At 33.4% G+C, this 101,410-nt stretch overlaps 1 protein-coding gene across 7 annotated transcripts; it reads left to right on the forward strand.

Annotated features, from left to right (window-relative positions):
• Window positions 1–34,682: 34,682 nt before the first annotated feature.
• LOC143249554 (neurolysin, mitochondrial-like) lies at window positions 34,683–100,997 on the forward strand. Of its 7 annotated transcripts, none has more exons than XM_076499599.1 (17): window positions 34,683–34,827; window positions 77,674–78,157; window positions 78,805–78,944; window positions 79,668–79,780; window positions 82,247–82,416; window positions 82,755–82,867; window positions 83,354–83,408; window positions 87,107–87,271; window positions 88,798–88,959; window positions 89,417–89,482; window positions 89,701–89,805; window positions 90,178–90,285; window positions 91,114–91,187; window positions 92,355–92,586; window positions 96,291–96,422; window positions 96,766–96,882; window positions 100,825–100,997. In XM_076499599.1, the coding sequence occupies exons 1-17, from the start codon at window positions 34,796–34,798 to the stop codon at window positions 100,906–100,908; spliced, it is 2,352 nt and encodes a 783-aa protein (XP_076355714.1). In that variant the 5' UTR covers window positions 34,683–34,795; the 3' UTR covers window positions 100,909–100,997. The 7 variants fall into 7 exon arrangements, with proteins under 7 accessions (XP_076355714.1, XP_076355713.1, XP_076355712.1 ...); XM_076499600.1 differs by lacking the exon at window positions 34,683–34,827 and adding an exon at window positions 76,191–76,303; XM_076499602.1 differs by lacking the exon at window positions 34,683–34,827 and adding an exon at window positions 76,252–76,384.
• Window positions 100,998–101,410: the final 413 nt, after the last annotated feature.

The raw sequence follows: 101,410 nt of genomic DNA on the forward strand, positions 1-101,410 counted from the left end.
TAATATCTTTTACTAGTTTTCTTTTTTTTCTAGTCCTAATAGTATTTTCTTTAATAGGCGCTAACCTTGCTTTTAGTTCCTTTTCCGCTACGGACATTAAAGATTTTAATTTTACATCCTCATTATCTATTTGGCCACAGTCACTAGACTTACTTTTTGTCCCTGAAACAGACGGGCTTGCTCCCTCAGTCTCAGACGCTACATCGCTTTCCCTGGTCTCCGACTCCCCGGCCGGCATGTCGCCTCGTTGTTTAGCGAAGTTGTACTTCCTGTCTTGGGCTAATTCAAATGGTAATAAGGTCTTCTGTCTTTGTGTCTACTGGCGTAAAACTCAAGTGAATAGTAAAACACTACCAAAATATGAAGCGAAATATGGGTTGTATACGTAGAAATCAAGACCCTTTCAGAGGTATATCCTTCCTTTACCCTCTCCAAGCTCAGAATCTCTACGCGGACTGTTTGAATTGCGCGGCTCCAGTTGGTTCCAGGGGAATCCGTTTGGTGTCGCTAGGTTTGCACAGATCAGCTGACTACGACGCCATTTCCCGATTGCAGATATCTTCATTTGTGTATTAGCTACGCGGTTTTAAGTGAAGTGCGATTTTTTCGTTTGGCCGATTTCAGAATGAATGACCTGAAGGAGCAATGACTTGCTGTGAAATTTTGTGTTAAACTTGGAAAATCTGCGACTGAAACTTTTGCCATGCTTAACACGGCTTACGGTGATGTTTGCTATGAAGCGTACGGCATGTTTCAAGTGGCATGAACGTTTTTAAGGATGGTCAACAGTCCATTGAAGATGATGAACGTCCTGGATGTTCTTCCACGTCAACTGACGACCCACACGTCGACAAAATCAACACCCTGGTGCGGGCAAATCGACGCCTGACTGTCATGGAGCTTGCTGAAGAGTGTGGGATATCAGTTGGATCTTGTTACAAGATTTTGACCGAAAAATTGAAGATGCACTGCGTTGCTGCGAAATTCAGCCCTCAGAACTCGTGAGTTTTTGGCCAAACACTCGATCACTGTTCTTCCCCACCCCCCTACTCACCTGATCTTGCTCCTTGCGATTTTTTCTTGTTCCCCAAACTCAAAAGACCCTTGAAAGGAAGAAAATTTGAGATCGATTCCCGAGATTAAGGCAAATGCGACGAACGAGCTTGAAGACATTACAAAAAAAGCGTACCAGGATTGTTTCAACAAGTGGAAACACCGTTGGGATAAGTGTGTGCATTGGGGAAGAGAGTACTTTAAAGGGGTCCCAGACCAGTAACTTCTAAATAAAGTACATTTTGTTTTATGACGTCAGTCCGCGTATTTTTTGAACAGACCTCGTACCCTGAGCATCGCCAATATTCTAGGTTAAAGTTTTTGCCAGGTATCTAGCACTTCTACTTCTTCCTCCATCTTCTTAGACATCAAGACTGGCAGAGTGATCACCTCTTTCCTTTCGAGCTGATTGTCTCTCAGTGTAATCGTCCCTTTACACTGGTGGAACTCAAACTGGCAGCACATCAGTTGGACCTGATGATGTACACTATGAAATGCTGTACCATTTATCTCCTGCTTCTCTTGCTATTCCTCTGATTGTTTTTAACCAGATATGGCAGGAGAATGTTTTTCCTGATTCCTCGTGCCAGGCGATTGTTCTACCTTTCTCTAAGCTTGGGAAGTATCCCAAGATTCCTTCAAACTACTGTCCAATTGCTTTAACGAGCTGTCTTTGCAAGACCTTAGAGAGGACTGTTAATGCTCGTCTCGTTTGGTTCTTCGAATCAAACAACCTCCTCTCGCCCACCCAGTGTTGGTTCCAACGACATTGCTGCACCATGGACCATCTGATTCGACTTAACGTCAATCAGAGAAGCCTTTCTCAAATGACATCTTGTATCGATATTCTCTGACATTGAGAAGGCTTTATGATATGACGTTGAGGTATGGCAGCTTGCGAGACCTCCAGATTTATATGGGTTACATGGTCATTTGCCCATTTTTATTAATTTTTTAATGGACAGGAGATTCGAAGTTCGTGTGGGTTCGACACTTTCCCATTCTTTTCTACAGGAACTTGGAGTTCCTGAAGGCTGTGTTTTGAGTGTCACACTTTTTGGTATAAAGATTAATGCCATCACTGAACAACTCCCTCTTACTGTTGCAAACAGGCTCTATTTCGACGACTTTCACATCTCATGTTAATCGTCGAACATGAGGTATGTTGAGCAACAGATATAGACTGCCCTCAATCGTTTATTGAAGTGGACTACAGCAATCGGCTTTAACTGCTCTCTCTCTAAAACCGTTTGCATGCACTGTTGCCGCCAATGGGGTATTCACCCTGATTCTGAACTCCGTATCGGTGAAGTTGTGCTGCCTCTGGTCCCCGAGACAAAGTGCTTGGGGCTTATCTTTGACCATAAGCTGACCTTTATACCACACATCAAGCAGCTATGGGTCAAATGTACAAGAGCACTGAACATCTTTCGTGTCCTCTCTTCCACCCCTTGGGGAGCAGATTGATGTTCTATGCTGAAGATATATTGTGCTCTTATTAGATCAAAATTTGGTTATGGATCACTGGTTTATGACTCTGTCAGGACCTCAGTCTTAAAGATATTGGACCCCATTCATCATCAAGAACTTTGGTTCTGCACTGGGGCTTTTTTGCACTTCCCCATTTTAGAGCTTATATGTAGTCTCATGAACTTTCTTTTCACCTCTCTTTACTATATGCTTTGAAACTTCATTCCTTACCAAAGCAGCCCTCCTGGGATTGTGTTTTCCTTCCTTGGTAGGCCATTCTTTTTCAGAATAGATGATCTGCTATTGCTCCTTTTGGCCTTTCTGTTCAGGCATAGTTGGATGAATTTGGTCTGTCCTTGGATTACATTGCTGCATTCACTGGTCAGCCCATCCCACTATGGCTTCTCACATTCCCCAAATGTGACCTATCTTTAAGTCACCTAAGAAAAAAAAGACCCCTAAATGGAAATACTGTCTGCTATTTGCTGAACATCTTTCGAACCATCCTTGCATTCCTATTTATACAGATGGTTCGAAATCAGGTGACTGTTTGGGCTCTGTCGTGGTTTGTTGTGGTTGTGTGCAGAATCCCTTCTACAACTGTGTTTATTGCTGAACTATACGCCATTTCTCTTGCCCTGGATCACATAGAAGCAAAGCAGCACTTAAACTGCACTATTTATACTGATTTGCTTAGTTCTTTACTAGCCCTGGAATCGTTTCACGTTAGTTTACACCCCTTTTCTAGCTGATATTCAAAACCAAATGGCCCATTTATCTTTAACATCTACTTCTATCCAGTATTTCTAGATACCGGGCTATGTTGGTATTCGTGGGAACGAGCTCTCCGACACTGCAGCAAAATCTATCTGCTCTGGCACTATCACTGCTGTGCCTGTCCCATACATGGACTGTGGTCCTGTATTCAAGGCTCGGCTACATATTAGTTAGTAGTCGACATGGAATGAGCAATGTGAAAACAATCTTTTCCAAATAAAACTCTATATTGTAGTTCGTCCGTCTTGCTTCTGTAAGGATTGGAAAGAGGAAGTTGTTCTAACTGGACTGCATTGGTCAAAATTTATTAACTCATTGTTTTCTTTTATATGGGACTGATTCACTAATGTGTTGTCTATGTAACACTCAGGTCACGATAAGCCACATTTTGCTGTCTTGCCATCTTTATGATCCTCAACGATGGCACCATTTTTTAAACATGTTCTATCCCAAGTTTTATCCATAACACTAGACAGTGTTGTTGATGATGGTGACACTGTCCACCTTGGAAATGTTTTTAGTTTTTTAAAGGCCATCTTTTTAATGCTATTTAAGTATTTTTTAATTTACACATTAGACCTTTTTTCATGTGATTACCTTTTAAGAATCAACGTCTATCTAGTTCGATTTGAAATTAGAAAATGGCCGTAACGTTAAATAACTCGAAAACAGGACTTGAACGGCCAACTTCAGATGACTAACGTTGCTGTTGGAACTACCCGTTAGTCATCCTGGTGAGCTATTAAAATTTTGCTTTCTGAAAATGGCTATAACGTCAACTAATTCGGAACCAGGACTAGAAAGGCCAACTTCAGTTGACTGACAGTGGTTTTTGAACTTACCTGTTAGTCTTCCTGACGAGTTATGATAATTACAGTTATGCTACGGAAAGTCCTTTACAACTTGTATTACTGTAGTTTTCCTCTTACTGCTGTAGACTAGATGTAAACATTGGTTTTAATGCTGTTTATGTTGTTATTTTAAACTTTTTGTTTTACCTTAATTTCCTTTTATGAATTTTACTAAGTTTACTTTAAATTTAAACATTTTACCGTATGTTTGGCACAGATAGCCTAGCTTCTTTGTGCCATAAAATACCAAACCAACCAACCCGTTTCCAAGTGGCCAGAGGAGGAAGCACCTAATGATAGAGAGGAAAGCTGTAGTGGTAATCTCAAAACCCAACAATTACCTCCTCATTGTGATGGCGGAGGCTGACTGTCTGACCAGCCAGCAGTCAAGACACTCGCTGATTTGCAAAATCACTGATTGGAAAGTAGTAGTGATCCTTTTCAAACTGTTGAGTGAGATTCACCTTGTGGAATCTTCCACTTGGTTGCTATAGTTAGAAGAGTTGTTTGGTTGAGATAGCAATAGCTGAAAGAGCTTTATGATATATACTTGTTGAGCTATTAGTTGGTGTTACTCAAAACAAAACAAACTATAATTTGCAACAAACACTTGATCGTGACATCTTGGATGGTCAAATGGTCAATAACTGAAAAGAGGTAGCATCCCTTGCTTTTTGAGGTACGAGGTGGTGTTTTACACTACGATGTATACACTGCATTGTGTGATATTTCATTCAGTTATCAAAGTTAGGGTGGTTGTTCGTTGAGGAATTTAAAATGTAAAGGATATTACATGTCTTACTTTTCAATTAATCTGAGAAAGTGAGGATGCCATTTTTGTGATGACCACTTGACATCTGAAAGTCAAGATAGTCATTGGTTTCTCAACAAATAATTTTGGTACTTGCTTTTTGAGCAATTGAATTATATTAAATTGTAAAATGATAATGCAACAGGTTGTAAAAATTATGTTCCCGTATTAAAGTCCATATTTCTCTCGAGAAGATTACTGTATAAATAACTGTGTATGACCCTTTAGTATACAGTGAGGGAGTTCTTTGTTCCTTACACAGGTAGAAAGTGGATTAGTGACTGAATTTTTGTAGAACATTAACGTTGAATATGTATTTTGAAGGTGTGTTTATGTAGAAGCTAGTGACAGAATGAATATTAATTCTAGCAATGGGAATTTTGGCCGAATAGTGTGGTTTTGCAAAATTCCATGAATTATTTCAAAAAGCCTTTAAAGCAATGTTCAGTTTCATCGCTCACTGGTATTAACACATTACCAGACCAAAACTACTGACGAGTAGTTCATGAAAATAACGTTTGTTGACTTCTATGTTATGTGGCTGTTGAAAACTTGCGTATACATTAGTATACGTTTGGGATTATATATATATGTATGGGGTTTTGCATAATATGAAACTTTATTAAGTCATTCATGAGTGTCGTTAAATACAAAATAAATTGGTTGGGAACTCAACTTAAAAGCACTTTTTGAATAAAAATACAGGGAATGTTATTAGGATGGTAAGACTAAATTATGAAGTTAACTGTGGGTACTGCCCAGTGAGGAAGTATATGAAGAAACAGTGTACTATTTGGTTCTATTAATAAAAGTACAAATAATAACAGAATTTTGACGTTGAAACATTCAGGAGGTAATGGAACTTGAGAGAGAGATGAGAGTAGCAAATAGACTTGTACCCATTTAAAACTAAAACAATTTGATCCATGTTTCATGAGTGATGGCTCATAGGATTTCAGTTGGATTTTATTTGAAATGTGAGTGAAGGGAAATCATTTAGTAAAAGAAAAGTTTATAAAACTGTCACTAAACATGATAAATGTAAATTTGGTGTACCCAGTGTTTCAGCAAATTGTGAGAATTTTATTCTCACAACACACTTTTCACACTTTTCCGAACAGTACACATTTTTCCGAATATTTTAAGATACTTAATATTATAACACAAGGAGGCATACATCAATATTTCCAGAGTTCGACAGATTCCATCTTCGTTACCTAAAGCAAAATTAAAATTATATCATTCATAAGTAACTAACTAAAAACATTGCTATAATAAGTAATTCAATCTGAAGTACAACAGCACAAAAATTAAACTGGTAACGATTAAAATACTATACATATGTGAAAATGTGTAATTTAAACAAAGTCTGTGTGTTCAGTGTCAGTGAAAGATGTTTGATGTGGAGGTTGTTTTTTTTTAAACAAGTAGTTCCAGAGCAGTGTTGACTTTGCAGAGGATATTGAAGTTTGATAGGTTAAGTTTATATCATACTTTATCATTATTATATCATATTTTATGTTGTTGTATAGAGGAAGCATAAAGGTTACTCGATTTTTTTGTGTTTTTTTTATGGAAATTCACATGTTCATTGGCTCTAGCTACAAGATGGCCTGTTCAGATCGTTCTGCCAGTTCAGGAGACTTTGCAATTTCAATGTGTACATTATACAAGCCAATAACAAAGAGAAATTTGGAGAAGGTCTTTTACAAGGAAAGATACTGTATGCGGGATTGTAACAGAATTTACTAATGTGCATTTATTTCAATGTCTAGGTATACTTTAGTTTAATATATCTTTAGAAACGTCTGAAAGTTATGTGTCTGAAATGTGTTTTGCAAAAGTTTCGCCTATTCTTTAAATCTGTAGATGTTTCTCCAATGTAAACTCAAAGTATTGTTGCCCACTGAACTTTTGAGAAAATCGCCTAAAATTAATAAATCGACGCAACAAGTGAGAGTTTTCAGAATATTATTGGATTGTTACAGTTATTATACTCTAAATGTCGGAGGCTATAACTGTGATAAACGCTTATCAGTTGGGAAACTATACATATTTGATTAGAAAAAAAATTATAGATTTTAAATGTTACCAATCGTTTAACTTCATTAAATTAATTTCGGACGTTCGTATTTATAAGAGGAAATTAGATGTCTTTGTCGAGAAAAAACGCACTTAGAAGAAGCTCTCTAGCTTCTTGTCAAAAGAAGTGTACCTGTGTATCAACAGTGTTTGTGTTTGCGTTTTTCTTATAGCAAAGCCACATCGGGGTACCTACTGAGTCCATCGAGGGGAATCGAACCCTTGATCTTTGCGTTGTAAATTCGTAGACTTACCGCTATACCAGAGTAAGATTACATAGAATTAATTCGCTCATCGTGAACCATCGATAAATGATTCAGTTACAGCCCAAATAGAAGACATAGTATTGTTTGTAATTTTATAAACTTTTGTGTACAAGTCATTATTTGGGGTAAGCGTTGTTATAAATTGTGTTATTGTTTGTATATTAAAGTATATTTGTGTTGAGAAGGAAAAATGAGTAAATCAATCTTGTTGGTAAATATCATAAATTTGATGCATATTGACATTTAATTAATTTTTAAATTACAATACAATTTCCCTTTAAGTGAAATCGTAATACTTAACATCATAAATCGAAGACTCATCCAAGATAAATTATAACAGGTAACAACAATAGCTTGGGGACTTGTGTTCCAGATCTGAATCAGAAGCAAAATTCGTTCTAAATTAAAATTCAAATCTTAATTCAATTTATATTTATCGGTGTCGAGAGGATTTGATCATGAAAACTTTTTTGAGTTACCCTCCCTCGAACAACTAGAAAAATATAACAAAAGTGAAATGCCCGAAACCGCCAGTTTTAGAATTAGAGGTTAAAAAATCGACGAGAAAAATGAACTAAACAAGACTATTATTGAAATACCAGTCGAAGACGATTTGTTGCCTAAGGAAGCGTTAGAGAAATGCTCTAGTGTCTCTTCTGGCCAAATGGAGTTGAATAATAAACATATGTTGGAAATCCAGCTAAAACTCAAACAAATCAAACTTAAACAAGTCTGTATAGAAGCCGAGAAAGGGGAAGAACAAACTCTTATCAAAGCTAAAAAAGAAAGTCAACGTATCGATGCTTTACAAGCTCGTATCAAAGCTGCGAAAGAAATTAGGCTGAAATAAATATAAATTAAACTCCAATCCAATCGACCAAAGAAAAATGACAACTTTGAACTCAATCGATTTATTAAAGTAATACCATTTAATGAAAATTAATTTAATAAATATTTCCCACAGTTTGAGAAAACTGCCCAAATCATGGAATGACCCACCAACAAATGGTCATTATTATTACAAAGTGTTTTAACTGATAAAACACATAAGCTTATGCTGCTCTCTCTCTAGAAGATTGTAAGGATTACGATAAGGTTAGAGCAGATATTCTCAGAGCATATGAATTAGTACCAGTAGCTGGTCATCAAAAGTTTCGAGGATATCGCAAACAATATAGCTAAATTTATATGGAAGTTAGTTACGAAAAAGATATTTATTTTAATCGATGGTGTAATATTATCGACAAACTGAGACAATTACGACAAATTGAAGAATTTAAATGCTGTACAAACGACAACCTCAAAACTTACTTGGATTAAAAGAAAGTTGAAACACTACAGAAAGCAGCTGCTCTTTCCACTGATTACACTTTAACACATGAAAATACTTTTCATAAAAATAAATTCCTGTCATCTCGGCAAAAACCTGTATTTGTTCAGTTCACTAAAGTTGAAGATTCTTCTAACAAACCTAGCTCCGCTAGTTCGAAATATTCTGACAATTACGATAAGATTTCATCAAAACCATCAAGGTTTTCTGCCATTTTTGTGTATATATATATATATATAAACAACAACAACAACAACACACACCTGATTATGCTATGTACGATTGTTGGCGTTTGAAAAAGGAAAAGAGGCAACACCCAGTGCGTTCGTGTCCACATATGAGCGTAATTTCACCAGATCATCCGATGTTGTTGATTTGGTTACTTATAAACTGATTTTAGTTAGAGTTGAATTCAGACTTTTGTGTCTGTTAGTTCTGTGTTATGGCCTGGCATGGCCAAGCGCGTAAGGCGTGCGACTCGTAATCCGAGTGTCGCGGGTTCGGGCCCGCGTCGCGCTAGACATGCTCGCCCTCCCAGCCGTGGGGGCGTATAATGTGACGGTCAATCCCACTTTTCGTTGGTAAAAGAGTAGCCCAAGAGTTGGCGGTGGGTGGTGATGACTAGCTGCCTTCCCTCTAGTCTTACACTGCTAAATTAGGGACGGCTAGCACAGATAGCCCTCGAGTAGCTTTGTGCAAAATTCCAAAAAAACAAACAAAACAAACAAACAGTTCTGTGTTTTTGACAAATGATACTGCTAATCCCATACCCATACATATTCTACGTGATATTTAGGCGACTCAGTCACTGTCATTAAAAGGTATACTGCCCTTAGATTCAAATTTTGCCACTGGTGAATCTGTTATTGTGCTGGGTATTGATGGTGGCTTTGTTAATATTCCTCTTTATAACATTTATATAGCATTAGACCCAGTTTAGGATCCAGCTGTAATTGAAGTAAGACTTACTCTGCCCATTAAGGATGTATTATTATTGTTGGGAAATGATTTGGCTGGGGAAAAAGTGGTTGCTGAATCCAAAATGATTAGCGAGACGATCACTGTTTCATCTAAATGATGTTGCTCAGGAGAATCCTAATGTGTTTTCATCGCGTGCTGTGACTCGAGCTCAGATTAAGAAATTAAGCCTAAAACAAATGAGAGACACGTGTTCAGAAACGATATTATAGACTTGTCTCATACTTTTGGATCCAAAGAGAATTTTGTGATAACTGTCCTATTGACAATTCTTCAGTGAGTGACAGTGATGGCCATGAGGGATATGTTTCACCTGATTAAGTTCCGTTTGCTAGAAGTAAATTGATCGCCTGGCAATAAAAGGGTTCACAGATCTCTTCATTGTTTAAATACACACTTCCACAAGATGAAATGGAAAAAGTTCTGAATTATTATTTTTTCAAAAATGGTGTGCTTATGAGGAATTGGAGAACATCAGACTTGCCAGCTTCAGAGGATTGAGCTATAGTTTATCAAATCGTTTTCCTAAACTGTATCATTCTGAAATATTGAAAGGTACTCATGACTCCTCACAGGAGATAATTCAGGTGCCAACAAGACACATGATAAGGTTATGAGACATTTCTTTTGGCCAAAAATTAGTAAAGATGTTTCTCTGTTTTGTAAAACTTATCATATCTGTCAATTAGTAGGAAAACCTGACCAGAAAATTTCTGTTGCTCGTTGGAAACATATGCCAGCTTTCATAGAACATCTCAGTCATGTGATTATTGATTATGTTTGTTTGTTTGTTTTGAATTTCGCGCAAAGCTACAAGAGAACTATGCTCGCTAGCCATTCCTCATTTAGCAGTGTAAGACAAGAAAGAAGGCAACTAATCATTACCACCCACTACCAATTCTTGAGCTACTCTTTTACTAACGAATAGTGAAATTGAACGTAACTTGTAACGCCCCCAAGGCTGAAAGTTCGAGCGTATTTGATGTGATGGGGATCTGAACCCGCGACCCTAATATTACCTGTCGAGCGCCCTAACCACCTGGCCATGCCGGGCCTATTTAACATATTAAGTAAAAAAGGTAACATTTTAGTTTAAATACTTTTAGGTAACATTTTAGTTTAAATACTTTTACGTGATATTAATTTTATTATTATAAGGTCATTTATATTGACTGTGGTTTATACTGTCATGATTATTGAAGTTCTATAATTCTTAAAGAATGGAAGCCCAGCATAACCAGGTGGGTTAAGGCGCTCGACTCGTAATCTGAGGGTTGCGGGTTCGAATTCCCGTCGAAACAAACATGCTCGTCCTTTCAGCCGTAAGGGCGTTATAATGTGACGGTTAATCCCACTATTCGTAGGTAAAAGAGTAGCCCAACAGTTGGCGGTGGGTGGTGATGACTAGTTGCCTTCCCTCTCGTTCAGTGGTTCTTAACCCGGGTTCAATCGAACCCCAGGGATTCGGTGAGTCATTCTCAGGGGTTCGGCGGAGGTCAAGACACACACATTGTGTGTTTTCGTTCCATTCACCCCACTGGTATGATTCGTGACGCCATGCTTCACTTTGCCATTATTGGCTGCAACTGATCACGTCACATCACTTGGCCTTAATATCTGTGCTGCAGGGAACTTCATGCGCTTAGCAGTCGACTTGTGACAGTAGTAATCGTGCGTCATTTGTGATTTTTTCCTAATCTGTCAATCCCTTCATACTAACTATGCCAAGCAAAAACAGAAACAATATGGGTTCACGTGTATAACGGAACATGATAGGAGCCAGCATCCTTAATGCATGATTTGCAATACCAAGTTGAGCAATTCTAGTCTAGCACCGGCAAAACTAAAAGAACACTCCCTGAAGCTGCATGGAGATGAGAAATACAAGAACACAACGTTTGCTGAATTCAAGGTAAAGAGAGCCAGGTTCGATGAAAAGGCTACTTTGCCTGTTCTCGGCTTTGTACCCATCGACAAACCGATCCTCACAGCGTCGTACGAAGTTGCGTACTCGATTGCAAAGCAGGGCAAACCACACACCATTGGTGAAGCACTCGTAAAACCAGCTTCGTTGAGGATGGCGAATATCATGTTGGGAAAAGCTGTTGAAAATAAGTTATCCCAAATTCCTTTTTCAAATGATACCATCAGCAGCAGAATAGATGACATGAGCGATGACATCTTAGCTCAAGTAGTTGCAGATCTGATTTCAAGCCCAGCAAAATTCAGCCTTTAACTCGACGAGACCGCCGACGTTTCCGATCTAAGCCAGCTTGTTGTATTCGTGCGCTATGTGAGAAACGACGAGATAAAAGAGGATTTTTTTATTTTGTAAGCCTCTTACAACAACAACCAAGGCAGTCGATGTGAAGAAACTTGTGGATGACTTCTTCAGAGACAACAATCTTTCGTGGGATATGGTTTTTGCAGTTTCTTCAGACGGATCTCCTGTCATGCTGGAAACTCTGGTTTTGGTGCGCTGGTGAAAGCCAATGCACTACACATCATTGTAATGCACCGTGTTTTGCACAGGCATGCGTTGGCAACAGAAACCTTGCCTTCAAACTGGCAGAAGTATTAAAAATTGTAGTGGCATGTGTGAACTTTGTGCGAGATAATGCCCTAAAGCACTGCATCTTCACAGAGCTGTGTAATGAAATGGGCTCTGAATTCAAGGTACTTCTGTACCCTTCTAACGTTCGATGGTTATCTCGGGGAAAGGTGCTGAATCGTGTTTTTACCAAGCGTGTGGAATTAGCCCTGTTTTTGCGAGAGCACCAACACTGTCATGCAGATTGCTTCGAAAAATATGAGTTCATTCTCATTTTGGCGTACATGGCCAATATATAAAATGCTCTCAATCATCTCAATCAACAGATGCAGGGCGGTGGAGTCAACATCATCGAAGCGGAAGAAAACCTGAAAGCTTTTCAAAAAAAGCTACAGTTATGGAAACGATGAACAGAAAATGATAACTTCGCAAACTTTCCCTTGCTGGACGACTGTGTAAGTAAGATCGAAGATGTGTCTGAAATTGGAGACATTTCTGTACATGAGTAACTGAAGCAAGCAGTTGCTATGCACTTAGATGAGCTTGCAAAGTCTCTCGATGGATACTTCCCCACCAGAGTCCTATCAAGCATGGGTGAGACAGCTGTTCACGTTTAGTGTTGCGACAGCAGATGCCAATGATAAATAACTCGACGAAATCATTGAACTTCAGCAAAGCTAGGTTCAACAGCAACTTTCCAGAACAACAACGCTCTCAACGTTTTGGTGTCACTAACTCGTAGCGTACCCTCTTATTGCTAAGAAAGCCCTTGAGATACTCATACCGTTTCACAACGTATCTTTGCAAGCAATCCTTTTCGAGGATTGTAGACATAAAAACCAAAAAAAGGAACAAACATTGTTGCGAAAATGATATGAGAGTGGCACTTGCCAAGTTGAAGCCGCGCATTTCTGAACTTGTCTCTGAAAGGCAATAGCAAAAGTCACATTGCTTTGCAGTAAATATTCATTGAGTAATGTTTATGTTTTTGTGTGAAATTCATGTTTTGTTGGTTTTATTCTTTGAACACAGTGATATTGTGTGCAACTGATGCATGGTTCATTTTGTGCACTAATAAAATACCTACTTATTTTTTGAATTTGAAAAAAATCATATTTTATTTTTCCAACTACGTAGGGTTCAGTGAATGCAAATACGAAACTTCCGGGGTTCAGTACCTCCAACAAGCTTAAGAACCACTGCAATCTAGTCTTACACTGCTAAATTAGGAACGGCTAGCGCAGATAGCCGTCATATAGGTTTGCGCGAAATTAAAAAACAAACAAACAAACAGTCTTTAATAATATATTATATTTAATGTGTTTTTATCAATGTACATATATAATATCCTAGTTTAAAATTGTCTAACGCCAATTTTTCATTTCCCAAGGAGGGAGGTGTAACGGATTTACTAATGTATATATATTTTAATATCTACGTATATTTTAGTTTAATATATCTTTAGAAATGCCTGTAACTTATATTGTTAAATGGGTACTGCAAAAGTCCCGCCTACTTTTAAATTTGTGAAAGATTCAACGATGTATTATGTGTGTAAGTAAAATATTGTTGCCAACTGACGTTTCGAGAACATTGCCAAATTTCATAACTTGACGCGACAAGGGAAGGTTTTCACAATATTGATGGTTTCTTACAGTTAGTATACTATAAACATCGGAAGCTATAGCTATGATAAAGGTTTATCAATTGGGAAACTATACACATTTGACCACAAACGTGTATAGATTTAAAATATTTAAGCCGTTTAACTTTTAGTGATTTCTTTTACTTTAGTATTTTTACGAGTACATTGGATGTTTTCGTTGGAGCAAAATCCTTTGTGAAGAAGCATGTTAGCTTCCAATAAATAGAAGTGTACTTGTGTATCATCATAGAATTAATTCGCTCATCGTAAACCATCGATAAAAGATTCAACTCCAGACAAGACTTAGTACTATTTGTAAGTTTTTAAACTTTTGTATGTAAATAATTATCTCTAATAACTGTTATTATAAATTTTATTTTTGTTTGTATATTAAAATATATTTGTGTTAAGAAAGGAAACTAAATGTGTCACTCTTGTTGGTAAATATCATAAATTTCACACATATCGACATTCAATTAACTTCGTAATACGTAACATAATAAATAGAAAATTCGTTCGACTTTCTTAACTCATCTGCAATTAGCTTAGAGATAGAACAATGAATTACACATTTAAAGTTGAGCTTTGTTTACCAGTGTTTGGAAGTCAAGAGTATATAGGAAGTTTGAGTAAAGTTGAGAGTCTAGGTAGATTAGAGATAGAATTATAAAACGTTTATACGTGTCCTCTTGTGTTATAAATAAAATGTTGCTTGTCTTGAATATAAATGTCTTTTTTAGTATGAAAATTCATATTTCTAAGATTTTTTTTAGAACAACGACAGTTACAATGCATTTAATGCCAGAGGAAAGAAATATTCCCTTCATCAGTGGAATATCTATGCTCTGTGATAAAGTTGTAGTTGAAGAAAGTCACAAAGAAACTGAGATGTCGGAAGTCATATCTTTCCATGGTCAGAATAGCTAGGTCAGCATCCAAACAATGCTTACTTTAAGTTAGTCACTAGTGTGGATATCTGCTTTGCATGTTTATCCTACCAGACCTGAGCTTTATTCCTATAATAACCAGATGGTAGTGATTGGAATATAGTAGAGTTTCAGGTCTGACATTGAAAAGTTGGTAAACTATCCACGGTTGTGATATTACTTTCATCGTTTGCTTAGATCAGGGGTGTGCAACAGGCGGCCCGCGGGCCACAACCCGGCCCGCCAAGCCATTTAGTGTGGCCCTAGTTGTTGTAATCTAACCATGTGGCCTGATCTGTAATCCAACGCAAATGGAATATTTTTAAAAGCATCGATCCTACGGGATTCCCAGGCTTCGACTCGACAAACTTCTAAAATTATCTTTGCTAGAGAGGAGCAGGCCGAATTCGATTGGTCGGCTTCCTTAGGGCATGAATAGGTGACGTGCACTAGCACTATTGTCTACGACTCAACGTCATGTCCTGAACCTCGCCTTCGCCCGCTGGCGACAATTTTCCCTAACCTCTGCTGTCCGTCATTCATTATTGGTGAAAATTTTATTACCTTTTACAGTTACTACAAGAGATTGAAGGTAAATTGATTATTATTTAGCATATTGTTGTGACTTTACTGAATTTATTAAAATTTTTGCTTTCAGATGCATCTGATTCTATGTACAGTGTGACCTCGTTATTCGCGGGGTTACGTTCTTTACCCTCCGCGAATAGCGAAAACCGCGTATATTGGACGCAGTTTTAAAACGTATATGTATGCGATTATATACTATATGAAATGCTTCCAAAACACTAATGATACTTATACTCATTGATGCAGTAATAATGTAGCAATATTGCATATTGTTATGTATTTCACTAAATTGTACCGTGCGTTACCGGGCTGTGCTTTGCCGTTTGCGTTGTTGGGGAAGCTGAGGCAGTCAGCCAATAGCAGTCAATCTTGTTTGGTGAAGACGACAATTGATAAAACGGCTTGATTGAGTAAATACAACAGAAATCTCCTCGAAAAGCCCTTTCAGTCTCTGTGACCTACAAAACGCAGTTCGCGCATAACCCGCGAATATGCGGGGCCGCGAATGGCGAACCGCGAATAGGCGAGGTCACACTGTATTTTGCTATTCTCAATTAATTTAAGTACCGGAAGGCTATGATCGGGATGCCAATTTAGAAACATGTGTTTCTGTCCATAAGAGGTTCCATGTGTAAATAAATTCTATGTTTTTTTCTACTTTGCTATTTTCGTGAGAATAATTTTTGTTTTGATTTCAGGGCTAGTAAAATGTCAGCAGTTAAGAAACGAAAATTGATGATGAGGGAAGGTTATTCAACAGTGAATGGTGCACAAAATATCTTGTTGTCCCACATAATCAAGGTGTTGTCTGCCTCGTCTGTCAAACTACAATTGCAGTCATGAAAGAGTACAATATTAAGCGACATTACGCAACTAAGCACTCCTCCCAGTTTGATGAAATTGTTGGTCAGGCACGAAAGGACAAAATTCAACATTTAAAACATCCATTGAAAAGCAACAAGGTGTTTTACCACTTTCAAGAAAAATTCAGAACTGGTGACAAAACTGAGTTTTAAGCTTTGTGAATGTATGGCAGAAAAGGAAAAGCCTTTCAGTGATGGAGAATTTATTAAAATTGTTTAACAATATTCACAGAATATGCATGTCCAGAGAAAAAAAATTTGGTGGAGCAAACTAGCCTTTCCCGCTTTACTGTCTCACGCAGGACAAAAGATCTTTCAGAGGACATCAAAGAAACTTTGAAAGAGAGATTGAATTCGTGTGAAGCTTTCAGTCTGGCTTTGGATGAAAGCACTGATATCAATGACACATCCCAACTTGTCATTTTCATCAGAGCTGTTACTGCAGGCTTTGATGTTTTCGAAGCGTTTTTAGATATAGCAAGCCTTTCCTCCACAACCACAGGACAGGATATTTGTGAACAAGTGCTTAAGGTTGTAGAAAAGTTTGAACTGAATCCTTATAAATTATGTGGTGTTACAACAGATGGTGCTCCTTCCATGACAGGTAGGACAAATGGATTCACCAAGAAATTTCTAACTGCAATTGGAGCACAAGACGTAGTTGTAAGCCATTGCATTATTCACCAAGAGAGCTTGTGCACCAAAGTTCTGGATTTTGCAGAAGTCATGAAAATGTCGTCCAATGCGTAAATTATATTCGAACACGAGGATTAAATCATCGACAATTTAAAACTTTTTTAGATGAGCTGGACAGTGAGTATTCAGATGTTTTGTACTTCTCTGCTGTACGTTGGCTTAGTAGAGCTGCTACTTTGAAGAGATTCTGGAATCTGCGAGAGGAGATTAAGTTCTTCATGGAGAGCAAACGTCAGAATGTGGACTTCTTGAGCAATGAGAACTGGCTGAATGACTTAGCATTCCTCACAGACATTACACAGCATCTGTCTGATTTAAACTTAAAACTACAAGGGAAAAGTCAACTTGTGAATAAGTTGTTTGAGCATATTTGTGCTTTTGAGAAGAAATTGGAACTTTTCCAGGTTCAGTTGAGAAGAGCCATATTGACCCATTTTACATGTCTTGCAACCAGGAAACTGGAATTTCCTAATCTGGATTGCATCAAATATGGAACCAGTGTACAAAAGCTGCGTGATGCAAACAGATTTCCAGATTTCAGACAAACTGAAATTAGATTGAAATTGTTCGCTCAACCTTTTGATTTGGCAGTGGAAGACAGTCCTGATGATTGCCAAATGGAACTCATTGAACTGCAGGCTGACATGGACACTAAAAGGAAATTCTCTGAAAACAGTTTGCTAGACTTTTACAAACTCTGTGTACGTGAAAAGTTTCCCAATTTGTCCCGTCATGCACAAAGAATTGCCTCCCTTTTTGGTAGCAGCTACTGCTGTGAGCAATTTTTTCTCCAAAATGAAGCTCATCAAAACCAAATGTAGAAGTCAGCTGACTGATGAACATTTGACCAGTCAGTTAAAAGTGGCAACCACTTCTGTCAAAGCTGATATTGACAAGCTCTGCAAGGACTCTAAATTTCAAGTGTCGCACTAAAATGATCACTCATGCAAAAATATAAAATATTATTGCTTGCATTTTGACAATTTTTTTTTTTAATGTATTGTGCATGTACACGAATAAGCTTGTTTTTTAAGTGGCCCCGCTTGATTGATGAAGTTGGTTATATGGCCCACCGACGAAAAATGTTGCACACCCCCTGGCTTAGATACTTTAAAAGCGTTTATTGTTGTTTTTCTTCTTTTGCGCAAAGCTACACGAGTGCCATCTACGCTAGTCGTCCCTAATTTAGCAGTGTAAGACTAGAGGGAAGGCAGCTAGTCATCTCCTCCTACCGCAAACTCTTGAGCTACTCTCTTACCAATGAATAATTGGATTTACCGTCACTTTATAACGCCCCCACGGCTGAAAGAGCGAGCACGTTTGCTGCGACGGAGATTCGAACCCGCGACTCTCGGATTACGAGTCTAACACTTTTAACCACCTGGTCATGCCGGCATAGAGTGCGGTTTCTAGTAATAACGTACAATTTTTCCTTTTTTGTATTTTCTTTTTAACTGTGTCTCGTTTTGTCGTTGAAAGTTAAGCACGAAAACTATACAACAATCTATCTATGGTCTGCTCACCCTTTTGTTTTGTTTTGGAATTTCGCACAAAGCTACTCGAGGGCTGTCTGTGATTGCCGTCCCTAATTTAGCAGTGTAAGACTACAGGGAAAGCAGCTAGTCATCACCACCCACCGCCAACTCTTGGGCTACTCTTTTACCAACGAAAAGTGGGATTGACCGTCACATTATAACGCCCCCACGGCTGGGAGGGCGAGCATGTTTGGCGCGACTCGGGCGCGAACCCGTGACCCTCAGATTACGAAGCGCACGCCTTAACGCGCTCACCCCAAGAATCGATACCCGGCTTCTTGCTTAGTAAGTCATCAGACATACCACTGTGTCATTTAAGGCGAGCTTTAACTGTGTAAAAAATATTTTAGTTAAGGTATTATTTTTAGATGTCTCCTCCTGAAGGAGATAATTGTTGTTGTTAAAAGATTTCTTTCTGCATTTCCTGTAGTTTTCTTTGTTAAAGGGTTTTATTTCATGTGTTTATATATATATATATTCTCTGTTGAAGGATATTTTCATGTATTTTTTTCATTCTTGTTTTCTGTGGATACACTTTATTAGGCTGCCTTCTCCTGAAGGAGTAAGTGATTTTTTGTTTATGAAATTGTTTTTCCATTTTGTATATGTTAGTGTTAGTTGGTAAAGAGTTTTTTTACAGAGCTGTGGTGAGTAATTTTTATTTCTCGAGTGACGAAGATGTTTGATTAAGTTATTTTTGTAGTTTTAAAAACAAAAACAGTCGAGTTGGCACAGCAGAGGAAAGAAATGTGGCACAAAACTGTGTGATAAATTTGCTTTCCCTTAACTAATATATAAATGTTTGAATTTTTTTTCTTTTTTACAGTTCTGTTTGGATGCTAAGAGAAACTTCAGTAAGACACTTGATGTTCTTTTTCTCTAGTGCATATGGGTCATGAATTCATGAAATGGCAGTTAGTCGTGTTTGCTTTTTTGTTTTTGTGTTTTTACAGAAGAGATTGCTGGCTGTCTTTTCTGTCAGCTTATTGCATGCTAGCTAGAAGCTGGCATACGTCTTTACTTTCGGATCACAATAGACAAACGATACATGTGTAAGTAGGGTCATGTGTGAACCTAGCTTTGTTGATGCAATTGTTATATATATAGATAGATAGATTTGTCGTTATATATATATAGAGAGAGTCGTTTAGGAACTTCGTCTTGATAATAGTTTTTGATCTTTAATTTGTGCTTAACTTTACCGTATGGTCCTGTTGCTAAATCTTTTGTTGAAATAAAAGTAATTGCAACGTATTGTAAACTACTTGTGTAATTAATTTATAGATTTGTGCAACTGGATTTGCGAATGCTCCAAAGTTAATCAGCAGTACGTCCGCGGCTTATAAGAGATTTAGCAAAGAAAATTATCCAAAAACTGTTGCAAATTGTGATTTATACATACTCCAAGTAGACATATGAAAAATATCTGATTTGATCGTGTGCAGTATATGTGAAGTCTAAGTAAATATGCCAAATGCCGTAGTAAAGCACGATTTCATGTATCTTTTAATAAAATTCACTTATCATATCAGACCACGTCTAAGACTTGATAACCAAGGAAATAGAAGCAGTTCAGATCAAATATTGCATGCAAAACAAGATTACAAATCCAACTTTGTCAAACCATTCAGATTAATTACAGTGTTTTTATAGTATATTTTGTTTATTAGTACATTTTATGTCAATGAATAATATATATAAATCTTTTATAGAAGATTATGAAGTAGCAGATGTTGGCTGTGTTGAATCACTGGTGGAAGATGTCATGATAACAAGGAAGAATAGTTTTGGTCCTGCATGGTTGTTTGCAGGTCATGGTGGCTGAACGAAAATGGATTTTCACTATAGCTGATGTCTCTATTAGTATTGTACAATTATATTCAGTAATCCCCAGCATCTATAGAATGTCTTACGAATCACTGAGAAAAAAATTATTTTATCGTGCTCTGTTTATATGCTCAGGAACAAGTTTCTGTAAATCGTAAATGAATCGTTTGATTACAATCTTGGTAAATACATACCATGGACATTCTCCAAATCTATAACATCAGCCAGCTCATTCATCAAAGAATCTTTTAATTTCAAGTCTAATCTTAATCAACTTAATCATGAAGCCTTAATGGCCAGTTTTGATGTTATATCCCTCTTTACAGAAGTTCCAACCGCTGAAGCCTGTAAGATAGCCTTGGAACTCTATATCCGAGACTCTAACCCATCTATAGACATTCCCAGCAACCAATTAGCAACCCTCATAGAATTCACCACGATGAAGACAAACTTCATGTTCAACGACCACAACTAAATACAAACAAATGGCTTAAGTATGGGCAACCCAGTATCACCAGTTCTAGCCAATATTTTTATGACACAAGTTGAAACACAAGCAATTAACACAGCATTACATCCACCACTGTACTGGTACAGATATGTAGACTACACGGTTGTGGGATTCACATCTACAGAACACAAACTTAATTTTTTCAATCATATCAACTCTATACATTCCAACACTAACTTCACATGTGAACAGGAAGAAAGCAATCAAATATCATTTCTTAACCTCAAAATTAGAAGAACCGATACACAATTTAAAACAGAAATCCACCGAAAAATCACCCATACTGGACTATACATTCTTTGAGAATCAGCACATAAAACAAAACAAAAACTCAATATACTGAGAAATCAAATAAACACAGCCATAAACCTATGCTCACCAAGTAAAATTAACGATGAATTAGACAAAATAAAACAATACTTCATCAACATCAATAAGTTTCCTCCACAAACCGTAGAAAACATTATACGCATACACCTAGACAAAAAGCAAAATTAACCAATAAAAGTATATATATCTCACGAATCAAAATATCATGAAACCATATACTGCTGCATACAATATATTCCCGACATCAGCAGAAAAGTAACCAACATTTGGCAAAAACTAGTAACAAAATATGACATTCCAGTTAATACCAAATTTGTTCAAAAACCAGGCACAAAACTAAGGTCTATACTATGTAAAAACTACACTGACAAACACCACACCAACATTATTTATAAAATACAATGTAATAACTGCCACGACTTCTATATTAGAGAAAAAAGTAGAAAAATTGAAACCAGATTCAAAGAACATAAAAAAGTCACCTTCACACGTTTTCGAACACTGCAAGTCAAATAAACACAATATAACTATAGAAAACACTCAAATATTAAATACAGTAACAAACATAAACAAACGCAAAATTAAAGAAGCCTTACTTATACAACAACTCAGGGCCTGGCATGGCCAAGCGCGTAAGGGGTGCGACTCGTAATCCGAGGGTCGCGGGTTCGCGCCCGCGTCGCGCTAAACATGCTCGCCCTCCCAGCCGTGGGGGCGTATAATATGACGGTCAATCCCACTATTCGTTGGTAAAAGAGTAGCCCAAGAGTTGGCGGTGGGTGGTGATGACCAGCTGCCTTCCCTGTAGTCTTACACTGCTAAATTAGGGACGGCTAGCACAGATAGCCCTCGAGTAGCTTTGTGCGAAATTCCAAAACAAAAATTATACAACTCAAGCCCAAAATAAACCAATACAAAGGAACACCTTTACACCCATATTAAAAATAATATAATAAATAATAATAATGAAATAAATAATATAAAATTATATATTCAAACATCTAAGCACGCCCTCTATATTCCGACACTCAGTTACACAACCCTGACATAAACATGTGGTCAGCTTCCGGTCAGTTACCCATTCCTTTCTTTGTGAACCTGACGATGACCGAAGAAGGTCCAAACGTTGTTCGCTTCTCTTCGTAAAAAATTTTCTCAACCCGAAAGAGCAGTTTTAGAAGAAGCTATGTTTAACTGTTATTATAACTGCAAGTGATTTCATCTTTTTTATATATCATCTGCATTTGGAAGATATTAGTGTATGGCTTGAATATGTTAGCACATGGTATATAACGCTTTATATTTGTTACAAAATTGCTTCAATTTCACTCATCAGTATCAGTATTTATGAAGGTAAGCTAATACCAGCGCATCAGTCAAAACATACTTTATGTATTAAAATGTTTTATTGCATATAGGCATCCTCACAAAGGGTGTGATAATTTTAGATTATGTAGGTAATGAAAAATTGGTACCTGGATTGGAAATCTAGAAACCTGCAAATTCATTTATTGAATTCAGGCTAGATACAAACCTCGAAAGTAGTGATATATTGAGAATTGATTGACATAATGCAACTAAGGAACTCCGCTTCCATGTACATTATTGCACACTTTCTTGGTTTCATTTTTAAACCTGCAGTTTTTATTTGCTGGAATTTTATTAACAGGTACTCAGTGGAAGATTGAAACATACAACCCCAAACTAAAATGTCATCCACGTACATAAAACATCTCCCTCAATTTATCTTCAAAGTGTAAGTTGCATCAAGCTCGCTAGTGTGAGCATTACACTAATCATATGGCATAATAATTAATTTATATAGTCCTTCCTGAATTTTTAAAACCTGTTTTAGTTCTAAATCAACCGTCCATTTTAACTTACCAGTAGCTGAAATTCTGATTTAATGTACTTAATCAATATACGATTTCTAACGAATCAGGACACACACACACTAAGGGAAAGGCTTCAATACACGTTATCCTATTTACCTTCCTTTTGACTATAACGAGTCTGTGAGTTTACTTGCTTTTCCTCATAATGATCATTAAAAATGGTCAAGCAGTCTCTGATAGATTTATTATTTCATTCTTCAACGTTCACTCCTTTTTAATGCTGATAACATATCTGGTGCTCCAAAGAACTCTAAAGAACAGTTTTGGTGCTCGATATGCGTCATTTGGTTATTTTGTCCTCAAAACATCTCACTAAATCCGAAGAACAAGTAACTGCATTCTTGGCTCTGTACTGAGTCTAGTTCCAAAAACCTCAACCTCTGACCTCAGATACTTGGAAAGTTATATATTTACCTCTGTATACGAAAACACTGCAACATCACAACTTATGTGTATGATTTTTCTCACCTGTGTCTTCCTCATAATGTTTAAGACCGCTCCAGGAGAAAGCTGAATAGTCAAGTTACCAAAATTGTAGTTCATCATTGGCATAATTTTAACGCTTAGATAGTTGAGTACGTAAATAACTTCAACCTGTTTCATTCTTGTTCTATCTCAACAACAGAGATCAATAATACTGAATGTATAAAACCAATTGCACATTCATTGGTATTTATACCTTCATCTCAACATATACATGTGCCACTCCTTGTCAAGTACAATCATATCAGCACTGGAGTTTTTTTATTAGAATTACATTTTAATTGATAATCAAACGGAACTAGGTTACGGTATCTACAGTAGTTTCACCCATTCCTGAACCGAGACTGAAAACAGCTACTTTATTTTGACAAGAAACAGTGACAGAAAATGACAGATAGATATGTCTATTCGTATTTAGTTTGTCACTATTTGCTAGAACAAAGTTATGCTTTTTGGCCAAAATTGGAGCTTCACTCAGAGTTCCTGATACAAAATGAAATCAAATGACGTATTTGTTTTTCTAGTAACCACTCAATCTCACATACTCGTGTTTTTACAGGAACACATCAAACAATGTCAGATTACGAGTGTCAAAACAACTACCATGACATTGGATTACACTGACTGCTGTATCTGTTTGAGTTGATGGCCATTACCAACTGAAGTTTCACTAACTTAAACTAGTCAAAGCAGATGCAATCATATCTTGCCATTGACCCTACTGCATTTTCTGCAGTGTTGGTTAAAACTGCGTCCATTAATACTGTTTGCAACAAGGTACTAAAACTCCGTATATAATGATCAGACAAGTCATTAAAATAGAGCTCCAATCTTAATGTTGACAGAGCTATTGTTAGATGTTCGATTGAGTCTTCAGGAGCCACCACAGATTCAGAATAACAGGTAAAGTTATTCAGTACAGTAGTTACCACTGCTAACTTCTTCTACTTCATTATCCAGTTCAATCTGATCATCTAGAACTTGAAATATACCATTATAGAACAACTTTTATCAGAATTATGATGTATCCAAGATGCATGTGTACCACACAGGTTTGCTTTTGCTCTTCTCTACACTTATTTTAGTCAGAATGTGACGTGATCATGCAGTCTCCTGAGTTCCGCATAAGGAATCACGTCTTCATGGGTTTAATCTTTCTTCTCAGACACATATAAATGCAGTTCAACAATTTTGTCCAAGTTTTAAGCTGTTTCTCATCCAGATGTTCTAAGGTATTGAATACTAGGTCAGCCAAACTCAGTATCAGGCTTATAATATGTGTCCATGAATCCATTTATTCGAAGAGACAACCTTCCTGATATGTTTTAGAAGATGATTCAGATCTTTTTAGTTCGGCTAAAACACCAGTACGTTAAGCTGTTTCTTAACAGCATCATTATGAAATAATACCTTCAGCAGATACTGTCAACTAGCATCTCTACTCCTGTGCATCTGCAATCACTGTCTGAGCAAGGCCATCATCACCTTAATTCAGCTTAAATGCCAGTAAGTTAAGCTGTTTCTTAACGACATCGTTATGAAACAATACCTTAAGCAGATGTTGACAACCAGCATCATTAATTCTCTGCATTTGAAACACAATCATTGTCTGAACAAGTCTCTCCTCACCTTCCAAAAGTCTGGAGACACAAATATTAATGAATACAATGCCCTCAGATAAGATGAACAAAATAATGCACCATTGGATCCACCTAAGGCACCATATGTGTTATCAGAGCATTGCCAAAGTATCTTGCTGAAAGGATCCACAAATTCATCATGATATATTGACTAACTTCTATTTTCATTGTTGAAAACTGCTACTGGTTGTTGAAACAAAAATGAATTTCGACTTTTAAGAAGACAAATATGGCACAGGAATCTTTACTTCAGCCGAAAGACCTCAAGTGGTATTTCACATTCTTACATTACCTAACTCATTGATCCTTTCTTTTATATATACGTCCAAATGAGATAAACTTGGCTTTTAATATGAGGGATCGTGGCTCATGATCCAGCTGGAAAAAAAGAGCTCTGCATTTCTGGACTATAAATATACAATATGAGTGATAGTAATTTCTATTGTTAACTCAGAAAAGAGCAGCTTAAGAGTTGGTATTGGGTGCTGTTGGTTTGCTGCCTAAAGTATTGTTGATTATTTCAAAATTTAGGAATGGTTATGCACAGTTACCTGAAAATTAAAACTTTGAAAGTAATTTAAAAAAATTAACCCATACAGAGTGATTTTTATATTATATAATCTTTGTATAACGTATAAAATTAGTGCAAGTTCAGTATTTTCACTTCCTGTTTACAAGAATGTCAGCTAAATGTAGAACAAACACACGAAAATTTTACCTGAATAATGAATATGTTTTAATAATATGTTCATGGTTTGTTATGGGAATAAAAGAATTGTTATCTGCAACTTAAGTGCTACCAATTCTATTAATCTGTGAAAGTACGTATTCAGTCCTTTTGAATGTATTTATATTTTGTATATTAACAAATATTCTTCACTTTTTCTTTTCCTCAGTTTTATTGCACTTTATTTTAATTTCACTCTTTATGTATTGTGTCTCCTCTCAGCTGGGCCATGGATCTGATTTATGCACTTGAATTTTGACATAGAGATACTACGGGTTCTTCATAAATAATGTAAACACTACTGTTTTAATAACAGAGTAAACAAATATTGGTGGTCTTTACTCATAGTATTTTAATTAAGCAATTTTTTCTTCAGTCTTAACGCTTTCTCTCTACAGTTATTGCAGGTCCAGTCAGTGATTTCCCATCCAACAATTGGGTAGGAATCATAGAATAATGGGATGCTTGCCAGAAAATGTTTTGTGAAGCAGAAATTTGTCTTTTACTCACTGCAACTGAATTTGATGCAAACAAAACTAGACAAATGTTACATACAGTGCAATTACTGTTTTAACGCCACTCTTTAATTGGCGGAACTTTAAAAATTATCTGGTAAAAATAATTCATTTCATTATAAAAATTTATTTCCTCTTTCAACGTTTTTACAAGCTTACACACTGTGATAACTCGTATGCCAAATCTACAGTTACGGTAACTGTACTAGACTAACGTAAAGATAAACCTACTTGTACATCTTCATGAGTAATTGATTTAGTAACTGAAAATGTGACACTGTCTGATTCACTATTAAATGAAACAAAAATATGTCTGATTCATTCTACTGACTAGAAAGAAATCTATCTTTTTGCTGATTCGTATTTATAATACAGTCTTTAAACTTACTTGAAAATCTGGAGTCAGAAATTTTGAAATCTTTAAGTATATGTTATTAAATTTATTATCATAAAATCATGCATCCTCTAACTCACATATAAATTGAAACATAGAATATATAGCTTATAACATTTCTCCATTTTTGGAATGTAAAATCTCTTTAACAATCGTATAGCATAAACTAAAACACTACACTAGATTCTCCATTCATCAAGACATTTTGATAGTTTTCTTTTCTGACATCTGGAGAGTTGAAATACCAGTACAAGTTTTTAAACCAAATAGAAAATTAGCCAGAGTAAAAAGAAAATAAAAATGTTAAACCTATCACAACAGCTTAATGTTAATTTTTACTTTTAAATACATTTTTATTTTTATTGACAATACAAAACTAACAAAGGAAAAGTTAAATGTTTAATAAAAATTAAATCGAAAAGCAAATGTTTGTTGAGGGTTTTCACTTCAGTTTGTTGATCAAAGTCAGCTGGCTGCAACTGACATTTCAAGTCTTGTTCACTTGTTACGTTGTTGATCTTACATTGCCAGAGGAAGTAAAAAGGATTATGTTTGAACGTCTTGATCGCTTTTATCAAGAACTGGAGATTCGTGCTGAGGCAACGGATCAAATTCATTCAATCCTCGCTGTTATTCACGTTGGTTGTTGTAACAGAAGAAGAAATTTGGAAGTGTATTCCAAATTTGACTCAGATTTTCGATGAATTCTATAATGAAAATATTTGTGTGGAACTTGGACGAGTTCGGAAGCATTTAATAGCTGCCAAAATCATCGTTGAAGAGGAAAGGAAATAGACAGTATTGCAGTTTCTGGAGTTTATAGTGAAATGGAACTTTTGTAAACATCCGACAAACTTGTCACTGTGTTTGAGATTCTTTTTGACCATCTGTGTGTCCATTGTTTCATGTGAAAGAAGTTTTCCAAATTGAAATTGATAAAAAAAAATGTCGGCCATGACTCAGACAGATTGTCAAATCTGGTTTTATTTTCAATGGAAAATTAATCTGCAAAGAAGACGAATTTTGATGAGGTCATTGACCAGTTTGCAGACATTAAGGTTCGAAAGCAGAGACTGTAAATCCTCTCTATTTATCTTTGAAGAATAGGCTGAGCTTTGAGACTGGGTTTTCTGTATATAATTAAATGCAGTATTACCTGTTCACTGAATTTTTAATGTTCTTCATTTTTCTTGTATCCATGTTGTTTATGACAGTATTGTACTGTTTAAAAAATATACTTACAAACACAACATATTTTTCTGTATATTTAAATTTATGGGGATTACCAAAGGAAGGGTCAGCCCTGGGTTTCATATACCTTAGGTACGCCCATGGGAGTATCATATACTTCTTTCCTTATCATTAAATAGTCTATTACAATTATGATGTATTTGTTCTCACTGCTTCACTATAGCATAGAACTAAACACACTGACAACATGCCTCTCAAGTGACACTTCATACAGTACTGCTCTAGCAACCCATGTTGCTTCTTTTATGAAACTTCTTACTCTCCATACAGTTCTATTGTTTCTGTACAGGCTTCCAAAACTAAACCCAGTTCTCTAACTTACTTCAGTATCTTCTTATTTCCCTAGGGGTTCAGACATTGAAAGATTGTGGAAATGACAGAGAGCTTCAGAATATGGAGACTGTGAAAATATTAACTTCAGTGGTTGTTTTTATCAATTACTATCTTCCAGTTTCTTATATCGTCGGTCCCCTTGTAAGTATAGGGATTCTCACTGTATCATATATAATTTTTTCTTCAGTCTGTATGGAGTGATTATGTGCCATGACGGTTTTTCTACACAATTACTGAGTTACTGAATATTTGTTTTTAAACATGTATCATTTTCTTGAGAATCTTTCAAAAAATGTTAGACTTCATTAATTCCTTTTCTTCATTTGTGAATGCCCCATTTTGAGCCATATTTTGCTGCATTTTATGTTGGTCATCCTTACTATTTTGTGCTTTCATATTTATACTATTCAGCAACACGTGGTTTTTCGAGGACAGTGTGTCAACACTTCCATGGTAATTTCCAGGGCAATATATAATGTTAAAGTTGTACTCCTGAAAATTATAAAACCAATTTGCTGCTTAGCTTTTGGATTATGAAAATTTACAGTCACTTCATTGATGCATAATTTGTCTGGAGTGTAAACTTTGATCCATATAGATAATGACAAAAATGAATTATGGGTCAAGAAAGACTTAGTAACTTCTTCAAGTTGTACAAAATCTTTTCCTTCTGTATGCAATCACACGATCTATTCTGAATAGTACTTGTGACAAAAGTGCTAAATCTGTAAAAATAACTGGCAACTGTATCTAAAATAATTGGATCATTCAGGGTTGTGTCTGTCAATATAGGAATAGTGGTAAATTCCTTTTTCAAGTTGTTGAGTGCTTGTTTGCAATCAACAGTCCAATAAAACTTATTTGACTTTTCAAGTAATCTGTGTAGATGATGAGGTCCGTCAAAGAATTATTTTACAAAATGACGATATTAAGAGCACAGTCCTAAAAGTCTCTTATCTCACACACATTATTTGATGTTGGTCATTTCTGGACAAAATCAATCTTTGATTAATTTATGAACACTTCTTCTTCAGTGACTACGTATGCCAGAAAATCATTTGTTGATGGAATAATTCACAATTTTTGACATTTAGCTTGAAGTTTTTTTTTCTCATCCATACCAGAATCTTTCTTAGCCCTTCATACACGGAATCAGAGGTCTACCCATGTGCAATTATGTCACCCAGAAAATGAGTATTATGTTCCAGGGTAGTTCAGAAAGATCACATTTCATTAAGCATTAGAATTTGGAAGCATTATATAATTTATAAATTACTAAAACCCATTTTCTGCAGTGAAGGCTACCTTCTATTTCTACTTGCTATATAGACTTCCACTGATCAATATTTACTTTCAAAATCCAAGACGGAGAATACAATTTCAATCAAGATAGAGCATTCAGAGTAGAGTTAATAATTTTTAGTGTGTAAGTATTCTGCTTTTTTTAACTTTATCCACTTTCTAGTAAACCATGCAGAACGTTTGAGATCTATCTGACCTCTCCACAAGTACAATAGGTGATACTCATGGACTAGTACCTCTTGATCATTTATAACTTCTATCTCTTTGAAAGCCTAGATCTGTTTTTCAAATGGAAATAATCTGACTATCTGAAATATTGGGACTGCATCTTCAATATCAATCTTATCAGATATTTTACGTGTTCAGTCCAAGTCAAGATGTTTATTGATGAAGGAATCTTCATATTTCACAAGTAAGTTGTGTAACTACGAACACTAATCAGTTGTTAGACTCTTCTCCACTGCTTCAGTCTTACACCTCTTGTAAGTGAGGTAGTAAGCTATCTTTAGGTAAGGGTTTGACATTAGATTTCCTAAATTTTCCCTTAAAGGTGACTACTTCTAAGGTTTTTCCAATGTACAATCTGTACATCCTCACATCTTGCAAGTTCCCATCCAGATTTAACTGGGATTTTATGATTTGCTATGGTTATAGCTTTCATGATGAGATATTTTTCATCTTATCCTTTAGAGCTCTAACAAACTTTAATTCATCAGGACATGCTGAAACATTTAGTTCTTTAACAGCCTAGTTATTAGATATAAGTCAATGATTAACAATTTCTGATATAGGTACCTCATTTGTTGATGGCACATTAGCTATTGTTTGTTGTTCAACTTGTGGCATGATAATTTTCGTGTAGTGTATAGGGGTTTCTATATCATATACTGTGAAGAAATTTAAAACTAGTTTAATCTGGTATTTATATCCATAAAGTAACTTTTCAAGATGCATACATCATGAGGTATAAAAAAGTGTCTTACATTAGAAGTAACTTCTAATTTTTCTCTTGCTGAAACTTTATGTCTAGTTATTGCTTGTATCACTAATTTCTCACCTTTCATTACCAAATCAAATCATATTACTACAACCGTAGCTGTCAAATTTGTGTTGTTCAACGTACTACAAAACTTTCCATCCATAAATTCATGGCCTAGTTTCTTTAAACAATTTATTTATTTAAGTTGCTTATCTAATTCTTGGTAGATGAGGTGTTCTCAGACATAAAACCACTTGGTGAAGATGAGAGGTGCAAATGTGTCAACATCAGTAAAGAAATGAATGGCAAGCAGAAGAAAGAGCTACAAAATCTGCTGTGTTAGTGTGCAAATATCTTCTCAGATAGACTTGGCAAGACATACCTTGTGCAACACAAGAGTGAGACTACAATCAGGGATTCAGTCAAAGGTCTCACAAGCAAGAAGTTGTGGCAATGTTAGAAGCTGGAAACAATGAGCCTTCAAATTCGGACTAGTGTTCACCACTGGTAATTGTGATAAAGAGGGTTGACTCAAATCACTTTTGCATAGACTTATAAAAACTGAGCCTCATGACAGTTCAACTCCAAACCTCTTGGTTACCCAGAAGTTATCATGGTGAAATTAGATGGGCCAAATTCTTTTCCAAGATTGACTTCAGTAAAACATATTGTTAGATCCCGATGAATACAAAATCTAAAGAAAAGACAACCATTGTGACATCAGATAGATAATACCAGTTCAAGAAGATGCCATGTAAGTTAGTAAGTTCATCTATGATATTCAAACACATGATTAGAAAGATGTTGCACAAAGGCAGCAGTATCAAGCATTATGTGGATGACTTTCTGACCCATACAGCCTAATGGGAAAATCACTTGAAGAAACTCAAGCAAGTTATGGTGCCAGGTCTGCTGGACTTTGTTGAAGACACGTTGGATGATTGACAGATAGCAATAGAAAAGGAGAAGCTATCCTGTATGCAAGATACATCAGAGATTGGAATTAAAGTAGTATTTCTGCAAAAACATGTGGTTGGGTTGTTTCCCATAATATGCGTCAGTAAAAAAGCTATTGTGTAGTGAAAAAAATCACTCTGTAATTGAACAAGTATTTATCTGTCATACGGAAATTCCAGAACTACCTCTACAAGTAGAAATTCATTATCCAGATAAACCATCAGTACCTTGTGTATATCCAAAGATGCAAAATTGACAGTACAAAGATCATGAGGTGGGCATTTTATCTCCAGAACTACCAGTTCTGGATTGAAAACATCAAGGGGATTGCAAATGTTGACGCAGATTGTATGCTTGTATGACATTGTGCATGAACTGAAAAAGTTTTTATATATAGTATAGAACTATTATAAATATATTAATTGAAGAGGCGTTTATTGTTAGATATACATAACCGTTTTCATTTATTTGTGATTTAGATAGTTATATAATTCCAGTATTAAATTTGGTTATTTTTTATAAAGTGATACTTTATCACAAGCTTGTTAACATAACTGTTTATGAATCATACATTGTGTAGTTCAATTGTTGTGAATTGGCAGTTGCTTTCTTGCTAGATTGTATTACTAGAATCTTTTGCGTTTTCTTGTTGTTTTAATTGAGTATTATTGCATCATAATATCTCATAGTGTATGGAAAGTTTTGGTCTCTGTCGGACTATAAGTAAACATCAAAAAGTACAAAGTGTTTGGAAAGTCACTGTGCACTTAAATATTTATTAACAGACATCTTTCAATATAGAATACAGGAGGTAAATATGACAATTATAAACAATGTTGAAAGTGACCCTGTTGGCATCAATACAGGCTTGGATCCTTCTTATTTTGTTTCTAAACACTGCTATCGGTTGCTGGCTTGAAATAGACTGAATGAATGCTGTTATCGCTGCTTTCAAAACTGCACAGTGACTTTCTGGACACCCTGTAGTTAGCTATTTAGTTAAATAGATAAATATAGCAAGCGTGATTGTAAGTCTAGTCATATAGAGTGTAAATTAATGCTTTTTAATGCGAAATTATCACAGATTGTATTGAAATAACAGAGTTGATGGAAACTGTCTTGTCAGTTGTGCTCTAAAGTAATCAGGCCAACCTGTGTGGACTTTGATACAACTTTGCTAACCAACATTTTTTTAGTGATTTTAAAGTAAAATTATAAGAGTGTCTATTATAATAGAAACGTTCTCTTTCTTCTTTTCATTTTTTGAAAATTTTTCTCGACTTTCATTTAGTTTAATACCTCATTCCTCTTGATTTTGTCTTATTAACATCATCATCGTAACTAATGTTCAGCTCTCACTCTTTGACTTCATTTTCATCATCTTCGATAGTTGAAGTTCAGCTTCAAGTATATTCAAATTTCTATTTTATTTTCACCAAGATAATTACAATTACGACACCAGTGTTCTGGTTTTGATCATTTGTTGGCAGGTTTTAAAGGTTAGTTTGTTTTCAGTTTCGCGCAAAGCAATATAAAGGTTATCTGCGCTAGCCGTCCCTAATTTAGCAGGGTAAGAGTGGAGGGAAGGCAGCTAATTATCACTACCCACCGCCAACTCTTAGGCTACTCATTTACTAATGAATAGTGAGATTGACCATCACATTATAACGCCTCCATGGCTGACAGGGCGAGCATGTTTGGTGCTACGGGGATTCGAACCCACGACCATCGGATTATGAGCCGAGTGCCTTGACCACCAGGCCATTTCGGGCCGGCAGGTTTTAAAAATTATATGGTCAAAACAATTCTATTCCATTTGATAATAACAAATTAGTTTATTTTATTTTCTAATTTTACCACAAACTTAAACACTGTGATTAACTTGTAGGCCATATTTACTGTTACATCAACTGTACTAAACTAATTTAAAAATAAACTTATTGTTCAACTTCGTGGCTGATTCATACAGTAACTGAAGATATAACAATGACTTATTTTTTGCTATCTGAAGCAAAAACATTCACTGATTGACACTCAACTAGCAATTATTCTTTCTGTTCAATGCTTTAATGTACCTTGTATTTACACTCCTTAAATTTACTAGAAAATCTTATGTCAAATTTTTAGAACTTTCTAGGCTTACATTATTACATTTTTATCTTAACCCTATGCATTTAAATTACAGTATAAAAAATACAACTTATAACGGCTCTCTTTACTTTAAAACACAGGCACAGACACATTTAAGAAGACAAGAATACAGTGTAATGGGGTAATGTTATTAGTTAAGAAGAAATCTTTTAAGTTGAGTCTAAGTTAAGCTGTCCCAGACTCTATAAAGCATACCACTATTTACAACAAGAATTACATTCTTTTCGGAATGCAAGCACTACTCATATGACTGACTGTCATTCTCACTTCACAGTATGTTTGACATTGTAGCAGTCTTTTCCGCAAGAAATTAGGTGGCACCCTAGACTCAATTTACTGACCTAGCTAGATACATGAGTAACTGTGTTAAAAGGAATTTATGATTCACTTGACCTTCGTTTAGTGTCATATTATAATAATACACTTAGACAATTTTATATTTAATGAAGGAAATCGGATATATGTGATAACCTGCATAACAAACACACTTAAACTCTACAATCGATAATGATTAGAGAATTTAGGTGGTGAATTAGAATGCTTTAGTTTGTACATCATTGTCTATATTTTCAAAATAAATGGCTTTAGAATCAATAATAGCAAACAGAACCATCACGTTGATTAAAGAAGTGAAATAGCAACAACAACAAAAGTTATGAAATTATGGTTCACACAGGGGTGAACTTCTGCCGGCACTCATCGGTACTCATTTTTAAAGCGGTACAAGCATCACGACTTAATTGAGATGCTTCGTTATTTTTATGTTTACATATAGATTTTTTATTTTCTTGAAAACTGATCCACTTTAATCGGCTTAGTATCTTTTGTTTGTTTGTTTTTAGAATTTCACCCCTGACTTCAAGTGATTTTTGAATTTTAAAACAAAAATTTGGAGGGATGTGGAGTCTGGTTAATGTTTAACAATTTCGAGATGGCGCGAGCTACTGTTGTCTTTTGTCGGGATAACGGAAAGTGATGTTATAAGGAGTAAAACCTGAGCCGAAGATTTGGACAGCTTCTATCTCACGTACTGAGAAAAAACAAGGGGCTGCGTACTTGTTCTTTTAAACTTAATTAAATGAGCATTTGGCAGACTGTATGTATCCGTTGGTAAGTTTTTGTACAAATACACTAATAATAGTATTAGTAGTACTCAGTATTACTACTAGTAAGTAGTATTATTACTTTTACTATTAGAATTGTTACACTTACACTGTTACAAACATTTAAACTTTAAATAACATTTAAATTAATAGTAGAATTTATAAAGGTATTATATCTAATATTAGTTACAGTATACGTTTTATATATGTATATTTATATCAGTATTATTCATAACTTATGATCTTGATGTTTAACGTCAACATCTCAATATTTTGATTCTGAGATGAAATTTTAATTTTACAAGTTTTTATTATTTAAGGTTTAGCTAACTTTATGTCACCGTATTTGTGATTTTGGACTAAACTGGTGACTTAGAGGTAAAATTGATACATGAGCTGCTGTTTTCATTTCACTTTCAGGATAGTCCAGACTGTTTTGACTTCAGTGCTTGTAAAGTCAATATCAGTATTATTATTAACATTAGTGGTCACTGATAACTAATAACGTTGTATGTGGATTTATATGAGATGCAGGTGCCTGTCAACCAGTATCATAATTCCACATAGTACTGCTACAGTTTGAATACAATTGTCATCATGTGATTTAATACCAATGCTTCCAACAAAGATAAATGAGTTTCAAAACCTGATATTTACCAGCTTTAACTTCACTGCTGATGATTCTCTTGTTGAAACTTCATAAAATGTTATTGTGTATATAGCTTTAAATTGGTATACATGTTCCAATATAAATAGAATTGTTAATTAGTTGAATCTAAGAATTATAAAGGTGTCGAAAGCAAAATAAGAAGGAAAAGATTTTCTTAAAAAGATTAAGGAAAAAAATTAAATCATTAAAAGATTTCTATATCTGTGGCTTGTAATAGTAATACAATATGAATGGAGAGCTAATGTCATTTGCTCAACAATAGTGTGCTTGTGCTCTACAAATAACATATTTTTAATGTTACTGCTTAATACTCCTATGAAACTTCTTTTTAATTTAATAAAACACTGCGGAGTACCAGTGTCATTCATCTGTAATTACTGATATAGAATCAAATTCTCATTCTCAAAGTGTAATCTTTCAGAATTATTCTAATGCTAAGTCTTGGTTGTTGAATTGGCCATGTAAACATAGTCAAGACTGTTAATGGAATTTAACATGAAGAAAGTTATAAGTATCAGTTATATGAAAATCAGTCATTGTTAGGTAACATATCTTTTATTTTTGAGAAGTAATAAATTACCAATTGATTTGATACACTTGGAATAGGACTTGAAAAATGGTAAAGTTATTAATTTTTAACTGAGAGTTTGTAACCATAAATATACTATTCATAGTGTCAGGATTTAATAAGTATTATTCTTTTGTCTATTTTAGATAGAGACAGCCAAGTATACATAAAATAAATGTGCTCTAGGATTAGAATTAAGGAAGAATGTAAGAGAAAGAAAGATAATAGGGCCATTTTGTTCAACACAATTAACACTATACTGCCAATGCATAAAAGCAAAATAAAATACATCCCTTCACATTCAAATACTCTCCATTTTAAAATAAATCAAGTGATCTGTATTTGAATTTCCATCATCACAAGATGAAAAATGCTAAAAGTGTAAAAACAACCACAAAACAGAAATGGAAGTATATCTTTTAGTTGATTATTAATTGACTCAACCATAATTTTGATTATTGGATTGTTGGTGTAATTAAAAATAGTAATAATTGAAACATTAATTGATTGAATTGAAAGTTCAATTGAAATTGAGTATATGATCATTTTATCTGACATTGATTGATGCTTGTAAGCAATTGATTATATCAATTAATTAGTTTTACTGCTCGGCTCAAGTAAAACTGTATATTTGTATTAAATTAAAAAAAAACAGTGACTGTAATGAAATGGTAGCTTATACCTCTGACACATTTTCAGTATGTATGTTACTTCTTCTGTCTGACTGGTTATCAGGAGCTGTATGTCTGATATTTGTCCTAAACAGTAATTTGTACCATCCTTAGTAATATCCTGCATAAAAGAAAAACTCGTACATTACTCCTTTCATTCCAAAGAAATCAGATTTATGTTGAAAACAAAATAACTGTAAATGGCTGAAGCTTATTTTATTTTAAGGTGGACAATATGTATGACTGAGGTTTCCTTTCAGATGAAAACTACCCAAGTCAAAACTTTTATCTGACCACCCTGCTGTATTAAAGTAATTTTAAAGTGTCAGTATTGTAACTTTTAGCTTCTTGTTGAAAATGAAGTGAGTTCTGGACAGCGAACAATATATAACCTATTTTCAATGGCTATCCAACATTTGAAATAATTTTTGAACAGTGATGCTGTTGTGATTTTCCACTTTGGCACAAGAGTTCAATGCAGAAGTACATTCTTTTCTCAAAAGAGACTTTCAACCATTTCACTCTAGTACATGTATATACCTGCACATATTCAAGAAATAACACTTCCTTCATCATAAACTTTGAGTTCAGCTGAACTATCCCAGAAGACTCAATTTCTCATGCACTGATGGACCAGGAAGAGACATGAAGCTGACTTTAAGACATGATGATGAATTTGTTTAGGCATTTTGTGTTTTTATTAGTTAATGCAGACTTGTGTCTTTGCTTTAGAATTTCAGTTGCTGTGCTGATCTCTTATTCAGAGATAAAAATGAATATTATACTACAGAAGGCAGTCCTTCAGAATCAGTATATATATATTCTTCACTTCAAAGCTGCAGGTTCATTTGTACACACTTTCTCTTAGACTTCTTGATATTATCATAAAGATCTCAGCCATAATGAATAGTAGGCAAAACAAATTCCATTCACAGTCAAAGTTGAAACCCAGTTTATAATTAAAGAAATGATGAAACTGAAACCAGTTTTTTATATTAGTCAACCATTTTACAACACTGTATTTACAAATTTGTATCAGATAAGATAAGCTTACCTTCACTAATTGAAGAAGTACATAGTTATCAATCGATATTTTTGGGGTTAGTCATGATGCAGAAATACAAAATTCTAAAGTTATTGACCTCCTAAGCTTCAATAACAAGGTAATGTAGTTATAAATGGCTTTAAACTTTAATAAAAAACGAGAACATTTCAGAAATGCTACTTACCTTTCTGTACCACAAAGTTATTGACCTCCTAAGCTTCAATAACAAGGTAATGTAGTGAAGCTTGGAAATATGTTCAAGAATAATTATTTGAAAAGTTTCACATAGTAATGACTTTAGAAGCAGATATATTTTCTTTCAGTGATTTGAGATGGCTGGATTGAGTCTTTGCTAAGAAAACTTTGTCAGTTCTAAAATAATGGTGGCACATTTCTTCAAAAAATCATAATTGCTTTCTGTAATGATCAAAAACTTAGTTGTATCTATAGACACCTTCTGATTTTTGAAATTCATGGTATCTGACTATTTTAAATAATATTCATAAACAATGCAAGTTCTTAAATCCATAAGTAGGTATTAAACTTTACATAATATAGCAGCACTAGTAATATAAGGCAAATTCAAAGCTTTTCTTCTCCATGTGTTGCATGCATGTATTATTCATCTGTAATTGAGCTGCTTTCTTCCAATATTGCCATTTTACAATCTTAGATCATGTCACCTGATTTAACAAGAACGTTTGTTCCATCAACTTATAGGTTATGTCATATGAATATTATGCAGATCATATGAGAATGAAAAAGGTAGGTTTAAGTGTGATATTTTTTATAGATGAGAATTAGATGACAGCCTTTCCATGAAAATATTTTTGATGAAAGTCAGATACTTTTTTGAGGAGTAACTTTTATTTTTAGAATTTTCATCTAGTTTTTAATGAAGTAAGGCATACCACAAGGCTCAACAGGGGACAATCTAGAATTCAAGTGAAACTTTTTGTTTCTATAATATACTTATTAAGGTATGATATCACACATAATGTTATCATGTTAGTGTTAGGATCTCAGAATATCAAAAACAATAGGAATAGGATACTTTTGTAAAGATATCTATTAAAACACAGTTTGAACTAAATTTAAAAGTTTACAATATTTTAAACATATAGATGTTATTAATAAGGTCTGGTGCCTTCAACAGTTTTCACAGCATTGTGCACTTTTAAATGTAATTGAAACTGAGTTTTTTGTTTTTTTAACAAAATTCTTTGCTCTTTTCCTATGATTGAAGTTAGTGATGGAAATGTTGTGTATTAGCTACATTAACCAAGATTTGTTATTTGATGCCAAGCATTGTTTATTATTAAATAATAAAACCATTGCTTTTCTTAGAACAGATCCAGCAATCTGAGTCTTTATAGATTGATGTTTATAAGGTTCTGTGAGGAAAAATCAGATTGTAAAGAAAACATGAAATAAAAGTGAATAAGTTGTTAATGATATTTATAAATATTTGACAGATTTTCACAACCTTAAGTGATAGACAGTCAAAAATAAGGTTATTATTTTAAAATACCAATTTTAATTTAGGTTACTGAAGTTATAAATGGCTTTAAACCTTTATAAAAAACAAGAACATTTCAGAAATGCTACTTACCTCTTTGTAACCACAAATTTATTACCTTATATGCAGCTGCCACAAAACTTTCTGTGTATGCCACAAGCCTTCTACAAACTGTAACCCCTACTTTTGTCTATGTTTTATGCCAACTTATGACATAATCATAATAATGCTGCAACTGTCCCCCAATGGGAGGAAAGCACTCTAATATAGATTCATTATTTTCTTGGCATTGCCTGTGTTCAGATGTTGTTTTCATGTTTTATTTTAGTTTTTAAGTGTTTGATTAACTACCTTTCTTTATTCAGTGCTACATTTGTTCCATCCACATGATTGAAACTTCAGCCGTTACACTTTTACTTTATGCTACTTTCAACAAAGAGTGACAGAAAATCTCCAGTAGCCCAGACATTTGTTTTTCAGGTATTTTTTTCAAATTGTCTCAGTTTGTTTATGGAACCAATATTCTCTTATCCCTTTACTTAATAAAGCTTATGCCCAAGTGTAACAGGTTTCAAATAGTTTTTCCATGCTGAAGTACTATCAACATTGTGCATAATTTGAATTATACAAACTTATGGATCAGCGATGAAACATGCTGTAATGGCATGTTAACTAATGAGGTTCCTGATATTGTGTATCATGTGGTTGGTTCTCTTCTGCTTACTTTCCAGTTCAAGTCTCGCACCATTCTGTTTCAATGCCTTATCTGATGCATGCCTTGCTTGTGGATGATAATTTTGGCAAGCTTTTCCACATCTAACCTTTGCTTTTGGCTTTTCCCTCCTTGATGAAGAATAGGTACCTCTTTTTCTGTTTTTTATGCTGATAAATCAGGAATGTTATTTTTTCTTTAACTTGTTTATAATAATGATTCTTTGGTTGATTTTTTGTGTGACTCCTTTACTATGGTCTTAGGTCATAATATTTTTATGTTCAAAACCCAGTATTTTGTGTCTTTTTCTCCTTGCATGGGATGCTCCTATTTCTTTTTCATTCCACCTATCTGCTCATCTTTGTCTCTCTTTAGATTTTAGCCCTGTTTTTTGCTCTTCATTGCCTTACTGAGGCTCTTCATCATGATCTCAGTGGTTTTGATGGGAACACTTGTTCTTTGTATGTCACTTTGGTTTCAATTTTTTTCTCTAATGTTTCTGTTTTGACAGTTTTATTATTTTCGGGATCTTCTTAGTTAGGTTGCTTCCCTTTTTGGTGTCTGAATCCCCTCCTTTCAGATCCATAATCCTTGCCTTATTCCTTTTCTTACAAACCAGGTCTTTTAAATTATTCCAGATTCCATGGAAACCCTGGCTAAGGCTGCTCTCCAGCAGTTTTCTTTTATTTCTTTGGTTTCCCTACTCACTATTCTGTGGAAACTTCTGTCTGCTGCCAATTCTAAGGAATCACATCAGGCTGATACCTATCCTGTTCCTCATCTAACCCCTTCTGTTTGCTGTTTTCATCTCTGTCATAGGGCAAGTTAGTTGTCTGGCCCTTATCTTAGCATGATTCAGTGAATGCTACCTTCATTCTTCAAGAGGTATCTAGACTGGGCTGGCTGGTCAAACATTCTAATTCATTTTTAGCTCTCATATGTATCTTGTCCACTAGGGAGTTTTTCTTATTTCCTGTGGGGAATAAGCTCAACCCTTTTCATTTCTTTTTCATCTCAATGTTCAAGGCATTGCTCTGTCCTTTCATTCCTTCACAATATGTTATCTTTCTTTTCTAGTAGTTCTGACCCTTCTCAATTATGCATATGTTATCATATTCTCTTTTAATGGGCTCTTGGGGTTCAGTGATCCTCTTTTCTGACATTTTGTGTCTGTTATCTTTTCTGCATCTCTCTTTATCATGGCTTGATCACTCCAGTGCAACCTGGGGTATTCCATCCCAGTGTGAGTTGCAACTGTACACTGATGCTTATCTTTATGGTTTGGAGGCATTTCTCAATACCTACTTTTTTTATAGAATCTAGTCCCCAGAGGAGCTTTCTCATCATCTCTCTCAAAAGGTAACTGAGGCTTTATTAAGATTGTCATCTTATTCAGTTGTTGTTTTCAAGCCCCTTCATGTTGATCCTATCAAACCTTTTTGTGATTATTTCTTGCATTAACTGCTAGAGAAACTACTTCTCTCTGGACTTATTCTTTCTCTTTCAAAAATTCCTTTATTAGGTATACTCTAATCTAATTTGCATTGCAGTATGTCAGGTCCCAGGTTTTTTTTTTAATCTGATGGCAGGTTGCTTGTCTCAACAGGGCTAGATCCATTTTGCAAAGTAACCTTTGCATCCTTTGACCTTCAGTGGATTTGTGTTCCATTTTGGGTTCTCACTGATTGACACTTTTGTTATTCCTTTCAGTTCCACACTTCCCCTCCTTTGATCACCAATCTCAGACTGAATTGTTCTGGGTGTTGGTGCTGTGCTCTTGAATTGATCTGATCTCCTTTTCTGTGCCTACTCTATTCACCTATTCAAACATCTTCAATCTTTTTTTTTATTGTTGTTGTTCATCACTTCCTTCATCCATTCCCTCTTCTGGCTTTTACATGCCCACTCCCTAAAATCATTGTTATCATATTCTCTTGTGCCAGTGTTTCCATATTGGAGAATGCATCCCTACTCTCCAGGGAACACATGGCCCTTTGCCAGAAAAGCCCAAAAATAATAATGGAAGAAACAGTTAAGAGATGACAATAACCTAACAAAGCTACCACTTTGCTGTCATATCAGGGTTTTTTTTTCCTTTTCTTTCACATACACTCACTCCTAACAAGCATTTTTCATCAAAAAAAAATGAAAAGTGGGTAAAGAAAATGTTGATGTAGCTATTACACTTGCAAAAAGCATTTTAGTGTGTGGGAGATGCAAAAGAAAATTTACTTAGTTAGTGGGGTGCTACTATTTAAAGTATGAAAAACACTCTTTTATCATTTTGCTCTTACAATATATTTTCATTTTCCTTGTTTGTGGTCACTGTTCAATTATTTATGCCTTAGATGCCTCCCATACTTTGTCATTGAGACCAGTTGATGTTTCAACACCCATAATTTCATCCAAAGCTTTAGTCTTCCCACTAGGGTAATTAGATGTTTTCTCATTTTCTCTCCTCTCTGTTCCTCCTTGTGCTTTTGTAGCAACACTGATCATCTTTTGTGCCCTATATGGGCTATTCATTGCTGTTTTTAGTCATTAGTAACCCATTGCACTGTCTCATGATACTGATACATTTCCAGATGATTTTATCTGATGACAGTGGTTCACATCCACGCTTTGAAATTTTTCCCAATGGGTATTCCTCCCCTCTTGTTATACTAGTGGAGTATGAGTGAACACAGAAACAAGTTAGACTCTATTTCTCTTAATTGAAATTTAGGAAGTTTAATATAGGACAACCCATTACAATATCTCCCAAACAATTCCCAGTAGATATGCCCAGCTGGATGGGACTTGAATTTGCTTTGGAATGAAGGTGAGAACTTCTCCCTCCACCTGTTATTAAAGTCTTATAATTTAATATTTCTCCAAAACAAAATGGCCTAAAGCCTTATCCATACTACACATTCTAACATTTCACCCATCTTGCCAATACAGTAATCCTGGCACTAAACCTTCCTGACTTCCTTTGTTCAATTCTCTCTTTAATTAAAATATTGAATAAATAAATGAGAAACAAAAAATTGGGAGAAGGATATTCTCTCTTGAAATGATGTGGTGTCCTATCAGATGCTGCACCAATAGGTGACCCTGGTTTTGTGGAAGCTTTATTAAGCTTTCTGTTGCTGTTTCAAAAAGTAATTAACTTTTTTAATTGATCTACACTGACCCTTCCACCATTGTTAGTGTGGGATACTAACTCTTACAGATTGAGAGAAGTAAGAAATATTTGTGATGTTACCTTTTCCTTACCTGAAAATACAGGGTGTTCAGAAAGTCACTGTGCACTTATATATTTATTAACAGACATGTTTCAATATAGAGTACAGGAGGTAAATATGAATGACAATTATAATCAATGTTGAAAGTGACCCCTGTTGGCATCAATATAGGCTTGGATCCTTCTTTTTTTGTTTCTAAACATCGCTGTCAATTGCTGGCATGAAATAGACTGAGTGAATGCTGTTGTTGCTGCTTTCAAGTCATCCAGCATGCGAGGACGATCTCGAAATACTGCAGATTTTGCTGTTTCCTATAGATAAAAGTCTGGTGGATTAAGATCTGTTGAGCATGGGGGCCACACATCTTTGGAAATAATGCAGTCTCCAAAACATTCCTTTAATAACCGCATAGATCTGTGAGATGTGTGGGCAGTAGCACCATCCTGTTGAAACCATGAGTAATTGATTTTATCACTTGTCATCTGACCGATGAAGGTGTGAAAAATCTCCAAACAATAGTGCTTGGTATTTATTGTGTTCATAAAGAAAATAGGGCCAACAATTAGAAGTATGGAAATCACAACCCACACACCAACCTTGAAATCGTGGGGGTGTTTCGTTCAAACTGTGAGAATTATTGGATGACCACAATCTTGAATTTTGTGAATTAATGTAACCCAAGAGATGGAACCATGCTTCGTCAGAAAAAAGGTCACATCCAACACATTAGCTGTATTCTTTTCGATAAATCGGTTAAACCATCTGCAATAGCGTATTCGTTTTTCATTATAAGTTGCTTCCAGTTCTTGTACTACCATTATTTTGTATGTGAAGAGCTTTAATTTCTTTCTGACAGTCTTATGAGCAGTTCCAAGACCAATATCATGCTGCTGAGCTAACGTTCGTAATGATTTTGATGGACTTTGCATCACACTGTCAGAAATATCCAACAGTTTCTCCTCTGATAGCTTTGCTGGCCTTCCACAGTGTTTGACATCATCCACTGATCCTCTTTCCCAAAACTTATCAACAAGGTTACGAACTGCATTGCGATGTGGAACAGATGTGTATCTGGGAATTTTTCAGCAAATTGCTTTCGCACCACATCTGTGTATCTACCACCTTCTCAGAATATGTGTTTGACGAGCCATACACGTTCTTCAGTTGTTAAAACCATATTGGGATCAAAATCTCAAATATAATAAAATATGATTACAAAAATGCACAGTGACTTTCTGAACACCCTGTATATTTCAATTTGTTACGTATCTCTATACGGTACCTTCCTCCTTACTTCTAGTGCATTTTGTTTGCCTCATCAAGGATGAGCTAGTGCTAGTGCTCGAAATTGCTAAACATGGAGATTGTGTTGCCATTTAATTTGTAAAAGACCACAATATAATAATGACTGCATCATAAAAGGAGTTTGTTCAAGGTTTGTGGCATGTACAGGAAATTCCATGGCAGTTGCATGCATAATAGCTATTAGCTGTACAGAAAAGTAAGTACTTATCTGAAATAATTTTCTGCTAAGTATGATGTGAAATTTGCTGATTCTTCCTTGAAGATAGAGATTACTTGAGCAGCCTTTCATAAAATAAGAATTTTAAGTATATATTTTGCCCTGCTCAAGCATAGATTTTTAAATCAAACTATTTAGGATGCTCTGTCAAAAGGTGACTAATGTTTGAGATCTGATAAGTATGAATATGCTTATGTGGTTGAGCATTGTACACTGTAGTAGTACAGTTCTTGTATTCCATGTAAACAAAGTTTCAGATAGTCCTTCGACTACTAAAAGACCACCTTAACTGATAAAGTTTGAATTTTTTAGTTATTGTTACTTGACTTAATAAACAGGAAAAAAGAATTCCCCAATTAATTTCACTTGTGAATGGATCAAAGATTTTTCATGGAAGCTGAAGTAAGGTTATTTTTATATAAATAACCTACCAGTAGTTAAAACACTTGGAATACATTGCAGAAATACCATATCAAGCATGTAATATAATGTGCATTGAAAGTTTAAGTGTTGAATTCAATATTTTCCAACTAAGACTTTGAGATATGCAGTGGTTGATCAGTCTCTCTATACTATCCAAGCAGTGTTCTGTTGCTAATGGTAAGTCAAGAAGGATGTTGGATTGTATCTACAGAAATATTGGATAAAAGTCAAAAGAGGTTATAATTTGATTAAATAGATCACTGCTTATGTCACATTTGGATTATTGTGTTCAGTCTTGCACTCCTTACCTTAACAAGGCATGAACTGCTAGAAGGGGTTCAGAAGAGAGCCAATGAGATGATACTTGGAATGGAAAAATTATTGTTACATGAGGATAGGCTAAAATATCCAAAAATGTTTTTTCTTGTTTTATCATCTGATTGCTATGTTTAAGATTGTTAAAGGAATTTATGGTGTTGATGCATCTTCTTTTTAATACTTAATGGTAGGACTAGCAGCACAACCATCATCATCATCTGCCACTCAATTCCGTCAAGGAACATAGGGCCACAATCACTTGCGGTTTCAGTAACACGTGTTTAAGTGAGTAGGTTGTTAGCCCACTGCACTGAGCCGTCCCTAATTTAGTAGTGTAAGACTAGAGGGAAGGCATCTAGTCATCACCACCCACCGCCAACTCTTGGGCTACTCTTTTACCAACAAATAGTGGGATTGACCGTAACATTATAATGTCCTCACGGCTGGGAGGGCGAGCATGTTTAGCACGGCCGCGAACCCATGACCCTCAGATTACGAGTCACATGCCTTAACGAGCTCGGCCATGCTGGGCACAGCACAACTATACATTTTGGTAATTAAGATAGAAGTCTTATTTAATGAAGATTTTTTTTATTTTTCTAAGAGGGCATTTAGTTTTTGGAATGGTTTGCCTTCAGATATGATGGAGACAGTAAATTTAAGAGAAGGCTTTATAAATGTCTGAATGATAAGGGCTGACTGAATTTTTTTTAAAAATAGTTTTAGTGTAGTTAAGTGGAAGGGAAAGCGTAGATGGACCAGTAAGCCCTTGTTGGCCTTAGATATTATGTTATGAGTAAATGTGTAATACCTCAAGGGCAGTTTTAGAGACATGGCAAATCTAAGTGTGTCCTAGCTGATTTTGTCACGAATTGCATTTTTTATTGATTACATTCACAGCCATCATTTCTGTTAAATCAGTTATGATACATTTGTATTTCGTATTGTTGCAATAAAGGTTCTTGATATATTTTTAGGTGTTTTTGCTCAGTACATCCCATCTGCTGTTTTCTCATTGGTACATCTTGTGCATGTGGTTCTGCATCTGGCAGATGTGTATATTTGGAGTTGTCAAGAAATATTTCAAACATAAATTGGTTAGAGAGACCATGAAAAAATGTTCTAATAAATATTTTATTACAGTTATAGAAACACAAACTTTTGTGGAGTTGATTTAAAAAATGTTTCTTTTATTGTAGATGTTGAATGATGGAAATAGGAGCCAACACCAATAATTCACCAAGACAAATTCCTGAAATCACAAGTACTAAAAAGGAGAGTGTAGGAAAAAATATCAGTATATATGTTGCTAACAAAAAAAGAAAATTTATATATAGAGGTAGCATTACAAAAAGAACTTGTGAAGACTGTGGCCATGTGTTTTGTTCATCGTCTAATTTAGCAAGACATAAACGAGACAATCGGTGTGGCCGATTGCACACATCACATCTTTCAGGATCATGGAATTGTCGCAGGTGTAAGCAAATCTATAGGTTTTATCCACTATATGTTAAACATATTAAAATGTGTGGTAAACAAGCAGAAACAGTATCTTCCCTTCACAATGAACCACAAATGGAAAATAAACAAACAAAAATCATAGAGCAGACAATTCCAAATAAAAAATTAGGTGGTTTTCGTTCTGTACTTCAAAAATCTTTTAATTTACCCAGTAAATGCAAAGTATGTGGATTGAATTTCAGGTCTATTCTTCACTATAAAACTCATTTAAGTAGAAAGGGTTATTGCAGGCCTCGTCCTTTCACATGCTACAGTTGCGGGAAGATTTTTGATACTATACACCACCTGGTGGCTCATGAAAATAGAAAGTCTCCTTGTGTTTCTACTGAACTATCAAGTCCAGAAAAAATGGCTTCCGACAAGACAGACTTGCTAAGGAATACATTTGATGTGAAAAATTATAACTCAGTGATGGGACCTGAGTTAGAAAATCAAAGACAATATTTTAATTTTACAGGCCAAGAAAAAGAGGTCAACAAAGAAGCAGAAGCTGGTGAAAACCAATGTGAAAAGTGTGGTATAATTTTTGATTCTCCTTTCCTGTGTCAAAGACACAAGCTATATGACTCACCTTGTGCCATAAGCTCTGCAACAAGTACTGGAGACAACAGCTCTCCTGATATAGTCAAAAGTTCATACAGCAGAAGAAACCTTCGTGCTAGAATACCATTTTCAGTTCATGCACCAAAGAGACATTCAAAACGAGAACATCAGTGCAAAAAGTGTGGTTATGTATTTTCAAGAGCTTATCGATTAAGAAGCCACTTAAACAGGAAGTTTCCTTGTGTTCCATTACGTCAACATTTTTTAACAACACACAGTCGCTCAGCAAGAAAGACTATGCCTCCAGCAAGACTTCAGAATGAATTTTTATATCAAAACAATCTTGAATTAGCAGAACAGACCTCTCAAGATGAAAAATCAAAAAAACATTACAAAAGTGTACATAGTAAAATCCTAAAGAAGTACCAAAAAATCACATCATGCCGACCCAAAATAAACATTGAGCCAGAGATAAAACCCCCAGTTTGTGAATTTTGTAACAAAACATTTGTGAGTGCAAAATCTTTCATTAAGCATATGCAGCTTCACCCAGGGTTTGTTGCTTCCAATCATCCTGTGAAATGTCCAGGTTGTCCAGAAGTGTTTCCTAATCCAGATGATTTATTTGAACATCAAAAAGCAGAGAAGCATTGGGGACCTATGATGTCTCGTACCCGTGAATGTGAATGTCCATTCTGCGGGAAGGAATTTCTTTATATTGGACGTCGGAATAGTCATGCTAGGTTAATTCACATGCAGTCCAACCCGAAGGAGGTCAGAAAGTTTTTAGATGAGACTACTTGTAATATTTGCTATCGACAGTTTGTGGATGCTTATGAGACATATGCACACATCCAGTCAGAGCACCAAGGTGTATCACCTCCAAGTTTAGAGAGGAATTACATTTCTGCTTCAGAGTCAGAAAGTTTATCTATACCAGAAGAAATTATAGTAAACAAACCTGAGAGTTTGAAGAAAAAAATAGAAACTATGACTCCCAATTTACTTGCTTTAATGAAAAAATATCCTACAAAATGTCCTTTCTGTCTCAAGATTTACTCATCCTCATATGTCCGTGATCGACATCTCAAGTGTCACACAATGGAAAAACCATTTGTTTGTTCGTGGTGTAAAAAATGTTTTCCTCGTTCAGAACGTCTTACCCGCCATTACCAACAAGTTCATAATGACCTACTTTTGTTCAAGTGCCTTGGATGTGGAATGAAATTTCCCACTCGATTACAAACGGTTCAACACATTGGAAAAGCTCATGCTGGTGCTTCCAGATCAAGTCTCCTTCATGAGATCAAACTTGAGTCTTCAAAAACTGTACAGCCACTAGCAACAGAAATGTTAAAAGAGGAATGTGTAAAAAAACCTTTTCATTATCCAAAGCCAGGGCTCATTTTATCACCTGATGACACTGTTCGTGGTATTTACTCATGTGAGGTTTGTGGCATTCATAATTTTACCAAAATGACTGCTCTCCATCGTCACAAAAAATCTGGTTTTCATAGAGAGAATTTGAAACAAGTTAAATCACAAACATCAAAAAGTTTGTCAGGTACTAGAGTTTCAGTGAACTACAACTGTTCTGTTTGTGATGTTTCTTACTCCAACATTGTTTCTTTTGTGCCTCATCGACTTAGCCATTTCCAGGTAAAGAACTTGGATCCTTCAGAAATTAATGAAAACAATCCATATAGCTGTGAAATTTGTCAGAGGTCAATTGATCATCACCAAAAAGTGCAGGCACATCTTCTGTGGCATCTTCAAGCAGATCGCACTTCAAGATTAATCAACTCTACAGACAGTGGAGCTGTATCACAGGCAAAGGGTATCTTAAGTGACAAAATCCTCATTCCAGGAGACTCATTTCATGGCAAAGCAGATGTTGAAATAGGTAGTAAAACCAAATCTTTAGAAAATGTTGCAAAGAAAAGTATTCAAACCTCAGTAACACTGCAGGGAAATGTTTATAACAAATCACATGTAGAAAAAATTGCAGTGGATGTGAACACTGAAGAAAAGTCTCAAAAAATGCATTTACTTGCCAGAAATGTGAGACTATGTTTTCTACAAAGCAACATCTCACAACTCATGTTTGTCACTTTTTTCCTTTTAAAATAACTTCAAAAGACTATATAAAGTCTAGCTCTGAACATAAATCATTTTTTTCCAACACTGATGTAGATCATCAGTCCACTATATTGGATGACTCTTTAGCTTTTGATGATTCTACTGTGACTTGCACTCACTGTTCATTAAGGCTTTTTTCCCCTAAAGACCTAGAATGGCATGAAAAAAGTTGTAGTAAAGTGCACAGTTCTGAAAAGATTGATCTTAATTGCACAAAAACTTCCAAGTTGTATCAGTGTAAGTATTGTTGCTGTGGTTTTATTACATTAGAGATCTGTCATGAGCATGAGCGAGCATATTGTAAAAAGTCTCAAACCTGTGAACATTGTAGACTAGATTTTAACAGTCATCAGGATCTCATTGACCACATAGAGAATTATCACAGTGCTAATCACCAGCTGAAGTGCTATGTATGTGGACAGGCATTTTACAGTCCAAGAGTTCTCAAAAAACATCTGGAGTCTCATGAAGAGGAAATTGCATTCAACTGTTTGTATTGTGCAGCCTTTTTCTCAGACTTGAAGAGTCTTTTTGAACATCTTGAAAGCCATGAAGTAAAACTGAACTTGCAACAGCACTATGATATTGATCTAGAAAAGGAGGATATTCCTAATCAAGCAGAACCTGTAAAAAATTATAACTCAGAGAAATCTGTTAAAAATTTGAAATTGTTCTGTGTGGAAGATTCAAAAATTAAATTTCATTGTCCATACTGTCCTCGAGGTTATAAAGACAGAGCTCATTTTCGAGAACATATAGTTATTCATGAACCATTCCATTGTGAAGTGTGTGGAGGGGTAGAGAACACTGTTGTTGGGTTTAGAAAACATCCTTGTAAACTTCCAAATGGAAATTTGGCTACTGGAATTCTTTATCGAAAGAGCTGGGGAAAGAAGATGATCCAACTTGCTAAAAAGAAACGTTTCAAATCATTTAATAGTACAGCTTCTGCTAAAGCTGCATCTGTTGATCAACAGGAATGTAAATTTGAAGGTAATGATTGTGATAAAGGTGATGGGTCAAAAGATTTAGCTACAATACAGCTAAAGATTACAAATGATTTATCAGAAAAGTACAAGGAAAAAATTGAAAACTACTCACAGAAAACACTTGATAACTTAAGAGAGAACTTTTCTCAGCTACTCTACTTCTTAGTAGCAGATCCAGAGCTTATGGAACAACTTGGTTGGGGAGTGAAACTTATTGATACTGTATTGGATGATGTTCTTTATCACATGGAACAGCAGCCTGTAGGATACCAAGACAAACAAACTGAATTGGAGCGTCTGCGAAAAAACATTCAGCTTTTGCTAAGAGTTTCTGTCAAGGACCATGTTATGGATGATGTTGAAAGAGGAAGAAAGGTTATTGATGAATTAGTGCTGGAAATGTTGGAGATGTGCACTTCAAAGTTGAGTGAAGATTCACTTGATATTAATAGAGAATGGAGTTCTACCACGGATTAGATTGTTATTATTACATTTAAATGGATAAATGTCTACAAACTTCAATGTAAATGGTGAAACCCTTGCTACTGAGTAATTAATACTTACTTGAATTCAAGTTACTGAAATAACAAATAGTTTGGAAAACAGTGAGAAAGTACTATGTTTATAACTTGTACAAAATAAGAGATAAGATCATTTTGTTAATGGCATTGAAATGTGTTTTGAAGATGGCAACTAAAACCAGTATTTATATTATAATACACTGTCGACAAAATGAGAAACAGTTAATAAGTCTATTCACATATTGGTGTTTGAAGAGGAAGACAAAAACACCTGTGGTATTATGACAGTGGTCATCCTGTTCATTCAAAAGCTACTAAATATATTCAAATTTTAATGCATCTGTTCTTCATGATCTACTTGTGTATTTGATATTCAACTATGATTTGGAAGTGAGGAAACAAAGTGTTGGTTGGTTTTACATACTGGAATGGTAGCTGTCATGTTCTTTCTAAAACTCCATAAACATATTTACTTTTTGATTTACATTTGTTATTTATTAAGATTTCAACAAATAGTTTATAATTATTTTAATCTAAATGTTCATTCTTTGTTGTACAATTTACTGGAGTGTTCTTCCAGTTTGTATTACATAATTTACATTTAAGAAAATTTTTACGTAACTGTAACTAAACTAATAATTGTGAAGAACAACTCTGCATGAGATCAGAGGCAAATATTATCAAGAAATATCTTGGTGTACTGGACATACTGACATTGTGTGAGTGGTGTATAAAGTTTCCCTGTTTATATGTGTTTATTTTTCATTGTAGCAATTTACTGAGTATTTTTAGGCTACAGTTGTTAAATAGTAACTCGTTTAATTTAAATCATTGTCACTGTTTAAAGAACAAATTTCTCAAGTGTTCTTTGAATGCTGTCTGAAAAAAATTATTAATGGCAAAAAGATTGAAATTTCTTATTGTTGTGGGTTATAAATTGTAATTTTTTAATGGCATCCTGAAACTTAGTATCTGTTACACAAACTGTGTACACAATTTCTTTTTTGGTTCTTATAATCTCAAGTTTTTTAACTGCAACTTGGATTATGTCCACATAAATGAAAATATTGAATTCTATTTTTATGTTGCTATAATTCAGAAGTACTTTCTCTTTCTGTTCCATAACCAGTCTGAACCATTGCATTTGTTTATATACATGTTTATGTGCATCAGGCAAAAGGTGATACCATGCATGAGGTTCAGCTTCTTTATAAATAATACAACCATTGTTCAAATCTTTTATATTTTCTGATTTTTTTTATCATTCTTCATGCTTATTAATGGACTAAAAAACAAATTAATCTTTTGAAAAACATCTGTACAAATTTCCCACTTGGCAGTGCTAAAGTTATGATTAGAAGTTTCAAAAAATAGTCATTGTAATATTTAATGGACATATAATATATAGTTATCTTAATTGAAATATTAAACCTTTTATGGCAGTGGCTCTCAGCCTTCAGTACAAATGCCTCCAGGGATATGTGAGGAGCTTAAAAAAAATACATTCAAGTGAAAATCGACAGGTATCCCTCTATGATGTCAGTGAAGCACAAAGGTTCAAGAAGTCTTAATAGAAACCATATAACCTGAGTGCTTTCAAAAAATGTGAACATTTCTTCTTCAGGGGGCAAATGTGCATACCTCAAAATTGGGAGGCAATCTTGGCAAGTTAACAATATTGCTAGGTGGTTAGTGGAATTTGCTAAACAGTAAATTACTAGGTCCATTAATTGATCATGGAACTTAGATATATTACAATCACAGGAAATAGTAAAAAATGGAAAATACTAATTTTGATTAGTTGATTATTTTGGTGCCATGAGACTAATTGATTAAGGTGAACAAATTTGATTGAATTGAAAATAACAATAAAAAATTATAGTAACAATGTTTCATTTACATAAGTAATTGAAAATAGGGAAACATTAACTTTTATTAATTGACTATTTTGATTAATTAAGTTAATCACCCTAGGGCTAGCCTTAGGAGGGTGCAGAGCCTGAAGTGAGTACTCAGGAGTACTCGGCCAAAGGATAACATAAAACACGAATGAAATAGCATTTATATACTCACAACGAAATGTAGTGTTTATTTGTAGTTAATAATGATGCTGATTAGAAGTGAGTGATACTAAAAAGAGTAAACTGTGTATGATGTAGTCAATTAAAATTAGTTAACTTTTTCTGCTTTCATAGAAGCAAATTTGTTTGAGTAACTCATTATAGTCGAGCCTTTTGGATATATCATGGTCAGTGTTATCACAATCAGTAAGAATTGTTTAAGATTGACATTACCACTGTCATTTCACAAGTGTTCCCTCTTTAATTTGACAATCTTCTGTAACACTGGTTTCTGTTTCATCTATATCCTGCTCATTGTTAGTTGTGGTAGAAATACTTGGCTTAAGAAACTTTTCCAAACCACCAGAATGCATTTTGGTATCCTTTTCTATTTTTGGCTTCTTTTTCTGTCTTCCTGATTTATATGTTCTATAAGCATCTCTTTCTTGATTCGTAAATGACTCAGCATCAAAACTAATTATCTATGAGTAGTGTTTTGTCTAGAAAACAAAGTATGTAACAATGTAAATACATTACAATCCTTCCCAAAGACAGTAATAACTTGTACAGGTCCCTATGTTTTGACTTGACAAAAGTCATTCAATTATTTTAGGCAATGGACAATGCTGGGTACTCTAAGTTACAAGATTGGAGACAGTTGCCTCAGTAACCTTACTCTAAGGCTGGCCCTGAATCACTAAGCTGTAAGCTCACCAATGTATTCTGTATTCTTCATTCACATGTTGTTGACCTCAAATTATTTATTTCAAATTTCCATTTACATTAATATAAACAACTCTTCAGTTTTTTGAACAAAGTTTACTCATCAGGGATACACCATTGGCTCACAAGCCTGATTAGTCAGTATTTATCAAATTTGTAAGTAGCTCATTTTTGAATTAATGTAGCAGTGAAAACTAAATTAAAGTCATTTATTAGTGCATGTTGTTGGGTTTTTTTTATTAGGTAAAAGTTTATTAAAACTTAATTTTTGAAGTAAGAATGAAGATGGTTCTTCTTTGTACAGGATGAATTCTGTATAGTAGTTGTATCAGTTATGCAGGTTCATTGTAATTTGTTTAGTCTTTCACTAATGATGTTCTGCATATGTACAGATTAAGGTTTTAACTTTAAGGAAGTCTGTATGATTTATTGGTATTAATTTTCTCAATGTCAAAAGATTGTCATTAGTGTTTTTTGTAATATTCACTAACCACAGAGTTCAAATGCTTTTATTGTTGTTGTCCTGTTTGCACTATTTTGGAAAAACTTGAAATATGTAGTTATGTCCTTGTGATAGCTCTTAATCTTCAATAATAGAGATGAAATAGTGTGTTAAATCATAGTATCATGACTTAGAGCTGGCATGATTACTCTCATACTTGCAAAACATTTGTACCATTAACATACCACAAAACATTGAAAAGTAAACACGTAAAGCTAATTGCTATGGTATGTGAAAACTTTTTTTTAATAAGTAACACTTTTGGTAGACATAATTAAAAAAGTTTTACTTAATCTTCCTGATGTCATTCATCCAAATTGTCAGGTTATGATGTGCATTATAACATCATTCAAAGCTCTAATAAAATGAATCTCATTTGGCCTTAGTAAGAATTTCTGAAGTATTAGTTGGTTTTAATTCAAGACCAGTTAAAAAATTTAGTTGAGTGAGCCTAAATTAGCCTCTACCCTTTAGAAACTTAATTGTATGAAACTTAGAAATTTAGTAGGAATGTGATGGCTTAGTATCAGATCCAGTAAGAAATTTACTGTGAGGTAGTCTTGGACAATTCATTTTTCAGTAGCTAGATGAACATAATTAAAATCAAACTAGCAAGTTTTTTAACATAATAAGGTTGAATAAGTTTTGGAGTACCATGAATTTACTGTAATGTATCTTATTCTTTTTGCAACCATTAAGGACTTAAAAGTAGATTTTAACATAACTTATGGTAGGAGCAGAAAGAATCTTGGAGATGTAGTCTCTTATTTGATTATGCTGTTATTAGATATATGTACATTACCTATGCAGAATTAGTTAAAGTGAAAAGAATGTAATTTGTAAGACATAAAGATTTTTGTTTAGTTTTTTGTAGAAAGCATAATATGTCAACAAAAATAATGTTTTCTACATGTATATAAAGATGCAACACTGATCAAGTTAGACCTTAAAAGTAGGAACTTGATTTTGATTACTCTAGAATTAAGAAGTTACGTTTTTTGTAATTGTATTACATGTGCATGCATGTGTTTATATGTGTGTGTGTGTGTGTGTGTGTGTCAGAAATTTGAATATATCTTGGTTGTTTCAGCAGATTCTCAGTAATTCAGTATTCTGGTATCACTTTAAATTCATGCAGTGTAATATAAAACTTTTTTGTCTATCATTGATCTGAATCTGAAACCATCAATTATAAGTCACAAACATGCTCTTATTTGTAAATTTGACAATTTTTTTGCTAAATATTTTTCCACATACACAACATTTATCACTATTGACTATTATTTCTGAAGGAAAACTTCTGAAACATATTTGGGTTGTGTTATATTCAGGTTTTATTACTATCCAGCTGAAACTGGAAATTATGAATAATCCAAATATAAAAACTTTTCATTCTAAATAACTCATTCATTGGCTTTACTTATAAAATTGTAAATAGGCCATAGTCTTGTTTAGATGTAAAACTATGATTTTAAAGTATACTGAAACACTAAATTTGAAAAGAACTAAGTCTGTTTTGCATGACTGCTGTCAGTTTGAAATATGAATAAACTCAATAACGTATACAATATCTGTAAACTTGGTCTATTTATACAAGCTTACATACATAGTAATGTAGACTTTAACACTCCTATGAAAAGTGGGGCCTAATAGGCCCCAGAGCAACTTGAAAGGTTATTAATATTAGGCTAATAATTTTGTATTTAAATGAAATTGCCATTTAAATCCATTAATGAATGGATTAACGAGATTCCCACTGTCCCTATCTACTATCTAGCGAAACCACAGCCAGGGGAACGGGCTTGGAGAAATCAGGACTAGAAACGTCTTTTCGTAGGAGTGTTAAGAGATGATGCTGATAAACTTAATTGTGAAATTGTCTATTTGGAATTTTAATAAGAACATGTTTGGTCTGACAATGAAGATGAATTAATCCATATAAATACATTTATTTAATTACAAAACTTTTACAAATAACTGCAGTCTAAAACAGCACAGTGTGCTTAAACATTAATGCCAAAAATTGTTCGTGTAATTAAGTGCTTAAAATGCTGATGCATATAGGATATTTTTAGACAATATTTATTCTATGTGTTTATCAGCTGTGGTTAAAGAGTGGGCAGACAAGGTACAGAAAGTATCTTTTCTAAAACATACTTCTTCTAAACTTAGTGTTTATGTGTAAATTATCATCAAAAACAGTATTTCAAAACATTCATGAAAAACTATATTCAAATTTGAATGTTTAAAGATGGACAACTTATAAGAATTGCATTAAAAATGCTGTTTTTAATTATTTTTTGTGCATATGAATAATTAAAGTACTGTGTAAATATTTTATGAGAACTAGTTTTAAGTCATTTAGCTGCATAATAAATAAATAAATAGATTTATTATGAGATACACTGTAAATTTTAGCACTAATCCACAAGTTAGAAATACTTTTGCCGAATATAGCTGCTACAGCTTGTAGTATGCGAGTGTGTGGTTGAATCCGTGTGTAATTTTAAGATATGATACCTTAACTCCTCTCACACTCCAATAATAGCTTCTCTCAACTTGTGCTACTCCCTATTTGTCCAATCTTTTGTTCACTGCTAACCTTGATACTCCCACCTACTCCAACATGTTTACACATGGTGTAGCTGCACTGTAGCATACAAATAAACATACAACAACCCTCCTCCAGTGGGAGTTTAACCTGTCCTTTTTGTACAGCTGTCTCCCTTTATGCTATAGAGTACTTTTATCACTTCTTGATTTGGCATTCCAGTGTGCATGCAGCTCATCATTTTTCATTTTCTTGTACAATTTTCAGTTAACTTTTTTGTGTTTTAGCAAAATAATTTGCTGTCATTTTATTTCTGCTCAACCATTTCTTTTGTGGAGTTTTTTTTTTTTAATTGCCACATCATGAACTATAATTTTAACATGTTGGCTCCTGCACAAACTACAGGTTGGCCATAATTATCTTCCAGTAAGACCCATGTCACCCACCAGTTAGTCATGCTCTATTTTCTTTTTAAAAGGCCACTTATTGGCTGGGACACAACAGCTAAATATACTCTTCCTGAACAAGAAAGTATTGGCAAAATAGGCTTGGGAGTCAATGTGTTAATGTCATTACTATGATTTTAGTTGTAAATTAGGCCATTTATGATCCACCTACTACTTCTATGGCTTCAGGGTCACACTTTCTGCTGATGTCTTGACTATGGTAGATTAGGAATTGGAAACTCTATGTGGCATGTTATGTCTTTAGAAATGATGCTAGCTATCCTATTCCCAGGTGAACCATGTCAGGATGGTGAATATTTGGACAACCTGTTCTCACCTCCTTCCTTTCAATCATTTCCATGCCAACCCTTTGAATTTACATTGTCTGGCTTTTTGGAAATTATTTCCCAATTATGTTACTATTAGTCAATTTCCCACATGTTTTTATTCTTTCCCCTTCCTCCTTTATTTTACATCTTCATCAGATTATTTAGTGTTCTACCCTCCTCTCATGATATTTGAATCTATGCTGATGAAATTTTAGCCCAGTTAAGTTTGGAAGGCAGTATGCCTCATTCTTCACATTTATTTGACTCTGTTTCGGCTTATCATAGGTTGTACTTTCCATACTTGGACTTTCAGGTCTTGGCATCTTTGTTTCAAGCATGCAGATCTGATCTGAAGACTACATTGAGATTTTTCCCAGCCCATTTGCCACTGTCCTCCACTCCCTTTAGTACAACACTACTCTTTCCAAGCTTCTCCACCTTTCCTTGAAGGGATTTTCAGTGGATACTTGTACTTTCTTATTGGTTTGCTTCTCATCCTCAGCCTTATCTCTTATTATTAGAATTTTCTTTTCACATGTGTCTTCCTGTTCAAGAAACATCCATTTGGCTCTCTTTTTAACAAATCTGTATTTGGAGATTTTCCTAATACATTAAAATCTAGGGTGAAAGCCATATGTCTACATTTCTCACTTACTTTCTTAGTTTCTTTCTTTCCCAACCCCCTTTTGTTTCCATTTCCATGTTTCAGTCCTCTGCTTTCTTCCCTCTAACAGTACCTTCTTCCCATGTTTTGGTGGTAAGCTACCAAATTTCTTATCACAGTGTTTTCTGATGACAGTGTTGTCAGTAACTATTCCATAAGTCCTGGCATGGTTTGGGCACAAGTGGGCAAGCTTGTTCATCTTTGGCCTCCACTCATCATAGATGCTTGGGTTCTTCAACTTTTGTCAGTAGGATTCCCATCTTCAGTTATCCACTTATCTCATTTCCCTTCCTCCTGCACAAGATCCCATTTCATGACAGCATCTCTCAGAAATAATTAGTGACTTTTTATACAAAGACACTATCAAACAAGCATCATCTTTTTGTGGAGTTCTATTCTCAACTGTTCATTGTTCCCAAAAAGACTGAAAAGGTGCATCCTGTCATTGACCTATTCAACCTCAACCATTTCATTTACTTTCTTCAGTTCACCATGGAGACTTTCCTCACACTTTGATGTACATATGCTCTGGGTCTCTGTATGGCAAAGGTTGACATCTCAGTTGCATACCTTCATATCCCTGTCTTTCCATTCATTACATATTACCTTCATTTGTTCATGGAGGTCATATTTTCCAGTTCTGTGCTTTTGAATGGTGGATCTTCTTTTCTGGGCCCATTATTTGCAAGACATTCTGAATCATTTTGTGGAAAGGTTATCCAGAAAAAAAATTCTACCTAGAGAGTGGTCTTTTGCTCCCAGTTTGGTGCTCCTCCTCTTGATGAATTTGCCACCCATTGCAGAACCAAACTGCTCCTCTTTTGGTCTCTTCCACATCCTTTAGCTTTGGCAAGAGATGTTTTCAGTTTGTATTGGACCAATTTTTAACTTTGTGTATATCCTCCTATCTATCTACCCAGTGTTTCCTTCTTAATTCAAACCACTCCACGTTGATTCCTTCTCATTGCTTCATTCTGGTTTACTTAGCTGTAGTTTTCAATCCTATCCCTTCTTCAATCATCCATTTCCGTACCTCTTCCACTTTTCTGATCCTTTCTCCATCAAACTTAGTCTGCCATATTTCATCCTGCTATCACCATACTCTGGCTTTATGCGATTATTTTTTACAACCTCTTGTGAAACTTTCTACATGGGTAGCATCCCTTTTCTCCCATTAAGTCTGCCATTCTTTCTTGAATGTTTACCAGAGAAAATGGCACTTTTTGCATCATTTTATATCATGGAATACTTCCTCTACTCATGACCTTCCTCCTGTCACTCTTCCTGGTTAGCTATACCAACTTATTCTGTTAACTTATGTGTTATTATCTGATTATTTCTGCTGTATTTTCCAAACCTACTTCCACCAAATTTGTTATATTACCCTCTCTCTGTTTGTCCACTACTATCATCTATTATAGGAAATTGTACAGACTGGCATATGAACCATGCCTCACACTTTTACAGCTCACTGCTTGCATCTTTTAGCCATCTCCTCATCTGGCTATCACTTGCCTCCCAGTAACATCTTCCATGCCTCCTTTTCTGTGAGAGAGTAAGTTCTTTCTTTTTATCTCTTATAATTAAACTGGTCCTTTTTCTCACTGTTTGGATCCTGCTTTGTAGCAAGTGATGCCTGTCCAAGTATACATCAACATAAAGCTGCACCATGTGGCTGTGTTGGTTTACAACACTCATTGAAGAGAGCCTCCTGCTAGTACAGCAGTAAGTCTATGGATTTACAATGCTAAAATCAGGGGTTCAATCCCCCTTGGTGGGCTCAGCAGATAGCCCTATGTGGCTTTGCTATAAGAAAACACACACACACACTCATTGAAGAGATGGGATATTAAACAAGACAGCTCAAATTTTCCTTCTGGTATCTTCCTTCACAAATAAAGTTAAAATCAGACTGTACCACTTGTGGATTATCATGTATAAATTGTTGTCAGGATTCTAACCCATCTCTGATCCTGGTTGAATAAATCAGGACTAGTCTGTTTTTGCAAATAGAATTTTTTGTTGTTGTCCATTGCACTACCTTATAACATATTGTTCTTGCAGACTCCCTATCTTGTCATTTTCTCCTCTTTTTATCTCCTAGTAGAGTAAGGGAGTCCATGCCAGTTTCTAGCCACAGAAGTAGTGGATTATGGAGTCTTCCTCTTGAAGGTAGTGGTGGTGTTCTGTAGGTATATAAGTATAAATGGTGAGTACTCTTCTCCATTATTGACTGAATAAAAATTTCTCAATGCAGCCTGATTTTGGACTTGATAAATTAATTGCATGTAGTTAATTCATTTGGCTGGCTTTTCCCTGTCTTTGTGCTGCCTAAATGTCAGTTTTTGGGTGATTTGATGTTACATCTACTTAGTACCAGCCAACATAAGTTCTCATAATGTGATTGGTAGGGACCCTCCTTTTTCCATGGAGTAGGAAAAAGATTCCTGATGATGTCAAGTTTTGGACTGGAGTTGACCCTCCATGTTTGCATTCCCCCTTCCTACTACTGCCTGGATGTTGGGTTTCCTGAGAGGCTTAGTTTTAATGGTGTACTGGGTCTGTACACATGTGTTTTGCCTCTGTTGTCAGAACAAATGTTGATTTTCCCTTCTGATTCCTAGGCATGAGGTGCAAATTGTTGGGATATTTCTACTATGGACTAGAAGACAAATACTTGAAGTTACCTATTTTGGGACTGGATACAACTCATCGAAAATAATCTGAAGTGCCCTAGCCACTCTACACTATTTGGCAGATCTACTTACACCTTGGATGTGCATTCTTCTACCTGATTTAGTGACATATCTTCACAAGAGGCAAGGAGTGTACCTGCTACAGGTGAAGTGTGGTCTCCCATGGGTGTGTCCCTGTACATTAAGGTATCACATGTCTTAGGGTGCTTTCTGAAGAGTCCTCATCCATGTAATATTTGGGTTGGACCCTCCACAGTTTCATTGTGGGATTCTAGCAATTATGTTAGAGGAGATAAGGCATCATATCAAAAGTTATTATTTTCCTACACTGAAAATGTACTTACAATAAATACCTCCTATCACACGTCTTCCCAACTAACATTGCATACTTTTGCCTAATCTTGAAGTGATGAAAGAACTCCACAGTATAGAGAGTTAGCTGTGCTAGGAAGGTGCATCACATGCTTATTTGTATGCTACAGTACAGCTATGCCACATTACGGTAAGTATTAGTATCAAGGCTAGTGGTGAGCAAAAACTGTGCATACAGAGGGCAGCACAAGTCAAGTAAAGCTGAGAGGGGTAAGTATTTATCAGAAATACATATTCAGGGTAGAAAAATGTCAGTTTTCAAATGCTTAACCATAGTTTATATCATTTAAACTTAATGACTTCTGTAGTGCCAAATATTTTCACTCTAATAACTCTAGAAAATTCCATAGTTAGATAGTAATGAACATACCTTTATTTTTTTTAGTAGACCATTAAACATGACATTATAATAAGGTTTGAAAATCTTGTTGAAATAAATGCTTTATTTTCAACAAACTTTTGAAAACAATTTGAGCCTTTTCAAACATCTTGAAATTGCATTTTCTTCATATTTTAACAAGTGGACATTTACACTAAATTATAATTGCAATGGTTGTTTAAAGTATGGGATCATTACTTAAGTATATTTTTGAAATTTTAAAATATTTTTCAGTTACTGGTTGTGCACTGGTCATCAGAAGTTGAGTTGAATGTAATGTGTCTATTTAATTTTACACTTGATTTAATGGCAAACTATTTTGTTCATTTAAATAAAGAAATTTTTCAGCATCATGATTCGTAGAGTGGGTATAAAGCAAGCAGATAATAGCCAGCCAGTGGAAACTAGAGCATATCAAAGCAACATTTGCCTCTGCTTCACTAAATCTACTGTATATAATAATTTTTTGTGGAAGTAATATACATCTTGTTGTATTATATTATTATTAATATTTTTACCATTAAATTAAAAAAAAAAAGTTTGATGCTTTGTAATTTTGGTTAGCTTGAGGTTTTTCATATTTTATATGATTGAGTTTGAAAATGTTACTATTTTTACTGCAATGTTAGTTGACAGATGGAATACAAAATCACGTCACATAAAAACCAATCCGGAAAAGTTAATCAAAATTGGTATGTGGTCAGTTCATCTACAAACTATGCCAGGATGCTATACATTTTATAATATATCAGCACCAAATGAATTTTACACAAAAGTATAAGTGCAAAAGAAGAGTTTACAAACATATTATGCCTAATAATTTATATAAAGTCTATAAATCATTCAGTTCAAGTCATGGATCATGTTATTTTAAAGGCAGGTTTGTAGTACTAGCACCTGTTACAAGTGTATGTTATAAATGTGTGTATGTCATTATTACATATAATAAAATACGTTTGAATTTTTGTGCATATTTCAACAGTTTGAGTAATTAAGTCTAATAAACTGACCGTTATGGTTGCACAATGCTGTTGTGATGATAAAATGGGAGATATGTCACTGATCGTTATAGATACAGTAATTGTTGATAATATTCAAACAATTTTTTATTAGTATCTAGATTTCAGTGTACAAAATATGTCATGTGACCTGCAATATTGTAAAAATTAGCATGTATGTTAATTCAGTAATATAACTCAATGTTGGTGATTAATTAGTTGGTGGAGGCTGGATTTGTTGTTTCTCTTTCTCAGAAATAAGTATTATAACTTTTGTATTCAGGATGCCTCTCACTAGCTCATGATAGTTTAGCTTCACTCAAGATAAGCACAACCTGATCTGTGTCCATACATCTAAATAAGATACAAGATATACACAAAACAAATTTACAACATACTTACTCAGTATTTGTAAAGCAGTTGAATTAGCCCTCCATATTACAGTTTAGAAAATTATACAACTTTACATTGGAGTTGCAATTCCAAAGCTTTCAAACAACTCATGATTTAAAGCCTGTCTCACAGTAAAGTACTGACAGATTCATAGGATAACACAAAATTCAAGGTTTTGATGGACAAGGATGAATGTGTAAAATATTTATTTGAAAGGAAAGAAAACAGGAAACATTAAGATGATAAAACAAAGTTCTTAATGTCACAACACGTGTAATAGTGTGTGAGAACTGTATTTTGTGTGTAGTTTTAAGTAAACAGAAGTAAAACTAAGTTAACTGGAACTTAAGCAAGGAATAAAAAGATAAGAATATTTTTAAAAACATATTCTAGTCAACAGTAAACAGAAGTTCATAAGGATTTCCAAAGTTTAACTTCCTCTAAAGAACTGGTGAATGACATGATGAATAAAGGCAAATAACCCAGAAGACAGCAGCAGCTTTATTGTGATGGCAATTAAAACCTTAAATATAGAATGTCTTTTTCTTTCATGTGTTAAACATAGGCAAATAATTTCACACTTTGACAGTATTAATTACCACATACAAGCAGTAGTAAAGACAATCCTGACTGCCCTCTACCTTAAAAACTGCTCTACTAAGGCCACGTTACACAAGAAGTCTATGACAAAATTCTGCTTTCACGTCCAGTATAGGAACCAACACTAATTTTAAGAATAAAAGGTAAATGCTAGAAACTTACTACATCTTTCTTTCCTCTACCTTAAACTTGCTCTCAGGCTAAGTTAACATTTCAAATCAAATCAAAGTTTATCCATTGTTTGCCATAATGCCCTGAAACATCAGGTCTAAAATGTAAAGAGCATGTGACTGTGCATATAACCACCATACAAGTTGACAATAATGCTTGAATTTATTTGTAAATTCTTTTCTTCACCAAAATGTCTGAATTTTGTTTTCTTTCCACTAAAATATGGTATATAGTGAGAGATTCAAACACTCAAACATTTTCTTAATTCTCATCCAGAAACCACTTTATGTCAGTTACTCTTGCTTTGTCTGACAGTAGTTAAGAATAGTTGCCTTCTTGGTAGTTTAAAATTTCAAAATTCAAGAGAACTAACACAGTTAGCCCTCATATAGTTTGGTGCAAAATCCAACAAAGAGAACATATAATTGTCCAGGTTACTGATCTTTATTGCTCTGTCCTAGGATTCTTCAGAGATTGCTAGAACATAGTATATGTTGTTTGGACCAGACTTGTAAAGAAAGCTTGGTATCACTCCAGTATATTTTCATTGAAAGTTTCAAATAGTTGCTTGATCTTATGTTTTGTAAACCAGTGAATAGTTTTATATCATGTAAATACTACAGAGCTTACTCTTGGTAATTCCTTTGAATTGAAAGATAAAATTTAAGGCTTAGAGATTAAAACAATATAAACTTTACTAATCTTTTAAACACATTGTATTATTGATAAAACAAAGTTTCAGCAACATTTTCAAGATCTTTTACTAATTCTGGTAAGTTAAAACTTTGCATCAGTAAAGACGTGCTTTTCTATATTGTTTCACATTAAAGAATTGTAAGTCGTGTATTTTTCACTTGACAACAGTGCCAGTAATGTTCTGCTACACAATTCCCTAGTAGACATAGTGAAATATATCATTAAATTTTATCTCAGATTTCATGTAAAACAATTTAAAATTAGTTAGTAAGTGAAAATGTAATTCATAGCAAATATTATTTCAGTATTCTATGACAAGTAGCTCCAGTCATACTTAATTTCAATGGAGCATTTCTATGGTTCCCTCTTTCATTTTACTAGTGCAGAGAAAGTCAGTATTCTGCCATTAGTTGTGCCGAATTTAATAAAGAAGCTAACTTCTCTTACAAAGTTGTCAATTTCCTCATTTAACTTTGCTCCTACATGGCCTGACGTGTATATTCCAAATGATTATAGAAATCAAAACAAACAGGAAACCCTTGATAAGTATATTTTACAGTAAGAGTATGACAATTAAGAGTTTAAGGTGTATAGTGTATCACCTAAACACCTGTTGCAGGAAGTCAAATGTGACAATATTACCATAAATTCACCTGAAATCATTAAGAGAAATATTGACAGAAGAACAAATAAAATAATTGGTAAGTAATTGTAGAATAATGAGTAAAATGGAATAAATGAAAACTGATTGTTTTAAGAAACACAAGTATCTACACTTTACAAAAACTATGTTTTGAATTGAGGAGATGAAAATTTCTGCCAAGGTGTAAACATCAAAATGTACAATGAGTGACAGAATTTCATAATTATGCTCAAGTAGTAATGGCAAAAGGTCTTACTGTAAACTACAGGCAGACAATATTTTAACAAAGGTTACTTTCAATAAATTAAAAAAGTTTGGGGACAAGTATATTTTCCAGTTGTGACCATAGTGATATAGAAAGTAGAGATCTTTAGGAGCTAGTTTATAAAATCATGCTGCATCTGATCAAACACAGGTTTTCACTAATGCACAACACATACATCCTAAAATTTGCAAGAAACCACTTAATGTATGGCAGTTTTCTCCTTGACAGTGTTATAATTAATTCAAATGCTTTCCATAAACTATTGCATTCAGTGTCAGATATAATACTTATAAGCTTACATCTCTTGATTTAACTGTTAAAGGTTTCAGTATTTCAACTGTGAATTACAGGAAAATATTGTTGATGTGATCAGCAAGTGAAGTATTATTTTTTTGGTGTTGCTTCAATTAATTAAACAGTGTAGGTTGGTAATTTTTAAGTGCTCTTATGGTTCAGCAGTAAGTTTGCAGATTTACAATGCTAGAATTCAGATTTCTATTTCAACCCTCAGTGGCAAAGCAGTACGTCTCCAGACTCGCACTGTAAGAAGTAGAGTTTTCACACCAATAGTGGGCAGAGTATGTCACATTGTGTTGCTTTTTGCTTAATTCCAAACATGACAAAAGTTCCATTTCCTGTGGTGGTCAAAGTGTGGATACCTCATTATGTAGCTTCATACTTAAAAAAAGAATAAATGTAATTTTAATATAGCTATTTTTTACTAATTTTACTTTATTGTTGTAACAACTTACAACAGTGTGTTTGAAAAGTCTGTAACCATAACTAATTTGCAGCTTTTCTTAATTTCAAACAATTAACTGGTTATGTCACTGTCAAAGCATGAAAATATCAAGTTAATTCTCATATTATCCAAACTTGTTTCAAATTTCAAGGACATTCTATAAAATTCGTTGACATGCCTATGGTTCCATAGTTTTTGGACACCACATAATTAGGTGTTTATATTTGTGAGATTAATTTTGAGCTTCAATTTAAAAAGACAACTTGCTTTAAGTGGAAGTTTATGTTAATAGTGTGTATTTCATATTTACATTTTTTTTTTTTTAATTCTTATTTGGAATATATACAAAATCCAGTTGAGGTAATGTGCTAAACCTGAGGTGTTAATTCCTGCAGCAGGTCTGGTCAAGGAACTTATCTACCTTTTCATTGGGTAGTTGTAATGTGTTCTGTTTTTGTACAGAAGTATGCTTTACAACTGTCACATATAGTAGAAATCTCTCTGGATTCTTGTGATTCAGTTACCTGTTTCATTTGAGTGAAGTTATTTTGTTAATGGAGTTTTGACAGTCTCAGACAGATTCTTTTTAATTTTTACTCACAAGTTCAGTCTTTGGTATCATTCTTATCATTGCTGTTGCTTGTATATGCTTTATTCTTTTTAATAAGATTATTAATCAGTAAATATTTATTTTTATTTCCCTTGTGTAAATACAACTTCAATACTTAATAGGTTATTTTTATCCTTCATCATTATGCATTTACCAAGTTTGATTATTGACCACTCAAGTTTATTTTCATTAATAATAAAACATTTTATTTTGACCCCATACTTGAACACAATGTTCTGTCTCTTTGTTACACTACTACAAATTATTACACGTATCTTTTTGTCGTGCTAGATCCACGAACATATAATTGTTGTAGAAATCAAGTAAGTGTCTGTTAGGTATACCCTTGAAATTACCACAATACATTAAAGAAATCTTGGACATGTTGGAAAATATCTTTACATTATGTCTACAACTTTATAATATTATCTACAAGGAAGTTTAGGGTGATACAGTTATATGAATGCCTTTGGACTACTGAGCTATTCTTCTTGGAGTAATTGGTAGGCTCTCTTCATGTTGGTGATGTTGTCTGCTCCACCAGCAAAGAAACTTAGTGGTATACATCCAGCTTTATTAACAAAAGGATTCTAGTGCCTAAAGGCATGAAGAGGGTGGGAGTCACATGACCTGCAACATCATAGGTGATCAGCTCCACAAATGCAAATAGTTTCACTGTATACTGCCAAGAGTTTTAGATGGTTCCATGGAGTACCAACAGAGAATTGTGGCACAATCCACATGTTTTAATCAATTGATGTTAACATCTCGAAATAGGCTGTGCTGAACTTCATGTGACTTTGAACGTAAATACTTCTGACTTTGTTTAACTTATGTCTACATAGTCTTAAAAGGGAAGTTTTTGTATAAACATGAAACATTCAGACTTCAGCTATATATGGTATGTAATGCAATAATTAAAGGTAAAACAGTAAAATTTACACATATAGTAGTTGACATAGGTTGTGCATTATCCTTACAGTCAAACTTTTATATTTTCGTTGTAAACATTTTTGTCCACCAGTTGGTTAGTGGTAACTTTGCAAATTTAAAATGCTAAAATTTGGGAATTTATTTTCAGTGGTGGAAATAGTACAAGTATCTTTGTGATAAGTATTTTTTTCTTTCTTTTGCTCCATAATGGCTCAGTGGTAAGTCTGATGGCTTATAATACTAAAAATTGGATTTCGATACCTGCAGAGCATAGTAGCCCACTCTGTATAGATTTGTGTTTAACAACAAACAGAAAAACAAAAATCATTTAATTAGTAATAAAATTCAAAGTGTTTTCACATGTATAAAATGAATAATTTATCCATTACAGTTTAACTAACTACATAAGTGGGTCATTCCATATCAAATCATCCAGGGGTCTGCAGGCGACCCCCACAGAATGCCTTGAAAAAATTCACATGTGCTCATCTACCCATATAATGAAAAATTGCCAAAGATTAGATCAATATCTATAATAGTTTCTGATTTACAGCCCTGTAAATTTTTTATTTTTTGGCAAATTCATTTTCAGGCAACTTTGGCTGCTTAAAGCTGCAAGAGTAATGGTGGTAGCAAGCTGAAATGTGCTACACTGACTGAATTAATCTCACAGAATTCAAAAATGGTCTCAAACCAAATTTATCTCTCTTAGGATTTGCATAGTGAAGCAGTAAAATCACCTGAAAACCCAAAATCGTAAAAAAACATTGGTTTATGTAATAAGCCATAGCTCTAAGACTTAATACGACACAAAGCTGAATTTTGTTTTCTAATTTGCTCTAACATATCAGTTGATAAATCAGCAATTGTTGTTACTAAAAGTCTGTTAGATCTCCTGTAAAAAAATGTAGCTGCATGCAACTTGTTATGATTTAGCTAAAAATAGCCCTACTTCAGGCCACAATTTGACCATGTCACCAGTTATTCAGCCTTTTCGAATTTTTCATATATATTCTTACATCTCTGAATATGATCTACAAAAAAAATCAGGATGGTGTTCAACCTACTTTTTGAGTTATAATTTTTTTTAAATATCCTCTGACCATACATTTTTTATTTAAAGAAAAATTCAATTCAGGATGATTTGACACGGAACGACCCAAGTAATTCATGGTTTATACATATAATTATTCATGTATTCCTTCATCATACAAATACTGAGCCCTCCAAAGTACTGTTTTTCGTATTAACATAAACCACTTAAACTCTCTGCATCACCGTATCTAATGATAATGTAATGAGTTTTGCTTTGTGGTTTAATATGTATGTATTTGTGTCGTAGTCTATCTTATAAATACACAGACCTGAAAAGAACTGTTTTTCATATTAACAGAACACAATCGAACACTAGATATTTATACCTTGCATCACAATAACTAATTACGGTACAATATCTAAACAAAAATTATTTTTATAGGCTGTTGTTTTTTGACATTCAGCACAAAGTTTTAAGTAATTAATATAACCTCTCTGCTATGTTTGTTTGTTTAGAATTAAGCACAAAGCTACACAATGGGCTATAGAAATTTACTGATTCTTACTAAATATTAACCAAAGGTATAGTTTTTAGCATATAAATCATAAGTACGTAACACTGTTTTGTGGATAACGATTTTCTGAAGTTTTGGTTAGTTTTGAATTTTGCGCAAAGGTACATGAAGGGTATCTGTGCTAGCCATCCCTAATTTAGCAGTGTAAGACTAGAGCAGTGGTTCTTAACCCTGTTGCAAGTACTGAACCCCGGAAGTTTCGTACTTTCATTCACTGAACCCTTCCTAATGGTAAAAATAAAATATGATTTTTTCAAATTCAAAACATAAGTGGATATTTTATTAGTGCACAAAATGAACCATGCATCAATTGCACACAATATCACTGTGTTCAAAGAACAAATCCAACAAAACATGAATTTCACACAAAAAGAAAAACATAACTCAATGAATATTTACTGCAAATCAAAGTGACTTTTGCTGTTGCCTTTCAGAGACAAGTTCAGAAATGCGCGGCTTCACTTCAGCAAGTGCCACTCATATCATTTTCGCAACAAAGTTTGTTCCTTTTCTTTGTTTTTATGTCTACCATCCTCGAAAAGGATTGCTCGCAAAGATACGTTGTGAAACAGTATGAGTACCTCAAGAGCTTTCTTAGCAATAAGAGGGTACGCTATGATTTGGTGATATCAAAACGTTGAGAGCGTTGTTGTTCTGAAACGTTGCTGTTGAACCTGGCTCTGCTGAAGTTCAATGATTTCGTCGAGGTATTCATCATTGATATTTGCTGTCGCAACACTAAAAGTGAACAGCTGTCTCATCCATGCTGGATAGGACTCTGGTGGGGAAGTATCCATCGAGAGACTTTGCAAGCTCATCTAAGTGCATAGCAACTGCTTGCTTCAGTTTCCCATGTACAGAAATGTCTCCAATTTCAGACACATCTTCGATCTTACTTACACAGTCGTCCAGCAGGGGAAAGTTTGCGAAGTTATCATTTTCTGTTCGTCGTTTCCATAACTGTAGCTTTTTTTGAAACGCTTTCAGGTTTTCTTCCGTTTCAATGATGTTGACTTCATTGCCCTGCATCTGTTGATTGAGAGCATTTTATATATTGGCCATGTACGCCAAAATGAGAATGAACTCAGATTTTTCGAAGCAATCTGCATGACAGTGTTGATGCTCTCGCAAAAACAGGGCTAATTCCACACGCATGGCAAAAACACAGTTCAGCACCTTTCCCCAGGATAACCACCGAACGTTAGAATGTTACAGAAGTACCTTGAATTCAGAGCCCACTTCATTACGCAGCTCTTTGAAGATGCAGTGCTTGATACTTCTACCAGTTTTGTAGGCAAGGTTTTTGTTGCCAATGCATGCCTGTGCAGAACACAGTGCATTACAATGATGTGTGGTGCATCGGCTTTCACCAGCGCACCAAAGCTAGAGTCTTGTTCAAGCATGAATGGAGCTCTGTCCGAACAAACTGCAGAAACCATATCCCACAAAAGATCGTTGTTTCTGAACAAGTCATCCACAAGTTTCATCACATCAGCTGCCTTAGTTGTTGTTGTAAGAGGCTTATAAAATAAAAAAAAATCCTCTTTTATCTCGTCGTTTCTCACATAGCGCACGAATACAACAAGCTAGCTTAGATCGGAAACGTCGGTGGTCTCGTCGAGTTAAAGGCTGAATTTTGCTGGGCTTGAAATCAGATATGCAACTACTTGAGCTAAGATGTCATCGCTCATGTCATCTATTCTGCTGCTGATGGTGTCATTTGAAAGAGGAATTTGGAATAACTTATTTTCAGCAGCTTTTCCCAGCATGATATTCGCCATCTTCAATGCAGCTGGTTTTACGAGTGCTTCACCAATGGTGTATGGTTTACCCTGCTTTGCGATCAAGTATGCAACTTCATACGATGCTGTGAGGATCGGTTTGTCTGTGGGTACAAAGCTGAGAACAGGCAAAGTAGCCTTTTGATCGAACTTGGCTCTCTTTACCTTGAATTCAGTAAGCGTTGTGTTCTTGTATTTCTCATCTCCATGCAGCTTTAGGGAGTGTTCTCTTAGTTTTGCCAATGCTAGATTAGAATTGCTCAACTTGGCATTGCACATCATGCATTGAGGACGCTGACTCCCATCATGTTCCGTTATACACGTGAATCTATATTGTACCTGTTCGTCTGACCACTTTCTGTTTTTGCTCAACATTGTTAGTATGAAGGGATTGAGAGATTAGGAAAAAATCATAAATTATGCACGATTACTACAGTCACAAGTCGACTGCTAAGTGCACAAAGTTCCCTGCAGCACAGATATTTAGGCCAAGTGATGTGACGTGATCAGCCGCAGGCATTGATGGTCAAGTGGAGCATGACGTCACGAATCATACGAGTGGGGTGAACGGAACGGACATGCACACAGGGTGTGTTTCTTGATCTCCGCCGAACCCCTGTAACTGACCCAATCGAACCACTTGGGTTCGATTGAACCCGGGTTAAGAACCACTGGACTAGAAGGAAGGCAGCTAGTCATTATCACCCACTAGCAACTCTTGGGCTACTCCTTTACCAATGAATAATGGGATTGACTGTGACATTTATAATGTACCCATGGTTAAAAGGGCGAGCATGTTTGGTGTAACAGGGATTCAAACATGCAACCTTCGGATTACAAGTCAAGTGCCTTAACCACCTGGCCATGCTTGGCCGCTTTTCTAAACGTATGACTTTAAATCAGTTCCAGTCACAAATGTAACAATTTCAGAAACATTGTTTGAAAATAAATAATTAATGCTATCTAAATACAATTACTCAAATCTAACTTCCTTTTTTAACATAAATCATAAGCTTGTAAAATTTCATCACTTTATGAATTAAGATATCTCAAAGGTACGTATTTCATGTATTAACTACAGTCACAAATGTTTTTGTCCCCCGCTGATGCAATGGTAAGTCTACAGATTTAAGACGCTAAATTTTGGGTGTTCAATTTCCCTCAGTGTCCACAGATGATAGCCCGATGTGGCTTTACTATAAGAAAACACTCTCTCTCCCCCAGTGCCTCAGCGATAAATCTAAATTCTTATATCAATAATACTGATATTTAGGTATTGATACTTGCGGTGGGCACAGTATCGACAACGCATTATGTAGGTTTGTGCAAAACTGCAAGGAAATAAATGTTGCTTTCCATTTAAATATTAAAAAAAATGAAAATCTTTAAGACAGTTGTATACGAATATCTAGTGTAATGAAATATCTAAGCGTTAGGCTAAAGGTCGTACGTATACTCTCTAATTACTTGATGTTCACAAAATGGCGAATACTTAGGAATCGATCATAATGATATAACGTTTGCATATAACAAAACACTACCAATTTTGAACTCTTCTGCTTTATTCTATCGGGAAATTTCGAGGGCTGTGTGTTTTACTTGTATTCACGTATAAAATCTTTTATACATATATTTACAATTAGGTTTGTCAAAAGACGTTAGTATAAGACATTCTTAAAAATATATTTTGCCATAACTAGCGTCTTGTGAAAAATGTAAATGCACATAGATATCTATTACCGTTACACAATTTCAAAAGGAAAAACAAAAGTTTCACGGCGTACCAAAGCAAGTACTTGAGTAAGCAAACAGTTTTGAAAATAAAATGTTGTATAACTTAAGCCTTACTTGTATGCAAAAATCTATTGTAATAAAAACTAGTTGTAATACCTCTCTAGCCGATACGGAAGTTTCGTAAATTAACGATGAATGAAAGGTTATCTTACGACATGAAAATTTTTCTTTTTTATGTAATTGTAAACCAACAAAAAAACGCACATAGCGACTGCTGAACGCAAAATGCAAAACTGAAACTGTGTGTCTCTCCACGGACCCAACAAACCTCCATGTCAAATGTGATGAACATCCGTCAAAAAAAGTAAAATAGTGGTAACATATGCATAGTACAGCAAATAATTATAAATCGCCTATTATATATATATATATATAAAACAAAACACTACAAATCTTGATATCTTCTGTTTTATTATTGCATTATAGTCGATTCGTCATATGTTTCTTTGTTTAGAATTAAGCACAAAGCTACATAATGGCTGTCTGTGCTCCATCCATCAGGTATTGAAACCTGGTTTTTAGTGGTCTGAGTCCGCAGGCTTGCCGCTGTGCTACTTCGGGGAGCCAATTCGTAATTAATGGCTACCCTATGCACAACATGTAATTACCGAACGAACATATATTTTTGCCTTATCTTTAGGTATCTTTATTACACCTGAATTTTGTATACAAGTGCCTCCTCCCACACCAGTGGTATGTTTGCGGATTTAATACTGTTAGAAACCGGTTTTTGATACCTGTAGTGGACAGAGCAAAGATGCTATTTGTTGTCTGCAGTATGTCCATATAGCTGCTTCACATGGTTTAGATGAATCTTCACCAAAATTAGCATGAAAGTTCTTTAGGTCTATGAGCAGAAACATACAAATTTCAGTTTTGCAATGTGCGTTTCACAGTTTCTATGGGCATTTTTTACCACTACTTCGCAGGGTTGCCATTTGGTACTTTTGAAGACCAAAATTGGGCAAATTTAGTATTGAACAAAGCTATTTGATTCCGAAAATAAAGATTTGTTACTAAAGCAAATATTTTGTATTTATTCGGTGTTAACCTCCAATTTCTGAGACTAAATACATGAAAATACATTATACTGGGCCTTATTAGTTTTCATGTGTACAACTAAGCTATGCCAACTGTTGGGCTACTCTTTTACCAACGAATAGTGGGATTGATATAACGTATATAACGCCCCACGGCTGAAAGGGCTAGCATGTTTGGTGTGACAAGTATTCGAACTCGCGACCCTTGGATTACGAGTCGAGTGTCTTAACCACCTGGGCATGCCGGGCATAGAATATGATTTCTTGTAATAACGTTCAATGTTTTCCTTTTTCTATATTTTATTTTAACTGTGTCTCGTTTTGTTGTTTAAAGTTAAACACGAAAACTATAGAACAAGTTGTCAGATTACGAATCGAGTTTATTGAAAATTACATAAATCCAGATGTTTTTCCTTTAACTTAAATATGATTTAGTTACTATAAATAATCCTGAAATGAATAATGTTGTTACCACTATGTATCCGATTGATTTATAAATTGAAAATAATTCAATATCTGATTGGTTGGTTGGTTTAGAGTTTTACGACGCTAAGCAACTAAGCTATCTGCGCCATTCAATAGATAATACAGAAGCACGTTATTTAGATTTTGAAATTAAAGTAATTGATGAGCATATCAAAATAAATATTTTTGATAAAAGAAATTATTTTGTCTTTCCAATATGTGGTTTACCCTCTTTTACCAGGAATGTACCATACCCTTCTGTTATAAGTATTATAACTTTACAGTTATTCAGATTTTGTAAAATTTGGTTTCCCGCTGGTACAACGGTAAGTTTACGGATTTACAACGCTAAAATCAGGAATTTGATTTCCCTCGGTGGACTCAGCAGATAGCTTAATGTGGCCTTGCTATACGAAACACACATTTATAAAATTTGTAATTACAATATTTTTAGTGATGTTGCAATATTGATACATAAATTTATACTTAACAGATTTCGTAAAGAAACTCTAAACAAAACTATTAAAATATTTTGTGATATATATATATATATATAAGAATGTATTAAATAAAGACAAAAATTAAAGAAATTTTGCTAACAATTTCTTATTACTATTTTTAGTTGTAAATAAAGTCATTTAACAACTTGGCACGACTTTATTTATGTCAGACTGGCGAATGGAGGTTAAAACTGATAGATGGTGCATTCTCACCGCAATGGGAGTTCTACTTCCGAACTCACGTCTAAGACCTAGGATACATTTTCTATCCCACATGGCCCGGCATGGCCAGGTGGGTTAAGGCATTCGGCTTGTAATCTGAGGGTCGCGGGCTCCAATCTCCGTCGCATCAAATATGATGGCTCTTTCAGCAGTGGGGGCGTTATAATGTGGCGGTCAATCTCACTATTCATTGGTAAAAGAGTAGCACAAAAGTTGGCGGTGGGTGGTGATGACTAGCTGCCTTCCCTCTAGTCTTACACTGCTAAATCAGGGACTGCTAGTGCAGATAGCCTTCGAGTAGCTTTGCACGAAATTCAAAACAAACAAAAACCATCCTACATTATAGCCTGCAGCTTTTTATTTTTGTTTCGGCTTGTGTTTGGTTATAACAAACTAACATTAGTCAGTGGTTTGGATTTGCTGTTTTTAACACAGTTCTTCCTTTTGATTTTGTTTTATTTTATTTATATCTTAATATTAATAGTCTCTTTAAATATATATACATATACATGCTCACAAATGTAATGTCAGGAAATAAAGCACCATTACATTTTATAATTAACAACCACTGAAATACTTTTGCTTCTCAAACACACAGGATATGTTTCAAAATGTAATGTTCGTTTTGGGAACATTCTACTAATTTCAGACAAATTCCGATTTGTAATAATACGAAAAACTTCGAAAAATAATTTTATCCATTAAAGCAAGTTGCACATACAATGAGTTCATTCTTTCTTTGTTTACGTAATTGTTGCAAGTTTAAGATAATATCCTATAGATAATTTTGGAAGTTAAAAGATAATCTGAACACGTTTTCAAAATATTGAATCACGTGATCTGATTTTAACTCCTTGAGCTGAAGCACGTTTTGAAACTTTGTGTCTCAGTGGGCGTCGTTGATGTGGTGGTAATTGGTTTATGTATAGTATATTAAATAGTTATTTACCACTGAAGTAAAGTTTTTAAAGATAGCTGTTTATATTTTTAGGTTAACAACTCTATATTATGCATAGTTAAATTGTAATTAACCACAAAGTACAAAACTTTGTAATTTTAACTTATATAATAGTCATTTCTTTTTTTTCTGCGTTAGTCTGATCGGCATTACAAATTCGGTAATTGCAGCGCAATTACATAAGTTAATAACAAGTTAACGTTTTAAGTTTTAGGTAGTGTTTAGGAATTGGTGTGGAGATATCAAACATTTAATTTTAAGGAGTGAAATATCTGGTTAGCCAACTTGTTTTAACTTATAATACATTCTACAATACCCATTCTTGCAAAATAGCTCATTTAATGATGATTTACTGTCGCTTGTGTGAGCCTTTAAAAATTTAGTTTTAGTTTTACATAGATTAATTTCTTTCCCCCGTAATTGCAATTGTGACTGTAAAATTTTTTTATTGTTTTACTATACTTGTGACTACCTTATATAACATTTGGACAACATATAGGTTATGGTTTGGAACTTGGAATGGAGGTAGCACCATACAGGTTATTACAAAATAATTGCGCCGATAATTATAAACTTACTTTTACTTTTTGCTTTACATTGATCATATTGGAAAAAGTAATTACAATTTTAATGTAAAACAAAACTTGTATGTTATCTCAACATGTATTTTCTCAGGTCTGAGGGTAGATTTATTTGTCAAAAATGCAAAATTGAAATTTAAATTTTGAGAGTTTTTTCAGTAAAAGTGTGACAACAAAATGCTCCTAAAAGTGAATTGACAGAGCTGAAACTTGCAAGTGGAACTATAATTTGTTTTTTACCTCTTCTACATAACTTTCATGATCTTAAAGACTTTATGGAAGGAGAAATTTAGTTGTATTTATGGTAAAAAAATTGTTATTAATGAAGCTTTTTAACCATAAGGAATAAAATATTATAAAGTAAGGTGAAGAGTTGTGTAATAAGATATGCATTATTATAGGGAGAAGAATATGAAAATGTGTATATTTGTGTGGATATGTCTGGAAATCTAGACATTATATGTGTTCTATCACTGGCCATCCAATTCTTATTTTCTTGTAATGATGTATTTTTATTATGATTGAAAACATATAAAACTATTAAGGATGTGCATCAGTGAAAATTAACTTCTCTTTGTCTTGTTACTTCAATCAATCATGAGGTACATCATTTACAACAAAAGGTACTGTGTGATTAATAATTTCTTTCATATGTAAATGAAGGTTCAGAAATGATCTAATAACTACCAGAGGCTTCTGCATTGATAATTTTTATCAAAGAGTAACATTTTTCTTTTGCAGGACCCATTCTTTAATTGTTCGGGTCTTTTGTTACCCAGTAATCAGACTCCTTTGTCGAAGATCTACCCTAAACCGGTCAAGACTACCCCAAAGTGTTGTTGAAGAAAACACCTGTTTAATTATTTCTTATCAATATAGCACATTACTTCAGAGTAATCAAAGAAGTGGTAGTTTCTCAGATCTGCAGGGAATCAGTAAAGCTTCATATAAGTCATATTTGCCATACAATACTTCTAAATCTTTTTCCAATATCTTACAAAAACATTTTGTGCCTAGGCTAAATTTTAAGGTTAATTTTTTTACTGACGTTGTTGGTGGTTGTACTACTATGGGTACAGAAGGTGTGAGGATTGCTTGGGACTTAACTCTTTCTCCAGATGAATTGCTGACAAAAACGGAGTTACTTATTTCTCAGTGTCGGAAAAAATATGACAAAATTGGCAGCTTAAAAGAAGAGGATGTGAGTTTTCAATCTGTATTAAAGGTTAGTGTTCTTTTAATATAGAATTTGAATAAATGAAGTACATGAAAGTGGTTTATTCTTCTATCATATGAAATCAGTTTATGCAAATTAAAAGCTTGACCTTGTTTCTGTTGAACTGAGCATTTGAAAGAATGGATTTGTATATAAAAGTCCACAAAACAACATTCTAAAATTTGAGTGGTTATACAACTTGTTATTTATGATTTGCAAAATGTATTATGTTTAGTTATATACACCTGATTAAACAATGTATTGTCTGTTTATACTTTGCAAAATCTTTTTTTTTATTAGTTTGTGTTGTGCAGTTGTTAGTCATAAATTCTCTTTACGAAGGAAATGTCCTAACTTAGAAGCTGAATACTTATAAGTCATACCTCACACCTTTGTTGTCATACATTAATTTCATTGTACTGAATTAGAAGTAATGTATTTACAAGATCAAAAAGTAACTGTACTAGAAACTGTGCTATATTTATGAACTTAAGGAAATATATTGTACAAAAAAGTTTTTGATAGCTGTAGTGGCTCAAAATGTTTATTTGACTTGCAGTTGTTGTTTAAATGGCTTCAAGAAAATGAGTCTAATGGATATTACTAACTCCTAAAGAACTTGATATTTTAATTATAATTTTTTAAACCCTTCACAGGTAATAGCAGATGTAGAATGTGAATATTTGTCAAATCGCTATCTTTTTGACTTCCCACAACAAGTATCGTCTGATAAAGCGCTTAGAGATGCCAGTACTGAAGCAGACAAAAAACTTCAAGCATTTGATGTTGAAATTAGGTAGGCTGTTTTATGTTTTGATAAAGTGTGTAACATGCTGACAGTACAAATAGTTTTGATGGTCAGATTTGATATTGTAAATGTAGCATATTTAATTGAAATGGTGATGTAATTTAAAAATTAACAACTTTTTGAACTTTTAAAAGCTTCAGTAAAACTTTAATGTCAAAAAACTATCAGTTAAGATAATGAAAACTTAGTGTCTGGTGTTTAAATAAGAAAGGGGAACAAGCATACTAAGTTTTTGGTATCTAGTATGAATATGAGTTGTTATTTTAAAATGGTATTTAATTTTGTCAGTATATGATAACGTATACATGCTAATGAATAGTTGGAGATCATAACATGATAAAACATGATGTTTTATAAAATGTTATCAGGCACAGAGCATATGAATACTGTCTTCACATCTCATGTTTATATGTAATTTACTTGTGTGGTGTTGGGGAACTTGGTAATTAATAATTTTTAGCTTATAAATCAAGTAAAGTAAACAGGTTGCCTATTTAATTAATATATTTGTGAATCTAATGTCTGATCTTAAAACAGTTCTATAACTGATGGAAAGTATTTTTGTCACTTAAAAACTTTAATCAAGATTTCTTTGTTCAATATTATTAGTACAAATCATGTTTTACACCCAGTTTTAGTTTATAAGTATTTTCTAACAAGTTATTAATTTTTAGGTGAGCAAAATAGATATACATATATTATTTTCTCTAGCATGAGACAGGACATCTTTGATAAAATTTTGATACTCAGTAAGAAAACTGAAGATTTGCAACCAGAATATAAACGGTATTTAGAAAAACTAGTGAAACTAGGAAGGAGAAATGGTAAGCAGCAGAGTTTTTTTTGCTTATGTTCCACTTTTCCTAGATACAACTTTGTTTTAAATTATGAATTTAAGAATAATTTTTGTGGAACAGCATAAAACTGTGTAAAATAAGGTTAGTAGTTTTTATGACATGTAGGAATGTAAGGTGCAATACCTTATTATTAGCTTTTCTAATAAGGTCAAAATCATATTTTTCTCCATTAGTTCATGTATTGTATACAAGTTTAATTTTTTACTAGTATTGGCTTCTGAATTTAGCCTATCTCTATCTTTCCCTCACACACACACACATTGTTTTTTTGCAGTATAGCAAAAAAGCTGTAAGTGTACTGTATATATTAGGTTGTCCAGAAAAGTATAAACCAGTGTTGTAAAACATACTTTTATAAAAGTAAGTACCATTTGCTTCAATGCACTTTTGCCAACTCTCTGAACTCTCTGAAAGCTTCTTCTGCAGCTGCCTGGTTTTGAAAGTAGTTATTGTTCAAAACATTGTGAAAGCATTTGAAAAAGTGAATATCTGTACAGGGAAAGGTCTGGGGAATAAGATGGATGAGACAGAACCTTGAGTCCTAATTTGTTCAGTTTTTGGAGTGTCATCCTTCACAAGTTTTGTGACACCAATTTTGTTGATCTTCAGTCATTTCATACGGAACCCACTTATTCAACTTTTTCCTCTTTTCAATCACACTCAAATGGTTGGCAGTGCTTGATTTGCATGTGCCTAGCTTTTCTGTAAACTCAAGTACTATTATGCAAGGGTCTGTCTCAATTGCTTCCCATAATGTGTTTTCATCTAAGGATGGCTTCCTTCCACAACTTTCATAGTTTTCGAGACTTTCACCCCCATGTCGGAACCTTGGGAACCAACGCTGAACTTTACGTTCAGTAACAGATCCATGGTCGAATACGTGGTTGATGTTCCATGTAGTTTTGGTAGCTTTTCATCCCAGTTTGAAGTCATAGAGGAAAATCGACAAAAGTCCTTGTTGTCCATGTTACCTTGGGGGTTGCAAAAGTAATTCTTACGTATAGAGAAATATTTTAGTAATTAGTACTTAGTCACATATGTTTAATATAACGTAACTTTCTGGAAGCCCTCAGACATTAATATGTAAAAACGTTTTGAAAATATTTTAAATCTGGACTCGCAAATAAAAGCATCTCTTAGAATATTCTTTGTTTAATGTTTAATTAGTTTCTGGCAGACTTACACTAAAAAAGTGATAATGCTTAAAAAATTTTTATGTTATGAGATAACAATAAAGTACAGAGAAAATTATAAACTACACTATGATTGACACAAACCTCATGCTGCTCTTGAAAAAAACAAAACCATAAAAGAAATTATACATAAACTAAATCCTGATGTTTCTATTTTTGTATCTTTAGTAATTTATAACTATAAAGTTTAATATAGACCTAGCAGCTGAGCCAGATATCACGCTAAAGCAACCCCTAGCTTATATGTCCTCAGCTTTTACTACAGTTCTAAAAGGCACTGGTTTAATTTAAACAACGTTGTACAGAGGGTTTAACACATTATACTATTATCTCATAACAAAAAAAAATTTAAGCATTATCACTTTTTAGTGTATGTCTGCCAGGAACTAATTAAACATTAAACAAAGAATATTCTAAGAGATGCTTTTATTTGCGAGTCCAGATTTAAAATATTTTCAAAACGTTTTTACATATTAATGTCTGAGGGCTCCAGAAAGTTACGTTATATTAAACATATGTGACTAAGTACTAATTACTAAAATATTTCTCTATACGTAAGAATTACTTTTGCAACCCCCAAGGTAACATGGACAACAAGGACTTTTGTCGATTTTCCTCTATGACTTCAAACTGTCAGCTCATGTGGAACCCACTTATCAAATTATTTCATCTTTCCAATTGTATGTAGGTGGTTGGCAATGCTTGATTTGCTTATGTCTACCTTTTCTGCAAACTCACATACTGTTATGAATGTGTCTCAACTGTTTCCTTTAATGTGTTTTCATCTAAGGATGGCTTCCTTCCATGACCTTGTGGCCTTCAAGACTTTCATCTCCATGTTGAATCATTTTGAACCAATGCTGAATTGTACATTCAGTTACAGATCCATGGCCAAATGCGTGGTTGATGTTCCATGTAGTTTTGGTAGCTTTTCATCCCAGTTTGAAGTCATAGAGGAAAATCTTCAAAAGTCCTTGTTGCCCATGCTGCCTTGGGGGTTGCAAAAGTTACTCTGAGTAGAGTTGAAACAGCAGACAAAATATCTTGTAAGCAATAAACATTGGATTAAACCAACGAACCATAAGTTACTAAATATTCAGTGAATTTTTTTACATTTTGTTTTTAATATGTAACAAGTGTTACTGTTATGAAAGGGTTCAGACCTTATGTTTTAGGTCTTTACTTGTCCAAAGGATCTCAGGATATTTACTAAAATTATTTTTCTTTTGTTATTTTCAAGGGCTTCATTTGTCCAAAGATATACAGGAAAAGATCAAAGAATTAAAAAACAAGATGAATGAGCTTTCAATTCAGTTTAATAAAAACCTAAATGAAGAAAATACATCTCTGGAATTCACAGAGAAAGAATTGGAGGGTTTACCAGAAGATTTTATTGATAGTTTGGAAAAGGTAAAAGGAGAACTTGTAAAAATGTTTAACAGATTATGTAAACAAATATGCCACACAAATTTCTTTTAATTTGTTACATAAGCCAAGAATGTTATAATTAGAACAGTTTTTTGTTGTTGCTCTGTGGGTTTAATGCTTCAAAGATATGAATATTTTAAACTTGTCTTTGCATAGCATTTGTTACCATTCTGATTTATGTCATAAAACCAAACATCGATACATTAGATACTGATCATTATTCTTTACTAGAATAATTCACTAAAAAAATGTTTGTTAATGTCACTAGTAATTAAGATAAAAGATTCCAGTAATTAGCAGCTTTATGCAACACCATTAAGGTGGATGGTGAAAAGCGGAAAATCACCTTGAAATATCCACACTACTTTCCTACGATGAGAAAAGCAAAAAATCCTGAAACCAGAAGAAGAATGGAACATGCTTTCAATTCACAGTAAGTTTTAGTTTTAAAAAAAAAAAGTTTTGTGTAAAAGTTAATACATAATTTAATAAGGAGGTTTATCAAAAAAACTTGATTATTCTAAGCACATGAAACCTTTATCCAAGAACTGGTTTGGTTTTAAAATAAGTAGCCAACTTCTGAGACTAGTATGCAGCCCCAGTATTATTATGTATGGATGTACAGTGACAAAATAGTCATAGGTTAATGAATAAAATGCACAGTGTTCAAAGGTGTTATTAGATTATAATATTTCATGGCTGATTGAAATTGTGTTCTTAGATGATTCATTTTCTGAAACAATTCTGAAGAATAAATTGAAATTTATATAGATAAAATATCAGAACTGTAAAGAGAGAATATTATTAAATGCTGAATTATATGTTTAGCAGGTACCAAATTTTTTGTGAAGTACATAGTTTTGTACTGCTATTTAAAAAATGTATTTTTGAAATATATATTAAAAATTTTGTTTTTCAGGTGCATTTCAGAGAATGTTCCAATTCTGGAAGAACTAGTGACACTTCGACAGAAGGTACAAAATAATGCCGTATTTAAACTAGTTTGATGTTGTAACTGTTCTTAGAAATTAATGTGTTTAAGACTTCTCACTTTTCCAAATACTTAAATACAGAGTATAAAAAACACTACATTTTGTATTTATAGCTGAACAGTTAATGGTATTTACTATTCAGTTACTACTTTTGCTCTGGGTAGGTTAAAGTGCACATGTCATAACATTTTGGAGAGTTGTTTTTAACATTTTATTAAATAATTTTGTTATTACTTGTCAATGAAAAATTAGCATCAAAACATGGTTTACAAAAAAGACTTGATTATTTTAAGCACATGATAGTTGACGAAGCAGGCTGGGTTTGTTGGTGTTATATATGTTTTAATTGCTTAGTTTAAAAGGAAATATAAACAAAAAATGCTGAATATTGATTTTTGTGTATCACATAACATATCCTCTTGTTTTATTGATCAGTTTACATTTTATTATGCTTACTGAATAATGCGTATATTGGCTAACAAATATGAGATATGAGCAAGCTAATTTTAAAATAAGAACCTCCCATCTCTATGAATTGCTGATACGTCAATATTTTTCGTGAACCTACTGATGGCTCCTCCCACTACTACATACTTTTAAGACTTCTTGTGTAGTCCTACTTACTACTAATTAGAGCATGTTTATGACCTATAAAAAGAGCAGTTTCTCCTTTACATAATTCTGACAGTCCGTTTTAAGTAGTGTGAAGGTGAAAGTAATAATTTCTCCAAAACTGTTGAAGTGTGATGACTAAGTCATTGCTCTGAATAGGAATGGGATAATTTGTAACCCACATATAGTTTATTTTGAGACCCAGATAAATTACAGGGGTTTTATGTGTACTAATACAGTAACTTGATTAATTTTGTGGTCTTATAAAATTTGAATTTGAAACCTACAAAAATTAATATCTCTTCATCCTTCACTTGGAAGAATAAACAAGGGTTACGGTGAGGCTTAGCAAGTGCGACACATGAGCAAAACATAACACAGTAAGTACTGAAAATTATTGATTATCAATGTATTTTTTTATTGTTATATATTTAAAGAAAAATAAAAATAAAAACATTTGTTACTAATAGTAAGATATACACACATATGCACGCATGTGTGTGTAATGTACATTAGTCAAAATATCATTCTGTTTTGCAAAATACTTGTACTATAGTTAAAAAATGTTTATCTTGTAGGTTAGTATGTAGTTATGCCTACTGAATTTGTGTTGTTATAATTGCATAAAGGGAGGTAAAGTGGAAGATTATACAACATTAGAAACTTCACAATTCAAAAACAGCTTTATTCATAACATTTAGAAATGTCATGGAAATAATGTTATGTAAAAATGTTTATACATTTCTGAAAGGAATTAGTGTACATACAAATTGCATGAATCAAAACCAAGCAAATAAAGCTTTGCACAGAAAAGGCTGTATGAATTAATGGAAACTTGTATAGATATGTATTTTACTACGAATATTTTGGAAAATTGCAGAAATCAAACATAAGATGGTATATATATAATATAAGCTGATTTTAACACATGAAAGGGAGCATCACTACTGTACATACAAGTGTATGAATACTAAGACAACTTTACAAAAATATTTCAGTCAGAAAACAACATAAAAATGAAATATTGCTGTACATTCAAATACAGGTTGAAAAATGCTGATAAAATGTTTCTTTAAAAAGAAATTAGTTATAAGAAAAGGAAAAGAGCAGAGAATTTTAATTGTATGTATGCATAAAATCTTAACTTTTGTGTTTCATGCAAAGAAGTTCCTCACAAGGTACACACTTTATTAGTACTTCAATTTCTGTGAGGCATAGTTTACATCTTTTTCTATTATCTTTATTAACAAGTATAGAGAAATTCCTGCCAAGAATGAGTCTCAGAGGTGACAAGTTCTGCATAGTTCTTAAATGTCATATACCAGAATGACTTGGTGTGTTTTGAAGCAGAGGCTGAACAAGAACTGTGACCAGGTCTGTTGTATAGGATGTAAGCATTTACAACTGTCAGGTCCAGATGAGTTCCTTGTTAGTGGAGTTAGAGGGAAGCAAAAACTTTAAGGTGGTCTTTGATAGGTCTAACCTTAAAAGTTTCTCATAGTTAGGGTCAATTCTAGGAAGAGTATCATTACCGTAACTGAAATGTAAATTAGTGAGGATAGCTAAAGATCTGCCCCTGGAGAAGATATTAGAGAACCAAGGGGTATGGAAAGGAAGATAGACTAGAAGTCAGAAAAAGGTTAAAGCTTGAGTCACATGGCAACTGTTAATCCAGAATATGCTAAAATATCTTCAGTCACATCAATCCATTTTACTGCTTTTCTCCATGGAGCTTCACCTTCATGCTATGGCTATTTAGACTGTGCATACCAATTTGTTTCACTAACAGCATGATTTAAAGTTTAAGTACTGAACAAAAGTTTAAAGAAGGCAATAACTTTATTTATAAAAGCAACTTGTTGGGACACAGGCTTACCTCTGTTGAATGGAAGTGTATATATATATATATATTTGTGTAAGACAGTTCCATTGGGTGTTTTCTGCCCAGATGAATCACTTGACATACTCAATAGTATCATAAGGTGCTTCCTCTGGATGTTTTTGCCTGGGAGGACCACAAGTGCTGATATCTAAATAATTTACAAACAACATTTATAACAAAGAATTTCACACGAGGTACTTCCATCAGATGTTTTATGCCTGGATGGTACATGTTTGTCATACTACATCATATCACAAGGTGCTTCCCCTGTGGATGTTGTTTTGCCTGGGCAGATTGCATTTGTTGTTTTCTCAAAATATTATGTTCAAGGTGTAAATTGATCAGCCTTATGGAAGTTGGTTCCACTGGATGTTTACTGTCTGGATTGACTGTACTTGTTAAATCACAAAATACTTTAGGTACAGCAAACAAACATTGTAGCAAAATCTAAATTACCTGGATAGTTGACATAATCTAAAAGAGTAAATAAATCAATAATTCTATTTGTGATTAGTAGATTACTTCCTTATCATCCAGTTTAATTATTATTTTGATTTACTAATTTATTCTTTGAATAAATGAAAATGATAATCAGAAACAGTGATTTTGATTTATGAATAAGTTGACATGAGAGTGTGTGATCGATACTCATGAGTGGTCATTTATATTAAATCATCCACATCCATCTGTATAACATTATTCAATCATTTTCCATAATGTATATTTAAAAAAGAAAATTGTTAGTGTAGAATAAATTCTGTAGATTGAAATGGTTATAAGGTTAAATGCAATTTTCAAGACAATGTTATGTAAAGTGTGCACATAATGTTGGGTTTAGGAGTAAAATATTGTTTGTTTTAAACATGAACATGTAAATAATAGTGTAATTTTGTTATGTGGATTTGAAATTTATATTGGGACATAAATATGAATGCAAATATTTTTATGTAAAAAAGTTGTTTGAAATTGGGTTTTGTAAATGTTGTGTAAATGGTGTGAATTTCTTTAACCTTGTATTTCCTAGCTTTCAGATATGATGTAAAATACTAAACATTTATACATAAAAGTACATGTTGATAAAGCTTGCTACAAATGTTCACCATGTATACATAAATGAGAACTTTCTTTAATAAAAGGGTTGCAGTAGAAGCTGTCTTCAAAGTATTATTTAATTTTATTCTTTCAGCAAGCTGATCTCCTTGGATTTCCAACACATGCTGCTTATGTTACTGAGTTACGAATGGCCAAGACAGCTGAAAATGTTTCTAACTTTCTCAGTGAACTAGCAACTAAACTGAAAGTTTTGTGGGACAATGAAAAAAAAAACCTTTTGGAGCTAAAGAAACTTGAAGTAAGTATGATTGTAGACTTTTTAAGAGGAAAATGCTGTAACATTGTTAACTGTCTGTTTTTTAATGATATTCTACAAAATAGTTTAAACTCTTTTAATACAACTGTGTTAAAATATGCATCTCATTGTCTTTTACAATGGTAAATTCAAAATTGAATTAATCAACTTTCATGTCAATAAACCTGTCTTGAAAGCAAAGCTTGATTAAGTTTTAATATTATGCAAGATTTACTTAATGAGTTGAAAAAGAAACTTCATTTTTCTGTAATGCATCCGAGCTCCAATTCTTCAGAATTTTACAAAATTTAGCATGGCTGCTCCATTTTCAAAATAATTAAACATGAATTATACATAATTACTAGAAACAATATAAAATGTGAACCATCTACCTTCTTTACTGCCAATATGACGTTAAATTTGTCAAACATACCATAGAAGCCTTCCTCATCTATCTCTGATTTTTGAGATTTTGCCAATTAACTTTAAATGGGTCATGGACACGTTTATAACCATTAGAAAGGGAAGGTTCTTGTCTATGGAAATATTGTAATACTGGATTCAGTTTCCTATCATGATCCTTCACCCATTAAGAATTCCTTGGTTTTTGTTGATCAGATTTGGTATAATATCTATTCAAGTTGTCTGAAGTGTCAGTGACTACTAAAAATCCATGTTTTTTGTTTATTGTGATGTATTGTTTTTAACAAAAGTAGCAAAAATATAAAAATTAATAATTTCTCAGTTTATCCTGACAAAACCAAAATTATACTAGCTTGAACCGTACTGGCAAATATGGCACTAGATTTTGTACTTTTTTACATTAGATGTATGGATTTCTACTGTAAGTAGTTGCTTTTTACCCAAAGACTATTTCTCCAATAATACAGTGTGACAATAAAACTATAAAATTAAAACATTTTATAAAAGCTAATAGAAGAAACTGCTAAGTAATTTGAAACTATTTGATCAGTACTGCAGTCAGTATGGAAAAAATATCACAGAGGTTAATGCAAACAAAATGTAAAGACTGTAAGATGAAAAAAAACTTACTTTTATTTTAGGAATTACATTCACATTTCACTTTAACTAAATCGTTAAAAGCTTCAGAAGTTTCACAGACAGATCTTTAATAGAAAAATCATACTAAACAATTTGTGTTTCTTTAAATAGATTTGTGATCTTTACTAAAAGATGCCAAATTTTATGAAAATATAGTAAATTCAGAGTGTTGAATAGTGTTTTGACATACTTCAGTTTTTCTTGTTATCAGATATTGAATCACATTGCCCAAATAGCTGTTTCTAATGGTGTTCAATTGTTTGTTTTGTTTATAGACATGTGTGATGAGTATGAAAATAAAAAACAAATTACATTGAGTAATTAACATTAATTTTTGCAATTGTTTTGTAATCTGTTTTCTTAAAATAAAACAGGGAACCAGTTTCTGAAACTTAAATTATTAATTGTTAAAGAAGATTTAGATGAACAAAATGTTTTGTGAAGCGTTTATGTTTTCATTGTTTTAGTGCAAAGAACTTGGAATTGAGTTTGATGAGATACTAAATTTTTGGGACCTGCAGTACTACACAACAAAAATTGAAGAAATAAAATACTCAGTTGACCAGGACAAGTTAAGGGAATATTTTCCTCTTCCAGTTGTGACAAAAGGTTTATTGGATATATATCAGGTGTATATGAATAGTATTATAACACTGAAACTGTGAATTTTAAAATTATATTCTTTTGAGTAATGGTACTTTTCTAAGTCTGTATTTTGCATGAGGCATTGGCTGTGTGGCAGTAGTTTAAAAGTTTTCTGTCTTGTAGAGTGGTTTTTGGATTTCTTGAAAATTAATTCTTTACTAAATATAGTTGTCTCACACATGTCCTATTAATAGTATGATATTAGCTTCCTTGTTCAATTTATATAGGCAAAAAGAATGGAAATTTTAATTATCCATGCTCATGTTAAAATAAAAATTGAATTTTAAATTTTGCTTCAGACATGTGAAAAGTAAAGTAATTACAGTTAGAGAAATTTACCATCTGTAGATGGTATTAGTCATAAAAGTATAGTTTATTATGTAATGGTAGAATGTTGTGTGTTAATGACAACAACAAGTCCTAATGTTTAATAATCCATAGGAGCTGCTGGGTCTAAAGTTCTCATTGGTGGAAAATGCAAAAGTGTGGCACCCTGATGTACAGATGGTAAGTCTTATCACTTCTTAGACTCTGTCCTTTCATATGTAATCTCAGAATTTTTATAAAAGAAGGATTTGTGTTTGTGAGAATAACGAACAAAATATTGCAATGAGAATTATTTTTTAAATCTATTTCTATTTAGAGTAACAGATCAGATAAAATGTTTAAATTTAGTTGTTTATGAAGTTTACTAAAAACTTAGTGATTTCTATTCTGTTCTCTAGTTCAGTGTGTCAGATTCTAAGTCAAATAAGCTGTTGGGCTACTTTTTCCTTGATCTTTTTCCACGAGAAGGAAAATATGGACATGCTGCGATGTTTGAACTTCAGGTAAGAAATAGAAATAAAACTTTGAAATAGCTTAGGAAGTGGAATCTATGTATTAGTAATGTCTTGTGATGTGGTTTGTGAGTTGTTAGTTCTGACTTGTGATGTGAATTGTATCTATATTAGTTCCGACTTTGGTTTTAGCAAGTTGTATCTATAAATTAGTTTGATTTGTGATGTGGTTTAGTGAATTGTTTCTGTGAAGTGACTTTTGATATCATTTAGTGAGCTTTTTTAGTATTAATATGTTTTAATGAATTCTTTTTAACTCTTTTTGTGGTGTGCTTGCTATGTTGTATTAATACTTAGATAATTGAGAACCAGTTTTGACCCAAAGTTGCAACTAAAATGTATTTGGTATGTGTTTATTTGTAGCCTGGGTGTTTATTACTGGATGGTTCAAGACAAATATCGGTAGCAGCTATGGTGGCTAATTTCACTAAACCTACTGCAAATAAGCCTTCTCTGTTAGATCATAATGAGGTAAGAGAATGTGGTCTACTTTTAAATTTGTTGTTCAGGATGGAAATTGAAGATCTAAACTTAGTTTTCATAGTAGAATGGAAACTTAATATTTAAGAATTAGTTTCAAATAGGTTTTGTATTTTAATTATAAGATATGTTAGACTGGTAAATAGTTCAAATTTGCATGTATCTTAATAAGTTAATTAAATCTAAAACATTCAAATTTACCATAATATACAACAATTCTTTAAGCTTGTTAAACAGTTAAGGAAAAAATGAATTAAGAAGATTAATCTGTTAGTGTTGCTTCTACAGGGTGTTCGGAAAGTCACTGTGCAGTTTTGTAATCATATGTCTATTCAGTCTATTTCAAGCCAGCAACTGATAGCAGTGTTTAGAAACAAAATAAGAAGGATCTAGGCCTGTATTGATGCCAACGGGGGTCACTTTCAACATTGTTTATAATTGTCATTCATATTTACCTCCTGTATTCTATATTGAAATATGTCTGTTAGTAAATATATGAGTGCACAGTGACTTTCCAAACACCCTGTATAAATAAGATGTTGGATATTGTGTTTTATTTTTATATAAGTATTGATTGTCATTTAGTGTCTGTTGGTAAGGTTATTTTTAGTGTTTAGTTTCTGTTAGAGATATTCATTGTTTATTTTTTAAGTAAAATTATTTCACATTTGTGTATAAGATCATAATAATTAATTTATATCAGTTGTATGTTTCTTATGAAGTAATATAAACATTTCTAAATAATAAGTACTGGATATAATATTTCTTACTACCTAACATTATATTATTGTTAAAATTATTTCCATGCTTTCTTTTTAGGTTGTAACATTTTTCCATGAATTTGGACATGTGATGCATCAAATTTGTGCACAAGCAAACCTTGCACATTTCAAGTAAGTTAGCAGTATAAGTAAAAAATTATAGTACACTAGCAAGGATTGAAATTTACATGCAAATGCCTAGGACAATCTAATGCTCCTGATTATCTTGGTTGACAAGGGACATTTCCTCTTATACCTGGGACAATGTATTTTTGTTCCAAAATTCCATAAATAATATGTAGTACCACAAATGGTAATGGTAATGGTATGATAAGCCTAATTATAAACTGGAATTGATAAAATGATAGAGTTATGTTACTTAAAAGTTATGTTATGGCTACATTCTACATGCAGATGTTTTGCTTTTATTTGAAAATTGGCCTGATCATAACACACTGTACTGTTTCTTCTAATGTTACAAGTTCCTTTCACAAACTTTCACAAGTTTTTACAGCTTCAGCCATTCAGAAGTGATGTTTAGCCTTTGCTGACTTAAATTATTCCAAAGTCTGACAGCTATATGGTCTTAATCTTCAAATTATATTCATGGAAAATCAATAATCCAACTTCTTGACAGTTCTTGTAAGGGACTGACTTTCCCTTACTAGTTGCAAACTTTCTTTGTTAACCTGAAGGATGACCTAAGAAGGTCAAAACAATGTTCTGTAGTTTATTTTAATTAATGTTTTAATACCCAAACCAGCTGTTTTGAGAATACATTTTAACTTTTCCTAAGTTTTAGGCAATTACTTGGTGTCATAGGATCTTGTGCGCCTGAAATATTTTCTACATTTTTGTAATGTTTCTACAGCAACAGAATGAAACCCAAAACTTAAAACTCACTGAAGATGCAGTGACTTCTGCAAAGTTAGCATCACAAAGATGTTTAGTCTGATAGTTTATGCAACATCAGTGGTGATAATTTGTTCATGAGCAGTTATAAAACACAGCAACACTGTTTTCTGCACATAACAAAAAATGAAAGTGACATGGACATTTGTGAGAAATGTTGTTCACCAAAATCTTAACAGAATCTGTCCCAAAGTTAATATGCACTAATTCTTACCCATATACATTTGTTGGCATTAGTGTGTATTGTGCCAATGCCATCCTGAATTTTGATCCTTGCTGTAGTATTGTAGATAGAATGTTTTATCTAGCAAGACAAAATCATAAATTTAGAAATTGTTTTTTTATGTAGCTAATATCTTGATCTATCATATTTTTATGATTGATAAGTGGGACAAACGTAGAAAGAGACTTTGTGGAAGCACCTTCACAAATGTTGGAAAACTGGTGTTGGGAGCCAGTTCCTCTACGACGCATGTCATCTCATTATAAAGATGAAACTCCACTGCCTGACACTGTGCTAGAATCCCTAATCAAATCTAGGCTGGCCAATGCTGGTTATCGTAACCTGAGACAGATTTTTCTTGGTCTTTTTGACCATACAATCCATACAAAATCTAAGGTGAGAAACCTTCCTATTAATATAAAGGTTGTTTATATCTTGTATCAGTTTTTTTTTCTTTTTTCGTCTGAGATGTGTATGTGAACAAAATAAACTGGGTGTGGAGATTGTTATTTCAGCTTACTGTGTTTGAGTAATGAAATGAAGCTAACAAGGAAGTTGTGTAAAGAAAATCACTATATATTACATTGTTTAGTCCGATAGTAACAAAACTTTTCAAATAAAACAATGTTCAGTATATCATCTTCAGCTCACATACAGCGACCTGTAGAGACTTTAAGTAACATTAATTTTTATATAACTACATCAAATATTCATTAATAAGGGATTTATAAAATTCTCTATGCTCTCACCTAGTGTTTTTCAAAACAAGCAGAATGTACATGAAAATATAGCTACAGAAAAAACTGAGAGTAAAAGTGCAGAGATTTTCTGCAACCTCTTAACTGTAATTCACTATTTTATGCACAGTAGAGTAGCACGTACATTTCTAATTATTTAAAGATCAAGAACTTCTATATTTATTTATGATAACATTTTTATATGTATAATAAAATTGATTAAAAACACAAACTGCTTATAGCAAGTCAAAATGTAAACCAAAAATAATATTTGACTAAAAACGGTGACATTAACTTTATTTGTGTGGTGGAGTCAAAGTACATATGTCATAACCTTTTTAGAGTGTTACATTCAAAATTTATTACAAATATGTCAATCATGTTTACGAAAAATAGTTTATAATTCAAACCTTTTATTATTTAAGTTTTAATTTCTAAATTTCAAAAGGAAATATTTAAATAATTTCTTAATCTTGACAATTATGTGTCATCTGATGAGTCTCCCATCTGATTCCCTGTTTCCAGTTTTCTCTATTCCATTCTCAGGTTGTCAGAGAGGCCAGCTAAATTAAAAACTCAAACTGTAGATCTTGTCACATCATCATATAGAATATAAATCTCTTGTATTATAAAGCTTTGAACAACTTTTTCATTTATAGACATTTTTATAACCAGTAGAAGGATAATTTTGCCCTCCTACAAGAACCTGCTAAAGTTCTTCTTTTCCTCTTTAGGCTTTATTTGTATAGTTTGTGTTATTTTTATTGTTGAGCTGTAATGAGTGACTTAGTAGTAAGCCTGAAAGGTTACAACAATAAACAAACAGTTAAATAGATAATGGGATTTTTACTTTTTTTGTAGGTGAGATAGAAAGCCAGTTAAATTATACTGTGTAAACAAAATGTTTACTCTTTCTTGCTCCTGGGCAGAAAGTGTTATTTCCCAATTGCTTATGCTTAAAGTAAATGGAAAATACCTATTTTTTCCTTCAAACTTTGCTTTTGTGACCTGGGAGCATATAACGAAAACATGATGGGGGACTATATTTGGGGACTGATATGCGAAAGTTATTTACATTACAGTCACAAATCTCGAACAGTTACTCCCTTTAAACATTTTTGTATAAATACATGTGAATCTTGATTCATGTGTTGTTTTATTCAGACCTTATGTAAATGAAAATATCCAGATTTGCCTGTTTTTATGCAGAAAATAGGTTAATTTTTAAATTTTATTGTTCAGGTCACAAAGGCAAAGGGAATAATGGCCATTTTCTGTACTTTTACAACATAAGCAATTGAGAAATAACACATACTATCCAGGAACAAAATTTGTGTTATATAGTGTTATAGTAGCATTAGAACATTCCATATTTTATGCATTGTAATATTTTGTGTTCTAAATTTCATTTTGAAATAAATATTTAGAATAGTTTTGGCTACAAACAGTTTTTGTTTAAAAAAAAAGTAGGTTTACAGTGCTTTGTCTGTCAATAGGAAAAGTTTATAAAAATAAATGAAAAATGTAATGAAAAGTTAAAAATTGAGACTTGGAGCTATAGATCGGTAACTACCTTTTTAATGACTAGTAAAAACTGGTTTCAGGTCTGTTAATACATGGTATCCAGGAGGTGCCAATTGAAGAATAGGCTTAACATAATGTAGAGGATTTTGGTTGATAGACAAGTTCAACAATCAGTTTTAGTGTGCTAGTGAAAAAGGGAATGGTTGATGCCAGTGTGTCTAGCTCTGGATATTAAATTTGTGTTTGTAACTTATTATTTTAGATTAGTGTACATGCTATCAAATGGCCTTTTTTTTCTCCTTAAAATTTCTTAAATGTACTTCAATTATTAAGTGAAAGATGAATAAACTATTTAAATTTAGTAGCTTTTTAAAAATGCCTTGTATATATATGCTATTACTTATAACAGACCTATATATTTTTTTCCATATTTGTTATTTCATCATTTATAAGTTTTTGTGAATAAGCCATTTAGATAAAACTAAAACATAAATGTTAGATTATTTATTGCTAAATAAAATTTTATGGAATAATAACTAGCAAAATAAACAATGAATCTTTAAAGATTCATAACTGATAAAATAGCAATTTATTTTCATATATACCTAAATATTGATATTTTGTCTTTAAATTACTTGTTCTTTAACTTGTATTGGATTGCTTGTATTTAAGTGTAAGAACTGTTGTTAACTTTCTCAGTTAAATAAATGTAGCAAAAAAAAATGAAAGATTTTATTCATAGCTGCAGATTTTCAGTCTGTCAGAAATTTCCTGATACTCAATTGTGCATTTTGAACGTGATCTATATTCTATAGGATGATCAAACTATTAAGAATTTCTAAAATTTGGAAAATTGTTTCATAAAGTGAAGAAGAAATTATGTAGATGATTTTGAAAATGCGTAGTTTAATATTGGTGGAAAAGAAAAGCACAAACATCTTGCACAGAATATCCTTCTGCTAGCATAATGTGTTTATATAAATGTACACGCACACACTTTACTGTTTATTTCTTAGATATGTATATATCAAAGTTTGACATAGTAACAACCAAAAAATATAATTTTATGGCTGTTTTTTTTCCCTCAAGATTTGTAGATTTTGATCACTCTAACATATAATGATTTATTTATTTTTCAGGGAATAAAAATAAATATAGTAATCTTTTATGTATATTTCAAATGCAAAGATTTAATATAGCTCAACTACAGTTAACTGGATCAAGGATTACAAATCAAACTCTTAAAATATGAGATGGGAAGAACCTCTTTATTTCTCTCAAAAATGTTCCACTGTGTAATTTCACCTGGTTGTGGTTCCCTTTACAAATACTTATGTATTAATGAAACAAATAATATAGGTTGGTGTTTTCCTGTAATTTATTAATTTGACTGAATCTATCAATTGATGATTTATAGTTTTAAAAACTTTTAAAATCAAGGCAGCTGCATTATTTGCTAATTAAAGCTTCAAAATATGTTCTGTTATATAAATTTAGCAACAAAAAAATGGAAATGGTTAAATTCTCTCTTAAGTTTCATTGTTTTAAGAAAGCTTATTCCAAATATGATAGTAATATTGAATGTACTTATGTCTGGATACTATTTTTCCATCCAACAATGTATTTATAAACAGTTTTGTTGTTTTTTTTTAAACAAATTAAAGGTTTGTTGTGATCAAATAAAAATGTAGTTTGTACTTTTGAAGTACATTAGCAGATGCTGAAATATTGTTACTTGATTTTTGGAAGAACCTCTTATGATGCTACAAAATGTTCTTTGAAAGCTCATTTTAAATAAAATTAGATCATTTCAGTATATTCTCTATTATTTCATGCCAGGTTGACACTAGAAATATCCTGGAAGAAATACACTCTAACCTACTAGGGATTAACTTATCATCGGATACCAACTTTGCAGCACATTTTGGTCATTTAGCTGGTGGTTATGATGCTCAGTATTATGGTTACATGGTAAGTGATGATGTAATATAAGAAAATTTAAAGATTTAATACTGGAAAAATGTAAAAGCATTTAAATATATACATATAGATTGAAATGGAAAGTATTGATAAAACAAAGGGTTAAGTTAATTTTTAAACAGTGGGCATGGTGGACAGTGCATCTTGCTGTATCACACATTATATTCAAGCTATTAATTTAGATACTATTAATTGATGTTTAGATTGTTTAGCCAACTGAAACAAATTGTACACTACACAAGATTTTATACACAATTATATGTATTGAGTAAGTGTACTTCAAGAGTTGGTTGAGTATTTAATTCTCTTGTAAATTTTTTAATTGTTTTTTCAGTGGAGTGAAGTGTTCAGCATGGATATGTTTTACTCTCGTTTCAAAAAAGAAGGTGTAATGAACCCAGATACTGGTAGAGACTACAGAGAGAAAATTCTCCAACCTGGAGGGACACTAGTAAGTATTTGGTATACAACCGTAATATAACTATCAAAAACAGTTTGCTGAAACTGTTTCTAGCTGAAAAAAATTAACCCTTTTAATCCTCTTTAAATGGGTCAAAGGACGTGTCATCATGTTTGCAGATCCAAATTCAAAATTTTATTGAACTACAATTTTATGAATTTATATCAGTAAGTATGGTATCAAATTGTAGATTATAATTCACATCTTAGTGTTATACATTATTTAATTTCTTAATTTAAAAGTAAATGTTAAGAAGACACTTTTGTGTGCCATTTGTAATGTAGAAATTGTTCAAATTAAGTGTTTGTGATCTCCAAATGCAAAGTTTATAGTTTCTTACAACTTAGAACATAAATTACCAATATTGAAAAGCTAGAATGTAAAATAAGAACCTCCTTATCTTTTTTTATTTGTTGAGCTATAATTGTATTTAGTGAATCAAACACAGTGCCCCACCTCACACACACACACATCTTTCCATTTTTGGAAATATTCTCTCACATACACGTCCATATATGACTTGTAAATAACCATTTGAAAGCTCAATGTCCTCCAGTGGTTTTCTCAGCCATTTTCAAGTATTATGACATCAACTTGTTTTTTCGATACAAGATCAGGTTGGTAAATTGAGTCTTTAGTTTACTCAAATTTTCATTTTTATTGAGACCCAAATACAGCCTAGCTACTAAGCTGGATAAATTAAGATGGAATTCTGTGGTGTCATTATAGTAACTTATTATTTTTTGATTATTTCAAATGTATATATAAAACCTAAAAAAAAATTATTTCATTTCACATTCTCCACGTTTTAAGAAAAATAAGCTTAATATGAATAATGTGAAATATGACCTTTTTACAAAATGCTAGTCCACCAAAACACAGCCAAGACAGGTCACTTTGTTAAGGTGAGTTTTATATTACTCAGTACAGTAACACGAGTGCACATTTCACTTTATTGCAACTTCCATGTTGTTGGCCAAACATGGCTGAAATGTCAAAATAATAACAATATTAAATATATATATAAATCTATAATGTTATGTCATTTAAGCTATTTAGACTAAACGTGTGTTTTCTAGTTATAATTTGTAGTCATTTGAAAACAAGAAAAGCATAATTTACATTTATTTCCTTTTTTTTTGTTTTTCTTATGGTGGTTATGAGATCAATCAAATCTACTGAACTTGTGCTACAGATTCGATAATGAAAATAACAGACAAAATATAAATTTTTCTCATGAAAAACATTTGATAATTATTTTAAGGTTATAAAGAATTCTCATGCAAAATTTGAAATTTTTTTGTGTACAAGTGTTTTAAAATGAAAATTACTTTGCATATTGGACTCGTGACATGTGAAAAAAAAAGGCATGAGAAAAAATGCTTACAAAAGATCTATCAAAATTTAATAAAATATAATTGATTTCTGTGTACGAAAGCATTGTAATGTTTACTGATAATCTGCCAAATTTAATGAACATACACTTACTAATTTAAGTTATAAAATCTGTAATAAGCACAACATAATTATAAGGTCAGTCCCAGTGACTAAACCTGTGCCAAAAGAGTTAAAACCTGTGAGCACCTTTTAAGTATTGATTGCACATGTGTATGTATAATTTTGAAATTGAAGTAAAAATAATAATTTAACAGTTTTCTTTAAAATATTTTAAAGTCACATCTTGTCCTTTTGTAGCATTCATTCAGTGTAATTTGCAAAGAAAATTTTTTTAAATGTTTAAACTTGTATTTCTGCATATCTTTGTAAACAATACATTTATAACTTTGTCTGGTAATTTTTCTGCTCATTCCAAAGGAAAGATTTTTATTTGCAAAGAAAATATTATCCCTTGAGAATGCAATTAACTGTTAATCTATTGAGATGGATTTGATACATTTAACTAACCATGTACAACCTTGAATTTTTAATAATAAGTAGGCAAATGATTTCTAAACATAATGATGGAACATGTTACAAGTTTTGGCAGAACATTGGTGCATTTTGTTCAGGTATGATTTGTAGCTGAGCAGTACAGGGTTTATATATAAGTACAAAGACAAGAGCCACAAGGTTTTAATGTAAAGGAAATGAAGTAACATTGTAACAAAATTATCAAGTTTGGTTTGTATGAGTTAAAAATAAATTTAACCAAATATGGTTGATATTGTTCGTGCCATTATCACAGTGTTGTGAGAGACAGCTTGCTTTGATGATTTCTGTAGTTTCTAAGTAGTCTCTTTCCATTTTCATTTTTGATGGACGTAGGAGAAAAATTATGATCTATTTCAAATTGATGAGATATTAAAGCAGATATCTGAAACTCACCTCTATCCCTGTGAACTTGGTGGTCATTGCATCTTATTTAGAAAGAATATTTGTCCAGTATACTTATTCCCACATGTTCATGGTATACCATATGCATATGTGTTTTGAAAAATATAATAAAATATATGCATACGAATAAAGAAATTTAATCTTGAGTCATTTTGCACTTACGTATATTGTTTAATAAATCCTTTTCTTTTCACTGTATTGATTTTCCAAAAAAATAGTTCACGCATTTTTCAGATATGCATTTGAGAATACAAAAAATAAACCAAGCACCAGAATAGAATCTCCCCAAACTATTATTTTTCTGTCTTTTTAAGTAACTTATAAGTAAGTTAAAAATATTGTTACTGCTTGGAGCAATATTTTTAGACAAAACACACAAAATTCTAGCTGTGAACTATTTGCTTTTACAGCCAAATAACAAAGTAGACAATCATTTGATTTTATGTAGGTTAGAGTATGCCCTCTATATTGAGTATAAATATATCCAACAGCAATATGATAGAGAATTATATACACTTCTTAAAAGACAGAGAGGGTATTGAAAGGGCAAATTAATATGGGTTGAACAAATGTATTGATTGTTAGTAAGGCAGAAGATAAGAGGTTGAAATATAACATTCCTGGCATGTCTGTATCTACAGTGTGTATTTTTTAAAAATTAAACAATTTGAATCCTTTACAAAGAAAAGAAAAAAACTACAGATGAGAAGTCACAATACCACTGGAGCATGTGACCCAGAGATGCAGGTTGACAGTTTAAATATTTCTTTTTGAAATTGAAACTTGGATAAATTAAATATGTGAATTATGAACTACATTTGGATGCTAAGTTTATCATCATATATTGATGATAAAGCAGATCTGTAAAAACATTGTGACATATACTTTAATTTACATATGATTAACCAAGTCTTGTTTTTTTCTTCTTTTTTTTTGTCTGATGATTTGTCATTACAAGCTTCTGTTTATATCACATACTGTGTTGTTGTAAAATGGTGAAAACAGTTACTAACAAAGAACTGCTTTGAAAATAGTTACAGGCATACCTTATATATTGGATAGAGCATATTATAAATTATGTACATAAAGTTGTACGAGAAGCAGTTTGTGGTATTATGAGAAAGTGAGTTAAATGAAGCTCTTGCATAGGAAAGCAATTGAACTAAATGTGAAGTTTATGACAGAAAAACCACAGGGAATTTTTTATACTTTCTTTAGGGTTTTTTTCTTAATTTATGAAAATGTTTGTGTTAAAATATATGTTTGGAAGTTGAGGTAATTTTCTTCTATGGCAAGAGCATGAGGTAGTGAATACCTAAGTAAGGAAACTAGTGACAGGAATAAGTTAGACAATGTATATTTTTATACTTAGGCATACATCAGGTGTTTGGTATGTCTTTATTTTACTGTCTTAAGTATAAGATTTTTTTCTGTTAACTTTTGAGACTTTCTGGAGTTTATAATTATACAATAAAGAATTACACAATTACTTTATATTTTTAAAGTTTGTAAAAATGCAGTAAAAAAAGAATAAAGTTGTCTTTAGACTGCATCTCTGTTCTCAGTGGAATATATAACTGTTAATTGTTTTGTTTCAAGGATGGAGCAGAAATGCTGCATAACTTCCTAGGAAGAGATCCCAACCAGCAAGCTTTTCTTATCAGTAAAGGTATTGATGTGTAACAAGAAATTATGAGTGTTTCTAAATTATTATTGATCACATAAACTATTATTCTCCATGTATGGAATTGGCAATTAAATGATTTTGGGTACATTGTTGTAGGTGGTATTGCATCTATGTGATATTTTAACAAGTTGTAGTACATTTTATTCACAAGAAAATCTTCCTTATTCCATATATTGTTTCCTAACTATTGGTCTTACAAGCATATTTAAATTAATTTGACCACAAATAACAAGTGCAAATGCACTTGCAATAAAAAAATTCTGTTCAGTATTTCTTTGTTGGAAATTACGAAAAAAATGAATACTTGATTGAAAGTCAAGGTAATTTGCTTTCTGAAAAACAGTACTTTTAAGTTATTAAAGATTGATATATGCTGGAAATTTGTCATAATAACAGTTTAAACTTTCTTGTTGCACACAGTCTCAGAGTTTTTGAGAAGCATGTTGTACTAAAAACGTAAAATATTCTTTCATGTGGTAATACACACAATGTTAAAGT

Source organism: Tachypleus tridentatus, chromosome 4 (assembly GCF_004210375.1).
Source record: "Tachypleus tridentatus isolate NWPU-2018 chromosome 4, ASM421037v1, whole genome shotgun sequence".
NCBI lineage: Eukaryota > Metazoa > Arthropoda > Merostomata > Xiphosura > Limulidae > Tachypleus > Tachypleus tridentatus.

What these genes read in the sequence shown, in the direction of transcription:
- LOC143249554 (XM_076499598.1), top strand. Translation starts at nt 46,702, where the DNA reads ATGATGGAAATAGGAGCCAACACCAATAATTCACCAAGACAAATTCCT.